Genomic DNA, 144,179 nt, shown 5'->3' with positions numbered 1-144,179 from the left:
ACAACCCCCACTCACATCTCCTGTTCTCAGCTCTGACCATCACAGTTCAGTTAGGTTGCAGTAACCACTTAAACCCTCTCCTCAAAGTTACATAATCTTCTGTGTTATTGGAGTGGCCTTTTTTTTAACTGATGAAGATTAAGCATTTCATTTTGCCTTTTAAAATCTCTACATTGTCTCATGGTTTTAAAATGCCTGGTAGGATTAAATTTAAGACTTTTCTCCATTGGGTCCACTAAAGCTTCTGCAATTTGAATCTGTGTTTTTTTGATAAGACAAGAGGATACATAAATCACTGGAGTTTGTTATTTTTAAGCAGTCCCCCCCACCCCCCCATCTTCACAAAGGAAAGGATAATTTGAATTTTAGATTTTAAATATTGATCTCACTTGAGTCTCCTTCTATTCCAGATAGGGATGTTATGCTTGCTGTCTAATTAAAGAAGAGATGGATTAAGCAATAGATTTATCACCTACCTTGGAAATTACCATAACCATTTTTATAATAGTAATGTCTACATCCTGCAGGATCCAAAAGTGCTTAAGCAGATAAAGAAATCCTGTTTCCATTGCACATGTGTAACAGCAGTGGCGTCTGGAACATCTCCAGGCTAATAAAAAAAAAAAAAGGAAGAAAAAAACAGGGTTCAAGCAAGTGTGTATTTGTGCTAGATGTAAAGTACATATGAGGGGTCCTCACTCTTACAAGTTTTCAGTGTGATTCATAGGTTTAAAGAAACACACTACAGAAGGAACAATAGGAGCCCACCCTCACACACAGGAAAAAAGTCACTTTAGTAGAGAGGGATTTAGATAATTTAGGTGCCTAAGTCCACAGCCAGATCCTGAAATTCCTCCTTTAGATGCTGTGGAAGCTCTATATGCATCTCTTTTAAAAGTACACAATTCCTCATCTGCTTCTGGAGAGACAGGAGTATTTCTGCTATAGCAGAGATCATGGTGGTATCCTACATTCACCAAAGCCCAAATGGGATAACAGAAGTAATAACAAACAAATGCTCGTGTGTCCTAAGATGCTAGATGAGAATACCCTGTGGAGCAAAGGAGAAGCCAGTGGTAGCAGCTAATGTGACAAGGAGGGGGCTCAGGAGGGATTTCCTAATAAAGTCATCATTCCTCCTTCCATCCTTGAGGCCACAACACAGCTGTAGAAACATGCCACCTTTGCCTGCTGCTTTACAAAGTGTGCATTCCCATCCTGTTTCCAAAGATAATTTTAGAGGCTCCTCAAGACAGCAACTGGAAAACCCTGCATCTCCAGAACAACAGACCCCCAATAACGCCAGGCAGTGAAACAGCACAGGGAGGGTGAGAACTCCAGAGCACAGCCAGGCTGCTTCAGCAGGACTAAGAGGGCTCTCCAACAGAAGAGTAATGCCTCAAAACTGCCAGCTGCACCTGGAAGGTGACTGCTCAATAGGTGTCTCATGTAAGGAAGAGAGAGAACCTAAATGTTGTACTTAATCCTCTTAACTCAGAGGAACGTGGCAGAGAAGAAAGTTATTAGCAGAGCATGTAAATCATGATGGTTTGCAATTGTAGCTAGCTTTATCAAATCATGTGCTAAAATCAGTAATTCTTCCAGGCCAGGAGGAAGATTATCATCTGTTGTAAATTGTCATACTTCAAAATAGCACATTAATTGCTGTGATAATTTACACCAGCTGAGAATCTCCTCCAGGGACTGTGTTTATTACTCAGCTTTGTGTCTCAGACAATAGAGGTCTCTATCAGGGATGGGGTCCTGTGGTACTTTCATCGTACCCATAATAATGAAAAGCAATATAAACCTTCTGTCTTTCCACTTCGGATAACCAAGTATCAACTGAATTGAATGTAATTGCATAACAGTGAAAGTGGAGCCTGGAAAAACTGATGGAAATCACCTTTGGTTTTCCTCCCATCTTCCTCCCTGGTCACCTTTTACCAAATGATCTGTCTATTTATAATGCTGTGGAAAACACAACATTTTATTCATGTTTCAGTGCACAAATAGCCAAGCTACATTTTGTCTTAAAAAAAAAAAAATTTAAAAGGCCTGCAGAGAGCAGATGAGGAGGGTGCTTTGGGTGTTAAACTGCTCAGTGCTCAAATTTACCCAACTAAATAGTGAAAACATTTTTGGCACACTTCCTTGAAGTATGACCTGTCAGCTGTATTCAACTTGATAAGGTCTTTTAAAGCTGTAAGTTGTTGAGTGGGTAGGGCTGGCAACACCCTGCAAAGTTGCTTTGGTTTTCTTTTAAAAGCTGAGCCCTGCAAAATGTGCTTTATTCATACTGTAAACATTAAAAAAAAAACCCAAAAAAACCAAACCAACACCCACCAAAACTGCAACCTGAGTAACCAACCTACAAGGATACCCCAAGAAAAGTGCATTGTTGGGGGGTCCTGGGGTGCCTCTCCATTCATCCTTCCCCCTGGGTCCCATGTTTGGGCTCACTGCAGCCCAGGACAGGGCCAGCCCAAGGAGAGATGTTCGCAGGGCTGGCAGCTCCTGCAGACCACTTTCATCTCCCAGGCACCCAAGCAGGGGCTTCCCCATGCTTTTAGTCACCCATGGTCCAACAGGCACGAATGCAGCTTGTCCCTGCCCTGGCCCCATGAGCAAGAGAATAAGGTGTCATTCCTAGAGGCACATGCCAGTTCCTGGTAAGCCGTGCTGTATTTTGTCCTAGTTGACTGGGTTGTGTATATATGCACGCTGCATAGGAAAAAGCAAAACCATAAAAAAACTAGAATAAGCTGGTTAATAACAGCATGCTCACCTAAGAAACCCACTTCCCCAAATGCACAACTACAGTCCCAGCAATTCAGCTTCCCATCTCTCCAGCCGCCTTTGCCCTTACGGAGCCTGGAGAGGGAGCGGGAGCAGCAGCTGCAGCGGGGGGACCAGCCCCAGGAGTGGCATCCTTGCAGCCTCCAGCGGTGGGGTGCAACTGCAAAACTGCAGGCAGGTGAGATAGGGTTTTCAGCTGCCACTGGCACTGAACAGCACGCGGGGGGATGCAAAGGGCAGGTCGCCCCGCTGCACAGGGTCCCAACACAGAACATATAGGAAGGGCAGGTGGGATAGCTGCTTTTCAGTGGAGTTAGCTGAGAGTGGGCTCAGGCCTCTCTGATGAGCTGCCCCTTGTTTTGTGGGCTGGAATAAGAAACAGATCATCAATTCTGACTCCTGAAGGCACCTCAGAAACCATCAGAGGTGATTTCTGTAACTGGTCCACCTGCAGCTGAGCTGGAGAGCACTGGAAGTTTTGGGAGAGCTCTTTTTTTTGCTTCCTGGCCCATTTTCCCCTGTCCTAATGTAAACAGACTCTTAACGATCTAAACAGCAGCTTGGAAGTGTTTAGACCCAACATGTTCCCAGGGGCTGTCAGAGCTGTCACCACCTGTCAGGCAGCTGGGGGGAGCGGGGAGGGGAGCCTTGTGGGGCCTCCAGAGGATGGTCAGCACCTCTGGCTTTTAAAGATCTCCAGCTTTTCTGGAGTAATGGAGATAGATACCTTTCCTACAAAGTGTGCAGGCTGGACCTGGGCATCTGCTTGCTGGCAACCAGCCTCCTCTGGAGACAGCCATTTCATCTGTGTCATGTGTTCCCATTAGTGCAACATTCCTGGATATCAGGAGCAAAACTGCCTGACCAAGGGGTATTACTCAGCCTGAGCACGGTATTTGGACAGAACCGTAACCTAGCACTGTTACCAATCTAAACTCTGATGTCCGTATGTGGAAAAAAAAACCTTTGTTGCATGAAATTTGAAAAAAATATGAGGATATTTGAGGCATGCTATAAAACACCTGTTATCAAGATAATTTCCTTCCAAATTCAGAAAGATAGTAATAGCCATAATTTGGCTTGCCCTCAATTCTCTTCACTAACTTGGTTAAAAAGTCTCCCTACACCTCACAGCTTTTGGGAGGCTCACTCTTGTGCCATGCCAGTCTGAAGGAGGGGACCCCACGGGGCAGCATGGGGCACAAGGTGTTCACACACAGATATACACCAGTGCCACCCGGACAGCGTAATCCCCTTCCCACTGGCCTCATCGCAAGCTATAGGGGCACAAAGTTGACCAGATTTCAATGAAGGTGTCTTCTGTATAGGTGGTGTCTTTTGGTTGAAGGTGGCCACAGTGGATCAATACAGGGTGGTGAGATGCTTCTGGCAAAGACATTTTTTGGAGGAGCTTCCTACAGCTTGCTTACATCCACTGGCCCCTCGGCCCTGTGTGAAACTCCCCCATAGACCAGCCCACAAAAATGGTACGTCCAAAACTACCTGCACTCTGCCAGAGCTTGCACTCATGGTGGTATATACATGGGTGTGTTACATGTATAAGTACGTGGGCAGGGGAGGCTGTAAGGGGAAGGCACGCCATCACAGCAGTGACCTCAGCATTTACCCCAGCTGTGCTTCTGAGGACCAAAGTCAGGACACATGTTGCCAAAATAGACAAGGGCTATTGCAACCGATAGGATCCTCCTCTGCTTGCTATAGAGTAAGCCTTCGCATAAATCCTGATCTAGTTTATCTAATGGTGATTTGTCACCTTGCACTGCAGGTGACAGGGACTAAGCCACCCAGTGCCTTTATTTTCAATGAGGATTGGGTAATTTTTGAGAGTTTCACTCATTGTTTCCAATGCAGCCCAGCCTGACAAGAAAACTGGAAATACTGGTGACGTTTCAAAGTTTAAAAGTTTTCAACATCATCTGCATCAGCTGGTATGATCAACAGGCTGCTTGGCAATTGACTCCCCTGTTAAATGGATTGGGTTATTCGGAAGTAAATCTATGGAGCATGGGAGCAGGGAAAACAGTAAGGTGTAAGATAGGCATCACTCCTGGGAGCCACGCTGTGCAGTAACAACAGCACTTCATCAAGCCATACGCCTGTTAGAGATCCCCCTCCTCCCACGCACCAGCACAGACACTTCTGGTTAATCCCGGTGATAAGAATGTGTGGTTTTGTCTCCTTTTCCTCCAGTGCCCCACCACCAGCCCCCATGCCACTTTGTTGTTAGAAACAGTGGCTCCTGAATCCCGCTGGAGCAGGTACTACCAGTTTTCATCTGGGATGGGTTGAGGCCAATGAACGATGTGAAGGGCAGTGAAAGCCTCGCCACCTCCCCTGTCCACTTCCAGCCAAGCATAAGGCTGCTGGAGCAGCCATTTCCTCAGGTTTGTACATGCCTAATAACTAGTAAGCTGTTGCACTCAAAAAATTGTTGGTCTCAGGCTTTTTTCTCCTAGTTCTTGAAGCACAAACGTGATTCCCCATGAAAACACATGATTTTGCTCTCAACCTGTTGGTTCAGGTTTGCGTTCCCGGTACCGCCTTAGCAAAAAGCTAGGAGGGAAGGAGGGAAGTAGCTATTAAGCTGCTGAGGCCTTTGATCTGGTCTATTATGTTTTACAAGGCTTTGGAGCCGGACAAAAGTAGGCGCCTGTGCCTCTCATCTGTCTTGGGAGGGAATGAAGCAGCAAATGCAGCTGGACGAGCCCTTCCCGCCTGTCCTAAGGGCATCCTTCGGCCTCCTTGTGGTTTTGGGATGCACTGCTGACAGCCTGGGTACCCGTGATGGGAATTAACTCCAGGAGGGCAAGGCAGACAACCCTACTCTCTCCTGGCTGTGTGGCATTGCTGACAAGACACCATCACCCCTCTGTAGAGGAGGCTTTTGGGGGCTGCAAGGAAAGGATGAGCAGGACCAGGCAGCAGGGCTGACAACAAGCCTCCCTTGACTGGCCATTTCCTTGCTTTTAAAGGTTTGCATAGGTGGACTTTGCCACCACGTGGCTTGTCTTGAAGCTTGGTTAAAAGGCAGCGTGTCTGACCTCGCCCAAATGCAGTCCATTGCTTTTGTGGTATTGATGACACACTTTGATACAAACTGAAGTTGTTCAGCAGGGCATTTTTAATGCCTGGCAAGGTTTCCCTTTGTTCATATTCCTGTGATATAGATGTCTTTAAGAAAACCTATCTTCTATTTAGCTAAAACTTAAAATATTTTCAAGACAGTGTATGTCAGAAAAAAAAAAAAAGAAAAAAAAAAAAGTGTCTTCAAAGTAACCCTGGCTACTGGGAGAGCTATTTGTGCACTTCATAAAATGCAACCTCCTTTGGGCTGGAAGAAACAACAGGTGAGCACATTGCAGCAAAGAGGTCAGAGAATGTGGCTCTTTTTTTCTCTTTTGTTTAAATCATCTACAAAGCAACTGCTATTTTTGTCAAATGTTGGTTGTGGTGTGCTCAGTCTGCGGGCTTGTTTCAGAGCTGCAGAGGATCCCGCCGGGCCCAGGGCAGCTGCAGCTCCACACCTCTGCGAGCTGGCTCCAGAACAGCCTTCCCGATGCACGCAGCACCGCATGTTAGAGGCTGCTCCTGAAAGTGTGGGGCTAAAGGGATGAGGAGAACCATAAAGTCAGTTGCAGTGGGCTTGGGATGAATTATATTGACCTTAGCCTAAAAAAAACCCTAATATGCTTTGTACAGCAAAGACAAGACAAGCCCTCTCTACTCCAGAGAGGTGCTTGCGCAGAGAAAGCTCAATCTCTAGCACAACATGTTTGCAGAGTTTCAGAGAGCTTCATAGCATGCATAAATGCCACAACTACGGTTATGTTATAAGCACCTGGAAAAGCAGATTAGATGGGTCTGATAAAATGCTTAAATAACATCTCAGGTTAATTTTAGTGCAGTTAAAATTTCCTGGAGCAGTCCATTAATGGAAATGTCAGTGACATTTTACTGTACCACATGTCTTGCAATAACTCCCGGTGACCCTTGCAGCATCCTCTCATACCAGTCCTCATAGCAGCAGCAAGTTTTTGACGAAGCATCCTTTCCCCTGCTTTGAATCCCATAAAATAACAAGGAGACCATCTGAAAAAGGCCTGAGGCCTCTTTTATTTGACAGTCTCACTTGAACATTAAGGAGGGTGACTCTTGCTCAGACTGTGAAACAAACCAATAAGCTGTGAAGTTTAACTATTGGCAGGGGCAATGCAAGTCCTATAAACAATAAAAATTATGGTTGGTTGTCAATTAAACTTAATAATAAATAAAACCAATAAAAAGGTCTTTTGGCTATTAAAGATATTAGTCCTTCCTCGTCAGAAAGTCTTACTGACCTTTGGAAATGGAAACACTGTGTGGTTATACCTGCTCTGGCTAGTTTCTCTGGTGGGGAAGTCCTCCACACATCTCTGAGCTGCCCATCCCCGAAAAGGCGGAGCGGGTGCCTGCCTGCTGTAAAGCCACGCTCCCCGCACACTGTGGCAGCTTGATGAGAGCATTCCCACCTCATCTGCACCTCTGGCCCAAGGACACACAGCAGGGATTTTTGGTGCTACTTGAAGATGAAGGCAGAGGTGAGGAGTAGAGCCTCAAAGCAAGAAGTGCTGAAGACCAGGTTACATTCATCACTCAGGATGGCAGATGGGGATTTGGATGCAGGACAGAGGCAAGGAGGGTGCAGAGTTTGGCCACTCCTTTCTTTCCCATCCCGGAGAAAAGCAGAGTGGTGCCCAGTTCCCATCAGCACCAGCTTGACATCCCTTCTTGTGCCCAGTGCCTGGCTCAACCCTCCCAGTGTCCTGCTGGAAAACTCACTTGTACTCCAGTATCAGCCCTGGGGTAGGCTGTTTGTCTTCACCTTACTTAATAATAAGGTGAAGGGCATATTTCCAGTTGAAGGGTACTGATACTGAAAGTCTTGCCATACATTCCAGGAAGGAAAGCTGAACTCTGCCCGTTTTCCATCTGAATTGCATCCATCAGAGCCAATTCTGCTGCGCCGGAGGCGGGAATGAGAGGTACAGCTTTGCTTCTGCTCGGTGTCAGTGAAAAGAAAAGTCTCATATAAAAAAAGAACATTTCCCCGTGTACAAATAAAGACTTGGCTGAAGTCTCCGGGTAAGATACATCTGTGGTAAGTCTCTCCAGTGGATACAGAAATTTGTTAAACATTTCCATCTGTTGAGGAGTCTGGCCACTGATTTGTCCTTGTAAATTCCTAAGTGGCATTGGTTTTCCAACACTGAAAAAAGGGAAACTGTATTTGTGGGAATAACCAAACCCATAAATATTGCACACACATGCACGCAGAAAAAAAGTGTGGCATGTAATGTAAAGGCTCACTCTTGCCAATTAGTACAAGGATTTTAGGAGTGCTTGCAAACTTGTCATGAAAATGGCCTTTTAGGCAGGCTGACATCACCTAGATGTTTTTAATTGCAATGACTCTGGGACCAATTTCTCTGCTTATCTGTTACTGCCCTCCAGCACTGGTTTCTGTTGATTAAATCTGCCTCAGTAACAGAGTACAACTTTGCTTCTGGATACAAAACGGCTGGAGATCTTCAGTTTCCTGGTGATTGGGTGTTAAGGCTTCGCTGTGTTTTCACATAAGCTATATTCACAAATAAGGGAGATCAACATGATACCACCCTCATCCTGTTGTGGGTTCAGACTGCATTCCTGTCCTTGTTTCTTCTCAAAGGTAGCCCTATGTAAGTGTCTGTGTGTCCACACGCGTCGGAATATGGTGGCCACGGTTTCCAGAGGTGACCAGGACCCACAGCTTCACACTGAAGAGTGAGAAGACCATCTGCTTTGAACACAAGGTTCTGTGTCCTTAGCAGTGGAAATAGTTCATCCCACAAGAGCAAGCCCTTCTCCCTTCCACAGGTGGAAAACTCACAGGCATACATGAGATTTCACAGCTTGAGACCAAGCGTGTTGTTCCACTCAAGTCGCCAAAGGCTTTGCTGTTGAACTTAGCAGGGCTCCTTCCCTTCTGTTTCAAGCTATGGCAAGAAGGGCTGGGGAACATGCCCTGCCATGTGTGATGTTTGAGGCACCAAGTAACTGTGACTGTACTTTCAAAAGGGAGGTTTGCAGAAACCAGCTTGCCAATGTAAACGCTCACAACCTCTACAGACATCCTTAGATGCCAACTGTGGGCAAGTACCTCAGCTCCCAGGGCTTGTCTTCCAGTTGTAGCCAAGGGCTTCAAACATATCGCAGCCCTCTTCCACATCATGCCTGCCAGGGGAGGGCACTCTTGTGATGGGCAGCAAAACATTTCTATGGTGCAGAAAACGATCATTTCTCCAAGCAGATGGTTGCTGTTCTCAGAGGGAGGGAGAGAGAAGGCTTACAGACTGAGGCCCCAGCTCTGAGCTGGAGCAAAGTGGCCATACCTTTGCAGTCTGTTAAAAAAGCAAAAGCCGTATGCGCAACTAGCAGCCCAGGGTCCCAGCAGCAGCCCCCGAGTGGTGGTTTTTCCTTTAAATGATTAGTGATTCACTGAGTTTCAGAGCGGAGCGCTTTAAAAAGCCCTTATGAGCATGGAGCAGGATTTGGGCTTATTAAATTAAGTGCCATTTATTTTTTTAAATCTCTGGGAGGACATCACATCAAAGCCTGATCTTGAGTGGTATTTAGAGTCATTAATTTTCATTGGCTTCAGTGGAGAGATGCATATTTGCATACAGCTTAGGAGCAGTTTCACTGAGTAGCCTTAAGAAAACCACAGAGAAGAGATGTCTCTCCTGTTTGCAGGTGCACCCCCATTTGATGCCCCCATTCAGTACCTAACATGGAGTCTGGGGGGCTCTGTAACTCTGTTTCATCCCAAGAAATCCCTTTCCATGGTAATGCTATTAGCTCTTATGGACTTTCCTTTACATATTTAAAGTGACTGTAGTTCCACTAATGACTATAATTGTTCCAGACACCCATTAATTTTGATTTATTAACTTATTCAATTTCCTGTATTGTAGTCTTGCCCACTCTATAAGTAATTTACTGTTTTAATGTTGTGGGTCAATACTAATCATATAATCTGTAAGTTGTTTAATTAATAACAATTAACACCTCCCATCAAGAGCTCATTTTCTCGCATGAAGACTGTTAATGTGATTTTTCAAAATAAATCTACCCATTCCCTCCCACAACTGTCTAGTCAACTTGATTCACCAGAAAAGATGCTTTAAGCAGCCACAGTAGCTTGCCATCTTCTCTGATTTTATCAAGTATCTTGTCATATTTACTTTTCTTAAAGCCTTAGCCCTTCAGCTGAGCAATATCATGGGAGCTTGGTTTTCAATATAATAAAAAAGTGTTGATACAGCATATGACTGTTGGAAAGGCCCTTGCAAACATAAACAGCATTCTCAAAAACCAGAAGGTAAATAAGAACAAGATATATAGATTTCTTTCATTCATTTGATTTTAAGCTGACTTCTGGTTTTTTTGAACCCACCATTATTTTTTAACATTGAGCATTGGGGTTACTGCAGTATTTAACAAGGAATGCACCGGTATAACGGTATTTAAGCTCCTTTCATAAAGAGCTCTGCAATCTCTCTAAGGTGTGGCCACTTAAATAACGGAAATTAATATTCGTGTTAGTTAATATCTATTTGCAAACCAAATACTCATCAGGTTTTTAAACTTAAATCGAGCTTCTGAAGTTAAACCCCCCAAAAACCCCACATTAATATGCAGCAACTTGTCCAGTGACATAGGAAAGGCAACGAACTGGTACACATCAACAGGTGAGGGCTGTCCACGCTCATTTTAACATTGGAGCTAAGTGGGAATGTAAAGGAACTAGCAGGCAGTGTTGAAAATGGGAAAGATACTCATCTGCACAGTGGCTGGCCAACCCTGGCAGCACATCTCAAGGGTGCCGAAAACTTACAGAGGTTTGAAAAAGGATCAGACAAACTCCTGTAGAAGAAATCCCTCCAGCACCATTACACAGCAGCTTTAGCTGGGGAGGCTCTTGATGGGAAACTCCAGTGTAGCTCTGCTTCCCCCCGGGTGCCCACCAGTGCCTGAACCAGCCCGGGAAATGTGGTTAACGCTACACGTGGTACAGCAACTCTAGCAGTGACAGAGCAAGCGAAATGACATGGAAAAAGGATCGATATTCCTATTTTTACACAGATACAAAAGTGATGCAAAAAGAGGTGAAGGAAGAGTTCCAGCACCATGGAGGAAGCCCATGACAACCTGAGCTGTCTCCTCCAGCCGTCCTTCCTCCTCATGATCCCTTGTGTGCGATGGTCCCTGCTCTGTGTGATTTCACCACATCTTTGCCTTTCCTCCCCTGAAACCAACTCTGCTACAGCAGGTGTCCATTCCAAGTTTGCTCTTTCCCAAAGGAATGGGAAGCAAGGGAGCAATTAATACAAATACAAAGCTTTAACATTGTCAAAAAAATGTTTACCCCAACATAGCTGGAAAAGGTGTTACAATGCGATCCTTGGCAGTTGCTTTATCTTAATCTCCCATGTTAAAAATTAAAGAGTGTATTAATACAATGTCAGACTTAGTTAATAGTACTCTTTTATCAAGTTGATATGATGGTAGCTAATTATTAAATGAGTTAATGTATGTCTTGTTCTTTAATCTACCATGACTGATAATGAACTGTGTCAAACACTTATTAGACACTCATTCCCTCTACACCTAGCTGACACTAACATGGCCCACAATTAAACACCAGTGATCCCTCACTGCCAGGCACAATCATGCTGTCAAACATGATCCCGCTAGCTATTCCTTGCTCCTAAGTGGCAGACATGTCATTCTCCATTTGTCTGGTCCCAGAAACTGTCCAAGAAAGAAGAAAACCAGGGAAAGTCTGACAGGAAATGGTCAAACTGGCTTAGATATGCCCAGAGGTAGCCAAAATCATTAGTGAAAGGTTAGTGTCAAAAGTGACAAAGAGTGATACCACCTGCATTGGGTTGGAGGTTTTTGCTACACCTTCCTCTCAAGGAGATGTTGAGGCGACATCTGGGCTAGTAAAGAGAAGGGCTGATGGCAAAGGGCACAGGGTCATGGGCCATGAGCTCTCCTTCTGACCAGGCAGCATGGCTGCCTCCTCCCTGGGGGGCATCTCGGGGAACACAGGTGGGCACAGACCAGGGTTGCACATGGAAAACTCATCACAGTTCAACACTGTCTGGGAGTGGTGTTGCTTGACTATACAGTGCACATATCCTTGTCACATTTGTGGTGACTATCCTTCACAGACAACCTGCTCTCAGCCATGTTATGGAGTGCCCCCAGGAGCACCTGTCTCCACCTCCCAACAGCTGAGAAATGTCCTCTTGGCTAGTTCTTCACCCTCCAACCAGGAAAATGGCAACAAACACAACAATTTTGTCTTATACCAACCTTCCTTCATCCTCTTCAACCTCAGCTTTTCATTAAGATGGTAGCAGTAACCCAAACACAGCTGAGATACTTGAGAAACTCTAGGACTCATCAGGCCCTAGAAACTTCATTGAAACATCCTTGAAGCTTCATTGCAAGAAGTAGAGCTGCAACCAATTCAGGCATGGCTTTCTGTCACAGCACTGCCAGGATTTCCTTTGACCACAAGAGATTTTGCATTGCCAAAGGGTGACCACCCCTCATCAAAGGGACAGCTACCACAGGGCCACCAAGGACTGCTCAGAGCAAGCAAGTTTCTTGGGCCATGCTCTCATTGCCTCTCTGCACCATCATTCAGTCCACCCTTACCCCCAGCATCAGCACCCAAAATAAAAAGTAAACCACCCATCTACCCTTATCTTCAGTCAGACCAACTTGCCACCCCTTTTGGGGTTGCTGTCAGAGCCAAACTGAGCCTGGAGGTAGGAGCAGTGAATTATTGTTCTGGAGTGAAGCTACTGCTCTCGGGGCCAGAAAAAGTGGAGGAGGAAGAACAAGATTCAAAGCTCAACATATCTGGTTTGTTTTAGTCCTTTGCAAATAGTTGCTGTCTCACCAGTAAAGAACAATTTCCAGTCAAGCTGACAAGCAACCTACTGTTACGCTCACTTTGCACATTAAAAAAATCCCTAGCAGAAGCCTCTAAAATTTTTCACAATCACCTAGAAACACCAATGTGGTGGGGAGATTTCGGCTGGAGGAGTGTTTTCTGAACAACGGTGTGGGCCATACTGCTAGTTTAACAACCTGCACCATGATTTTGACTTTGTTTCAGGGAGCTGAGGCTGGGATATCAAACGCTTGACTTCATCACTTAGTTATGGAGCTGGCTTCAGCTCGCGTCCACTTTCGAACATCCTGGCCAGGGGAATGTTCCTGTGAGCAGCCTTAAAGTCCTGGTTGCGTGTTAGTTTGCTAAGCACATAGGGTGCATGGGGTTTAGCAAGGCATCTGTGTCTCTGTTTATACCTCTGGAAAACGTCCCAGCGGGGTTTCATAGGAATTTGAAGGCTGGGAAAATGAAGGGTTTGAGTTATTCACACACTATTCTCACTTCTCTGGAGAAGTTTGTATAGTATCTAGCAGATTTAGGACAAATCTTGGCCAGGGCTTCTGGCCCCTAAGTTGTAATAGGGCCCTGCAAGATGCTAGGCCATTTTGAGGTTCTTTTTACCAGGAAAAATCAAGAATAAAGCAATGGGGTATTTTATTTTATTTGCTGACTTACCTGGGGGAAAGGGCAGAAGTCAGAAAGTATAATATTAAAAAACAATCATAACTTCAGCTCATACAAAGTCTCAAGAAAAGGTTTAGTCCTAAAAATGGAAGTTGTTTATTTGCTCGTCAAGAAGTCAATTGAAAATAGATTAAAATACAGCCTGTATAAGAACAGCTTCCCACCTGCTTGTGAACGCCTAAGGGAAATTACCTGAAAATACAGAAATTGTTATACAGATCAAACAAAAGCACTTATCTATAATTACTGGACTTATCTGTTTGTCTTGGGACTAGCAGCAACAGCTCCCGTTGTTAGGAATAAATTTGGTGCTGTGATTTGTATTCTCTTCTTTCTATCTCTTCCACCAAGATCACTCAGGAAGGATTCAGTTTATAAAAGAAAATGGTTTCCTTAACTTTACTAAATAAAGGCAGATTGAAGAGATTTGGCCAGGTAAATGAGGGAGGGAAAGAAAGCAAGAAAATAGCCAAAAGCTCTTTAGAGAAGATTTTCTTTCCTTTTAATAACTTTACAGCTGGACCTGCTAGTATCTCAAAGACTTTGGAAGGTCTCCTGGGAAACTCCTCACATTTCTGCTATGTCCTGGCTCTCATCCTACCTATCCAATAAATAATTATTAAAGATTTAAGCATTCACAGAAGAAACTTCCTGTTGTTAAGACTGTGCGGGCTCCTGCCAACTTGACAAGCCAATGCTGCACTGAAGATACCAGCATCAAAGCCAAAGGATAATTATCCGGTTTATATGAAGCCGAAGGAAGTGGGTGCCCCTGCTAGTTTGTAATCATTTGCCGTTGGCCAATGGCCATAAGAACTTGTTTCCATTGTATGCCCTCAAGTTTACAGCTTTCTTCTGGGAAAAGCTGTGCCTGTGCAGCTCCCACTCAAGGATGAAAGTGGTTAATCGTGCTCTGCTAACTGTATTAGAGTTAAGGGGGCAATTTTAAAGTGAATAGAAGAAATCTGTCTGCTGTCTCCTAGGTATGCTCAAAATGCATCTTGAAACTGAGCGGGATGGACAGCATACAACATCAACATCCAGCCAACCTGTTTCTGTCACACCTGCCCCCATATGCAGTTAGAGACCCTTCCTCCATGAGTTACTGCACCTCCGACTACAAATGTGCACAATCCTACAGCTGCTGTGAGAAGTCGCTCCTGCCTGAGCTACTGCACAGCATTGCTGGATCACCAGTGTCAGCAAACATCGAGGTCCCAGGTGAGAAAGAAGATGCCTGCACCCCAACTGCTGTGCCCAGCAGCTACCCCCACATCTGCCAACACCTCCCTCCCTGCCCCATGGGCTTAGCAGCTGGTGAGAGACCAGGGACAGCCCTTGTGCCAGAGCCACTGGGCATGAGCCGTTTGCCCTGTCTTTAGATCACATTTACAGATGTTGCAACGAAGTTCTCACATGCAGTCAGGCAGCTCAGAGGATGGAGCATGGGGTTCAAGTATCAGGGACAACAGGGTCTGACAGGGATGGAGATATTAGAGGGATGGGGTGAACTAGCCCAGGGGGGTAAACTGCAACGAACATAGGGATCAGATCTGCTCCCAGTAACTTCTAAGCCATGAAACTGTCATTTCAGAGAGGATGTAATTGCTAGAGGAATTACTTAGTTAATCATCAGGGGAAAGATCCATTATACAAAAGAAACAAAAGCTCTATCTGCGGGGCTCCCAAAAAATCAATTACTGAAAATAGTCTGCTGCGGCTCCCTGGAACCATTGTTGGCTTAACTGATTATTTCTAATTTAATACAAATCACACACTCCCCCTCACACCTTCATCCACCTGCTTCCTGGAGGTCGCCCTGATGCCTACGCCTGGATAAAATATTCGATTAATCCCAAATGTGCTGCTGCCTTTCAGAGATGAGAATTTAGCTGTTATGTATTTCTGAGGACTTGATTATGCTTTTAGGCACAGTGCTGAGCTCATCCTCCAGACTCTGTGCAAGATCAGGTCCTGGGAAATGCTCAGACCATTATCCATTTCCAAGGATAGCACCTCTGTCTTTCTTCCTTTTTCCCCAGAGGTGATAGAAAGTCTGTACTGAGGTGCATCAGCAGCAAACTGTGGTGCTCTTCCTTGGTAAAAAGTCCAAGCTCTGTTCATCTTCCTCCCACTGGCTGAGAGGAAAGGTGTAACAGATAAACACATGTGTCTTGGCACTGCAAGTCTTCAGACAAGGGTTAGGATGAATTTCTGAATCAAACACAGTTTTAGGATAAAATTAGGTTTTCCACTAAGCACTTTTTTTGCAAACATTTGGCAAGCTTGCTTTTTCATTAAAACATCTAAAATCAGAATACTTGGATGAGGAGGAGGGAGAAAGTGAGAAATTACGGCTATAAAGTTCTGTATTTTAAATCTCTCTCACAGGAGCTGAAATTTGTTTCTCTAGTGCTGTTGCCTCCCCCATCTCAGGCTCCCTGGACAGACATATTTCTGCATTTTCCATCAGGGACTGTCCCACACATACCACCAGTAACCCTGGAGGTGGTGCTTGAAGGAGGTGGTGCGCCTGCTTAGCCACACAATGCTGTATGCCTGATGCACGACAGCGTGTGGAGACCAGCGAGGTGAACCCCACAGGTTGGTTTGAGGAACCCTGGTTTCCCAGGCTGCAGCCACCATCTCCCCCTGCCTCCACCAGTGCCAAGCCCTGACTTGGCTGCTGAGGAGGAGCATTTCATCACGCAGTATGGCCAGGGAGCTGACAGGGAAAAAGCCATATGGGAAGAAAACCTGGATCCTGATACCTCTGGAGACTTTCTAAGCAAGTATTTTTATATTTGTAAGGAAACCAGCTTCTGTCTGCATGCATCTGTAATGGTTATTCAGGCCAAATTGTGGCAGATGTAAAAACCATCAGTTTGTACTCTCCCATCCCACAGGTTTCAGTCACTCACCCGCCAGCCTTCTCACCTTGTATTCTCCAACCTCACTGCAATGGCTTGCAAAACAAAACACTGCACACTGTGAGGACAATTAGCAAAATTCAGCCTTTCTGTTTGTTTTGTTTGGGTTTTTTTAACAGACTAAATTCACAGGCCAGGTGTATTTGTATGGTGAGAGTGCAGTAGGCTGTGCGATGTCAGTATTTTCCCCTTTGAAGGCAAGTGATACTGAAACTAGCCTCTTTTTCTTAACTTTGTCTATTTTTTGCTATCTTTGTTTTTTAATATGCAGTAGGGACTATTTTAGGAAATATTTTCTCTTCACAGCTTTTTATTTTTCCCCTACAGTAAACCTTTTAAAAATGCTGAGTACACACTTGCTCAGATAAATGTGTATCTGAACACACAAGTGATTATCCTATTTTCATATAATTAATTTTTTCGAGTTTCCATGTGCATTTCCTGCTCATTTGACCATGTAATAATTAATTAGCATTAATTATCTTAGATTGCACCTTCTTTGTCTACACACACATTCAATTAGAAAGGCAGGCTTTTTACAGCCCTCTTCAGAGGGGACATCCATAAGCAGTGGAAACATATCCACAGCGAGAACACGTTTCAAGTCTGTTAGATTTTTTTTATAAACTATTACTACTTTTCAAGAAACACTAAAGTCAAAATCTAATCCACAAACCCTCATGATCTGTCACATCCATGCTGGGGGCTGGCCTTCACCCACTCTCTCTCGCTTTCCATGTATGCATGGGAATATTTCCTTCCTGGAATGAAGGATATTTCCTGGATATTTCCATCTTCTGGATATATCTCTATCCTCAAAGTCCTCTCACTCTTTGGACCAATCTCATGACTCTTTGATGTCCACCTGCCCATCTCCCAACTCTAGCTGGTGCTCCAGTTGGTGCTTGCAAACACTGAGTTCAAAGCCCTCATGCCCCTGCCCACCCCACCCCCCCTTATCTTCAGTAGCTCTTTCTCATCACCTCATGGGCCAACAAGTACAGCAGAGCACCAATATCTAACTAGCTTTATTGCTGGCAGCTGAAATTGTTTCACCTCAGCATTCCTAAAAGCTGAGTATGTGCTTTGTCACTCCAGGTGAGTGTTTCAGTTTTCTTCAGAGAGGATGTGCCCACTTGCTCTAGGGAGAGGCATTTGGGGACACTCTTCTGGTAGTGTGATAGTATGAGACATTTGCAGCCAAACCATCTCACCTTAAGCTTCAGCAAAGTCCTGCAGGAATGAGATTGGAAGATGCTGTGGTAATGACTGCCCTCCTAAAATATTAGGGATGAGATGGCAAGGAAAATTGTCACTCATGGATAGCTAATGCTATCCAGATGCCACATAAACCCAACTGTAAGTCAATAAAAAAGAAAAGAGCAAAGTGCAAGAAGTCCAGATGGTGCTGCTCAGCAGGGAGGGAGGGAAGTGGTGGCATGATTTTCCTAGAAGACCGACCACAGGAGACAGTGCCCCTGGGACTGAAGCTTTTGAGGCACCGATACGAGAAGATGAATCATCTGGGCACTGAAAAAAACAAAAAAAACCAAAAAAACCCATCTAACCTGAGACTGTGCAGATGAGCATCATACCGACACTGGAGATGAATCATCTGCCACCTGCGCTGACTGAGAGAAGTGGCAACCGTGCACCACTGGAAGCAGCCAGAGCCAACAGCAGTGCTGCCAAGCCCCTGCACCCACACATCGGAGAAGATCACCCTAAACCCCCCAGGGAGGAAGGGAGGGAGGGAGATAGAGACAGAGGGGGATGTGGCCCGCTTCATCTCTGCGTCATTGAGTGCACCGTTAAATGTTTTGGGTACACATGCTGTATACAGAATTATGTGTGTGCATATATATCTATATATAGGCATGTATATGTCTGTGTGACTGCCTGTATAGTCATATATATACCCACAGAAAGCACACATGATTTGGCAGCTATTGGCACTGAGTGCCATTTGTGACTTCAGAGAAACTGAACGTCCTTAAGGCACATGTCACAAACTTGTCACCTGGAGGAGGGAGAAGGTTTCCCCTCAGGGCAGGTAAGCAGCTTTATGCTGCTCTCCAGGCTCAAAGATCTGCTGGCTGTCAGCAGTACAGGACTAGACCTTAACTGCCTGTGGTGGCAACAAGATACTCGCCCTGGAAATAATTTTTCTCCAGGAAATAATTTTTTTCCAGTAAAATTAACATCTTTACCAAAAAAAGGTACCACAAAATGAACCAACCCCATGTGTCATCATCAACAGGCCGAGAGCGAAGGACCACCTGCACCCCATGCCCATGCCACCCCCTCTCCATCCCATGCCTTCCCAGGAGGGCTTGGTCCAGCCACCTTCCTCTGCCCTGTCTCCATTCAGGGGATTCATTTCCTCAGCAGCATTTTGTGGTGCTCCGGAGGTCTTGCTTCCTCAGAGGAATGCCGGCAGCGAGGTCAAGCCCCTTCCATCTGGGAGTCAGGCCCTTTTCTGTAGCAGGAGCCAATTCCTCCCTGAACAGATGCTGTGAGAAACAAATCCAGCCTCTAGGAACAGCTGCAGGTGTGAGGCCCCTACACCTGCCCACACAGCCGGAGGCTCAGCTGCGGCAGGGTGGGCACCCCCAGCACTCCTCTATCCCAACACCTCTCTTCCCCCAGCAAAAGCACAAGGTAATGGGAAAGGAGAGGTGAGAGGTGCAGGAGCCACCGTTTTTGTCTGGTCCCTCGCAGAGTAGGCGGAGGAAGCCCAGGGATCAGGGAAAGGGAAATGCTGAGGTGGGCTCCAGGTGGCAAACCCCCAGATTCATTGTTCCAGCTAAAATCATGCACATACATATGTGCACATTTTTATATACATCTATATATGCACCATTCTTGCTTGAGCTACCTTCAGGTTCCCCACTGCCATGGCCCTGAGCACACAACCCTTTCTTCTTGATGGCTCCATCACCCCCTTCTCCTCCCAAAAGAGCTGCTGCAGGGAGCACAAGCAGGCACTGTTGTCATTGCTGGTGTCCTTGAGCAAGGGGGTGCAAAACTGGGCCCACGCTTCTCCTGCTGGCACTGGGACGCCATGGTCCTGACAGCAAAGAGCATTTTGCTGCCTCCTTCCCAGGTGGTGTTGTTCTTTGCTGCTTTCCTGGAGGAAAGTCATCTAACTTCTGCAGCTTTTCCTTTTCCTTTCCAGTTTCCCCTTCCTACACTGCAAATAACAGCCTTCCTAATAATAGCAGGCATTTCTTCCTCGATGTTGCCAACAGCTAGGCTTGTTGGTATGAGAGCACATGGAGCAGTAGATGCCCACATATGCTAGCTTCTGCTTTGGGCAAAAGCAATGTAGTCCCACCTGCATGAAGATGGGGGGTCTCTGCTCTTTCCAGGGGGGACCAGCCTCCCTGACTCCTTCTGCTCCAACTGATCTTTCACAAGCTGAAAGATCAAACCTACTTCTGATGTTTCTGTGTAACAGAGGGATGAAGAGGCTTACCCTGCAGGAGATTTGTGAGCTGATCCATGAAGAGCATGTTGAGGCTGTATTCTGAAGTCATCAGCCTGGTGTTCAACTGCTGGTCCTGACTTTGCTTCTGGAGCATCTCCAGAATGGAGTATTTACCCTTCGGTTCTCCTAGGCTTCCTACACCTGTCTGAGGATTTTTAGTGGGTCTCTCCCTGGGAGTATGGCCATGAAGTAAACCTGGCATTTGTTTGTTCCCTCAACCTCTTGAGACCATTTTTGGCAGATGAGATTAAATCAAACCTCTCCCAAAACACCCAGCAGTTCTCTGTCCCACAAACATGGGGACCAGCTCTGAGGCCAGGTCCACCTCCAGTGCACAGAGCTGAAGGAGTGAGGGAAGATGGTTTTCATGCATTGGTGGGAAGCTGGCCAAAGGGTATGCTACTACCCAGGGGCAAATCTGCCTCTTGTAGGTTCTCAGACCCCTTAAAAAATAGTGTCTTTCATGGAGGAAATGCAGTCACCAAAGCATCCCTCAAGTCCTGGAGCAGGAGTTAGGCACATCCAATGATGCTCCTCAACTAGGGATGTGTGCAGCCTCTCTCAGGAGGCAGTCAGTTAGATTACTGTGGTTCCTTACAGACAAAATTGGGGTTGTCGGGTTATATTTGCTTATATCAATTTTGTTGTGTAAACTAACATCAAGGAGCTAAACTTTGCTGGGCAAATTATTTTCCTCGCACTAGGTTAATGGTTTGTGTACAGGCAGTTATGCCACGGTTTCCACATTGACAAGATCTTTTCAGAGAAGGTGGTTACAGTTCACCATGTCATGAAGCCATGACCAAATATCAGAAAATATTCCCTTGGGACAAGGTTTCCCAAAACCAGGACCCAGGCAAATGGCATTGGTATGAACGTTGGCCACGTCTGCAGATCCCTCCTGCAAAGCAGACCTAGGGATGCCAAAGCTGGCCTCGGGGCTGGCATCCCAATCAAATCCTACAGGAAACCTCCTGATGTCTTCATATGTGTGCAAATGAGAGAGAGAGACTATTACATAAGCACCGGGGGAAGGGGCAGGCAGAGGAGGGAATTTATGTCCCTGTGCATTTTAAAACCTTTAAAACTGCCTTGCCTATAGTTAAATGGCACAAATGAATTAATGCTTAATGCTACTGCAGGTTTTGTCAGTAGCTGGCACTCCCGATGGCGCTTCACATCTGCAGATGCCAAAACGGCAGGTGCCAAGCAGCTCTCGCAGCAGCCAGGGGCTTCACACCTTGGGCGGCAGGGCGGGGAGGTTTGCAAAGGGAAATCTTTCATGAGGCTGAACGGTGGCTCCAGGGACCAGCACTGCAAGGCATCTCCAGCAAACAGTGTTTCCTCCGGGCTGCCCTCGCAAGCTGGAGGGGACAGGGAGGAGGGTGGGAGGCTCAGAGGAGCCCTGTCTGCTCGGCTAGTGACTCACTTCAGCACTGGGATGTGCCACCGAGGGCAAGGGTTGCACAAAGGGCTGCAGGAGGTGCTGTCGGGAAGAGGGGGGTCTCCCCACTCACCCTTGTTTTGTGTCAAAAGGAGGAACAGAAGAGTTCATGTTAGAACAACACTTTCTCTTCACCTCTCTTTTCACAGAAAGATTAAAGTTTATCCTCATGTCTGACCCAAATCCCAGCTCCACAAGAGCGAGCTCCCTCTGTCTTCCTTGTCTTGGGCTAGCAAACCCCCTGAAAAAGACCTGTGCCTCTCCAGGCTGTGGGAATGCTGGCACCACCTTATCCCATGTCACCTTGGAAAACAAACCCAGTAAGGAACAGAGACAAAGGATGCGAAGGCAGGTAGAAGCAGCAGGCTGATGTCCCCCCCGCTGCAGCAAGGCTTACCCTTCCTCCCAGCTGCCCTTGACATGGGCTACACCAGCCCAAAATCAGCTGCCAGTGCCCAGCCTTGTAGGAGATCAAGCCCTTTCACAGGCTGCCCTCTGGGAATCATGACATTCTCATCAGAGCAGGAAAAATAGCCAGGGGAAAAAAAAAAAAGCCCCAACCCAAGCACTCTCGGATTTTTCTAAATGAGAATTTAAACGGCTGCCAGCCTATCTGCTGATAGCAGAAAGCAGATTGTGAGTGTAACAGGATGCAATTGAGTCAGACGATTCTAGGGAGAGCACCAGAAGGCCTAATATTAGGACTACTGGCATTCGCAGCCAGTATTTGACTTAACGATTGCGCTGATTTGTGTTGGCTTCGATATGCAGAGAGCAACACTTTCTGTTTAAAACTGGGAGAGACCATCGACGATTATACTGACTATCTGACAGCTGCTTTCTCATAAATATATATTTCCAACACCTTAATCTTAAATAAATATGTTGAGGAAATTAACACCCCCACCCCAAAAAAAGTCAAGTCCCCAGATTGCACACTCAAAGGATGGGCATTGTGTAGGCAATATGCTACCCAGCAGCATTACATTGGGAGACAAAACACACCTGCAAGACTCAGTAGGATTTAGTGACCAAAAGGAAAGCACCGAAAGGAGAGAAGAGGCTTCTGCTGTGCAGGGCTACCTCTCTCTGCGGGGAAATCGCTCTCTAAATTCCTGCTCTTGCAATGGTGAGCTGCACTGCCCTCTTAAATTAGGCAGGTTAAAGCCCAAACAGGCTCAGCCACACTGTCAGTCTCCCAGATTTCTCCTCTGACTTTAAAGAACCCCTATATTTAAATTAAAAGCATTTCTCTGTGCTTGGGAGCAGAGTTTTACTGCTCACTGAGCTGCGCCCATCCTTCCTCAGGATGCCCACCCTGAAGGATGCTCTACCCTTACGATTCATCCTTTACCAGCACAGAGGCACTTTGGAAAGAAGTCCCAAAGCCTCACCTCGGGAGAATAAGCACCGAACAGAGCAGGCACATGGGGATTGCCACCCTGTGTGTGTACACTCCCAGCCACTTGTATGAGATTAATTAGCATGTGTGAGGTAAGTAATGACAGCTCAGCGCCTATTGTTCAGCGCCTAACAGCAGGAAGAGTGTCAACACTTCTTTTTCTGGGGGCTCGGAAATAGATGTTAATTCCCATTTAGCAATGCCCTTGGGATGAGGCCTAGCATACTGTGAGTATATTTTCAAAATCCACTGGCAGAAGGAAAGCCCAAAAGTGGGGAAAAGTGGGGGAAAAAACCCCAACAAACCAACAACCTGGAAAACAACATGTTAAACAATAAATCAGTTAGGAAGGACAGCCCTGGGCCCTTGGGAACCTGCAGCATCCCACCCAGAGCACCTGTCTTGCTTCTCCTACCTTCAGTGAGTGGTAGTGCCAACAGCATTTTACTTGCCCCACACTTGGTACAGCCAAAATTTGGGAGCCCTGAAAAAAGGACTGGGTTTAGAGCATGGGGAAAAGGAGATGGATGCAAGCTCCCCTCTTCTCCAACTGTCCTGGTGTGAGGTGTACCTTAAAAAGTAGCTTTCCATGGCTGCAGCCTGCAGACTGCAGCTACGGCTACAGTGATGGGGCTGCCAACCAGTTCCCCACAAAGAGAAAAGGTAGTTGCTTTTCTATGGAACCAGAGGGTGGACTGGGAAAGTGACTGGGAAACCAAAGCAGGAGATGGGAGGGAGGGAGGGAGGGAGGGAGGGAGGACTGGAGGAAGACGAGGCCAGAACAAGACCTTCACCCAGCAGGTGTCATTAAACCTCACCCTTTGTACCCAGGTCACTGTGCGTGGACCACCCTGGAACCAATCCTGACCCAACCACAAACCGCATTTCCCCAAGAGCCAAGGCTTTGGAGTCACCTGGTTTCCAAACATCTTCTCCTTTGAAAGAGGACCTAGAAAACTGCAGTTCAAGGTGCCAGTTTGGGAGAATCTTCAAGCAGTTGCTACCCGCTCAAACCCCAGGTAGTTCAACACAAAGAATGCAAAAGAAAACAATAACTTTTTGTCACAAAAGGAAGAAATAACATTTTTTTAAACCAATCTCACAGGCCTTTGCTGAACAGATCATGGGGGTTTTGTATTTTTTTAGTACCTGACAGCACAGTCGCACATTTCCCTGCTTCAATCCATCATGGCTGGGAGGAAACAACACTCTATTCAACATGCATACACAGAACCCTCTAAGAGCAGATACAGAATCACAGAATCACAGAATTGTCTAGGTTGGAAAGGACCTAGAAGATCATCCAGTCCAACCATTAACCTAACACTGACCATTCTCAACTACACCATATCCCTCAGCGCTATATCGACCCGACTCTTAAACACCTCCAGGGATGGGGACTCCACCACCTCCCTGGGCAGCCCATTCCAACGCCCAACAACCCCTTCTGTAAAGAAATGCTTCCTAATATCCAGTCTAAACCTTCCCTGGTGCAACTGGAGGCCATTACTTCTTGTCCTATTGCTTGTTACTTGGTTAAAGAGACTCATCCCCAGCTCTCTGCACCCTCCTGTCAGGGAGCTGTAGAGGGCGATGAGGTCTCCCCTCAGCCTCCTCTTCTCCAGACTAAAACCCCCCAGTTCCCTCAGCCGCTCCCCGTACGACCTGTGCTCCAGACCCTGTACCAGCTCCGTTGCCCTTCTCTGGACACGCTCGAGTCATTCAATGTCCTTTTTGGAGTGAGGGGCCCAAAACTGAACACAGGAATCCAGGGGCGGCCTCACCAGTGCCGAGTACAGGGGTAAGATCCCTTCCCTGTCCCTGCTGGCCACGCTATTGCTGACACAAGCCAGGATGCCATTGGCCTTCTTGGCCACCTGGGCACACTGCTGGCTCCTGTTCATCGGGCTGTCAGTCAACCCCCCCAGGTCCCTCTCTGACTGGCAGCTCTCCAGCCACTGCTCCCCAAGCCTGTAGCGCTGCTGGGGGTTGTTGTGGCCCAAGGGCAGCCCCCGGCATTTGGCCTTATTGAAACTCCTCCAGTTGGCCTCAGCCCATGGCTCCAGCCTGTCCAGGTCTCTCTGCAGAGCCTCCCTACCCTCGAGCAGATCAACACTCCCACCCAACTTGATACATCAGGCAGCTGCTGGTCTCTCTCCCTGGTCACCTCTGCAACAGGCAGTCCCACCAGGAGCACACATGGGAGCACACCAGACCATCCATGGAAAGGATAGAGAGACTCCCTGGAGCAGCAAAACTCTTCTGCCAGGCCCACAGGGATGAGGAGATTGCTGATGCTTCCCTGTAAATTGACTGCAAATACTAAACAGAAGCAAGCTGTGCCTGTGTGGTTTCCTGTGGTGGCCCACCCCTCACTCTGGCAGGTGAACGATATTTGGCTTTCTGTCTGGTGCTGCCTTGTACCTGGAGCTGGTGCTGTCACCTGAAGGGTACCAGCAGGGAGTTGGGCCTGCATCCCCTAGCCTGGCATTGCCCCTGCTGCCCACCCCTCGGCACTCTGCCAACAGGCAGCTCAATGCCTTCACCACCGCCATATCTAGGAATTGTAAATAAGCCAGGGAAGCAAGATGGGAGGTAATGAGGTTAAAAAATGCAAACTTCTTGCGGCTGTTGGATCAAAAGAAGATGCACATGAGGTCTCTGTGCTTTGATGCTGCTCTTCTCCACTCCTCCCCACCCACAGTTACTGCTGCAGACATTCACAGACTGAAAGGGACCGAGGACACCATTAAACTGGGCTGTTCCCCCTGGACACCATGTGATGCACATGTCAAGTACAGCAGTGGCATAAGGAGGCTTCAGACAGGGATTTTTACCTCCCCAATGCTGCTGATTTGCATGTAGCAAAATATCAACAAGTTTAAATGGACTGAAATGCAAGAAACATCAATTCTAGATGACATTCAGCTCCAAGACCAGATCCTGCCCTCCTCACCTCAGCAAAGCTTGTCCTCTGTTAGACTCACAGACTCTGACCTGTACTGAAGCCCCTATTGACATGGCACAATCTGTTGCTCAAGAGCTTTGCCAGAGAAGATCAGTATGAAGGAGGCAGCACATGATGGGGGATATGATGAATATTATCTGCCGGGAAAATATTGCATTTGAAATGCAAGAGGAGCAAAAGAGAAATTAAGAGCCTGTTTTTCAATGTGAAAAGTGGGGGTCTCACCTAAGTTTGGAGTGAAGGGGTATTATGTTCATCAGCTGCAAATTTTTAAGGTGTCTTTCCTGTGAGAAAATGTACATATGTATACGTACATATCCTGTCACTAATACAGTCACGTATGTACATATATGGTGTCTACCTTTGCTTGAGAGAGACATCTTTGCCTTCAGTACAGCTGACCCGGTGAAATCTCCCAGCAGATGCCCAGAGATGCTACAAGCACTGGCCTCAGCAAAAATCAGCTCCGTTGCCAGTTCATTCCCTCTAATGCAATTAGAACAGATTAACATGGGTGACTAGATGTGAAAGACAAATGCACCTCGCCATCTCCATCCCACCCGTATTTATTAATTTGAGTCCTGTTTTTTCATAAACTTGTTGCTCTCTTGACCTCCCTCAAATGGAGCACCCTTTTTTTTTGTTACTTGAAAGTTAAGGAGGGCTCTGGCAGGAAGGGACAGCCAGCTGAAATGGTCAAACCCACAGGAGCCCCACAACAATAGCCCTCAAAATTTCTTTTATCAAGCAAGACGCGGGTGGGAGCTTCACAGGCTCACTAGTCAACTAGCAATCGCCTCTCTTGACTCCTTTGGCAGTCCCTGGCTTCAAAAGCCCTGGAAGGACTGTGCAATTAATACCATTACAATTCTTTTTCATGGGGCATCTTGCACTTTACCTCTTCACTCTTGAACACCAGACAACTGCTCACTGGATAGACCTCCAGCAACAGGGCAGGTATCTTGATGTTTACTGCTCCCCCATCATGCTTTAATCACAGTAACAGCACAAATGACATAAAATCATGATCCATGGACTAGATCAGGCCACACAACAGTCTTGCCTGATCTCTCATACAGCACAGCCTTTAGGTAACCACTTAAAGCACCACAACGAGTCTTTTAGACAAACCCTTGGTAGAAAGCCTCTGCCACTTCCCCTGCTAAATTGTTCCACAGTTTAGGAAAGAAATGCCACTTACTCTTAAAACTGAGAACCTTTTGGACGAAATTTGTTTAGCTTTAGCCCCTGCTCACTGTGGGTTTTTTTGTCTTTGTCTGCCCAATTAAAGAACTTGCAGCTGCCAAGAATGTTTCCCTTTGTAGGTCTTTGAGGACTGTGATCTTAACCTTGCCTTTCTTAAAATAAATATGTTGAACTTTTTTACATCTCTCAGAAGGAGACAAGTTTTTTTGACCTCAGAAAAAAGATCAGGAACTGATGGCAAGTTAGCAGGTCCTCTCCAAACCCTTTCCAACCTGTCAGCATCATGTGGGTGTGTCTCTCCTGCTCCCAAATGGGCTTTTCAGTCATTACTCTGCATGTGCCTGCTTCCTTATCTATTTCCCATCAGATTTTTTTTTTGTTTTTGACTTCACATTTACATATATTTATCATATTTAAGTCGTTTAAAATATTTCTGAAGCCAGGCTTTTTTGGACTGCCATCTCTATAAATCAAAGAATGTTTTCCATTCAAGTCAGACTCAGTTTACGACAAGCCATGTTTTTTCAACACGTATTTTAATATTCCAGGTTCAGTCCACTCCCTAGCACCACAGAAAAAGAAGTAACATAAACTGTGCCCCCTCCTTCACATGTGACAATGTGGCCTGTAACTCTATGAGTGCGAGTAGCCCAGATAACGGCCCATCTCCTCTATTTACCTTACTCTCAGCACCCAGATTTTATTTTCTGTATGTTCTGGCATGCTGTTGTGAAGCTGACAGTTCTTCCTGAGATTCTTAAAAATGTCCATAATTTTCACAGCATGATAGAAACGTGGGTCTGGAAAGTATTGCAGGTTGTTTCCTGGTCCACCCTTGGCCTGTGTGGGTGGATGTATCCTGATGGGCTCTGCCTTGCTGAGCCTCTACTGCAGTATCTTCTCTCAGCAACTTGTTTCAGCACGGAACTATATTTACAGTCAGAAATTATTGTCTTGGCATAGCAGCTGTAGATATGCCTTGCTGCCAGTTACCCCAGGTTTTTCGTGCTTTATTTCCAGCAGATGCAAAGAGCAGTCAATGCTCAGTGTTTTAACAGAATTTAACATGGAGTAAACAACTTACCAAGCCTTCACATCTGCCAAAATCCAGGTTCAGCAGTCCCAAACCCGTCTGCTTGGCGGAGAGCCTCAGTATATAAGCTGTCTCTCCTGCACACTATCTCTGAATGAATCCCCTTGTCTAATGTATTACTGAAAGCATGGCTCTCCAGCGGGCTGCATTTCTCCATCTGAAGCTTCACCAGGCTATGAACAACAGAGGATACCTCCCAATGGCAAATACACCATGGGGCACAGTTTGCCTTTGGACAGCACCGTCCAGCTGCTGGATCCAGAGCAGCACCCACTGGTGCCTTTGGAGCCTTTTCTGCTGTATGTCCCCAGTGTCCCCAGGCACACTGAGCCTGTAACCCTCTCAGGAACTATCCACCCGTGGGCAGGGGGTAGGTGAAGTCCTTCATTGCCTGTGGGTGACTGCTCAGCAGCTGCATACACCATACCTTCCCAAACATCTCCCTTCTCACCAAGTGGGCTATAACAACCCTCCTCTTGACACCCTTGTCTTTTCTCTTTCTATCTGTCTCCAAACTCATTCAATAAATCTTCCTCTTGCTTCCTCCTAAACATCAGATGAAGAACAGCCTTTCTTGGTATTTGCTGCAGAAAACCCCTGCTTTCTCTGCTTAGCTTTCTTAAATCAGCTGTGCCCTTCCCTATTTGTCTTTCCAAGCTGTGATTTGTCCCCCAGAGTCTCCGCAGTGCCTATTAAATCCTGGTTTGCTTCTGTGCTGAGTGTCCAAATAGTTCCTGTGTATTTTCTGTACTTCTGGCATGATTTCTGAAGGAATTAAACCCAAATCTGTTTATATTTGCTAAATCCCTCTGCTGATAAGGGTATTAGTGGTCTTATTTATAAATGGAAAAGCAAGGCAAAGTGGGACTGGAAGTAAAAGTCTCATAAAGCAGGTCCCTAATTTGAGGTGCCCTAAAAGCATCCAGCAGCTGAATATTCTGAAAATGCCGAATAACTATCCTTTCAAATTCGTGCCTCTTAAGCTGCTTCAGTTTAGGGACCTCTGACTGGTGGCACCCCCACTTCCTTGACACTGAAGAAAACTGAGAATGTTGTCACACAGATGGGGAGATCATCCACAGCTTTTTCTTGGATGAGGATAAAATAAATACATTACAGACTATGTGTCACTCAGAGTCTGTGGCTGCAGTCTCCTTCTCTTACAACAATCACTTTTTAACACATCTTCTAATTTATCAGAGATGGAATTAGCAAGGCAGAGAGTGTCCCAACAGCTACAACTTTTTACCAGCTTCATAAAATAATTTTTTCCTTGTCTCTCAACACTCCATTAAGGGAAGGAGAAGACAGGGCAGGTTGTCACCGCCAAGCGGCACCGATGCTATTTTTCATTTTGACATCCAGTGGCATATTACATTGGAGGCACCAGCTGTGTGGAAAGGTGCACAACACCAGTTTAATGCTGACCACTGGCCATGCTTTGGCTGCCAGTCCCCAGCCCTGCCCCAAGGCACCTGCCGATATCAGGGACCAAAAGTGAGTCCTGCTGTTGCCTCATTGCTCCCTGCCTGCTGAAAAGGGGCACAGGATGGTACATTTTGCTCAAGGAGAAAGGCTGGCAAGAGTGAAAGCTGTGCCAATGAGACGTGAAAGGCCGCCAGCTTTTCTCCAATGTCCAAACACCCTGAGAGAAGATGGAATTTTTTGCATTTTTTTTGAAGTTGCTTGAGGTCGCAAGGACTTCTACTGGTGCCTCATAGCTGCAGACCCCTGCCAGGTAATTCCTCTTATTCTTCAAATCCTCAGACAATAAAAACATACATTGTAAAACATATAATGTGGTGACTGTGAGTCTGATGTATGTTTGCATCTTTCAGTAGAGCTTTTCTACAGCTTTTTGAAGAAGGGAGGAAGGAAGACCATATATAACATCCTCCTGTTCACAAAAAAAAAAAAAAAAAAAAAATTAAAAGGAACAAATGCATAGCTCTTTCCCCAAGCTGCAAAACCCCAGGCTATTGTCAGGTCATGTCTGAACCCAGACCTCTTGTCCCTGAGGAGCAAGACTCCCTGCCTAAAACAGTAGCAGGCATGCAAGAAAAAATCAAAGCAAGCTGACAGTTCAGCCAAGACCACAGACAAACTGTTCTACCAGAGAAGGAAATCAAAAGAGACAAATACAGCTATAACATTTATCTTCTTTATACATTACTTCTAGATTAGAAAACCTGCACTAACAAGATCATGGGTACACAAGTATTTACACTGCTTTTGAACACCATTTAGTTGCTTAAATGCATGCTGCAATTTTTTTATAGGGCAAAATTGATTTAAGCAGAATTTATCTCAATATAATTGTGCCTGCACTAAGGATATGAACAAGCGTGACATGGTTGCTTCGGCTTAGGGACTGTTTCCAAATCACAACAGCAGCAGCAACCCCCTGACTAGGTTTGGGCTTCTCATCTGGATGCGCTGGGAGAAGGAAAACCGACAAGCCAAATCCCACCGAGCTTGTTAAAAAGGCAAATGGTGATTAAAAATTAAATGTAAAATATTAAAATGTAAAATTCTTTATGAGCTGCACAACCATGCAATCCCTGACTTTCCCAGCTCCTGCCTGGGCAAACAGCTAAGGCCCCTTCCAAGCGCTGGCATTTGCTGTACTGCAGCCCAGGCCTCTATGTGACACACAGTTTAGCTGTTTCATCAGTTCCTGCTGGTTATCCCTCAGTGCTTTTCCCTTTGCAGGACTTTTCTAGGAGCCAGATTTCATATTTGCCAGGAAATCACAGGCTACACTGCAAAAAGTGGCAGAGCTCCTTGGCTTGTGCAAGTCAATGGCAAGACCTTTTCCCTTCTACTTTTGAGACGAACAATATAAAATAACCTTATTCCTGAAATCTAAAGTTGCATGTTTAATCTATATATTGGAAAATAACTACCTAAAAGTGACCAGTACTGAGTCTCTGAGACCGCCACTAGCGACACCAGCAGACATCAAGCTCACCTGAAACAAAGCCACTCTTCCTTGGTGCTTAGTTACAGACACAGGGAGCCTACCTTCAGACACCTAATTTGAAAATGTGGTTGCACAAGGTAAGTGTTCGGTCGCTCCTTGACCTTCTACCCCAATTTTGCAAGGAAGCTGGTTTCAAGAAGAAAAGACACCAAGCACCTCTCAGGGACCAACACCAGTAGGAATTTAGCCCTTCATCATTCCTCTTCAATTTTTAGTCAATCAAAAGTCATGTCCAGGGACAGAGGACAGAGTGGTGCCTGAAAACAAACCACCACTCGAACTGGGACACTTCCCAGTAAAGCTGAGGAGAAGGCAGGGCCCAGGAAAAACATCATATTGGCTGGAGCCAACACTACCAATGTCCATACTGGAAACAGAAGCGCCAAAGCCTCTGGCACCAGTCCCCACTTTGCATGGGCTCTGCTCACACAGCTACCAAGGGCTTGTACACAAGGGATTCTCCTCCATCGCCCCCACCACCAGAGACCAGGAAGAGCACATAGGAGACTCCATGGCCTCATCCACCTGCCTGCTCCTGTAACACTGCTGTGGAGCCACAGGGTAAGGGCTGTCAGCAAGCGCAGTGACGCTTAGCGGTGCAGCAGACCCTGTGGGTAGTATGAGAGGGTGCACACCAGGATGCCAACTGCAAGGCTGGCAGGGACTTTGAAGATGAGGAGAAAATCAAATATCAGTAGAAAAGGCAGGGAAAACTTTTAGTAAAGGGATTTGACAGCTGTAGGCTGCCTCTTCTGCTCAATCCACCTGAGCCCTTAGATATTCATGCAGCAGTAAAATACTCACAGCTTGGGGGTTATCCCAGGATTTATTTAATTCCTCCAGCAATCAGAGAGTTGATGGCTGCTGCTGCCCAGTGTTGCTCTAGCCTGGAAAGACAGTGAGAGATGCACACTGTTATGTACAGAGCGGGATATCAGGGGGCAGGTAGCACTGGGCAGGAGCACTCCTGCTCTCACCCCACGGCTTTAACAACACTGTGGAGGACTAATGATTTAGCTCTGCACTGACATGGCTTTCCTCCCCAGAGCTGGACTGACAGTGACAGTAGGGCTTCAAGACTCCTTATGGCTGCCTACTGTACTTGACAGAAATGCAGCACAGATCACCATGCTTTGCTATGGCAGGCATTCATGTGTGGGAGAGCATTCAGCCACACCAAGCAAGACTGATAGAGCAAGACTGGTCAGCCCCTCTGTTCCCAGCAACAGAGATTTTGCGGAAGGGCTCCCACGCACTCTGCTGTTTTTCCCCTGCATTTGTTGGTCCGTGGTACTAGGTTAATTTTTGCTTTCTTGGCTTTGCTGCCCTCCCATTGGCCCTGCAGTCTAGGAGTGGAGATATCCAAGGGATGCTGGCAGGCTGAGTAGTGAGACAAGCAAAGAAGAGAGAGTTGACTTCAGTCCCAAATGTCACCAACTCGGTTGTGTCCAGGACCTATACATGCTGCTGAGAGCCCTTTCTTTGCAGGTCAACTCTTGGCCTTTTTTTTTTGAAGATTATTCCTGGAAGTCAACAAAGTAAAAGTGCCACTCCTCGGGAGAAACCAGAGACCAAGTTTCCATCCGTCAGCACACACCATCTCACCTGCATGGTCCTGTAAAAGCCCCTTGTTGTCCAGGGAAGGAATGCCAAGAAATGGCAAGTAGTGACCTTTGCCAAATTCACGGAAAAATAAAGTGGTATCCTGTTGTGTTGGAGTATTGGGCCACTACCCCGCTGCCCACCGGTGGGGCTACAGCCCCAGTATCAGTCTGACCCCTCATCTCTGAGGCTGAGCTCTCAAACACAGGGACAAACGGATGTCTCAGGACCCAAAAAAATATAAAATATGAAAAAAAAACCAAAGCAAAATGATGGCTTGCTGAGCCAGTCCTGTTGCCTTTCCCACCGGCACTGTAACACCTTGTCCCTGTAGGGTTTCTAGTGGGTGCTGCTGTGATCCGGATGTGGACCCATGAGAAATCAGTGTCCTTTGGTAGAAGACAGAGATAAATGTCTGCATGGAGAAATGACACGACAAATTTTCTGTAGGCCTATCATGACACAGGTGACATTCCTCCGGACTCCTGGGGTTTGGACGAGGAGCTGAAATGGGCTATCCAGCAAATTTGTTTTCCCTGACCTCATGTAGCTGTTCCGACTTTATCACAGGGTGGAGAAAACATGAATAAAAGAACATGAAGAGTTGCAGCCTCAGTAAAAACAATTTAATTATGACTCTGAACTTGGTTTTGCACAGAAATTTTAAGTCAGAGTTGAATTTGGCCAGCAAGCTGTGAAATGGGAGGTTAATATAAACCCCCTTATTCTTCAACACAGGGTAAAGGATGAAAAATTATTTGCACTGTATGTCTTTATGAGTGTTTCATGCAGGGGTTTGAGGTGGGCAAGTACATTATATTCCTTCAGACAGTCATATTTGCTTGTTGCAGCTTTAGAGTAGGAGAAAATTTTGGCTGTGGCTTGTGCCCTGGCCATCCATCAGGCCACCCCATTGTCCTTCAGGGGAGCTTTCCCTCTAGCAGAGGGGTAAGGCCCACTTTCTTTTAAATCTTTGATCTAACTGTGTGCAATTACACATTGTACACACAAATGCTCTAATTGCCAAGTGACAGGATGCTTTTTACCCAACATTTTGCCCATGTTTGTCTCGCTGCAGTGTCCATTAGGGAAATAGGAAACACTGCTCCAGTCAGGACCTGCAGTGACTCCCCCAGGCACCTGTCCTGCAGTGGCACCATGTGATGACCAGGCCTCTGAACTCTGTTGCTATTAACCCTCAGCTCAGAAAGTTAGATTGAAGTAGATTATTCTGCTCCCATCAGATCTCAAAAGGAGCAAAAACTGTTCCTGACAAGGGTAGCAGCGGACACACATAGTCTAGAGAGTGTTCTCTGGTAGGATTCTCAATGTGTTTAATCAGTTGAAACGTCTTTTTTTTTTTTTGATTGTGTACAGATGCAAAGATTGGTTGAGAAGAAAAATAGTGAGGCTGGGATAGCCCTAGGAACAGCTCCAAAACACTGCTTGAGCTAAGTGCATTTCAGTGCATTTCCACGGAATCTGTTCTTTACAGCAGATATTTGTCTTTAAAAATCCATGCAATTTCAAGCTAGGATCAGCATGCTCAAGACATAAAAGGCTTTTTCCCCCCAATTCTACAAGGGTGGGCGTGTCAGGTTTTTTAAGTCACTCCTTGCTATGGTCAAGTTCAGGCATTTTTTTCCCCATTTGATAGGTAAAGATACAGCAAAGCAAAATGGGTCAAACCTTCTCATTCAGTAAATACATTGAAGCCAACAGAACTACGCCAAAGGAGAAATTAGATCCATGTCCCTCTTATTAGGATGCAAATGGATATCAGGAAACGTGCATTGTAGAGCAAGCTGCATTTGACAGAGGCATGTGTAACAGAAAGCTGTTGATTTGGAAGCCAAAAGATCCTGCAGTCTGTCAAAACGTGACAGGACTATGGGAGGGCACCAGGTCAATTAGGAGGCTTGTAGGTCAAGATAGCTGAGCACAACCCACCCGGGCAGGGGAGGCTCCGGTAAATGTGTCCTGAGTGCCGGGAGGGGAGACAGTACTGCTGGTTCAGCAGGACTGCTCCTGGGTTTATTGAGCCTGGTGATTACAACAGGCTGTCATTAGGGCAGCGAAGTTGAAAAAAAAAAAAAAAAAAAAGAGAGAGAGAGAAAGAAAAGAATAGCAAAGCGAACCACACCTATGACAGGAAGCATTTCAAAAATGCATGCTTCTCTCATATTCATACGTGTCGGTCAGATATGCATGAGTTGTGTCTTTCTTATCTTCAGCTCGAGGAGAGGAGAGGAGAGGAGAGGAGAGGAGAGGAGAGGAGGGGAGAGGAGGGGAAAGGAGGAAAAAGGAAAAAGGAAAGGGGAAAGGGGAAAGGGAAGGGGAAGGGGGGAAGGGAAAGGAAAGGAAAGGAAAGGAAAGGAAAGGAAAGGAAAGGAAAGGAAAGGAAAGGAAAGGAAAGGAAAGGAAAGGAAAGGAAAGGAAAGGAAAGGAAAGGAAAGGAAAGGAAAGGAAAGGAAAGGAAAGGAAAGGAAAGGAAAGGAAAGGAAAGGAAAGAGGAAAGGAAAAAGAATCCCATCTCAGTGTAAAACTCCTGCTTGTGGCTTTGGAGTTAGGGTGTTGGGGGTTTTCTTCTGTCTTTTTTTCATTTTATTCACCCAGTTAACCAGGTTTGCATGCTTGCTCATGCAAAGGGAAGAGAGGGCTGTGCTCCCGCTAAAAAAGGGAGCTGACGCAGCAGGGTCCTGCCAAAACCAGCCACTTGATTTCCCCAGCTGCAAAGGGCACACGGGCACGGGAGGGATCTGAGCCATGCACAGGAGGGTCACCTCACCCAGCACAATTCAAATACCAGAGAAAAGCACAGAGAGAGAGGTCCGGCCGAGCTCTGCTGATGCCATGCCCTGGTTAGGCAGAACAGGACCGTGCAGAGGACAGCGATGTCTCTGCAGGTGCTGTAAGAGCGGCTCGGGGAGGGGACAGTGCTTCACACACGCTAAGAGGTCGAGCGTACTAGTTCCTGGAAATATCAGTGGTATGTGCCACACCAGGGGAAAAAGCAACCCTAGGCTTTAATACACAGACTTAAAAGGGTTTCAAATACCGATTAAAGTCTGCTGGAAATCAAGCAAGTGCTGTGAAAGCACAAAAAATCTGACACAATTGAGACAGACCTTGACCGTTTTTCGCATCATTTACTCTTCCAAAAAGAGACGGAGACTAAGCCTAATTTGCACAGGTTTAGGCTGCACGAGATGCTGCTGAAGTCAGTTCTGTGGAAGCAAACACAAAGACCTTTGTCTAGAAAACCCATTTATTTTCCTATGGTATAGGGCTAGCCAGGCCAGCACCTTTCCGGGGGCTGGGGAGAGCAGGCTGCCCGGCACAGGTACAGGAGTGACAATCTGCCATCAGGGCAGAGCTATTTTAGTAGGTTGTAAGGGCAACCTTTCATCTCCAGATTGCTTCTGAAAAGTTTCACAGAAATTAAAGCAAAACCAAAACCCAGAGAACAACCTATGACGTGAAAAACAAATTACTCAGCAATGACCTGAACTTCCTAGAAATCACCCCGATCTGCATCGAGTGCATCAGCTCTGGCATCTTGCTAAAGCCCTTTCTCACTAGCCTGCCTTCCCGCAGCAGGGAACAGCCAGGGATTCGGCTTCTCCTGGGCACCGCTGATGAGCACAGCACCTGGAGACCCCTCCTGCCACCTGCGAGGTGAAGGACACGTCCGCGGGTGGGAGAGGGTCTGGCCAGGAAGATAAATACTCTCCTAAAATCCACCCCTGACCCCCCAACGCCTCCTGGACAGGCCAGAGTACTTTGCGCAGCAGGGCCGGCATTGCGGACGGTGGCCACCGGGTCAGTCCAGCGCTCAGGTCTCCGGGGCCATGCTTCGGGGGTGTGATACCCCAGCGCCGGTTCTGCATACTCCTGCTCCCTGCAGCCGCCTGGCTGGAAAGGCTCCAGCTCCCCCGCTGAAGGAGGCCAGCGAGGGCCACGGGAGCGGGGCAGCGCAGGAGGGGACAGCAGCAGCAACCTGTCACCCGCTGGCGAGGGCTGGCAGGACGGGGAGACCCCCAACCCCGCTCCCGGGGCCGCGGGGCCGAGGCCGGCAGCCACAACTCCTTCGGCGGCTCCAGCCGTCATGTGCGCAAAACCGTTTTTTCCTCCGGAGCGCAATAAAAGCGGAGTTTGGAGCGGCGCAGCCGGCACCGCTCGCCAGGGATCCGCCGGGGATCACGCACCGGAGCCGCGGGTCGCGGCGGGTGCGTGGAATTGGGTGCTTGCCCGGCTCTGGTGTCCATTCAGCCCCACGCTGAGCAATCCCCGGGTGCCTGCGGGCACGGGGCTCGCTTTTGGGGAAACCCGCGGAGATTTGGGCGTGTTTTTTTCCTTTTTTGGCTTTTCTTTTACACTGCCAGCCAGCTCCCGAGCGGCGTTACCGCTCCCCCCCCCCCCCCAACCCCCAAGCCCGCAGCCGGGGGAAGAACGGCCCGAGGGAGAAGTCGTCTCCCGGAGCCGCCCGTCCCGCGGGGACGGCAGACGGGCTCCCGCGGCCGTGGGAAAGTGCCGCCGGCCCGCGGGGGACGGGATGCGGGAGGGGGGTGTCGCGGCTAGGGGGGCTGCCGCTGGCGGGCGGCACCCTGCATCCCGCGGTGCCCCACGGCCTCGCCAGCACCCGCGCAGCGCGGGGCACAAACCAGTGCGCAGCGAGAGGCGAAAACAGAAAAGGCGGCGGGGCGGGGGGAAGGGAAGAGAGAAAAAGGGGGATACCCCCCCCCCCAAAAAAAAAAAAAAAAGGCCAAAAAGCGGCAGCAGCGGGAAAAAAAAAAAAAAAAAGCGCCCCAGGCGGGGCTGTGGCCCCGCGGTCGGGGACAGGGACGGTGACGGGGGCGCCCCCGCGCCCGCCTGCACCGGCTGCGCGGGGGCGCGCGGCGCGGCGCGGGGGGGGCCGGAGGGGGGTGCTGCGCGCGCGGGGCGGTGCGGCGCGCGGGGCGGGCGCCGACGTCAGGGCGCCGCGTGCATATTGATGCGGGGGCCCGGCCGCTTTCGTCAAGGAGCAGAAGGAAGCAAGATGGCGGCCCTGTAGGAGCGGGGAGCGCGGCGCCCGGCTGTGCGTGCTGGATGTCGGCAAGGCTGAGGGACGCGGCAGAGGTCAGAGCGGGGTCCCCGCGCCGGCCGCCTTCCCCCCGTCCCCCCGGGGGTGTCGCAGGGTCGCGCCGCGCCGCCGGATGTCGGCGGGGGGGTGGGCGCCGCCGCGGCTCCCCCAACATGGCTGACTGACAGAGGCGGCGGGGGGCGCCGCGGGCCCCCGCCGCCCCCTCCCCGCGGAGCCGGCCCCCAACTTTGCCTCGCCGCCCCTCCCCGCGCCTTTGTCTGCGCGGCGGCGGCGGGGACGGCGGCGGGAGGCGCCCCGCCGCTTCGGAGCCCCCGCCGGCCGGCCGGCGGCTGCCCGCCGCGGGGCTGCCCCGCTGTCCCCTCCGCCGCGTCCCGGGCGGCCCTGCGCCCCGCGGGGGCCGGCCCTCCCGCCCCCGCTCCCCCGGCTTCCCGGGCCGCCCCCGCGCAGAGCCCCGCAGAGCGCGGCCGGGGCGGCGGCGGCGGGCCCCGGCTTTGTGCCGCTCCCCGGCCCCGGGCGGACACAAAGGCGGGCGCAGCCCCGGGCAATGGGGGAGAGGGGGGGGGGTGGGCTGCGGAGTTTGGGGAGGACGGGGGGTGGAGGGAACAAAACGCTGTGCTGGGGGGCGAGGGAGAAGTGTGAGCGGGGGGGAAGGGGGGCTCGTTGCGAGGCCTTCCTTTTTCTGTGCGATCTACACGCGCGTTTTGTCCGTGTTGCTAAATCCTGCCGTCGGGGTCACTTGCACAATGTGGCCACGGGAAGGAAAAAAAGAAAAAAAAAAAAAAGACTTTCTCGTTCATGTTCCCCTAAAATAACGCTTTCGGCGAGGGCAGACTTGTTCCCCGCCAGATGACAGACAAGAGCAACAACCTTACCACATTTGTAAGTCGGACGCGCGGCACTGTACGCTCGCATCGTGGCATTTATTGGCGTTAAATCACCCCCTTAGACGCTATCAGTCATTTTCCTGCCCTTAGTTAAAAGGAGGCTTTTCGGCTCGCGGTTTGAATCTTGGAAATTTAGCACACCCTTTTCTGCTAAGTAATTTTCCTTTTCAGAGAGTGAGGTGAAGGGAGAAGTGATGTGGTCTAGCGTGCTTCCATCGAAATGTTGCAACTAAAGATCTAATCACAAGATTTGTTTTCCGTGATGAGCGACATGCAGATGTGCAGGCTTTGAGCAGCGATCAGCAGCTCTGAATATCAGTTCAACATTTTTTTTTTTTTTTTCCTTTTCCGAATGTGAAGTTTAGGAGTTTCAGAGATGAGGAGCTACTGTCCCTAGTTGAAAGCAGGTCAGTAGGTGTTGTTTGTAGGCTAATGAGGCCATTCTATTTGCATGTTAATGGCAGGTTGACTTACTGCAGCAGGGGGTGAGTGTAGTAACATGTATATTCACTTGTGTATCTGCATGTGTATTCCACCTCAGCACTTTCTCTGGAGGTTGTAAAGTGCAAAACAGGACGTGGTTGCTGAAGATATTCAACAGGGAGATGTTAATGGTCAAGAGTCAGATAAACTCGAGTTAGAGGGAGATCTGACTGAATAAAAGGTGGCAAAACCAACACTGTTCCTTTTAAGAGACGCCATCGGCATGGCAGGCTGACTGTAGATTATAAATCATTCCTTCTCTTATCTTTTGAGAGTTAGACAAATTTCCTTAAGTGGTGCATAATGAACATATTGGTTCCTTTTACGAGTAGCCACGGAAAATGAGCATGTTTCTTTGAGCCCTTAGGGCTGCTTGCCCCTCAACTACCGTTACATTTCCCAAAACTTTTTTTGCTCTTGGTGGGGTTTGGTCTTTTCCTGGTCACCTTGCAATTACCTTTACTTGGAGGAAATTAAGCACTATGCAGTTTCGATTTAGATTACCATTTGTATGTAATTGCTAAAGGTCGGTGAGTAACAACTGTCAGGTAACAGTTTTTAATAGACTGTCATACAGAAACACTACTTCTTTCAGGTCTTTCTCGCTCAAATACGTGGTGCTTTGGTTGCTGCTGTCCTTTGACACTTCAGTTCTTAATTGGCAAAGAACTGATTTTTTTTTTTCAAAAGACTCAGAACTGGATACAAACACTGGTACTATTTTGCTGCATCTGCGTTAAGACAGTTTTGTATATCTTTTCCTGCTCCCAAATTATATTCTATCTATTATATTTGAGTCCATTGTGTCTTGAAAACATTGGTAAATCTAGCAAGTCAAGAACTTTTAATCTGCCAGATCTGTTGCTGTTAACACTTTGAAAGAATATATGCATCTTGGATTTTATCCTGCAGAATACCAACAGTTTGGAAGCAATGTAAATAAATCACTGTCGGGCAGTACTTCGTTGCTCTTCTTCGATGTCACAGAAGAGTGAAGTCAGAAAACATTTAAATCTAGCAACCATGGTGTACAGAGGAGGCAAAAAAGGGAGGACAAAGACATGAAAAATAATAGGGCTGAGGTGGTGGGACTAAACTGCTGTTTACATGAAATTAAGAAGTCAAAAGTCCATCTTTCAGTGGAAATAGTAGTTTTGTTTTGGGAAGCGACATCAAAAAACTTTGCAAATGCATCCAGGGAACCTCAGGAAGTGTTTTTATATTTCCCATTTCAGAAGTAATTATTAACAAATCTTCAAATGAAGAAAAGGTTGAATTTTGAGGCTCCCGAATTTGCTGAACTGTTCATAGTAAGGCTTTTAACGAGGACTTTGGCATTGTGCTGATTCCTGGCTTTTAGCCAGGGAAACTGGTATTGTTTTGATACAGTGCGCATGGTCCTAGACTTTGGCATGTCAACACTGTTTAAAGAACAAGAAATGTGTGCTGGATGAGGAGTTATTATGACGGACAGATTTCCAAGGTCTCTTTTGGGCACCAGTGCTGCACTGGGTAACAGAAATAGGAGGTTATAAATGTTTTGGTTTCTGTGTGCAGAATCGGGAAACCCTGTAGTTGCTTCTGGAACAGGGATTTGAGCTGCTGGAGTTGGAAGGGACTGTTCCCTCTTGTCCCGAGTACTTCAGATGCTGTGGGGACTCTGTCTCCCATATGGTTCCTTTAAATACTAGCAACAGCCAGGTGGCCCTAAAGAAAACAGGAAAAAAAACACATTTTGGAACAAATCTGCTGCTCACGTGTTGAAAAACATGAAGTTTGGGTTGGACTAATATTACCAACCCTGTTTGGGATTACAGAGAGTGCTTTTCTTCTAAGTTACTTGCATAGACAGTAGAGTGGTTTTCTCAGAGTGTGCCTAAGCAGTGACTTTAAATCTGTTTTGTTCCAAGTGGAAGATGTGTCTCGCATTTCTACAGGAGCCAAATAAGGTCCTTTTTAAAAAAATTGCCCCTTTTTCAAGGTGGACTTTCAGATGAGCTGTCAAATCTGACTTGTCACAGCGAGTGACCCTTCTGCCTCTCTCACTTGACTGCCACACAGTAGCTCTAAGCGTGGTAGCAGCATCTGTAAGCCAGCTTCACAATTGGAGCCTGAAAGTGGTAACACAGAGTTGCCAAGTTTCAAGTAGAGTTGGTGGTTATCTTGGAAACCGTGCTGGAGAACACAACCACAAATGATATTGCCAAATAATATACAGTATTTATTTAGTCCAGCTCTCTTATTGCTGTTAAGGCAGTCAGCCAGCAGCAGTAAGTGTTGTGACATCATTTTGAAAGGCAATGTGCTGGTTCTGAAATGGAGTGGGATGTACTATGATTCATTATTTAAAAAAAAAAAAAAAAAAAGCTGTAGTCTGAACAGAGATAAAGCATATGACTGCATCATGGCTAAAAGCCAAAAAGGGAATTATATGAATCAATCACACTTGTAGCATTCATTCCAATCCCCTGCTCTGTGAGGCAGTGAATACCTTCTTACTCATTTAATGATATTCTGCAGGAAAAGTATCCTTTTGAACATTGAACAAGTAACTAGTAACAAGTTGCCATAGTGCCGGTTGGTAGACTTTCAGATCGTCACTGCTTGCATGTTGAATTTGCATAGTTCGTCCCAATATCCTAGATAATAAAATGTTAGAAATGGAAAGTACCATGAGTAATCATCTCAGTCACCCCTTGAAAAGAAGTCACTTCTGCCTTCCATTAGGCTCTTTAATTTTTTATTCTTTTTTTAATTTATTTTAAAGGAAAAAAAAATCACTTATTTTCCCAAGGGATTGCTGAGTGGGTAAAGACAGAGCTGGTAGGGTTAAGGAATAAAATTCTGAACCTCCAGCATCTGCTGGACTAATCCCAAGGACAGTTGATGACTGACCCAAAAAGGTTGTTTGGATTAAAATACTGGGAATGTGCCTTGCATTACGTAGCAGGGAGTAACAAAAGGAAGGTAAAGAAAGCCAAGGTTTGAGAGGTAGAAAGAACAGCTAATTTCACCCACGTATCTTGCACTCTTCTTGAAGAAAAAAAAATTGCCCTGCCTTATAAGAGGATCAGAAAGAGTTGTTTGACTAGATGTTCATAGTAAAGGATTTTGAATTGGGGACAATTTTAAGAAAGTTGATATCCTTTGAAAAACACTTTAACAATTAAAAGCCATGAAGATTTAGATTCCTGTCTTTTCAAGCAGGCTTGTTCATCTCTATCATACACCTTCCAGAAAGCTGAATCATTTTTAGTAACCTGAACAAAATTCAGGCTGTCCTTCAAAAACAAAGTTTTCTGTGAAGGAGTTGGAGTCTTGTTGCCTTGTAGCATACATATGGCAAGAAGCCCCAGTAGGATTATTCTTAAAAATAAATAAAGGCTTGCAGTATTGAGGCTTTACTTTGACCTGATTCTTGGTGTGGTTTTTTTTTTTCCCTTTTATTAAAAAAAAAAAATAAAGGCAGCATTTCTATTGCAGTGTGCAAAGCAATAGGTTTGTTCCATGCTCAAGTTCATTAAGAAAGGAAAATTCAACATTTTAATCCTAATGAAGTGCAGCATATATTTTTAAGACAATTTCAAAGAAGTGGCAAAGGAGTGAGCAGGTGAAGGAGAAATTTCCAGGTTTAAGCTGAATTTTTTGCAGACTTATAAAGAGGGTTTTACTCTGCATGAGCTACTCTATCCTTAAACTTACATTTCAATGACTAAAATTTAAACAACTTCTCTATTTAATCTCCTTTCTAATAATTCATAAACAGTCCAAGCTTTGTCTTCCAACGTCCTGGCGTGAGCTGCTTTAAGTCACATCATGTTGGAAAAGGATTTGGCTCCATTGCAGTAATACCTTGGCTTACCAAGTGGGTAGATGTTTAAGTCAGGACTATGACTCTCCATGTGGTTGCATGCACGTGGTTAGAGTGTTTACAAACAGTGTCCCAGCATCCTCAGCAGCTGCCTTGACAAAGCCAGCCAGGACAGAGTTCTAGGAATGTCCCTGGTCCTCATGGGTGGCGGAGGAGGGAGTAAGAAATAAAAAGAGCGGAGTTTAAGAAAACATATCGTAGTTTGGGTTTTGGCTGAGCCTTCTGCATCTGTGTTGCATTCTAGATTGTTGGTTCCTTTGTCAGATGCCGCTGTTTTTTCCCCCGACTCGAGTGCAATCTGGGCTGTGTCGACACATTTGTCTGGAACGGACTGACCCTAAGTATAAGATGAGGGTTAAGGGAATTGTTGCAAAGGTTTCAAATTATTTCCCACCCCCCTCTTTTAAAAAATTTATAAGGAATTCAATCCCTGAAAGCTTTTATGACAAAACAGCTCTTTGCCATACAAGAATCCCACTGTAAGTTTATATATTTTTTTCCTTAATTAGGCATGACTCATTGCCTGCTAGAATACTAGAACAATTCCCTTTTTAAAGAACAAAAAAGAAATCATGAATCCTACTAACTTTAAAATCAAATAGTTGAAAGTCTTTATTACTTAATGAGACATGTTGACACATAGAGACGTTGCTGTTATGAAAGCTAATACCACTGCAAGGCAAGTTTTGGGTCTTCATTAGACATAAGAAGCTTGGTGAAGATTTCATTTACCCAACCAAACAAATAATGCCACCAATCTGTTGTTTAACACCAAAAAAAAAAAAGAGGAGGGAGAAGCGGTGGTAATTACTGAGGTTGTCTTGCCAAGATGGTTTCAGGAAGCGCGGATAAAAATACGTTGTAGCTGGTCAGAAGCGCCGACTGACATTGCATTTCATGCCCTCTGTGGACCTAAACCAAAGCTGTTGGAGAGGTCTGGTCTCTGGAGACACCTGAAGCCTATGCATTGAGTGCACTGTGGGGACCTTATTCACAGAGGTTCTGCTCCTCTTCCAGAAACATTATTTTCTAGTCCCATGCAGAGTTTTCAGACTTTCTCATGCAGTTTTGCAACAAGTGCTCGGGACAGTGTGCAAAGCACATTGCTTGCTTTACAAAATGAATCCTAAGAACTGGTTTTTCCTCATAGGGAGGAAGCAGTTGGTACAAGTATCTCTTCCATATTCTGAATCTGTCTAGATGAGTCATGGTATTCATCATTATGCAACAGAGTACGAAGGCCAGTCCACCAATCTTGTTATACACATGACTTCTGCTATTGTATGCTCATGTTGGTTGCTTCCATTTTATGTTAATGTTGATTACAATCACTGTATTTTTGTTATTACAGTCCACTGGTTTTTCTCACCTGTCTTCTCATTTGCAAGACACAATTATTTGGGGTACATCCAGAACCTGCTTCTGTTTCACTAAGGTCTTCACCTCCATTCATTTTCTTTTCTGACTTCTTTTTTACCCATAGTTCCCATTACTCTTGCAGCAGCTGGGTAGCAGAAGGTAGCAGCAAGAATAAAGAATGTATGAGAGAATGTGACAGGCATTTCTGAGTTTGCACTGACTATTTGTTCCTTCTCTTGCCACTTTTAGTGCTGTTAGAGAGATCAAAGGGTAAACGTTAACCCTGGGCCTGATGCTGACAGGAAAGTTTTGCCCTCAACTTCAGTGTCCTTCAATAACTTTCCATATTTGTCTGTTAGCATGAGAGACAACTGTTCGTGCAGCACTCACCCCAATTTCATGCCCCTGATACTTTTTTTCATCTCTGTTTAATCTGTTTGTTCTTTCAGTGCTACTTCACTTGTGTTTGAAGTCACATACTTTGAAGTTATACAATTTTTATACTTGCCAAAGGACACAAAACTCTTTCAGCTCTTATGTAAGCAAAAAGGAGAAAAGAATGATTGCATATTCTCTCTTGTGTGCAAGTAGTGTTACTGTCCTGCTCATGGAAAAATGAGGAAAATTAATTGTTGCAGTAAAGCAGGAATTGGTTCCCTTCTCCCAAAGTTACTAAAGTTCACAGAAGTGAGATATTTCCTTGAAGCTTAAAGTGCATGTATAGCTTAATAAAAGGAATGCAATTTATCCCTGAAACAGAATGTACAAAAGCTGGAAAATACATTGGACTTGCCTCTTCCCGGGATTTGGAGAAGTGGGGGTGCATATGTGTGTATTATACACCTTAACATATTTTCTTTTCAAATGACCAACTAATTGTTCCCACAGCACTCCTTTGCTTGTCTGTTTGATTTGAAGTTTGTGGGCCCAAGGTCTGAAGTATTGCTAAAATGGCAACAGTAAAAATTAAAAACATGAAACCTGAGCAACTGAAAGGGTCAGATTAAACACTTAACTCATACAGCCAGTAGACATTTTTGGGGAAAGAAAACCTATGCTAGAGAGTGTCCATTCCATGCACAGTTTGTGAGTGTACTCATTGCATACCCAAGAGCAAGTGAAAATATTGACCAAATAGGGAAAAGCACTCTTTATATTTATAAACATGAAAAATGCACAAAACAGGAATACACAGCCTTTCAGTTCTCTTGTTTCTATGCCGCTTTCCATACTTTCCACAGAACATTTGTTCCCTTTAAATAAGTTTGGACCTGTACTTTTCTGCTTCCCAGTAATCCTTAATGCAGAGAAAAACCTTCTGTAGGTGTAAGAAAGTTGTAGGAAAAATAAGAATTATGCTGATCTATGTTCTTTTTCTCTATTACTATGTGTAGCACCAGAGAAGTGAGAGGCCAGGTAGGAAAATGCAGATTTCTATGTATTTTTCCACTGTGCCTATGTTGTACAGTTGATAATACATTAGGTATAGGTGGCTTCTTTTTTTCCCCAGTGCTGTCAGCTGACTTGTGATCCTGCAAACTGATGGCAGCCCCTGCATTTTCACAAAGCCCTATTCGTTTTCCTTGGGCTAACAGAGCTGTAACAGTCTGCCTGTGTGGAGACACTTGCAGGAGTAAAGCACCTAGTCAGCCACATTGTACCAACTGGAAAAAAGAAAAATAGTTTTGGCGATATTTTTTTCTTTGAGAGGACAGGGAGAGGAAATGGATGGAAAGACTTAGAGGCAGGTACAGAAAATAAGAACTGATTTTTACTTCTTTTTAAACTTTTCAAAGCAGTTGCAAGTTAACATGCTTTTTGCAATAAAATATAAACTCTAGCTGATGGATTGGAAAGAAGTTTTGCCTCTGGAAGAGTGAGTCTGTAACTGCCTACTGAATAGCTGCTTTTTCTTGAAATAACTGCTACTAGCTAGTTGGAGATATTTTGTTGGACAAGCTGGAGCATGAGTCTAATTCGGGATGGCAACTCTGATGCTTCTAAATATAAGGAGAGTGAATAGAGTGAAATTAATTATTGCACATTAGGAGGCACCTCATATCCCAGCCATGGAACAGAATCCCACTGTGCTTGGGGCTGTACAAACATAAGCAATTTTTGTTCCGTTTTGCTATTTAATTCAGTAAAGGAGACAGAAAAGGGGTCTGGCAGCGCCAGTGTTAGTAACTCTTGTTTATAACGCAAAGCAGAAGCAAGCAGCTCCCTTCCAAAACACTAAATATTTGCAGTCAATAAAGCAAAGCTGCTATTGCTACCTGCTCTCTGTGTGTGCGTGTGCTAAGAGGAGTTCCAAATGAGCACTGCTGCAGTCTTTTCCCTAGGGTGCTCATATTAATGAGCAGGCAAAACATGCAAAGAGTAAGAGAAAGGGTACAAAATTAATAAGCAACAACTGAGAGCCAAAGCAGACACAGATCTTGCAACGTGGTGCAAACCCTGCTGGAGCCATTCATTTCAGTGCCTCTTTTTTTTTTTTTTTTTTTAACCCTAAAAGACATACAGGAAAGCTGTGGTATAGCTGGGAACTGAACCCATATCTCCTAAGCCCCAGTGCTTTACCCATGATACCCTCCTTCCTGCTCATTCAGAGGTTTACAGATAGTTTTCTCTGCTTACTAAGATAACAGAAGTATCAATTTTAAGAAACAGAAACTAGACTCAGAAACAAGCAGCTTTTCACTTTTTTTCAGAATGTTTTCAATAACATTTTCTCTTGATTGACAACACATTCTTTTTTTGCTGTGCAAGCCTTTGGACCTTTAAACCAACAGTGCTCATCCAAAACAACCCAACAAATTAAATACTGGTGTTTATCTCATCAAGGAAGAGGATGGCTTTTTGCACAGTGTTTTGACTGCAGCACTGTTGAAACCCTCCACTCCAAGTGAGAAAGGGTGCAGGAAAGGATGTTATTTCAGTTTTACTGGCACTGCAGGTGTCTCCATGCTCCTCCAAACAAATAAGCAAAATCTCACAATAAGCTAATTATAATTAAAAATAGTATGTTGTGTTAGTTAATTGCAGTATGTGAAACAGAGTTGTGTAAGGTCATTTCAGTAAGTAGGTACTCCAATAACTCCCATTAACCTTTAATACCCTTGATCCTCCTATTCATTCAGGCAAGATTTCCCACAGTCTGCAAAGTGTTCCCATATATCAGCTCCAACCTTCCACACGACTCCTCTTTTGATCTGCTTTATCAATTAAAGGTTGGTCAGGGTTCATGAACCCTCATGCTGACATCGTATTTGGGAGCAGGCCTCCAAGGGAAAAAAACCAAAACAAAACTAAGTTTAATTTGCTGTCAGGAATCTCTCCGCTGGAGACAGGATGCACAGACCAGTGCAGGTGACACAACCTTAGCAGCATTCATAGCTTTCTGTGCAACAGTCACCTGCATAGACCTCAACAGGAGATGGTAAATTTTAATGTCTCTCTCTGGTCTCTGGGAGTTCCTTTTGCTGTGGGTAGTCATTGCTCATCCTGCCTGGTTTGCATGTAGTGCATTTAACTGAGAGCCTGCCTTAAGTAACTTCAGCACATTCACAGACCCGTGATACAATCCATGATGAAATGCATTTGGAAATAAAATCCAATGGGTAATTTAGCTCATGCAGCGTCTCTGGATGCTGACAGAGGCAGTTGACTGTGAAGGACAGATGGATTTTTCTCTGCCACGTTTAGAGGTCTGATAGCACTGCAAATGGCTTTGGAACAAGATGGAGCAGGAGCATTCAGACTTGCTTCCCCCCATTGCTTCTCTCTCCACAGCAGTTTGGAGGTTAGGCTGGCCAAGCCCCACGTGGCTCGTGTGCACGTGGCCGTGCTGTTTATAAACACCCTCCCAGGCGCTGTAACAGGCGAGAGGGTGCCACGCTGCAGGGCCCAGCTCCTGTCGTGCAGAGCCCAAATTCACCCACATTTGTGGCTGCTTTAGCAGTCGTGGCCAAAAGCAGGGCCATGACGGGCCAGCGGAGTCTCCTAGCTCTTTTGAGTTTGCTCGTTTTACATTTAAGTGATGTTCAGGCCAGGAGTTTCGAGCAAGGTCGTCCACAGTGAGTCAAAAATAGAAACTTTATTGCTCGATAGAGTAGTAGCACTGGAGAGTGCTAGCTAGATGTACACGCAACAGTGCGGAAGGTACTCTTCTGCTTTCCAGAGACACTATTAGGGAATTGGGTACCATTTACAGTAGGGCAGGATTTCAGAAAACCTGTGGAAATGAATGGGCACGTTTTATTTTTATTTCCCGCTAACAAACCAGGGACCATTTTTTGTCCAGGTTTAAGAGACAGGTCTCAGTGAAACCAAGTAGCTTGTGCAGCTAGTATTTGAAACCACAGTTGCATTATCACTGGGGAGAAGACTGCCTTGGTTTTGCTTTGTTTTAGCAGGCCATTGGCATACAGCAATAAAGAGGTTTGAACAGCTGTGTGTTGCTGCATTAAATGGCCTCCCATAGCTGAGGCACAAAAAGACAAAGCATGCTTCTTTCCAGCCGCTTCCAGCCGCTCAGCTAAAACTGTATTGACTTACTTTTTGCTGCTCTCCTCACAAGTTCAGAGTTCAAGGACTCATATATCTACTGTGCCTTGAGTTCAGATAACAAGATATAGCTACATGGAGGGAAACAAACAGAGTTCATGTTTGTCAAAGACGAGCATTTTTCTGTACTTGTTCCCCTGTTTTGTTTTGGGGTGTGCACTGTTTATTTTTATCCTTTTGTTTTACTCTCCCTCCCAGTGCTCCCTCTCGCTTACCCTCTGCTGCGAGCACACCCTCTTCCAGCCGCCTCTGGCTTGCCTAGCCGAGAAGTGCAGACTCAGCAGGGACTGGTAACACTTTAACTCTTTGTCCTATTCTCAGCTCTCCCAGCAAAGGTCAAAGCAAATGAGACTTACAGCTGCGATTGAAACAGAGCTGGTATAGGAGGGAGGGACAACCACTACAGACTGTTACCCCTGTCCCGTGGTTTGTTTTTTTTTTTCTTGAAGCATAGAAAGTGGGTGGCCGGGGTGAGATGAAATTTTCCAGAGGCTTTGGGTGGCTCTATCTGTTAATTTCTCATTAAGAGGAAATGAAAGACTTGTGACTTTTGTTTGTACTGGCCATATCTAGCTTCATGCAACCTCTACTGATAAACAGAAATAATTTAGGAGTTACTTCCTCAAATGCCTGCAACACAGTCTTAATTTCATCTGTGCAAAGCTAGCAAAAAAGTATTACAGACATGAAGTCTCGGTTATCTGTCTTTGAAGTCATTTTGGAAAGTCTGGCAATGTGCCCTTATACAATTCTTTTTCCTAATAGCCATAGTTTTGCATTGTGTTGTGGGACCACATGGCTCCAATTTCAGTGACTTAGGGCAGAAATTAGTTTCATTTTTCTTGAGAACAATTCAGCGCTGCCATTTGCTTACGGCTGAGAGAAGGAACGTGCCTGGACGCCATCAACATTAGCATGTGTCCACATGTGCCATGTACAGGAAGAAGGTTCCCATTTGCCCTTCGAATAACCCGCCACAGAGTTTCACAGGGTTGTGAGGGGCACGCGCCAGCAAGAGAGTTGGCGCTTGTTGGCTTAGTGACATCGACACTGGCGCCAAGGTTTACCTCTCCACTTGGCGCTCCAGGTCATGCTGGTGTCTGGCCACGTGCTTACACGCACATGGCAGCAGTGTTTACAAACATGACCCCAGAACTCTTACAGGCAGTTATGAAAGAGTCAGTGAATGCTGCATCCCGTGCGCAAGGGTGACCTAGATCACTGGTGCTGGGACTGAATAGCGAGGCGCTCTTACCGAATGCATGCTCAGAGCACATCAGACATTTGAGGCATATGATTTTGCTCCCAAACTGTTTTGAAATATCATTGCCACCATGAGGGAGTTTTCTACCGTAAACTAAAAATAGCTACTATTACCTAGCAGGAGCGGCGGGTAAGTGATTCAGCAACTCAGGGATAGAAGTGACTGTGTTCTTCAGCACCGTAAGCCTGTTTCTGTGTGGAACTGACTCAGAAAGTACATAAAATTTTCAAAGCGGGAAGGGAAGTGCAAACCTGGCTTACTTTGGCTAAAAGAACAGAGCACTGCTTGATTGTTTGGTTCCTGATTGACTGATCCTTTTTTATTCCTTTATTAACACTTGCACTTGGGCACTAATGAATGCTTTGTAGTCAGGTTGTGACCACCCATTTAGGAAAAAAGATGCCTTAGTGGTTTCAAATGACACACCTCCATCTTCAAAATACAAATAGCACTTTACAGCTGGCTTGGTTTTTTGACATGGGCCTTAAGAAAAAAATGCATAGCTGAAACACCCCTTTAGCAAACCAGGCATTGTAGGCTCAGCTGTCAAATGTCCATATTCTATCTTCATATACATTTTTTTTTAAAGTCACTTTTAGACACAGTAGATGTCTACTTAAAAAAAAAAGTCAAAGTCCCTTCCTTACCCTTGAAGTTCTTCAAATAAGTTTGTATTGTATGCCAAATTACTCTAAAACAGTTTCCTTCCTAGAAGTTAGCAATTTATTGTAAAATGGAAGTACATAGTCAGATGATTAGTTTTTAACAGATTCTAACGTTCTTGAAGTTTTCTGAGAAACACATGTATGGGGAAGAAGACAGCTATATAACTGTGAGTGGTTGCCGAAGATAAACAGAGCTTTCTTGAAAAGCCTGCTAAACTAGCAAAAATAACACATGCTTGTTAATAAATCACTTCCAGTTTTTACTTTTGGAATAAAAGAATTTAATCCCAGCTTTGCAAAAGCCTACTAAATGGTAAAGGACATTCCCCCCCCCCCCCCCCCAAATAGAAAGATTGACCTTTCAGAAACAGATGAGATGGTAGAAAAATGGTAGTTCTATTTTACATTAGTTACTATGATACATCTCTGTGTTTGTAAATATCATGATGACAAAGCCCTTCAGAAAGATACACTATGAGCTTCTCCATGCCTCTTCTCCAATGTGATTTAATCCCATTACTAAATAAAACTTTTGTAAGTATAAAGCTAGTCCATAGTCTTCACCTTTTCCATCCATACTCATGGCAGCTCTGCATTAGAGTTGTCAGAGCTCCCGCAGAATTTTTTTCACGGTGTAAACCAAATGAAACAATAGAGGCCAACACATGTCCACTCTGGCCTGGTCACTAACTCATTTCATGTGGTCAGATAGCTCTGAGCTGAGCAGGTGAAGTGCTCTGCAGTACAGCCCCTGACCCATTGCTGGTTTTGTCTAGTCTCCTAGCTGATTTTTAATGTTGCATTCAGAATGTGAGCAAATGTGCTTGTGTCAGTTATTGATGTCTTTTCACTGCTGAATGTTCATTACAATGTTAATTACACTGTATATAATAGACCTAGCAATAAGAATGGAAGTACTGAAAATAGGTCACTGCTGTGTTCCTATTTTAAGAGTTCTTTGTAGCATTTCTCCTGCCTGAGGAAAGCAAATCCACCTTACTGTGAAACTGTACAAGTAAGGCCAGACTTGGAGAGAGGAGAACTAGAGTCTTACTATCAAATCTTCTCTAAATGTATATAGCTTTTTTCCTGGGTACATCATTGTATATCTTCTGGTATCTTTCTCCAGAAGCCCTGAAGTGCTTTTTAAAAATGTTCTGAATCAGAAAGTACTGAGGTTTACAAGGACTGGTATATTAGTATTTATTATGTCTGTGGGCTTTACCAGTACATTTAACTTAACCAGTGTAAGATCTGCACAGATACACAAATTCTGTGTGTGGTGAATCTTTGACTCAGAGATACTGTTACCATTTATGATATTTTCTTACATTATATGAAGAGCTTCTTTTAGTCACCTAGTGTAGAGAATATCAGGAAAGAAATGCTGCTTATTGAAGATTATTTTATTCAATGCTTTTGCCTTTAGTTGGGGGCAGGATAGAAGTGAATAGTGTAAGATTACCATTGTGTGCTACAGGGTGAATACCGCCATTGTGTCAGTTGAGATGAGTATCTCAAAATAAATACAGACTCTGTCATGGGTTTGTCCTCTAGGTAAAAAAGTAATGGAAATCTTGTTTAACAAGTTCAGCAAAAGGCACACCTAAAGTTTAATTATGTCTTCAGATGCATGGCTGCAATTCTTACTAAAGAGTTTTACCCAAGTACCAGAGAACAGACTTGGGACTTTCAATTTTTCTTATACTTAGAACATATGCTGATCAATAATCATGTCAGTGCATAGTTTGGGGAAAAGAATCCCTTAATGTAATAAACAACTATCCCGAGCCATAGCTTTTCTCTGCCACATGTGTGTGTATGAGCGAGTGAGAGATTATTCACCAATTTCTAATTTTCTGCCAATCCCCTTCTCCTCCCAGCCCCCCTTCAAAAGTCAATCTACAAAAAAAAAGGCAAAAAAGGGGAGATGGAGAAGAGATGAAACAGCGCCTGTGGTATTTACCTGAGGGATTTTTCATTGATGTCTCTTGGAGATGGGAATTTTGGATGGGATCTGAATTGCACTACCAAAATTTGCAGCACGGAATGAGGCAACAGGACTCCCTGACCCAGGAAATCGACAGACAGGGACCACACTGTTCCTCTGTCTTTGTGACTCATTGCTTTCTCAGCAGAACACAGTTCCTTAACAGACCAACTGCTTATTCTTTTTGTGCACAGAGAAGAAAACGTACAGAACACCTGCTGGACAATACATTAAGTTATGTTAACATTGTTGTGTTAACATTAAGTTACATTAAGTTAAAGGCAAGGTAGGAACATGCAGCAGGCCTGCAGAATATCTGCTCAGTGCAAACCACAGGCAGAAAGCTTCCCATCACCCTACCTAAAAACAGAAGTTCTGTTAATTTCAGAGTCACAAGAACTACAATGTGTACAAAAGAGAACAAAAAAACAATGAAAGGAGTAAGGAGTATTTTAGATTTTTACAGTACTGGGGAACATATGGGGGAAATGCCCAGAGATGTTCTTAGGAAAGCAAGGAAATCCCACATTATAGAGTAAGTTTAAAAAAAAAAAAAAAAAGTTGGCTGAGCCATGTCAGCAATTGCTCTTCATGTTCACAGGATTAAACCAGTGAGGTGCTGATGTTTCTTCCCACATCTTTCAGTACTACAAGAAACACTACTGTGCTTTGCTTACCAGCCTGCTTTTGGCCATGGCCAAGCTCCAAAGCTTCAAAATATGATGAAGCCCCCATTTCTAGAAGCCAAATTATACATCAGTGAAAGAAAACTGCCTTTATCATGTAACAGGCAAACAGCAGAAACCCTGATTTATTAATTCAATAGAGATATACCAGAAGCAGCAAAATCAGGTCCTCTCTTTTACTTGTGTTCCACTGTCCTTTATTTATTTCCTAATCACTTTTCCTTGCCATAGGTCCACAAGTGTTGATAGGATGGGTGTCTCAAGCACAGCAAATGTCATGCAACTCCATGTGAAAGAATGTCCTGCTTCGGTGTAGTTTTGATGTGGAAAACTAGGGTTTGTTTAATTTTGGGGGAAGAGTGGTCAACGTTTTCCCTCTGTGACTCCCTTATGGCCTGTGCAAATTTGCTTGCACCCTCATCCAGGATAATTCTCACCAGAATATACTAAATGGAGTTTCCCTGTACTAGTGCACAGCAGGGAGAAAGACAAACAAATAGTTCCTAAAAGTTGTATGAAATAACCATGGAAGAGGCCATTTAATCCATCTTCTTCTCACAGGCCAGATAAATGATAACTGTCACTTTTGACAAACACTTGGATAATCTGCTCTACAAGACCTCTTCTTTTGGAGATTCTGTGTTCTTCCAAGTCTTCCTATTTTGATCAACTTTCTTCAATTTGGACAGATATAGGATGCCAGGTGAGGCATTGCCAAGGCTGAGAAGAAAGGTAACTTAATGCCTGACAAAGCCACACAAACAGGACTATAGCCTGTGCAAAAATTGTGTTTTTTCTTAAAAGGGTTGACATCAACTCTTCAGCCTGATACTCACTGTAACTCCAGGAACTGCTGTTCCTCATTCATGTTTGCGCTCACAATTGTGAGACACTGTCCTTGGGTTACCAATATAAGAAACCCCAGAACTTCAGAAAAAATGCTGGTGTGTGAAAACAGAGAAGTTGGTGTCATCAAGGAGGAGTAAATGCATACCGGAGGAATCTTAAAATGAGTAATTATGCATTTTTGTGAAGGTCTGGTGATCCACTAGACTGAATTTCTTGGACAAGGACCATGTCTGTGTTACTTGGGCACACTGCTGCTATTGCATGCATGGTGTAAAGAGTTCCTTCCTACAGAACAAGATCAGGACAGTATCATGAACAGCTTAGTGTAGGCTGTAGCTCAGTGTGGTAGTAAAGACAAGTGGGAAGAACAGATGCAATACAGTACTTAATCTTAGTAGTATGTATGGTTTTGTTAAGCTGTAGTGGCTGGAGATGGAAGCATGTTTCAGGGAATGCAAAACACTAGAAAAGATTTCTCTTGAAGCTAGTGTCAGGTTTTGCCATGGGAAGATATGAATTTTCCTCCTCTTGTTCCAGTGAAGTTTTCAGATGAAATTTTTAAGTTATGAGCATTCCCATGTATTCTGACTCCAAATACAATAGCCTGTGCTGGGTCAGGGCCTCAGAACAGGCAGTACAGGATGAGGGAGCAGGAAGTAGAGCTCAGTGAAAATAATGTTGGAGGGTGAGCTAGATACCATACGTTCAAGGCAGAGAAGGGCTCTCAGGAACTTACCTTTGGCTCTCTAGCACAGTTTGAAGAAAGAATAATTTGAAAAAGTAACAGCAAACATATTTCAAATTGCTGAAAGGAAACAAATATGACTGAGTGTGCTTAATCTAAGGACCTTGCTGTCACAGCCTGTTGCTGATGTAGGTTCATTTGCAAGCAGCAGGCTTTTCTGTGACTTGGGACAACGTCTAGGCTCCTCCTCCTTAGGATACAATTTATAGGGGGTTTTAAGTCTCATGGCTTTGGCTGTAAGCTGGATGTTGGTTGAATGCATTACTGCGTGTTTATACCTTTCCCTGAGGCATCTGTCCTTTAGCAGGCTATGATAAAACCAGACAGTTGTTTGCTTCAGTGTGGCACTTCTCAGCTGCTGCTGGCAGTTTCTGTGTGCTCCCTCCTTTAAAGACTTTGCCATAATACATCTGAGAGTACCGCTACAGCTAGCAGGTCAAGGGAGGTGATTTTCCCCCTCTACTCCGCTCTTGTGAGACCCCACCTGGAGTACTGTGTCCAGCTCTGGAGCCCCCAACGTCAGAATGACATGGACCTGCTTGCTGCAGCAGGTCCAGAGACCATGAAAATGATCAGAGGGGTGGAGCACCTCCCCTGTGAGGACAGGCTGAGAGAGTTGGGGTTGTTCAGCCCGGAGAAGAGAAGGCTCTGGGGAGACCTTATAGCGGCCTTCCAGTACTGCAAGGGGGCTACAGGAAAGATGGGGAGGGACTCTTCATCAGGGAGTGTAGGGATAGGATGAGGGGTAATGGTTTTAAACTGAAAAAGAGTAGATTTAGATATAATGAAGAAATTCTTCACTATGAGCGTGGTGAGACACTGGCACAGGTTGCCCAGAGAAGCTGTGGCTGCCCCTGCGCCCTGGAAGCATTCAAGGCCAGGTTGGACGGGGCTTTGAGCAACCTGGTCTAGTGGAAGGGGTCCCTGCCCATGGCAGGGGGGGTTGGAAGTGGATGAATTTAAGGTCCCTTCCAACCCAAACCATTCTATGAAAACAGGATCAAGAAAATCTCTTATTAGGAGTAACACACACAAAGTGACTAACTACCCCAAGAAGCTATTTTCTTCATTTGTTTGTTTTTGCAGCACCCAGAAAGTTGTAGTTTGTGCCACCAGCAGCTAGTGTGGTCACTTAAACATTCTTTCTAAAGCAGTGGCATGAACTGTTAAATTATCTAAAACAAGCAAACCAGTGTTCTTTTTTTTTAAGATTAGATTGAAGGAACAGGAAAAAGCTCTCTCCTGTAGTTCTTTCCTTTTGTTTCTAGTTTTAATATTTAATAAACATGTGATATTGTTTTAAGCTAGTCCTGATGGTCTTGTGAAGTTAATATTTAAAGCAGATGGCTGCAGTGCTTTAATAAGATGGTTACTATAGAAACACAAGACTGTGAAAGCAATAGTTTCTGTAACGCATGGTCCCCTCACTAAACATTTTAAAGACTCTTGATCTACATGTAGCAGGCCTGGAGAAGACTAACGAAGAAATGGTGAAGAAAGATAGTATGCCTGCGTGGAGTATTTACTTCAGCTGGGGGCCACTTAAACCTAGCTGGATAGCTAACATTTTTGTGGCTCACTAAAGAGCTGCTTGAAACAACATGAAACATGAGAAGAGATAAGCAAAAATATTTATGGAGGAGATGACTGTGGGCAGGAGACAGATCATTTCAGTTATCTTTTTTTGGAAGGTGAGTCGGACGCAAATATTAATACAAACAAATTTAAAAGCACAAAACACCCACAAACAGTTAGCTAATATACCCAAATATTTACTTTGCAATCCTCAGGCTTTTTGTTTACTTCATCCTTGCATATCTAACCTTGCCTATTAACACACTTGCAGCCTAATGATTGAGGAAGGACACATCATGTACTTTCAGGGATTTGGGCTTTTCAGTACTGTTTCTAGTTTTCTTTATTCTGCCAAAACTGTTTTAACCTGAAAGTACCTAAATTCCTCTGCATGTGCCAAAGAATTTTAAAGGCTATGACACAGACTTTAGAAATCCTTTTAAAATGTTAATTATATGTATGAGAGAATATGAGTTTGCACTAAATCAGGATATTCAGGGGGGGCAAATGGCAATCTTTTTGGAAGGATTACTGGTTCTCCTGTGCCGAACTGGATGGGAAAGTGCTGCCTCATCTGCCTGTGTCTCTGCCTCCAGGGAATTAAGTAGTAGTTTTCAGTAGTCACAGAGAACAAGTACAGGGAGCTATTAGTTGTAGAATCATAGAAACAATGAAGCAAAGAAGGTTTCAAAACAACAGTAACTTGATGTAAAGATAGCACTTGTGAGAACTATCCATCCTTTCATAAAATCTGGGCATCTTGCGGGAACTCATGTATCTTGCAGTATAGCTAGCAACAGTGCTGACCTGGCCTAGGTTCAGAGGGAACTGGAAACAACTTGGGCATTTTCTTTTGCTTCATCCTTTCTCTTGTTTCTTTCTGTTCTCCTAAACTCAGCAGAGGTATTTATGCTTGCATGGTTTTGATTCCCTTCGCACTTTAAAACACCTAAGCTGGGCAGGCCCAGTTGTAGGGTTTTCGTTTTTTATGAAGCTGAACACATCATTTAAATAAAAAGAAAGAAGGGAAAAAAGCTGTGAGAAACACTCAACTAATAGGGTTTTCCTCTACCCCAACACTCAATTTGTTTCATCAGTTCCTGTTTCTGTATGGTCATATCTGATTCCTTTACGGGCTTTTTCTATGACCTAAAACTTTCAGAGGAGGAAAACCACATATGATCTAAAACGCCTCCCACCTTTCTGCTTTGTCACTATGGTCCTCATCACTATGAACCTCTACACATCAGTCAAAATACATCTTGCCTACTTTGCACCATCCTTTGGTTTCTTTCCTTGGAAACATTCAAATATTATACCTCATCTCACTCATGAGGCTTAGCCAGCTTCATTCCTGCTTGTATTTTTCTCTCACCCCTGCGAAGTATTACTGTGAGCAGCACTGCCCACAGCTTCACAAGTTTAGCAAGTCTAGAAGTCAGAGGTATTCCCTGCCCTGCTTTACATAGTGTCTGCTTTGGTTTAGATGTATTTATAGCACAGCAGTAGAGCTGTAGTCAAATACTTCAAAACAAACATCAAGCCTTTCCTCAAGAATCTTAGTTTTAGATAATTCTTCAGTACAACAGTCATGCTCTGTGGATGAGGAAGCTCACTCTCAGACTTACCCTAAGTGCACTTGCACATACACTAAACACACAGACACAGCACACAAAACCAGACATAGTATCTGTCTCTATTTTCATAACAGGAATATTTTTAGGCATGACAGATATTATGAAGGAACACTGCCCAGCTGCACTCAGGATGGATGGGGCAGGCTATTTCAAGTTATTACATAGCAGTTCTTAAAAAAGAAAGCTTTGTAGCATGCAGGTGAAAGCTTAGCAGGGAAATCTGTCCCTGGGACACCAGCAAAAGGAGTGCTAGAGAAATGGGTAACCCTGTGGTCTATACGTAAATTTAGACCTGGTGGGATCTCTCTTGGTGGCCTGAGGAGGGCTTGCTTGATGCATGAGCACCTATTTCCAGTCCTAGCCCTGGACTGCTGCTCCATGTAGGATTGTAGTCCCTGCACTGAAAATCTTTTTCCTCCTTTCCCTTCATCAACTGTAGACCTGAACATGAGCACTTTTCCACAGTGGTGATTAGTTAGTTTCACAAATAATGTAATTGACTGTAATGAGATCACATGTGGTTTTAACTGCATCCATGTAAGACACTCACAATATACCCCTTTGGGAAGAAATGGATAACAGTGAGCGGAATCAAAAGCACATTATATCCTTACAGTGTCTAACAGAAGGAGGCTTCTGGCTCAGCTGAGGCCTGAAGATTGTGGTACATAAATAGCACATAAATATTTTTTTCTGTATAATCTGTTAATTATTTGTAAGTGCAAATACTGGGTAGAGGTGCAAAAATCAGGACCCCACCAAGTGAGACAATGTAAAGTTGAGAAAATCCTTGCACCCTAGAGCTTAGAATACTGCTTTTATGGTAGAATACAAGAGTCAGAAGCAGAGAGCTCTATGTAGGAAGATAACAGTGGAAAAACACAAACCCAGGTTTAGCACAGCTTGCAATAGTAACATTTTGCCACTTGTCTGTGGTGCAATGGCTTATCATTCACGTGAACAGAAGCAGCAAAAAAGTCTGGTGATCACAACCTCTGGGAGTACTGCTGTTGCGATTATCTCATAGCACTATCTTCGTTGGTCCTAAAGGGCTGGAAATCTTTTACACTGATGCAGTCATAATTAAATGTGATCCCACTGCAGTCAGTGGAACTATTTGTGGAATTAACTAATCACCGCTATGAGTAAGGGGCTCATAAGTCAGCCAGTAGTTACTGTGGGAAGCCTCTGTGGCTTAAACTGAAAGCTGCTGAGAAATGTTGATATTTAAATGGCAGACACAGTAGCTCAAGAACACGGGAAATAAGAAACTCTGCTTCTAACATTTCCTGGTATATGACAGTTTTGATAAGGGGATTACTCTAAACAAAATTCTCAGTCTCAAGTATGTTCATAGCTTTAATTAGACCAAGCGTAGATGGAAATTCACAGTCTACTTAACCTTCTATTTAAATCTCTGATATGTTCCCTTTGCACACCTGTTTGAAATAAAGTATGAGTGGAAAAATAACCTTGCGGTGCTCATTCAGGCTTTTGTTGTACAAGATAGGTGGCTGTGTCTGGGTAAGTTGTCTTAGTTACTTAGTAGTAAGAGTAAATTTTTTACTAGGCAACTGGGATCTGTGTATGGAGAATGCTTGTTAATGGATGCAGTGGGCAACTGCAAGGAAAGGGTTACAAGAGGATACTGTAAACTAAGTAGCGTGAAGACTCTCCACTAGCTAAGTCTCATAAATTGCCACAATAATATGCAACTAATATGTAATTCTGTCCTGGTTCTGTCTGTAAATTATATTTTCTTGAGCAAAAATATACTGTTAACTCTTCTAAAACCACAAATTTGAATGTTACAAGATAAGGAGGTTACTTCTGATAGGCAGAACCTACCCTCATAGGTGAAAGTGTGAATATCAAGTCTTTAAATGTGATTTCGTATTAACTTTGCAATACATTCTGTGTTTGCTAAAGGGGATCTTAAGTTTGTTTAATTTTGAAAAAACTGTACGCAGGGGGGCTGAAGATCCTCACTACAAATAAAAATTCACCTTGTGTGGTAAAATTAAAGGACAGAAGTGGCAGCTGACAGATTACAGCATCACAAGAATCATGCAGCTCTACCCACCACACCTACCAACCTGACCGAGGAGACCACAACCCGCTAGCTATGTTCTAAATTACAGGTGTTGCATATGTGCTGACACTCTTTTTATACATAAATTCTGAAAAGACATTCTCACAAGAAGATGTAACCACATGAGAAGACTCTTGATTTATTAAAAAAGTATGCTTCTTAAACACCCCCGCCACACTCCCATAAAAATGGTGCTTTTTCAAAATTAATCCTAAACCCACTGAAGTGACTGAAACAAATCTGATTTCAGTGATCTTGGGATCAAATAATTAATTCTGATTAAGCAAATGCCGCCCAAGTGTAAGAGTATGAAGAAGTGCATTGACTTTTCATTAGAAAGCTCCCATTAAAATTGTGCCTGAATTGTGTTTCTGATGAGCCCACCAACCTTTGGGATCAAAATTTCTGGTGATTTATATTTTAGCAGCTAGCATGCCTAGACACTGAGTATTCTCTTTGCCTGCTGACTTCCCTTCTCCCCCTTCTCCCTCCCCTGTATTTACTCTGTTCTTTTCCTATCAGTACGTGCCACTGTACTCTACATTGTGCAGTTGCATTACCATTTATCTGATAGAGCTGAAAGCCTAGATCTTTCTCTGTAACTTTTGTGAGCCAAACTTTAAAAGCTTCTCCTTCTCCTCCCCCCTCCCAGATCCCTTCAGGGAACAAGCTATATGAACAAGAATACTCACAGATCTCTCAAGAATACAAATTATGTTCTGAACAGAAAGTTGGCTCATGCATGTCAATTACTTGTTAAAAAGAATAAAACATTCACCTATAGTTAACCTTTAGAGAGAATGGAAAAAATAAAGTTATTGCATGCTATATGCTATTTACTAAAGTGTCAACTGGCAGGATGAACTGTAGAGCAGGGAAAAGAAAGTTGCTCTAGAGGATTCTGGGAGAGTAATTTTGAGCCAGCAGAGAGAGAGAAAGTCTCTCAGCAAAAGACAAAATTGATTTGTTGCCAGGGTGTGCAACATGGGAAGAAGAGACATGCTCAGCAGTGGTGCTTAATTGTCCTTTTTATACTCACTGCACTGTCTGTAGTCAGGAGAAAAAAAAAAAAAAAAGCCCAGTCCTGAGTCAACTCATGCAAACGCAGAGGAGTTTTGGCCTGCCTGATCCAATGGCCCTGCTTAAGCTCATTGCTTACATGTGTTAATAAAACACCTGTGGTTTCGGTCACTAGGAGATGTGCTGTGGATTATTTACTTCAGAGAAAGCTTGTTTCTGGTGTATCTATTAGTATGTGCCTTTTCAAAACTTTTGTTTTTTTGTTGAAGAGGATCCCTCCCCTTGTATTAATGCAAGTAGCGTTTGAGGCTTGCTTTATTTATTTATTGCTGACTTTGCCCTCTGTTGCGGGTTCTCAAAGCAGTAGTATCTTCAGGAGAGGATTGCATTGACCTGTAATGGCACAACTGGAAATCTGCCACTCTCATTAGATATGATGAGCTTACTCCATAACTTACTAATGTAAACATCTGGAAAAGTAATAAATAGGAGGACAGGGGGAATAGAATTTACCTGGCCAATAGTAAAAGCATCAGAGCTGTTGGACAAGGTAGTGAAGCATGCTGCCAACAGAAATGAGATAAACATTTTTTGTGAAGATGCATAAGTACAGTTAAGAGTCCCTGAGTTTGAAACTTTTTTTGCCCAACTTTTTTTGGACCTCACTCAGTTGAACCCATGCTGCTTCACAGTGCCAGTGAGAACAGACTCACCCCCTTCACACTGAAGTGGTGTACTGTAGACCTTTTCATACATGGTAAGTCCCAAAACATCCCCTACAGTTTAGTTGATAAAGTAAACCTCTTAGGGCACACTATAAGCTACAAATGGATAGTGATTTTTATTTATTTTTTTTAAAGAACAGAAATGTTATTTGTTTGGGATCTTTCTGGTGTCTGTGTACAGGTATAAAGTCTAGCTTAGTAACAGAAGCCGAAGTCTTCTCTGTTCACAGTTCAGACCCAAGTGAGAAGTTGACATGTGAGATTATTTAGTAGTCTAGATCCTGATCTGATGATGTGTGCCTGAAAAGGCACGAGGAGTAGTTCACTACTACACTTGCTCCAGACACACACATTCCTGAGAGAGAGAGGCTGGTGCATAACTGTAACATTACCCATGGTGACTGTCAGGTGATGGGGATATGGCTGGGGTTGCTTCGGTCTTTATGTTGCTCTTGACTTCTGGTCACCTTCTGGAGGTGAAAGCAGAACACTTGAGTCAATCATCCAGCTAGACCACTGGGATATCAAGGGATGCAAGAACTGCAGTAAGTCATTCCTGGTTTGTTTGGGGTGAAAGGTGTTAAACAAGGGCTTTTCCTTCTTTGGGAAATCGGTACTTGCAATAGAAAGTTATTTTTAGTCACTCTGTGCTGCAGGAGTTGATATATGGAGCCCTGACCTGTCTGCTGATAACACATTACCTCATTTGCAGCTCTACTGTTGACGTGTGTTCTGCTATGTCCTTGCTTGAACCTGGCAGGCACTGTGTGGTACAGTTGTCATGGCACTATTCAAAGGATTAAACTGCAGCAACGAGGTTGCTAGCTGTTCAAACCAACGCAGAAACCCCAAACAAACTCTCAGCACCAACGCATCTTAGCAGTAACGCACAAGGGGACAGGCTTACATCTGTGTTATATCAGAAATATCTGTAACAGTGCTGTTTTACAGCAGCGTAGCTAACACAGTCTCCTTGTGCTAATGCCATTGTTCAGACCTTGAGCCAAAATTCAACCAGTACAGCTCTTCTGAAATCAGTGGAGCTACCCTGATCTACAACAGCACGACATCTGCCCTCATCTCCTCTCTTTCTTGCAAAATTAGCAGATTTTTTTGGCCAAAGCAAATAGGACATCTTCAGCAAGTGTTCAGTCTCCTTAGAAAGCTGATCACAAACGGCCAACGACTACCCAGCAGACTTCCCTTCCTCTTCTCCGCCAGGTTTTCACTGCTGCCAGCACAGCGCCACATCCATCTGGACAGCCAGACAAGTCACTCCCTTCGGAGGCAGCCTGGTTGCCTTTCCATGAATTGGCGTGGGGATGGCGTGGCGGCGTGCCGATCGGCTGGAAACCTTCCGCTGGGAGTATGCGCGTCACCTCTGTGGCACGCTCGACATCCCTTGGCCTGAAGCCCATGGCCTGCAATCCCGAGTCAATGCTCAAACTAGGTTTGTCACCCAGCTGACAGTGTAGTGACCTTACTCCGTGACACAGATTCGGTTCCACGGGTCACAGGAAAGCTATCGTGTAAGCCATTTGATCGTTTTGAATGGGACATTGATAGCAGCTATTACGAACTAGCTAGATGGGTAAATTCATCCTCGTGTGTATTTTTGCCTGTGTAGTCACTGGAGACCTTTCTCTCATGCCCATCACTTACCATTAGGTCACACCATGCTAGCTCTAGAAGTAGGTAAGAGCAACAATCATCATTCACAGAAAGCTGAACCTCACAATTTTGTTAGTGGCATGGGTTTAAAAAGGAAGAAAACGGAAAGTCTTATTTCTTTATCACCTCCTTTCTTGGCTACGTAAACTTTGTTTCACCTCTCATTTGCTCTGTTCACTTTCTACAAGCTGAAAAGCATCACTGCTTCGTTTCAAAACGTCCTTTCGTAAGCTTTTTCTTCCACTGTACCCAGAACCTTTTTTTTCATATCTAGCCTTCCCCATTTCACATTCTCACTCATCTATTCTTGCCCTCCTTTAAAATCCTTCCTTTTATCTCATTGCTTTTTTTCCCAAAGAAGGCCAGACATCTGATTTCTCTGACCAATGTCTCCATGTTTATCTGAATACATACAGTGCCCTCCTTACTTAATTCTTTGCAGCCTGCTGCTCCCAGAGCACCCACACATTTTCTGCTTGTGTGATGACCCTGCTTCCCTTCACATCCTTCAAACTTCTCCCTTCAGTTCCCACCACCAAACTTTTCAACTACCTTCAACTGCTTCCAAAACAGTTTGCTTCCTAAATTAAAAATTAGGAAGGGGTGATTTCTAACACACTGCCAGCTTCCTGTCCCTTTTGGTTCTGAGGCTTTACAGCTTTTCACATGTGAGTCACTTTAATGTGTGCAAAATTGTTCTCTGGGAAAACTTGTTGACTGGGACAAAATTCCTACCCTGCAGTTGCATGAATTAACATGCACGAAAACAACCCAGAATTTTTCTAAATTGCACCACCTTTCTGTCCTGCCCCTTTCTGAAGCGGTGCTCTGGGTGCACTGTCAAACACTTCTGATTTGCTCTCCCCAAAATATCAGTTACCAAGTTTCTCTCCATAGAAGACAAGAAAGCTACCAGTCCAAAATACTGTCCTCTAGCCAGTTCCAAATTACAGTAAGTCTATTGCTTGAAAAAAGCTTGCCTGCTTTTTACTTCTTACCTTCCCACCTCTCTCTGTGAACCCAAACAGTGAGTGTCATCCACGAACCCATTCCAGTTGCCTCCAGAGGAGCTTCTCACATAATCCCCACTGATCTTGCAGGGTCCAGGAGTCAACTACTGTCCAGGCTTGTTTAAAAATTACCCTTCTTTGTTGCCTCCTCTCCACTTCCAGTTCTTAGAGATAGTATTCCCTGGTGTCCTCTGACTTGTGGTTAAGGTGGTATGGCTGACAGCTTGCTGCTCTTTGGTTTGAACGTATTTCGCTTACCATTAATACCAATGACCATTCTGCTCACTACCACAAGCTACTGCCATCATACGTCCTTCCTGTGACTAGAAGTATATATATTAAACTAGTTTCCCAGCAAAATGAATAATATGGGATGATAACTGCGTATGTGCCTGTCCATCCCCCACAAAGAGAGTCTGAATCAACTGGCTGGCTTCGGGCATATGTGATAGATTTAGTGCTCCAACTGCTGTGAAGATCGGAAGCTGGGTAAAGGAGAAAAACACTGTAAACATCCCAAGTGAGGGAACAACAAATGCATAACTTCACATGTTATTAAATGCTAGAAAACCCTCATGGGAGAGGGTCCTTATACACGTTCCAACCATGGGAAAAGCTTCTGCTGAAACTCATAGTTGCCCAAAAGAGCAAACCCATTGGACTCTCAGGCGTCTTGAGGCTTGCTGCTCCCAGAACTACCTGCTTGGGAAGCATGACGTGGGTCCCAAATCAGGAATAGTTCCCAAGCTAGTCAGAATCATTTAACATTTGCATAGCTCAAGAATAGCAAATGCTACTTCACAGCATTGTGTTCTTAAACCTCATAATACAGGTAACGGTACTGTGATACCCCTTGTGTGATTGCATGGCCTGGAAAGATATTATTTTTCAGGTTAGTGTTCAGGACTAAAAATGTAGTTCATTCAGAATAATGGCAGGTACGTGCCAATTCTGGAGGAATCATCAGTTCTCGGGTTATAGCACTCTACTTCTCCAGTGATGAGTGTTTTTTGTATAGCCTGCTCATTGCAGAATAACCTACTCCAGTGGGACAGAGGTGGAACTTTACAAGATCCTAATAAAGGTACTTCTCAGTAGAAACTACAAGACAAACTGGGAGGTTTTGAGGAAGTCTCAGACTACATGGTATTCATACAGAAATAACTACAGAGCGAGAAAAAAATATTTTAGATAATGCTAAAGTGATTTAGAATAACCTGTGTAAGGCTAGAGGCAGAAAGGAAAGCACATGGCTGAAAACACTCAAGAATATTTTGGCTTGCACACAGCATCATGCTCACTAATACAGTTACTCACATTTATATATATAACTGTGTATCCCAAAGATTGTCCAGGTGTTCTGTATAGTTTATGTAAATAAAAACCTAACATGTAGAGATCACTCCTTTCATTCCCTGCCCTCTCTTTACTTTGAACAAAAATGTAGTTAACTATTTCAGAGGAAGACAGATTTTTGTGCCTGTAAATCAAGCTACTTTGTCTCTGTGTTGAGGGCTTGGTGCTAACATAAGGGGGAGGTGGTTTTATATATAGAAATAAGAGTCCTACTTCCTGCAGTATTTGGCTTTTCCTTGTAACTGAGTTCATTTACCTGCTTAGCAAGGGAGGTCCAGTATCATGGCTCAAGGTGGAATTGCTACTGCACATTTCTTTTTTTGCATAACACTTTGACCTCAGCTTCATAAGGCTTATTCTGGCAACTCTCCACATATTGACAGGATCTCGAGGAGTATGTAGCAGTTCCACAAACTACATACTGGACCGCTGATCAAATGCTGGAGGCAGGTGTTTCAGAGAACTGGCTACCAAAACACCAGCAGTACACAGCAAAGCTCGGGTACCCTGCAGGAGAGTGGCATTCGCAAGCAGCTGATGTGTGTGTACAGTGGTCACCAAACCTGCATGATTGACTTCTGGTAAAACAGGCCCTAAGGACCATCCTTCCAGAGACACTTAAATGTCTAGAGAGTCAGATAGGTACTTCTGTTATTCCCATTAAGTTTCTAATTATGTTAACTACCAAAATGATTTCTTAAGTCCCCACGACTTAAGTGCCCATCTGCATATCTGTGTGCTTAAACACCACTAAACATTTTGGTCCATCGTTTGCTTCTTTCTTCAGTCTCGTACTCAATTTTTGTTAATGTTTCCCAAGCAGTTGCTGGGAAGAACAACGCCTACCAGCCACCTGGAGGGTGGGCCCTGTGCCACACTGTCATCCCTTCCTAGCCTTGGCAGGAATAAAGACAGCTTCACCTCCGTCTCCCTGTCCCATTGTGGGCACTTGACCAGCAGCATGGCCACGCATGGAGCAGAGAGCTGCTTCCTCAGCATGTTCCTATTGGGCAGCTGGCTCAGACCCAGCGAGGAGGCTGCCTCCAAAGCACGTGAATGCACATGCAGCTTTTTCCAGGACGGCAAAGCTGTTCTGCTCCAAGTCTAGAGATCAAGGTCCTCACAAGGATCCAACTCGTTTCTCCCTTGGGGATTTGTCCACTCTGCCTACAGGAAAACTCTTTCATGCTTCAAAGTTTCACAGCAATTATTCTCAAGTTCAGACAATGATGAACACACATGCAGCAAAGTAACAGTGAAAGCGGTTCCTCAGCATTTCATGTACACACAGAGCTCATGTTTGTCATGTACAACAGCTAGGTAAAAATCCAGCCTGTTGCTTCACGATCTCCAATCAATGTGGAAATTGTTCTGTTGCCCACTTCGCAGCAGTCACCTCACCACTGCGTTCTCCTGCATTTGTTAGTTTTCCCCTTTACACAAGCCAGTTAGCTATTTTTCTTGAATTAAAGCTACTCCCATTCCTTGCATGTTTCTGTGATTACACCATGCTTATCTATGATGTAATTAAGAGCTCTGCCCATTTGGCATCGTGTGTGCTTTCTGGAGTAACACAGCACTCTACACTCCTACTTGGTGCCTTCTGGTTTCCAGGCAAGGCTGTGGGAGGACAGATGCTCAGCTGAGCAGCAGAACCCAAAGGGTTTCCTCACTGAGACCTAACCTGCCTGGCTTCACAAAAAATCTGTTTATTCTTATATCAAATACCCAGAGTAATTTGGGGACAACAGAAACAGCATTCTTATGCTTAAGCATATTTCCTCCTTTTTCACTCTAAAAAAAAGTTGCCTGAAACGACCCATCTTTCCCCATACAGCCCCTCTTGCATGACTTCCTCCTGGTTTGTACCTTCCCAGCAACAGAGGCAGCCATCAGGGTATGAGGGAAGAAAGGGACAACCACCCTTGGTATTTTCTTCAGACAAAACAGGTCTTGAAGTGCTCTTTCCTTAGCGTGTTCATTATTGTTGTCCATAAAAGAATGAAAGGAAAAACGTGCCTATGTTAACTTGTCGAGGGAAGGAAGCAGGGCAAGAGGCTTGGTTTTTATTAGTCATTTTGTGAACATTTGTGCAAGGACAGAGTCTGCTGCCAAACAGCATCCCAATTAGCATGTCCCTGTGGGCAGACCTCGCTTGGGCTGATCTGTGGCTTACAAAGGTGGCAGAAGAACAAGATGCAGAAAGGATCTGTTCACATTTTTTTATCCCCCCCCCCCCCCCCCCCCCTTTTTTTTGTGTTGCTAGTAGAGTAGACTGGTACAGTGGGTGGTGTCTAACTGGAAGCAGTGACCCAGTTCAGTAAACCTGGCTTGGCTTCTGTGGGATTGGAGTGGGGCAGTGCAGAAGAGCAGGGTGGGACCCCACCAGGCACGGAGCAAGAAGCTGTTTCTAGTGCTTTGTTAGGGAAGAGAGGTGAAACATAAAGCAGTAAGACAAGGGCAAGGAAGGATCTGAGAAAGTACAAGGACACTGAGCAACGATACGCAAACTGAGACGGCAGGTTTTGGCGCTGATCAGCATTTCTTTGCAAAGACCACTGTATTTATCACATTCTCCAAACTTTGGGGGAGAGGGGAGAGAGACAGGCAGAAGAACTGGAGGAAAGGAGTATTCTTTTCTTCAGAAAAAGTTGATGAAGATTATTTTTTTCTGATGAAAACAAGGTATGCATCCAGGCTTCAGAAAACACAGGATATTTTAAAGGTTTTGGCGTTTTTGTCACACAGAAAAACAGTGTTTTGCATTGCTGAAACTCCCTGAGGAGTGCAGTAGCATTTCTCAGCATGTTAATTGTCAGATAATGCAGCCGGTAGCTTCTGCTCAGGAGAGGGGGGTGGCAGTGAAGAGATTAAAATGATGATTCAATCAGGAGACACTCAGAAATCTGCCTAGTGACAACTTTTTTTTTTTTTTTTTAAAAAGACTCAGGCTCTGTGGCACAGTTACAAAGGAGGAGTCTTAATTAAAATTAGCAGGCAGATGAAGCATTTGAATGGGCATCTTTCAATTCTTTTTTCTTTCAGCTCACAGTAAACACTCTTCTATCTTTTCTCACAACAGCTTAAGTTTGCTTCAACAGTTTCGCTTGTCCATTTTCTTTCCATCACAAAAAAAATCCCTTAAATTATACTCTCTCTAGAATGCAATGCAAATAACTTGCATTTCTATGGTTCCTTTCAGCCAGGAGCAATTTAAGAGGCAGTTCTGCTTCTTATCGGCCTGTGAGTTAGTCTGCATATCACTCACTAACCCCAGTTACAGCTTGTGAAACAGGCACAGGAATTAACTTAGTGTCTGCATCACGAATAGCTTTTGCTGGGCATCCATAACAGAAGTTACATGTGGTTTATTTGCAAGTTTATCAGATCAGAACAGAAATGTTGTTCAGCTCTTGCTCCAGCTGCTTCTGTTTCTGACACCTGTTGACAGTTAGGGATAAAATTTCCTGCACTAGGAAAGGCAAGCAAGAACTGTGCAGATCATAAAGCTAAAATAAGCCTTGAGCATTCAGATATATATATAATACGAAAGATTCTACTGTTAGTGGCAAAAATCATGTCTTACTACATGAATTCAGATACAGATTTTATAAATGAGGGTAACCAACAATTTAATTTGCACCCTCTGTTTCACTACCCATTCTGGAGAGCAGACAAAGCTCCACTGCCTGCTTTCACCAGAGAAATTAAATTAGTTTGAATTTTCTTATTTACGGTGTCACTTCCTTAAACCAGATTGTCCTGACAGAGCAGATAGCAAAGAAAGCACGTACTCTTGAGTAAGTTGCAATGTTTAAAAGACAGACTGGTGAAATTCATTTTCTGATTATCATTATCATACAGTTAAACAGAGCACAGACAGGTAGCTTGGCTTTTGTTACATTCCTGGATTTTGGCTGAGCTTTTAGCTCAGCAACTTGCTGTGTGTGTACTTTGCCAGGCAGAGCAAGACAGCTTGCTTTATTTCTTGCTAGGGTTTGGAATTAAAATGTAGATTTAAAGCAGATGGGGATGTTTCTGCAGCAGCTGAATAGAAATATGCAGAAATTGAGAAAACTCCCTTCTCCCTCCCCTCCCAAACAAAGTCAGCTATCATCTCATTCTGACAAAGGCCTATTCTTCTGCAGACCACATAAAATTATCTATCTGGTGAAGATCTGAATTTATGTACTATCACGTCTTTTTGTGAAGCGCTGGCAAGTCCTTCGACCAGTAGCAGCCGCATTGCTTGCAATGCCACTATTAGAGAGGAGCAGGGCGACCTCTGTTCAGGAACTCCTTGAATGTTTGTTTTACATACAAAGAGAGGGGAAAACAAAACAACAAGAACCAAAACCAATGAAACAGAAAATTACTTCCTAGATGGCCAGTACCTCATCAGCATTCAATCTAACCTGTTCTGTATTGGAGCAGCACAACAAAGCCGTCCTCCTGGATTAGAGGTTAGTAAGTACAGACAGCTGGTCTCCCCCCGGATTTCTCCCCCACACTGACCTTGCACAGGGAATCCCTCCCTCCTTTATCCTTAAATAAACTCCCATCATCCCTGAAACTGGAATAACTATGCCATCTCACAGTCACATTGCTGCTGCATCTGTCATGCATCATTGCAAACAACCTTTGTTTTCAGCAGGGAGTTTCAAGTCATTACCTGCATAAAACAGGATTTATTCAATGCGTTAGTGACTGAGGGTTTTCTTAACACAGGCACAGGAAGATTTCCTGTATTTGCATTTTTCTTTTCTTCTATATTAAATAAACATTTCATCAGATGATGATAAAAAACCCCCACCTCATCTCATCTTTTCTTCCCCTGAAAAACTAGGAGTTTCACAGCTGAATGCTGATCTTTGCCCTACCTTTGGTGGGTACATTTTCCTTCTACAAACTTTGGATACCCCTCCCCCCATCTCTTAGAAGTCTTCTCAGTGTAATTGATCTTAGCTATGATACTATGTACATTCTCCTTCCCCTGGGCAAAACACTCTCTCACTCCCCCAAATAGTTTCTGTCTATTCTTTCCCACCCTGCCTCCTGAAATAGTAGCTTACCTTTTAGGAAAACGTAACTACCTCCCCCCATGATACTGTCCTTATCTCCTCCACGCACAGCAAGAACAAGAATTTCTACTTCTTGAGAAAACATCCTAAACTGAAGGAGAGAAAAGGTCAGCTGTGACAAGGATTACGCATTTCTGTAACTCCTTTTTGTCCTAATCTAGAAAGATTCCTATTTTGTGTCTGAACTACAGAACTAGAGTTTACTCTTGCAAAAACAATCATTTGTAAACATTAAACTTGTATCGCCTGCTGTGAGGTGAAAAAACTGCACTTCATTATGACAGATTTGTTTTTCTGGATTGCTGAAATGTCATTTAAAGCTAAGAAATAATCCCTTTCCCTCACCCCTAAAGATAGCCAAGAAAAATCTTAGTTCTGTTTTAAAATTGGGAATAATAATTTTTTAAAAAGAGGAATATAAAACTTTTTCTGTAGGACAGTAAGTATAAGCATTAGATTTGCCTAGGTTTTCTTTCCTTCCTCAGCAGGTCTGAAATACAATGAATGTTGAAATGAAATGAATAAAAACAGCCACATGTGAGGACTGTGGAACTGAGGAAAGAGATTTCTGCCTGTCCATTACTGATTCAGTTTCCCACTATAAAGCATTTTGCAATTCAGCTTGTAAGACAGACACTGACCATGGAGCGAAGTTGTACGGGATATGAAAATGCATACCTTTCTGGCTATGAGGTGTCTTTTCAGAATATCTCTCTTACCTAGGAACTTGTGGTGTCATTTTTACTTCCCTGGGCTTTGACTCAAATGCTCAGATACTAAATTGTTGTCAGCAGAAACACAGCAACGCAGATAAGTAGGATTTTGGAATACGCATTCAGGAGCAACATTGTACAGGGCAGGAAACTCTAATGCAACTACTTTGTGCATTTTAAAATCACCAAAGATTTTAAGTGAAGAAACAGTTTCTCATTTTTTTCTGTGGTGACTTTAACTAAGCTTTGTGTCATGACTAAAAGATAACAAGTGAGATAACTGCAATCTATTTGACAATGTAACTTTGTCAAATGCACTTTCTAACTGTAACACTGAAAGGGAAAGCTGATGTTCTTTGGAGGTGTCAGGTACTTAATATTATCTATCATATTTTCTTCATTCAGATATTATAAATCTATTTTTTTTCCCTTTGAAGAGATGAGAAATACAGAAACTAGACTTCAAAATTAAAGTGCCTTTTCTAAAAAAAAAAAAAAAAAAGCTCTCAGAAATTTCCCTTCGAGCAAAAATTACAAAGAATGCAAATAAACATTGTCAAGCAATGAAAGACTCAGTCTTACAAAAGAAGAGCACTGTGGGAGTTACTGGGGCATGACCAATATAAAAAATACCACTGACTACTTTTCCTGTTATTGAAAGTAGCATCTCTAAGTTACTAGAGTCTCTAATGTTTCTGTGTCAAATCTGGTCTCTGATCTAACCAGTCCCAGTTTTCCTATCCATTACAGTGGATGCAAAAGTTTATAGTCCTCTTTTCTATGTATAGTACATGGAAATGAAAATGTAAATAAAGTAAAAAAGTTCATTTTAAACTTAAAAGTATAGCTATTTCTTTTACAATGTCTATGAATAGTTCATTCACAGAATCATCTAGGTTGGAAAAGACCTTGAAGATCATCCAGTCCAACCATTAACCTAACACTGACAGTTCCCAACTACACCAGATCCCTCAGCGCTATGTCGACCCAACTCTTAAACACCTCCAGGGATGGGGACTCCACCACCTCCCTGGGCAGCCCATTCCAACGCCCAACAACCCCTTCTGTAAAGAAATGCTTCCTAATATCCAGTCTAAACCTTCCCTGGTGCAATTTGAGGCCATTACCTCTTGTCTATCACTTACTACTAGGTTAAAGAGGCTCATCCCCAGCTCTCTGCACCCTCCTTTCAGGTAGCTGTAGAGGGCGATGAGGTCTCCCCTCAGCCTCCTCTTCTCCAAACTAAACAACTCCAGTTCCCTCAGCCGCTCCCCATACGACCTGTGCTCCAGAACTTTTGAGTTCTGGTCAGAAAAAACCCACTCTATATCCTGTACTGTGTGCTCTGCACTTTGTCATGCCAAGCTGTACATGGTATGTAGCCTGTGGCCACTGTTTTACAAACAAGTGAGCAGTGATTTGAACAGGCAGATGCACAGCCTCATGCTTCTCATGTTAGGTCCTAAATATTCAGGCAAAGAACCATGCATAGGTACAGACACAGTGCCTGCCAGGTGGCCAAAGGGGAGCCAAAGGTGGGAATAGCATTTTGCAAGCTGCATTTCCCGCAGGTGGAAAAGGTGCTGGGGTTTCACAGCCACATCAGTCTGGGATGCGGTGGCAGTCTGGCCACCGCAAATCCTTCAGGGAGAGTTACCATTTTAGCATGACACGTACACTAGTTACTGTCCTCATGTCTTCATGTATAACATGCAGATCTGCTCTTAAAAGATAATGTTGGCAGTATTTACCTTAATTAATCTGGTTCTTTATATTATAAATGTGTATCTCTACCTTTAACTGCAAGAGGTAACAGCAAATACTTAAAGTGCTTATAACATGTGTTTCCTAAATTTTGTATATTGTTATGTATTGGTTACTGTAATTCCCTGTGAATTTGTATCTGTGGTTGGTGATCTACATGAGCAAAATAACTGGTGAAGGCTGATGACCTGTTTCAGCTAGAACATAAAATGAAGGCTAAGTGGTGTCACGTGTAAACCCCCATATTCAGTAACCCACTGCTCATTGCAGGGAGCAGGAGGGCTCTCCAGAGACAGTTAGCCTTGAAGAAGTGGCTTCATAAATCCCACAGTTAGTATCTCAGGTCAATGAGCAAGTCTGCTGGTACCAGGCTAGATCAGAGGAGAGGATTTCAGTGGAAGTCATCAGGATCAGGGAAACAGAGTTGCTCCGTGCTGGGAGATAGAGGGTCATGTGGGCAAGTTCCTATAAAGACTGATTTGAATCAAAGTTATTTCAGTTACTTGGAAACAAGTGCCATAGTTGCAAATCATGAACTTAAACTTTCAATCAAGAAGGAAAGCTTTTCTCATCAGCCATATCTGGAGGAATTAGCTTGATTCTCCCGCCTTTTTGGGCCCTTGAATCACTATTATAATTCTAAGCACTAGACAAACAGAAAGCATAGAAGATAAAATACTGTAATCATTTCAGCCAGAATTTCATTACAGTCCTCCTCTGACTCCTTTGCACACACCAGTATTCTGTATGTATCCTTTTCCTGTTTTTTAAACAAAAGCTTATTATAACCAGTAAAAATAGTGATAACTTTAGTTCCAGTCAGTGCAAACTATGCAGTAAGTTCCTAGCTAACCTGAGCAAGGGATAAGCTTACTGTAATAAACACCCAACAAAGGTCTCTGCCTGCCAGTCCCTGGGGGCACAGGCTAACCCCAGCGGGTGCCTCAGAAGCATCCCAACAAGGGGAGACTTGAAGACTTGGTCAGCTGGCAATCTTCAGTAATTTTGCCTCCATCAAAGTCTTTAGCTCTAGTCTCTAGTTGCTGCGGCCTTCCTCCAACTTCCACTTTCTGCAGCTCTGTGGAGCACATTCCCCCATCCCCATCCACTTCCTCTTGTTAACCTTGTCATGGAAAATCTCTCTTGAAACCTCTCTCTCTCTCTTCCTTGCTGCTATCTGAAGTACACCAATCTTTCCTCCAACACAAATACAATCTGAGACAACAAACAGAGGGAGACTTATTACTGCTGACTGCATGTTTTAATCTTTTATAGCAATTTCCTTTGTAATCCTGATTGAGCTTTTCAGTATGCAGTAGATACAGGCTCTCCCCAACGGGTCTCTTGTAAAAGGGACTGCAAATCCTTGAGCTTTGTATTTCCCTCCTCACAATCTAAAGCAATAGGAATGCTTACGAGCATCTAGTTACATGATAGCCTGTTTGATCAAACTGGGATTTAAAACCTAACATCAAAGAAGCATCTCTCATATCATTCTTTTGCAAGGCTGTGTACACTGTTAGAAGGTAGTTCCTCAGCCATCAGCCCACAAGACCAGGATGGTTTTAGCATAATCTCAGGATCTTTTCTCAAACTCATTGGCAGCAGCACCGCTAGAGTTAAAGTGGTTTGGTTTTCTGTTTTAGCTTGAACATCTTTTTGCTGATTTCTGAGTATCTTGTTTTACAATAGCCTCCTTCAGGCAACAGAGTTCAGAGCAAAATTTAATCTTCAGAGAACATAACAAAAGAAATCAGCCTTAGTTACCAAAAGATCATTAAGTAGTAGCAGCTGTTTTTAAGACACTGAATTTTTTCAATGGAGCCAGAAAAAAAAGAAGCATAGACTAAGACTTCATGCTGCCTGGTTATATTGCAGCGTATGAGGAAGTGCAACTGGAGGAAAAAGAGCAAAGAAACATTTAACATCAGAGGAGCATCCTGATCGTACATGTCATCTGTCATAGGCTCTGACAGCTGTGGAGACATCCGTACCTCCACACCTCTGGGAACAAGGGCTGCAGCAGGAAGCTCAGGCAGGGGGGAGGTCGGGAGCTGCTGGGATCCCCATCTGTTTCCAGGATGGGACTGGGGCCCTGCGGGGCAGTGCTGACACAGGCCCTGTATCGCTCACATACCCTGGGCCCATGTGCCAGGCTGGACCCTCCACTTAAAGAGAGGAGCACAGTGTTGTTGGGACTGACCAGTAGAAAGACCTTAATGGTGCCAAAGGGAGAAGGTAGGAAACAGGCTGGGCTGGGAGGCCTCAGCACCCTGAACATAGACTCTAAACAGCTTCATGCTGTAATTTCTCTGAAGGACATGGCACGCTGCAGAGTTGACGCACAGTATTATGGGAACATATATCCAGTCTCTAGTGCTCACCTGATTTTAGTCCCCCACATGCTTCTTCAAAGGTTAACTTCAAGTACTCCAGAATATATTTTTACTGCCCATCTCATTTTTAGTTCTAATTTTAGGTGCAACTAACTTTTCAGAACATTTGCTTAACCATCAATGTCTATCATAAACTTTTAAGATAATTTTGGTTAGGGGAGCTGAGGCATGCTTCTGATTTATTACACATCAATTACACACAAGCTTTTGTGAGCTAGATGAGGCTGTTAGGAAGGGTTGTTTGCTGGGGAGTGTAGTGAGCAGATAGATAAACTTTGCCATTCATCATTGCCCCCCCACCCTTCCCACAGTAAAATCATTAGCTCATTTTCTCATAATCAACCTGGCTGACCCTCAGATTGTTACCAAACCAAAAATAAAGAAGCCTTATATGCATTTGACAGTGGCATGCACATTAGTTTAAATGACTGAATTAGACATTTAGTATCCTGATAGCTGTCTCCTCTCTTCTCTCAACTCCCACTTTTTTCTTTTTTTTTAAAGGAAAAGCAGCTGTTCATCGCCCCCAAAGGCTGTATAGAAGTAATACTACCAAGTGCAGACTGCACTGCATTTTCTTCCGAGCAAAACCAGTTGCATACATCAGAGCTTAATGCCTCTTATCCCTGCTTTGCCCCCAAGCCTGTTCTCTCCTTGATGTATTTTGGGGGAGGGGGAGTAGAAGAGGGAGTGAAGGTTTGTGTTGGCAAGAAAAGCAGCGGCGGTGCTGCGCAATCACACTTCACGTACAAGGGCGCACATAAGCTTATGGGAACTCAACCAGCACAATGCAGGGCGTTCATCCCTTCACCTGCATTCCTGAGCTCAAGACCACCGAAGCTATTAGACTTCTGGCTGAAGGACTAGCCTGGCAAACACTTTGCATAACCTTGCCAGCTAGGAGCAGTTCTGCAAGACTTGTGGCTTCAGGTCCTTCTTGCTGGAGGTGTGGATTTAAATAATGAAAAGTCACCTGACCCTTTCAAGAAGAGCTTACCTGCCACCCTTCCAAGGAAGGGTAAAGAGAGGCATTTAAAATGCTTCCATTCATTTTCACCGTCTGTAGTAAAGATGTTTACTTAAGCTGAAAAAAGTCTCAGCTATGATTTATGAGTTTCATTCAAAGCAGTCCTGTATCCTAGATTTGTCTTAGTTCCCAGCTTTCTAAATCCAGTTGAGTGTGTACTTTACAATGGTGAGCTTTTCATCCACACTGCTTCTTTGTGCACTAAGACCGTGACTGTGTTATGGACAGACAATAATCAATTAGTGAAACGGTATCTTGTGACTGAGAATATGAAGTGGGCTTTGCTGGAACTGACAACAGCTCTTTTAACTCACCCGTTTCTGTATGTCTCTTAAACATCCCAAAATATCAAAGGTCTTTCATTAGAGCTTCAAACTCTCTCAAATCCATGCGGGCCACTGGATACCTTGGAAGACTATGAACTGATGTGAGCTGGCAGCAAATGGCGAGTTGCCAGAATGAAGAACAACCGACTGTTTTCAAAGCTTTGAAAATATTTGAAAAGGAAGGACAGAGAGAGAGAAGTGTTGCAGTTCCCTTCAGGACTGCTCAAATACTGCTCTTCCAAGTGTCAGCTGCAGGAGTCTGAAAGTCTTAGCGAGAGTTAAAACACAATCTGCCAGTTTCCCCTCCTGCTTTAGCTTAGCGGCAGTGAATTTTCATGTTGCATCTCGCCATAAAGAGCAAAATTTAAACAGGAGAAAGAATGTGCTTTGAATTACTGGAAATTAAAGGAAAGCAGGAATGCCAGCTTGTTCTGGGATCCCAACCCTTTCTCGGCACAGCAATCCCAAGTTTTTATCCAGTCTTGTAATTTGGTTCAAGGGAGAAGCCTTCATGTTAGAGCTGTGTTTTTAAACAAACATCCTGTTCACAAAATCTAAAATTTTTACTGGCTTCCAGTTTCCCTGAAACACCAAAGGGAGATTCCACAGAAAGACAAATCCCTGTCTCCCTGTAGGAAGCTTTTTTCTCTAGTAGCTCTCTTAATTAAATGTTTCTTGCCACAAAATACATAAAATTCCCCATATACTGCCCATTTATGCTTATATGTTAGGAAGTTTTAAGTGGCTATGGATGAAAGCCATGTTCTATGTAAGGAAGGATGTAACAAGATAAGGAACTCAGAAATGGCCTCAGTTGTGTGGAAACATGAACTGGAGCCCAACACTTGATCCTCAGAACAGGATTGATAGTGGCCTCCTAAAGAAAAGCTAAAAACTCTCTTGCCAAGTAATAAAAAGCTAAAATTAGAAAGGGGGGAGAATGACTGTAGGCAAGATGGTAACTACAGAAAATCTGTTTTTCAAGCCAACCTTAAGAAGCTAGGCTGTAACTCCTTGATAAATGCTAGCATGATGTGCAGTGGGTGTCTCTTGACTTACAATTTGTTTGGGCCCTGGGCCATTTTATCTAAGATTAGTCAATGGCCAAGTTCTTCCCAAGCTCATACATTGAGTGTTCAGAATGAAAATCTAGTCCCAGATCTTCATCTCCAGCCTAAAACTGAAGGGGAGGGCAACAGTACCTGTGCCAAGGTCTCTTGTGTGCTCAGAACCCTGGCAAGGCTGCGCCAGCTCCCATGTTTTGTTTCTCTCCCAGAATTGTGCTTTTATCAGGGTTAGATCTTGACTGCTCTTAGGTTGTCAGCTGGCTTTGGTCATCAAAAACACCTTGTCTTTCATCTCTTGTACATCTGGAGAGGCAATTGTAACTGTTTTCTTAGATGTAGATTTCAGCATGATAATCCATGCCATTGTTGCCTGTAGATTGCAGTAACCCACATGAAAACTGCTCCTGAAGACCACACACGAATGCAGAAAGAAGCTGAATGGTAACTGTAGCTCCAGGGAGCATCTTCTAATAGACCTCTAAAAATGCATTAGATTCTTATCTTCTGTGGTGTCTTACCAACAGTGTAAGTCAGAAGAGATGTTTGTGCCAGCAGCTCACAGGCTTAAGCGTACTGAAGTCAGGTTTTAAGGAAACAACCTCCTCTGTAAAGCTGTGCTAGAAGTGATGAGCCTGTTCTGTCGATTTCAATGTGATTTATACACTCCCTCTCACATTGAAGGAATAAACTGATTTTAGTTACTGGGGCAAAAGCCAGTTAAGTTAATTCATACAGGTATTTGAAATATTATATAGGCACATACTATAGCTGCTTGTATATCAAACATCTGAACTCGGGGAAAATCTAGCAGAATGGTATGTGCATGAGGTCTCCAAAGAGCAGACTGTTGCATTTGCTTTGTGATCTCCGTGCATCTGGTCAGGGAACAAATGGTATGGATATAGATCCACCCAGGGAGGAGATCAGATGTCAAACTGGGTTGTTTATTCTGTCTAGGAGGGGAGCATTAGTAGCAGTCTTCAGTTACACAGAGAGAAAGAAGCCATAGCACAGAAGAGAAAAAACTGCTCCATGAGTCTGTGGTAGATGGGAAGAGACTATCTAGGTTATGTTTTAAATGGTGGAAGTTTTCTAATACATTATGTTAATGGAGCACTGCATGTAACTGTAGGTTATTATGCAACCCTCCTCATTAAGAGACCTTTGAAAACAGGTTGGAGTGGACTAGTACAGGTCCGGCTGGTGCTGCTCTGGAGCCGAGGAACAGGGCACTCATGTCCTCAGGCCCCTGACAAACCTATTTTTCCCATATGTTTATGAGCAATTGGTTTGGTTTGCAAGTCGTGCAAGGCAAAAATTGAAAGTAAGAAAAAAAAGAAATCACAAGTGGGCATGAAAACACATTTTTAAATCAAATCACACAATTAAAACAGCACAAGATCTTTCCAAAGCAAGCACCCTTGTTTTGGCTCAACTCCTCCAACTTCACCATCTGGAAGTAAATCCCTGGAAGGATGTAGGAAGCCACACAGAAGCTGCAGTGGCATACAGCATCTCGCATATGGACACACAGGTATCTTGTGGCTTGCTGCCCCAGGCAGGGATCCCCAGCACCTGTCCCTTGGGTACACCAGCATACACAGTGCACACTGTGTAGCCTGGGAGCTGTCTCTCTATGCTGCCTCTCATTTCTCAATGACCAAGAATAGTAGCCGAAAATTGAGTTCACTACAGCATCCCAGCTTAGGTGTGGTGGAGGCATGAGAAAAAGGGAGGATAAAAGGGTGTGGGGGTGTAAAGGCTACCATAGTGAAGTTAGTGAAGGGGCTGAAAGGGATGCTTTATCATCCAGGCATGTGGGAGCAGGAGTCAGAGTAATCCTCAGAGTCATCAGCCCTTGTTTCTGCATTCTCTCCACTCTCCTCTCGGTATGGCCTTCATCTTCAACTTTTGGAGAAGAAATTTAAGAAAACTGCCTTTCATCCAAAATTCTGTTTTCATCAGAACTGGGAGACCAACAGGATTTCCTATTTGAAGTTCAAAGGATAATGGAAAACAGAGCTGTGTAAATAGGCTTTCTGAGGACACTGCAGCCCACAGCATTTTACTCTCTTTTATCGGTTCTTCCACCCATGTGCCGAACAGGACCATTTTTGTTCCTATTTTCTAATGTTACTGTCCCAACATGATGAAACCCTGAAATCTTTAGCTTGCCAGTGGTTTTTCCTTTGGGTACTCCCTTTCTTCTTTATAGTGTGGGCTGAAGAGAATCTCTTCCACTGCTTCTAGTTCTCAAGGAGGATGTACCACTTAATAGAGAATTACTTAACTCTGCTAACAGCTGTGATGAAATCATCGTGGATAACCGACCTTCAACTGATGTCAGGAAGTCATCAACCCAAGAAATCCATGCTATATATCCAGGTCTGAAGCCAGATGGACAAAGATCACAGAAACTGGAAGATAATGATGACACTGACCTCTTAGTAACCTTCCCTAAACGGCAGGTTGATAACATCAAGCATGTCTTGAAGAACAGTCACCAGAAGTGTTCAGCCACCAATGCTTGCTTATTCTGGCATGCTCACACAGAGGCACGCTGCACTACAGAGCTCGGTCAGAATAGCACGAGCAGTTAGCTATTGCTCTTGGAAAGCTGATTTTAATCAGCGGCCAGTATCATCATTACCATTTGACACAAGGGGTAGTGGAAATACTGAGAAGAAAATCATCCCTCAAATTACACCATTTCTCCAGAAATATAAAACGGGTCTGAGCACCAGTTGCACAACTAATAACACCACTTACCCTACCTTGCCAGCCTTTGCTCAACGCACCTAACCTAGCATGCTAATTGGCTGATATGAAGAAAAAAAGAGACTTGGTTCTGTTTTCCTACTCCAACATGTTTCCCAATGTGGATCCATAGGCACTTCTGAATTACTCAAATGATGCCCTGTGTGGGTCACAATTTGAAACAATTTTGCTAGTCCAAATTTCACAGGCACACAAGAAAACTTCATCATTATACCCAGGCATAGAAGTTTCTCACTTGGCGCACGCTTCCTTCAACAACCCCAGCGTTTAAGAATAACTCCCATTCCCACAGCCTTCCTATTACAGTTATCAACTGCAGTGACTCAAAAACAGCAAAGGTGAAAGGGTGTTCTAGTTCAGCTTCCCTGTATTTGTGGAAGGTGCATAATAGTCAAGGTGTCGCTCAAGAACTTGAGCAATACTGGTCTTAAAGTATGTCAAGCTTACCAACACCCAAGGTAATGTTAAACAGACCAATTTGGGAAGTAATACAGCTCTGTGCAGTAGCCTGTCAGTATAAAATACCCGGATCCACCGTACTCCAAATCACAGAAATGAGCTTTCAACCAGCAAGATCAAGTGTAGGTGCCAACCTCATCTTGAATGTTCTTCGTTATACCAGCAGGAAGGTCCTTTTGTCTTTTAAATCCAGTCTAGTTCTAAAGTTCAACCTTTCAGGAAACATTTATGATCTAGTCGTACTACGGTGGCATTGCAAGTGACTTGAAGAGTTATGTTCTTCTGTTAGAAGTGCTACATGCTACAATTAGGTGCAAAGTTTGTATAAGGCATAAATCACCAAAAAAATTGGAACTGGAGAGCTGTGTTATGCAACATTATAATTCCTATTTACTCACATTTTATATTCCAGAATTCATTTCCTTCACATAATTGGTTTTTTCCACCCGTATTGTAGAGGCATTTAATTTTCACTCCCCTTGATTTTCTGCAATTGCTAAAATAGTGCAATTTTTCATGTCTGGGTGGATATAATGCAGTATCTAGTCTTGTTGATGGTTATATAATGTAGCAAGGGGAAATCACTGTGCAGACCAGTTTAAGTTTACTCTCTTGCCCTCTGTATTAAGGTCAAAAATCAAACTGATTCAAGTGCTTTTGTGATTAGATCATTGCATCACTGAAACTCAAGAACCAGTGTCAATAAACTGAGGGGGTTTAGCACTAGTTGATTTAAAAATGCATGAATTATGAGGCTTCTGGCTTGGATAATATTTAATGAATTATTAATTGTCATATTTCACAAATCCCATGCTCTTCATTCCCTTATGCCTGCTTATATCTATATTCACTGGTCACCATTTTCCCTGTAAATTAAGGATAAATTAGCTATAAATTAAGTAACAAATTTCAGCCATCCCACATTTTCTTTTCTGTTTGACACAGATCATTTGTAGATCTAAATACCAGAGAAGACAATTATATTCATGTAATATGACCTCCTGCAGAATACAGTCACAGTCTCATCCAGTAGTTTCTAGATTAACCCCTTAACTGCTATTTAAAGCTCCAATGAGAAAGCAATACATTTATTTTAGAAAGAAATATACCTTAAAAGCTTCAAGGGACAGAGAAGGCACAACATCTTTATGCAAGTTTTTTCCAAAGCATTGCTTATACACTGAATAAATATACTACCCAAATGAAGAGACAGCTGAATGCAGAGCAAAAGGACCCCATTGTAAGCCACAGAGCCCAGCTAACAACAGAGTGTCCTTGTCTTGGGGCCTCCTTTACATCTGCTTTCAAGTTTCACTCAGCCACCACACTTGCAGCAGGGTGGCAGTGATGCTAATAGGGAGCAGAGCAAATCCTCAGGGTGTGTTGTGGGGTTCAGAGCTTCAATTTACCTTGGGCATGAATGCAATCTCTCTTTCAAATCTGCTTTGGAAAACAGGGTTAAAATTCTCTCTCATGGGTGCCTTGGCTTCAAAAAAGCATGTTAAACTCACATTTAAACAACAGGCCCACATGGGGTTTGGTTTGTGATGGTATCATATTGTTACAAACTACCAGCAACCCTGGCTTGGGAAGAAGCTGTTCTGCAAATGGCAAACGACCCAGAATCTGTGCAGGGGTAGTCCTGGTCTTGCCTCTCCCATTAGTTTCCACGTGGAAGCTTGCTATGTTTCTGTGTATAAACACAGTGCACCTTAAGTGAAAAACGTACAGGAAATCCTTAAACTATATACCAGTTTTCACATGTGCAACATTTTATCCCAGCAATAATGGAAATGTCTTGCTAATAAGGAGCTTTGATGTGTTACATTGCCAATTAGCCATCTGAGTTAACTGCACATTTTTTCTCCTCTAGTGATGTTTGTAGCTTACTTACAGGTGTTAACCCAAGGCACAGCTGAAGCAACTGCTGCTTAGGCCCATGAAAAATAACATCCCATAATAACCACACAGCAATAAATCATGGTGTTGAGTATCATTATAACTGTTTACACATCTTGTTCTAAAATTAAAATAGAGAAAACTTTGACAGAGTTAATCAGAAACAATTCTGCATATATGCAAGTCCAAAAGATTTAAGGTTTTAGCACAGAAAATTAAGCTTTCTGATAATACCATATATAAGTGTCCTTACTTAGGAATAGCTCTAATTCATGCCTTTTCTCAAATTTTCATTCATTCTTGATCTCTGCCAGGGGCACGAGCTTCAGAGAAGAGAAGCAACTGCACAACAGCCCATAATAATATATAGCAGATTAAGCCAGAAGTGAAGCCAGCTACTGTACTGTACCTGTGATAGGAGCAGGAGAGAGTAAGCAGAAGGCACAGTTTACCAGTCTGGAGTTTGGCAAGATATAGTTAAATTCACCTCCTGTCTAGGAAGTGCTACAGGGGTTTCTTGTTTGGGAACAATTTAGACCTCTCTGTCATCTGGTGGTGGCAGAAAGGTGCCAGCAGGATGGAGGTGGTAGCAGTGCTCCCAGAGCAATCCAGTGAGCCACTGACAAGGTCCTAGGCATCCCATCTTCTGCTTTCTTGAGTCTCCTCCTGATAATCACTTGATCACAAGTCAGCGGAGGTCATGATCTGAGGAGGTACATTTCTACCAGGGGAAAAAACCTCCAAGGAGATCTATTTCTATCCCAGCTAACCCCAGAAGGGGAAACAACCCATCTGACATCCCACCTTTTGGTCCTTTCAGGGCTGTGAGTAGTTTAACACAGTATCCCCCCACCTACTTTTTCTACTGGGAATCTTGCCCAGCTTTGCAGAAGATCGTACTCCCCTGCAGTGGGTGTATTCGTCTATTCATTCACCTTGCATTCACAAACTCCTCAGAAACAGTTGCTATATAAAATAAGGTATGAACCTCTAGAACTGGCTAAAAGTAAAAAAATATTTTCCATGAAAGAAAATGAGATAACTAAGAATACTTTTGTTGCTGCAGAAATGTTTGTCGTGCTCATAACAATGCCTTCCACAGTCTTTCGGTACTCCTATATTGATAGAGGTGGCAGGAATATGCCAAAGTTGCCCATAAAGGAAAAAAAGAAAAAAAAAAATCTCAAACTCTTTCAGTACCTGGTTTTCAATTTGTGCCCCACATGTGGCAAGAAATAAATGTACATACATTGCTTGCATCTGAAAAAGTCAAACGGTGGAGGACTGAATTATAACTTGAATGCATATTGGGATGAGATGCTGATCCATTTGCACAGTAATGTGCTATATTTAAGTCACGCATCATGGCATCTTCAAAGAGGCCAGTCATAATTATGATGGATTAGACTGCAGAGTCAGTCCTAGATGCAGTAATTGTTTCACAGATGCTGCTGATGTGACTTGAATTTCTAATGAATTATAGCTGAAAAGAAATATGTGGAACTTCTAAATGGTCTGGATAAAATACAGCTATGGGAAAGAGAAAAAAGGCTAACTGCTATGCTTAGGGAAAGGTAGATTTACTTTGGGAGGCAGACAGTTCACTCCACAACAATTACGCAGCAACCACAGAGACTTTGTAAGATGCAGTCAGGTCTGCTTAGTAGTATCATCAAGAATATCTTCACAGGATCCCAGTTAAAATCAGTAATAAAGGTATTGTTGCCATTTGTCTTTTGCTGGTTTTAAGTTACAAATAATTGCTGTGATTTGTAGCTGCTTGAGCAAGATTTGTACTTGGGTGTGACTCGAGGATTGTGAGTAACTGAGTGTAGACAAGAGAAATAAGTATAACACAAAGTCACCACAATCCTAGACGCATTTCAAAAAATGCAAATCTGGCGCTTTTAGTCGATGAATTAGTTTTGTATTTTAAAGAACCAAATGATTCCTGTGTCCTTTGCAATATCTAACACCAGTGCCTTTTACACTGGAGGTGATGAGAATTTGGGGAACTGCTTGACTCATACCCATGAGGTCTTTGAGATTACCATGAATAATAATCCATGTCACATAGTGAAGATAACCTTGCAGTTTTTGAGGATGTCATGAAACTAAGACTCTTTTCTGAAGCATTGATGTGCTCCTTGGAGGGGTTTGCAAGCTAAGTTTAGAGAAGTCAGGCAGCCCCCACTTCTAAACAAAAAGGTGTTTTTACCTATCAGTAAGGACTTGAGAAGAAAGATTGTCTGGGAACTCTCAGAAGGAATTTAGTTGCAACCCACACAGTACACCAGAACACAAGCAGCAAGGCAGACTTTGAGGGCCAGAGGAAGTTTCTCACGGCTCAATCACACACACTAAAACTTTTTTTTAAAGAAATAAATATTTTAGAAGCAGCTTGACAGCACAGTGTTAATTACTATGGTGCCTTTTATTTCATTTCATACTTGTGAAATACAACAGCCTACACACTCATGTCTGAGTTGCAGTTCAGCTGCAATTTCTAGGTATGAAAGGTGTGAAGGCAAAGAATGGTTTCCAAATTAGGCTGGCATTTTCTTTTTGAGACACTCTGGGAGCATCATTCTGCTGCCTAGCCTAGAATGACACATCAGAGGAATCCTTTTCACGCTGCTTTCTGTTAAGCATGGAATATCATCTCCCTGTGAAAGCTGCAAAGGCTCATGTCTTGTGGTACTTTAAAGCTAGGTTGGGAAATGTACTGAAATATATCTAGAAGGGAAGAAGCCTATCTTACCTTGTCAAGAAAATAGGTAAGATGGACAAACATTCTTTTCCATCTCCCTATTCTTAGCTTTCCATTCAAAACCACTTTTTTCAAGTACTGTTACTTGTAGAGAGAGAATTTCTCTACTTCTGTCATACAAAACATAAATTGAAAACATAAACAGAAAGAAAGGAAAAATCTTCAGGAGGTCAGAAGTGTAAATTTTAGATTTACCAAGTTTGGCATAAGGAAGAAGCAGATACAAGTCATTTAGGTGTTTGACAGTCAGAATGTATGTCTGAATTGTCCTGATACTGAAATCAGACCTACAAGCAGAGGGGATTCTGCTGGATGTGATGAATCTCATTAATTAATATTACTTTTAAAAGCATTTTGGAATCAGACTACTCAACTGAGCAAGGCACTGAAAACTATATAAATTAGATGTTCCTTAACATTTTTTTAAAAAAGGTTAGTGTAGGATAAATACATAAGCAGAGCAGCCATGATGGGAGAAATTTTTCAGTTCATTGTATGTAGTGCAATAGCAGCCACGTGTAGCGTGTCTCCTGACTTTGCAGTCCAACCAGGGATGACCTGGTAATGGAGAACCCCTCAGATTGCCCTTTATGCAAACTAAAAATAAAAGCATTAGGACAAAGACATGAATATATCCACATTTTCTCTAGGCAATCTCATATCTGTAAGATCCTCTGTCAGTCTGTCTTCTGTCATTTGTGACTGATTGAGAACCATAAAGCCAACAAAGAATAAATTACAAGCAGAGTCAAGCAAGGGCTGTATCTCTTAAGTGGGATTGTGTATCCTGGAAATACCCATGTGAGCAGGATTAGCTTGTCATTATAGGGAATTTGTTCACTGCAGATCGTCAGTACTTTTATCCAACAAAAAACTTCATTTTATAATAAAAAATAAAGAGTATATGAGAAAGTGGGATTTCACATCCAAACAAAGAAGAAAAAAATTCTAGCTCCACAGCTGTGGAGCTCAGTTCAAAACCCAAATGCATAGTTTAAGCCATGCTTGATGTGTATTTTTAAATTTTTAAGGATATTAATACCTGAAAAAATACCTCTTGCATCAAACCTTTCAGAAATCTCTCAATTTGTTTCTGTCAACATTACCAAGATGTTGATGAACTGTAAGAGTTCCTATGGACAGCAATCAAGCGTGGCTTTGTCTCACATGTGTATCATGCCACTTGCATGGTCTTTAGGAATGCCAGTTTTAAAAGACCTTGTCAGACAGCTGAAGACAGAAAAAAGGAGGGTTTTCCCTCTAATTGGCAAGCTTGGTGGCAATAATCCTTCAAGTCACACAAAAGAGGTTTGGCACACTTAATCAAATAACAGGATTAGCACCAGGTCTGGGAACCATGGTTTAGGCATGATTTTCTGTATTACCAAGGAGAAAAAGGGACAACAGAGGAGTCTATACAAATCATTCAAAAGCTGGGAATATTTTGTGCACTATTAGGAGACGTCTTTTTGGTAAAATATCTGCTTGTGTGTTAAACGTGGGTAAGGAGCCACTCTGTATTTTCACTCTCTTTTCATCTTGAAGAGCAAACCTTCAAGAAAAAGGGAGACATGGGGCTGAAAAATGTCATAAGATAGTGAGAAAACCCCCAGATGCACCTGCAAGCTCACGTTGTGTGTGGGAGCTGGTCAAGAGAATGGGTGCTTGAATGCTGCAGAAATTGTCAGTAATTGGCCATCCATCGATGGAAACAAAAAATTGACTTAGATTCTCTTCTGTTCCTTCTCTCTTTCAGATACGTTCAGAGGGTAGCCTTGTGGATGGCCCCGGAGCAGGCCAGATGGAACAGGACAGAACCAACCATGTTGACGGCAATAGATTGAGTCCATTTCTAATACCGCAGTCTTCTCACGTATGCCAGGCAGAGCTTTCCGCGGTGAAGCTACAGAATGGAAGTCCAGCAACAGAGAGGCCTGAAGTAAACGGAGACCACAAGCAGCTATTCATTAAAAGCAACTATGGAGTGCCCCACCTGAAGGGAAGTCCAAACAACCGCATTAGCCCCGACCTTTTACAAGAAAAGAAAGTATATTCCAAATATATGCAAAATGGTGGGATAAAACGCACTTTTAGTGAGCCTGCTCTGTATGGACTTCATGAGAGCAAGAAAGTGAAACAAGACAAAGAGGTAAATGGAGAAAAAGCTGAGCCAGAGGATAATAATGAAAAACCAAGCGTCTCCAATTGTTACAGTGAGAAGAAACTTGAGAGGTTTGCAAGACAAGAAAATGAAGCTTCAGATTTGATACAGTCTACAAGATACAACAGTGGTGGTTCAGAAAACCCTCATGACCTCCTGATGCAGGATGAGCAGGAGCAGGAAAACATTCATTGCCACAACAGGGACATTGTCTTACTACTTAAGAACAAGGCAGTGCCAATGCCTAATGGTGCTACAGTTTCTGCCTCTTCCATGGAAAGCATGCATGGTGAACTCCTGGAGAAAACACTGTCTCAATATTATCCAGAACATGTTTCCATAGCGATGCAGAAGAACACATCTCATATCAATGCCATTACCAGTCAGGCTACTAATGAGTTGTCCTATGAGACAACACATTCATCCCATACCTCAGGGCAGATCACTTCCCCACAGACCTCAAACTCTGAGCTGCCTCAAGTGCCAGCTGTAGTGGTTACTGAGGTCTACAATGCAGAAGACTCCAGTAAACCACCTGTATTGCCAGGTAGCTGTGCGCTTCAGAAACCAGAACTACAGCTACAGCAACAGATTCCAAGCTATGATCCACACCAGTTACCCATAGGAAACAGTACTGTTCGTGGAAGTGTAGGGCAGGTTCCCAATCAAGACCTCTCTCTAAGTTCCAGCAGTAACCTGCAAGCTCAGAGCACTGCTCTGGAAAGGTTTTCTGAGCAAGCAGAAAAAAATGGTGCTTTTTTTAAACAGAACTCAATGTTTCACAAAGATTCCTCCACTGCTCCTGCTCCAGAAATGAACAGCACACTGTCCGTCGTGGTGCAAGAAGGACACCATTCCTATGACAGCAGATGTGATGAAACTCTTCCTGGGGAGATAAAGAACGAAGGACAACAGCAGGGACCAATGTCAGAAAGTCCCGGCCTCAGCCAACAACAACTTCACCCTCATCACAGACTTCCGCAGCAGGCACAAATGTCACAAGATGTCAGTGAAAGCAACCCACAAGCTGCTGTGGCCGCCTCAATTCAGCAGCGCCCAGAAGAAATGACGCCGGCGTCGGAGCCTCCCCTCCAAAATCTGCAAGCGTGCCAAAGTGAGGGTGAGTTGCAGCAACACTATCAGTGTTTCCCAGGACAGAGAGAACCCGAGATTCCTTCCGACAAAGCAAAGGACCAAGTGAAAGAGCCTGTGCAACAGGCTCAACATTATTCAAAACCAGCCTGGATAGAACTGGTTTCCACCCAGTTCCGCCAGGGAGAGCCTCCCCAAAAGCCCAGCGAAGCATTATTACGATCAATTCTTCAGTTCCAGGCACACACAGCCGAAACAGCCTATACAAAACAGTATGCTGGAAGTCCTGATGCGTTAAAGGGGCCTTCAGGACAGCCCCAGAGCCAGAAGATAATGCAACAGGAACAAATTCCTCCACTGTACAAAAGGGAGACCTCCCAGCTGCAGCCGCATCCCACAGCTGACCAGCAGCTGCCGTTCCAGAAACACTCACCGCAGCCACAGCTCACGAAGATGGATTCCCTGCTCAAGTCCCAAGTGCAGCAACACCCTTTGCAGCAGCTCCATTTCCAGCAAAGAGCAGAACAAGCCGAGCAGCCTTTAGGGGCCCCATTGAAACAGCAGCACTTGAATCCCCAGCCAGGGGAAAATGAGCAATTCTTGCATTCACACATTTTGCAACAGATGCTTCAAAAACAGACACATCAGGTGCAACTGCCATGCAGTTCACAGCTAACCCCAAACCAGCAACAGACTCTGCAAATGAAAAATAAAGACCTGCCTCAAACTATTTCCCGCTCCCAAAGCAATGCTGAGCAGCCACAAGACAGGACGTCCTTCAATCAGCTTAAAGCAGATGATTGTTTTCAAACTGGGAATAAGTACATGAAATCAGCTGCATTCTCACTGCATAACCCTCAGCTAGGCCTAGAGCAGGTACAGAGCATGAACAACAAAGCTCCCCTTTACAGTCGGAAAGCAAACGCTGGTCTGCAGCATCCCTGCCCAAACAACATGCACTTGATTTCTGAGAAGAAAGAAAATGCCGCAAATATCGAACGCTTTGGAGCCAGCAAAATGCAGGACTTGCAACATGTGCAGTATTTTTCAAATAACTTGACGACAAAACAAGATGTGAATCACTGTTTCCAAGAACAAGAGCAACAGGCGCAACAAGCTTCAGTTATACAGCTACCACTCCAGCAAACACAATGCTACGGTGGTAGTCTGAACCAAGATCTCCCGAGCCAACAAGCTACACAGATTCCTCAGCGGTACTTACCCCACAGCCAGCAAACTGCCCCACACTCCCAAGACCAGAGAGGTTGTCATTTGCAGTCCCAAACCTCGAAGGATTTTCAAAAGCATGCTGCTTTAAGGTGGCATCTCTTGCAAAAACAGGAGCAACAAGCATACCAGCAACCCAAAACCGAGATTGGTCCCAGTGCAGCACGCAAGCCTATAAAAATTGAGGCTGGCACAAAGTCTAATGTTTGCATGCGTCCATCAGCTGGACAGCTGGAAAACAAAATGTGGAAAAAAACAATTAAACAAGAGAATCAGCACTTTGGCTGTGAGAACATGCAACAAAAGAGCATCATTGAGACAATGGAACAGCAGCTAAAACAGATACAGGTCAAATCACTGTTTGATCACAAGACTTTTACTATCAAATCACCTAAACATGTGAAGGTTGAAACAGCGGGCCCTATTACCATCCTATCAAGAAATACCAGTGCTGCAGATTTTGACACTCAGACCCCAATCTTAGATCAGCAAGTAAACTCATCTGCTGAAAAAACCCCGACCAAAAGAACAGCTGGAACTGTTCTCAACAATTTTTTAGACTCACCTTCCAAGTTATTGGATACTCCTGTAAAAAATTTATTGGACACACCTGCCAAAACCCAGTATGATTTCCCATCTTGCAGCTGTGTTGGTAAGTGCTGAGATGTACTAAAAACGTACTAGTTCACAGGAAGGAAACAAGCCTTCAAGTTGGGATCATGGGGTTAGTTGGATGTTTTTCTTGAAGGATTTTTTGGGGTTTTTTTTTAGAACAGTAATTAGTAAAGACTTATAAAATTGCAATTTCATACATTACACCTACTTCACTTATCCAACCCTACACACAGGCACTTTCTCAATATTTCATAAAGCAATTACCTATTTGCTTTTTCAGTCAGAATGCTTATGGCCAGTAATGTATCCCCTCACATTCATTTTCCTTGAGCAGCAGACATGTAATGACAACATGCTGATAAAAAGTAGGTCATAACTTTATAATCTAATTTATTTGTCAAGGTTAGATACAGCATTTATAAAATATGTCCTGGGTCCAAAACTTGAGATCCTGATACCATGTTTTGCTCTTACAGTGAAATTGCTGCAGTTTTCTTGAGTAAAGTCTAAGCAAAGAAGGAATGACAGGTTATTCCTCACTTGTTGTAAGAGTTTATCCTCCCTTTCACGCACTCGTCTCCTGCAAGGCAAAAGAGATCAGCACTTTCGTAGAGAAGCTATGCAAGCAGCACAAAAAAGCAGCAAGGGGGACCCTCAGTGTTTCTTCATGACATACCCAATCTCCAAAAGCCGGAAGAATAGAGCAGAGGGAAGCAAAGCGGTGACAGGCATGGCCCTATAGCCCAGGCTTCCATAGAGCACTGACACTGCACACAGCCACATCTAACAGGCACTTTCAGACTCTATTGGGTAAACTATTCAGGCTGAGACCAAAAGGTGCAGTACCAAAAATGGAAGAAAAAATAATCCATGTTATAGTCTCACTTACTGGGATTTCGTAGCAAGTATAGGAGGGGAAAGTTGAACGAATGCTCCTGCATAACTGCAAAATGGACCTTTTTGCCTTTTTGAACACTCGGGGCTATGTCTTGGAGAAGATCCACAGGAACGAAAAGAGGAGGTGGTGAATTTCCAAAGCACCCAGGAAGAAAAATGGAAGCCAGTTCCTTGCTGTTCCTCGTTTTATAAGAAATAACCCACAAAATGTAGTTTTTTGCAAACACTGAAGTTGTTTGGTTTTGTTTTTTTTCTGGAGACGGTTTCTCCAATGTAGTTGGCACAAGTTTTTCTTGCAATCATTTCATTCTTATCACTATTTTTATAGGCAGTATTGCAACCGCTAACTAAGCAAAAGAGCTTATTCTCCACTTGCATTTTAATTCTTCAGTCTTAGAAGACCCTCTAGGAAATAAAGGAGCATGAAAGTTAGTTCCTGTCGTCTTTGAAGAATCCAGTGCCATGGTGTAATCGATAGGGGTTATTGCTCTTTCCTACCAATATTTGTCCTTAGGAAGATTAAAATAAACCATTCCCCCATTGACTCATTCAGGTCTATAGCATGCCTTCATCATGCTTCTGGAGGCTCTAACATCAAGAGCAGTATCACCTCATCCAGCCTTTGGATTTAGCGTGGCAGAAAGCATAAAGTCAGCCCTCAGACAAGTCAGCACAGCTCCACCATCTCCTCCTGAAACCAAGCAGAGCCTGGCCGTTTCTCACTGCTGGAGCCTGCCTCCTGGTATCAGACCAAACATATAGAATATATTGTGAATGCTGACATGTCCTACCTACACACAGAAAACTGACATTCTTAGCATATAAGCATTTTGACTAAGCCTTGCACAGGATTTCTTTCAGCAAATTTGCTTTTTTTCATTTCACAGAGTCTTTCTATGGGTGGCAGAAATTCTCTATGTAACCTTACTGGCCACTTTCTTAAGCTGTAGGTTCCTACACTGTAACAGGTCTGCTGAAAAACAAGTACGGTACAGCTCACTAATGTCAATATTTACCGTTGTTACCCATTTATCCTCCTTTCTAGATACTGGGGGAGACGAGGAAGTGGGAGAAGGAGAAACAATTGTTCAGTGATAACAGGAAAATGCCTTTTGAATTTCAGTGTAGAGCCCAAGATGTGAAACAACTGTTTGTGTTAGCAAAAGGCACACAGTCCGTATCATGGCTATGTGCGGGATTAGCCACATGCTTTGCATGTTTTGTACAAATTGCATGGGCACACTTTAAACATAAGTGTTTGAAAACTCTGACCCCAGACCCATACAGCAGTATTCTAACAAGCTAGATGTAAGCTTTGCAATGTGACTTTTTACATTAAAGAATTAAGCTTCAAAGTAATAACCTTTATTTTGTTTTAAACAGAGCAAATTATTGAAAAAGATGAAGGTCCTTTCTATACCCATCTAGGAGCCGGTCCTAATGTGGCAGCTATTAGAGAAATCATGGAAGAAAGGTAATTAGTGCAAAGGCACAGGGCAGATTAACGTTTATCCTTTTGTGGATGTTAGAATTTTTCCAGCTTTTGCACATAAAGAAATAAACAATTGCAAATCAAGTAATTACTTGTAGGCTTAGCTACTCCAGTATTGCCAACATTACGCACTGCGCTATTCACCAGAGAGTCACAATATTTGACAGGGCTAATAGTCTGCTGGCTGGCACAGGCTGCACACTTTGAGACAGACGCCAGCAAACCCAAGCAGGAACAAGTATTCACCAGCCTGCCAAGCAAGACGGTTGGCAATGGCTGCAAAAGCAGGCATGGACCTGGTGTTCCCTCTGGGTAGAAGAATGCTGAGGTAGAAGGAAGATGAAGAGCAAAATACCAAACTCCAAACTTAGCTCCCCCTTGGCCCCCCAAACTACTAAGTATACAGTACAACCCTAAAGGGCTAAATCTAACTTGGCCACATCAGAGGAGTGCCACAAAGTTGTTGGATAGGATTTCAGCCCCAGAATCGATAAGCAGTTTTGTGAAAAAACATCCCCCTTCCCTGGAGTATTGCATAAAACCAGTCTTATCTTGATTGTGGACAATCCCTGTATCATGTTGCATCCCGTGATATATTTATTACATCAAAGCCATCCAAACCAGGAATTTTGAACAGCACAGAATGGATGCATGATCTGTGCTATGTAAAAATATGTGTAAGTGCAAAACGCACCAGCCTAAGGTATTTAAATTAAAAATTCTCACAAAAATGACTTCTGCTCCGTGAATTCTGCATTACTTGTAGCTTTTGGTGTGCATAGATATTAATGGCCAAATTTTTAGAGGTATGTGGGAATTCAGATCCCCTCTGAACAAACAAGCAAATGAAAAGCTCCCTGGTAAGTCAGAGACAGATGAGAATTTGATTTGTTAATACCTTAAAAATCTGGACCGCAGAACTGCAGAGAAGCTCCAGCCAGTTGCAGAACCAAAAGCAAATGGGCATTATAGCAGTGCTGTTTCTGAGCTAAGGAGTGCCATTTCTTAGCCAGGTCTGTTAGTTTGTGCTCATCACTGCATGACCATCGGCCACTTAGGGCATATAAAACCCTTCATATTACCTCTAAGTCCTAAGGTCTTTTCTCTTTCTTAGCACAGTGACTCCTGTGCAGGGCTTGCCCCAATACTTGTTTTCAGCTTTATGAGCAGCTCAAATGCATATAAGCTACATAAATCAGCTTCTTCTTGCAAAGGGGGAGTGAATGCTGACCCTCCTGAGAAGCTTCTTACAATCTGTTAACTCCAGAGCTTTCATTGACTGGTTAATTCTTCAGTATTTACAAGTAACAAATAAAAGAGGAAAGTCATTCATGTCATGATTTCAATTATTAGAGGTGAAACTTTTCTCATTTCTTTACTTTGGAATGTAATTTTTCATCCTTAGCATTGACCTCACTTTTTTTTTTTTTTTCCCCCCATTTAATTTCATTTCATGTTGGCAGAAGGAAATCCCGAGAGATTATAGATAACATGCATCTACTCAGCCAGGTTCAACAGAGTGTAGCAGCAGCCACTTGAACAATGGCTAGTTTTCAACTGTTCATATGGTATGAACTGTTGCAATTCCCTGACTGAAAAATGCCAGAACCCCTCCTCATTAGTTAATTTTGTATCCCTAAGTAAAAAAAAAAAAAAAAAAAAAAGCACTTAACTATAAAGATACTCCCCAGCACATGTGTGCAGTTGCTGACACTAATCACAATTGAAGCACTTTTAAACTGGCTTCTCATGAGTATGGATTCACTTTTGAGATATCAGCACTGCCAAACAAACCAGGACTTAGATTTGGACTTGGAGTTAATATTTTAGCTATACCAGGAACAAATTTCTTGCAGAATCCATGGTGGATATGTACATTTTACCTCTTCCTTCTCCTAATCCCTACTGCATACTCAGTGAGTTTTGCTCTTGTTTTAAAGCCAATCAGCTCTGTCCTGAAAGGAAGCATGACAAACATCAGGCACAAATTCCTTTGTGACAGTTGAAAAGATTTGAGACAAAGTCCATTTCATTTCCAGTGTGTAATGTACAACATATTTCTGTAGAAGCATCTGCACAGTTGTCCTGCAATCCAGATTAGCAAATTGATACAAAATGTTCAGATTTTAAAATGTTTTTTTAATGTGGTTAATTAAAGAAACAAAATGTATACTAACATCTAAACCTAAGTAGGAAAAAGTGACCTAACATTTGCCTGCAGAACATGTGTAGTACAACTTGATTTTATTTGTATAATTTCCTGTGACACTGAAATCTCACAATGAGATCACATCTAAAAAAAAGTATTTTTCATTTCCTTTACAGGACAGAAGTTTAAATACAAATATTTGCTCTTAAATATGTCACCAACATTTTAGTGCAAAAACAGGAGGAATGAAAGGTCAAAAGTTCTCAAAGCATCATTAAATGGCTGCATAACAGGAAGGAAGTATCTTGATTGCTCTATAGGTAACAAAGAACAAGGAGATTGTGATTTAGTCCCCACACTTGGTTATCTAAAAGTAAAAAAAGATCATGCCAGAGAGAGCGACAGAATTCAAGAAACAGTGATGGAAGTGCAATTTGCCCAGTCCCCAAAATGCAGCTGAGTCAACATGGTAGCTGGACCTGTAATGTTGCAGACAGGGTGGTTTCTAACACAGGGCCTCACCAGAGACCTGGTATGCTCTGGGGCTCAGCAGGTGGGCACCCCCAGCTAGCTGCAGCAGCCCAGGAAGAGGCCTGGCCAGAGAACATGCCTGGAAGTGGCTTAACAGGTCTGACACTTTTTATTGATTCAAGATTTGCTTCACTTAGCATTTGCCACATATTTCCACCTGGTCCATCAGAGGACATGGAAAGTGGATCCCATTTGCTCTGGGTAACAGCACTACTTGCATGTGGGGCTAGATTCTACCTTAATGGCATAATTACCTTGATTAAATGCTTCAGAAAGAGCCAAGCTTGCCCACCTCAGTCACAAAAAGACACACACAAGTGGCATCATTTGAGGGCACCTTGTGATCCTAATTCAGTACAGACATCAGGCAGAAGTAAATAAGTAACAATTTATGAGCAGATGATAAAGGAAATAGATGTGATGCAAATTAATCATGACTTAACTGATTCACACTGTATCTTAGCCAGAAACAAGCACAGAAAATTAATGAGTGACTACTGCATGCCAGCTGTTCCATGACAACTTAATTATATACATTTCAGAGTAATAACTTTAACCCAGAAAGTAAAGAAAAATGTAAAATCCCTCCCCAAAATAGAGTTCAAGTCCACTTTTCAAAATGTCATCTATAACAAATTCTCTACAGAAACAGTTAAAACATTTAGGAACATTAATGTGATATGGATAATTTTTACTCATCGGTGATGTATTAAAGACATTTGCCTCTCTTAACATATCAATTCACCACTATAACAAAATCTGCAAGATGAACTGCATTGCACATCCCTCCCCATAATTCACAGTATTTACTTTTTAAGATAAGACTGGCAACTGTGCTTCATCTTTTCAGCATTCATGCAGAACCCATTCAATGTGCTTATTGTACACACTTTTGTTTGTTTAAGATTTGGACAGAAGGGTAAAGCTATAAGGATTGAGAGGGTTGTCTACACTGGGAAAGAAGGCAAAAGTTCTCAAGGATGTCCAATTGCAAAATGGGTAAGTGATGTACACAAATGTTAAGACTAATGTAGTTCAGTATGATGGTTCATGTAAGCAGACAGCAGTGACACATCCTTTTGTTAGTTGACACTATGAAACTTAAAATAGCTCAACAGCAGCAGTACCACAGGACGCCTGTAGCCTGCTCCCACCTCTGCCTCTCACACTCCCTTTACTTGTTGCGTGGAGAACAGCAAGAATAAAATTTGGCTTAAAGGTATGAAAACCTGAGAAGGAAGGCCGTTTCAGTTAAATCTAAGATTCACAACACCAGACATTCTCATTGCTGTTTAATTTTAGCTTACAAATAAGTCCATCAAGTGCTCCACTGTGATGTTTTTAAAATGCACTCTCAGTTCCAGAGGCATTAGGACACCCTCTTAGTAAACACTGTTGTACTTTGGCACAAATTACGCAGTGGTTTGGGTAGGCTGGGGAAGGACAGCATGAGGAAAACCTGACTTGATTATAGTCTTTATGCATGCCAGGCTGCACCTTTTTTTCAGAAATGCCCACAGTAGCACAAGCACCAAGAAGCAAGGAGACTCTTATTTGAGAACATCTACTGCTTTCCTCTCATTACTGTAGTGTTTGTGTGCAGTAAGGGCAGGTCAAAAAACTGAGTGGCTGATTACAAGTTTAGCTGCTTATGTTTGGGAGGGAGAGAACTCCCATGTGCAGTTACTTACTCCCTTCCTTAGCTGCCTGCCTTTCCCCACATGGCTCCTGCCCTAAGCGCAGGTGTCTGCCATCCAGCTCTGTGAGGGGAGGCATCTCACTACTCACTTCCTTTTACTCACTAATCAAACTGGGCCACTTGTACCATAGCACAGATTCAGGAGAATATTCCTGCTGAATCAGAGCATGGGAGATACCTTTACAAAGCTGGTTTCCACCAGCATGGCTTTCCATGCCATCAGTCAAGCTTAGCCTTTTAGAGTCAGCTTTGTTAAACAGAAGTGGTAGCTCTGGCCCATATCACTAAATGAGAAAAATGGACCGAGTTGCCAGAAACAAGAGGAAGACCGAAGCAGAAGTAACTTCCCTATACTCACACTAATGCTGAGGTTTCTTTTTCTCTTGCTCTTCACATTAAGAAATGCATTGTTTGTGTTGGGGCTCTGGGGGTGTGTGTTGCTGTGCATGTAGGTAGTCCGCAGAAGCAGTCAGGAGGAAAAGCTACTCTGCTTGGTGCGCGAGCGAGCAGGACACACGTGTGAGACAGCCGTGATCGTGATTCTCATCCTGGTCTGGGAGGGAATCCCAACAAGCCTGGCTGACAAGCTCTACTCCGAACTCACCGACACCCTGAGGAAGTACGGCACACTCACAAACCGGCGGTGCGCCCTGAACGAAGAGTAAGTGGAACAAAGGGTATGCTCGCCACCTTCAGCCTCGGACCTGGCACCTCCACTTGTGCTGTTACCCTGACATACGCATAACCTTTCCAACTATTTCAAGCACTTTAAAAACCCACAAACCTTGAGAGGAAAGCAAGTAAGCATTCTTATAAATCAGGGACAACATCTTCCCAGAGTTGTGAAGCATCTCAGTCTCTTTAAAGGAAGAGATCTCAGCAGGGCCCAGGACAGCAGTTACCTCAACATTGCAATAAAAGCTAGATGCACTAAATCATATTGTAAAAGCCTACAGAAGCCAGCTGAATCTAAAGAAACTGCACCATATTGTTTTCCCATATATTTCAAATAGTGAAGAACATTTAGACCAAAATTAACATAGCTACCACTTCGGCTTCATGGGTAGAGTCATATTTCAGGAATTATTGCTTAGCCCCTCTCAGAGGGTGCGCACATTCTTGCAGTGCCGTCAGCATATGCCCCCTTTCAGCTACCATGAATATCATTACTTAACAAGGCACCACGCAAACATACCCTCATTCAAGCAAAGCCAGGTTTCTCACAGAAGTCTAGACCTTGCTTTACAGTCATGACATTATTCACTCTGATAAAATTCTTCTGTTATAATGCATACGCCTCTCTCTTTCATTTCTTTATTATTTACCAATGATTCCCCAGAGCACTGGCAGAACACCAATGCCCACTGTGGGAGTGCCCTGAAGTGACCCATCTGCTGCTAACAGCCATATTCTCTTATTTTTTAGACGGACTTGCGCATGTCAAGGGCTGGACCCTGAAACTTGTGGTGCTTCATTTTCCTTTGGTTGCTCCTGGAGCATGTACTACAATGGTTGTAAGTTTGCCAGAAGCAAGATTCCGAGAAAGTTTAAGCTGATGGGGGATGACCCAAAAGAGGTTGGTGTCCATTTCTGAAATGAGCCTCATTTGCAAGGAAATGTTTTCTGTCACTCTGCAAGTAGAGATACAGTACAAGAGACCAGGGCCAGAGCCCTGTCTGAATGGCACACGTGTAGGGTAATTAAATAACTGCCAGTCATAACTGATTGATTCCAGTCACCAAGCCAGCTGAATTGACTGTCCAAATTCTGACAGCTGGTAAAACCCTGAGACTTGAGACCATGTTTGCAGGCTTTCACAATTAGAGGAGAGGGCATGGCCTGAATAATTGTGGCTGTATTTGGCCTGCAATCAGGCATTCCCCAGTGGCAGAGTGGAAGGTTTACTAACTGAAGGCACATAACATTGCAGCTGGGAACCAGAGCAGACTGCATGGAGGCAAACATAATGAAACTGTGAGATGACAATAGGAAGAAGAGGATAAGAAGACTCATTCTACAGCCAGTCCTGCCTCACTGAATGTTTTCAGACTGGGGTCTGTGTTAGAGCAAACTGGCAACTGTTTAAAATGAGTTAGTAATAAAAAAACACATTGACCTTAGCCTGGGCACAAGATACCTTTGAAGTTATGATTGCAGCAACTCCTGGACACCTCCAGCTACTCATGTCTGGGAGGCTCCAGTGGCCCAGTCTGGTTTTTGACAAGCACATGCAAATTTAGACCCTTGCTTATGTACTGATGCACAGGTCCACAGCTTTCACTGTATTCTGGTGTCTTACACAAATGCAAGCATTTCTTTCACATGATCAGAGAGCCAGGTACTTCTACATCCTATGGCCTGTGCTGAGAATAGCACACTATTTAGAATATCATCATAATTAACATACAGTTTTTCCATCCCACTGCTCTTCTACGGCCCCAAGAATTACAGAATAGCTCTCTCCTTCAATCATGCTGTGGCACAAAGCCTTCTTTATCATAGCCTGCAGTTCTAACCCCCCTACATTTTCTAAGCTGGATACCTGGCTACAGCCCACCAGGGCACTCTTCCAACTTGCATTCTTGGATTTACTTCCCATGCAAGCCACATTTGGGCAGGGAAGATGATTTTACCCTCCAGTCTTGTTCCTACACAGAGTTGGGGGCAGCCAAAGCATGCATCCAGACCAGGGGCTGGGTCCTATAGCATAGACATGGTTTCTAGACAACACAAATAGGATCCTCACCAATAAAAAATAGAAGTAACACTTACAAATGGCAACCTACAGGCCATACAAAAGTTCTAAGTTCTGGCAGCAGCCACAAGGTTACAGCAAGATATTTTTGACAATTTCATAGTGTCATTTTGGAGTCCCAAACTGGAACGTAGTCCCATAGAAGGAGATACAAACTTCTAATGCAGCAAACACATGTCTCTCGAACCCATAGGTTTTTCACAACCCTTCACACATTCCTAAAATGTACAATCTCCTAAAAACAAGTATACCACTCCAGGATGCCGCCATTCTTTATGCACTTGAGATTAAAAAGCAGGGCCTAATATAAGCAAGGTGTTCAATTTGGGACTGTCATCCTAATAGGATGGACAACAGCTTTGGAGTATATTATTAGAGTACTTCATTTTTAAAGAGCCCTTCATTTTGTGTACCTCTCCTTATAGAAATAGAGGTGTGGTCATTCCTACCTCCATATTGCCAACCACTAGACACATCCACAATTCTTCACTGCTTAAGAATTGGGAAGTTTTGAAGTCTGAAGTATTTAAATAATTTAAAATTGCTGCACAAAAAGATATTTCAGTGTGTTGAAATGCTGTCATTGCAACATGCATAACCCTTAAAGTAACCAGATTTACCTGGTGGACCATTCTGGTATTATTTCTCTCAAGCTTCCTGAAGAGTATTATTTTCCAAAAACTCCAATAGGGAAAATAATGAGGATCACCACACTTAGATCTAAACCATCTTTATGTTGAAGAATGTGATTCTTAATGGAAATCAAATTAAGATTACAGTATATGATGTCCTCTTGCAATGATCACACTACACTACTACTTCATTACTCTAAACGCTGTGAAACAATAAAATTAAAAGGAAATTCACAACAGTTATTGTCTAAACATGAATGATAACGGTCTAGGCCTTTACACAACTATCAGTGTAAACATAATCGTGCAGAGATCCTAACTTCTTAGATCCCATACTTACAGTATGGAAATGTCATTGAACACTATTTCATGTCCTAACAGGAAGAAAAACTCGAATCCAATTTGCAGAATCTGTCAACCCTGATGGCACCTACCTACAAGAAGCTTGCACCTGATGCATATAACAACCAGGTATGCTGGGAAAAAAGGAATTTGAGCGGTCATGCAAATAACCTGATTTTTACCACACTTCCCAATGCTTCAACCTTGCGCCAAACATTATGTATATTTTGTGCCAGCGTTCCTTTGACATTGGGGTAAAGACAAATGGAAATGAACAATTCCACTTAAAATGCTTTCAAAAGCAAAACCCACAGAATTTGGTCCGTTAAATAGAACTAATCTTTTCATCTACATCAACACAATAAAATTACTTCACACTTGAGCAGAGCTCTTCAGCCCCACAACACAAATTTCTGGATTTAACATGAGTCATCAGCCAAACTAGCAGAACAGCCATGAAGATGGTGTGAGATTGGCAACAGTGCCAGAAGGCAGCATATCATATTGCACTCCAGTCCTGAAGCCACAGTTTCAGTTCTGCTCTCTCAAGTGGCAGATTAATTCAGTTTTCACCAAAACAACCATTACAAACGTGCTTTTAAAGCAAAGTTTCATCTTTGAACACAGTCAGCCCTGCACATGCACACAAATGCCTGCACCAACATTCTTGCATGAGGGATCATGCAAGCATAGTTTCTGTGAAGCAGTGTTCGCAGATACTAGCGCATTCAAAGCTTTTATGAGGTTCCCGGTGTGGCTGTCTCTCATCTGTGTTCCTTTACCAAGCATCTTTCAGATATTTGCATCAAAATTTGACAACATACACCTTGCAAATGCATAACTGTTGGCCTTCGTTGTTGTCACTCAGGTTCACTACCATTACAAACACTCACAGAATTTATAGTCTCCAAACCATCATCGTCACTGCAAATTGAGATCTTCTTTCCTTCCTGTTGACAGCATTATGCTGTAGTAACCAGCACAAGATGGATTTTCAACTGTAAAGGAAACAGTAAACTGACACAAAACTATCCATTTTTATTTGCTGTAAAACTCACTCCTTTACTGCATATTTAGTAGCAACTAGACAAGGTAAACAGCTTCAGTGCAGACTTATCCAATTTCACTCACTTACCTGATCAGATTATGCTTGGAGATTCATTATGGAGGAAACAGTGGCCACGTGCCCACTAGCTGTGGTTATCTGTCCAAATATCTGAGAGACATTCTGCAAGAGAAGAAAGGAAGAGGAAGAAGACAAAATGAGGGAGTGGTGAACAATAAAATGTTTCTTTGCTTGGACTTCTTTTCCCACAAAAATTCGCAATTTCTTTTCTCTATGTAAGCTGTGGTCCTGCCTGACACTTTTTGAAAATATATGCTTTTACAAGTTTCAGTTTTTACCTTGTGTAAAAAGGCATGTTATATCTTGGCTTATTTCAGGGGTTTCATGCAGATCTTGTATTTGTGGGGAGACCGCGATCAAGCAATTATCAGTGGCTTTAAAGAGAGATGATCGAGACCTAGTTTGTACGGTGTTGTAACAGGTTCTAAAGCCAAAAAGCCCTAAACCCAATCCCCCTTTGAATCCTGAAAATAAATTCCAAGCTCCAAGATTTATTCTAATCCAAGTCTGGATTGCTACTGGATTAAAATCTAGAATTGGAAAGGGTCTGTTTTTCCAACTGGACCCAACCAAGCATCTCAGAGAACAGTTGTACCAGTACACTTTAATCAGACAATTACAGTCTGGCTAACATTTCAGACCACTCTTGTTTAATTCCAAAGAAGTTTACATCTTTCAAGTTTTGGTCTGCTTTTATTTTCAGATTCCAGGGAAGTAAATATTCCAAATTTTAAAAATAAATGTCTGTGAGCAAACTAGACATTTTTTTTAGTGATCCTGGATCAAGACTTGGCAAAACTTCTAATTTCACCTTAATTTAAATGGGATCTATTAAGTGTAGATTTTTTTGCATTCACTTGAAAGTTCAGGAATTTCAGCAAAGCATTTTACAAATGTGATTTCATTTTTAATTCTCAAAATAAAATATGAAACTGTCATTTGTCTAAGGCTTGATCATCCATTACTAAATCCTTCCCTTTTGTGTAATGTTTACCGCTGCATTATCAACTCTTTGTAAAGCTCCTTAATAATGAGTGCATGGGTAGAAAGTACTGTCTTGACTGATTTATCTCTCTTTTTGGTCAGGGTTTAGAGTTGTACTTGTTAGTGAAATACATGTTTAGTGTGCCAAAATATTACAAATCAAAAAGCTAATTATTATTTTTCATTAAGTCATTCTGAAGTCAGTTTTCTAAAGCCATTTTCCCCTAATATCTTGGTATATTTCCAGTCTACACAAACGTATCACTCTAACAGTGCCAGACGCTAAAACCCTGCACTGAATTTGTCATGTAAAAACACCAACCACTGGCAGAGAATCAAAAGTAATATGCAAGGAGAAGTATTATTGGCCAATTTCACAATCATGCCAGAGACAGAAGGTAAGAGGGAACAAAGCAGCAAGGAATGAAGTATGGATACAAAATTGCCATCAAATTGCTTGATTTGCCTTCAAGATCCGTATGTTGCCACCTCTAAGATGTTAGGAGACTGCATGTTGTCACAGTGGAGCATTCAGTGCTGATTCCATGTACTGGAGCATCTAGCTCGGTTGCAGTGATACCTGTCATCTCTTTCCAGATCGAGTATGAACACAGAGCACCCGAGTGTCGCCTGGGTTTAAAAGAAGGTCGCCCATTCTCAGGGGTCACTGCCTGCCTGGATTTTTGCGCTCATGCTCACAGAGACTTGCACAATATGCAGAACGGAAGTACACTGGTAAGTCCATGATGCATATAACCTCCTTGATTGACAGCCCGATGAACAGGAGCCAGCAGTGTGCCCAGGGGGCCAAGAAGGCCAATGTCATCCTGGCTTGTGTCAGCAATAGCGTGGCCAGCAGGGACAGGGAAGGGATCTTACCCCTGTACTCAGCACTGGTGAGGCCGCCCCTGGATTCCTGTGTTCAGTTTTGGGCCCCTCACTCCAAAAAGGACATTGAATGACTCGAGCGTGTCCAGAGAAGGGCAACGAAGCTGGTGCAGGGTCTGGAGCACAGGTCGTACGGGGAGCGGCTGAGGGAACTGGGGGTGTTTAGTCTGGAGAAGAGGAGGCTGAGGGGAGACCTCATCGCCCTCTACAGCTCCCTGAAAGGAGGGTGCAGAGAGCTGGGGTGAGCCTCTTTAACCAAGTAACAAGCAATAAGACAAGAGGGAATGGCCTCAAGTTGCTCCAGGGAAGGTTTAGACTGGATATTAGGAAGCATTTCTTTAAAGAACCAGTCGTTAGGTGTTGGAATGGGCTGCCCAGGGAGGTGGTGGAGTCCCCATCCCTGGAGGTGTTTAAGAGTCGGATCAACATAGCGCTGAGGGATATGGTGTAGTTGGGAACTGTCAGTGTTAGGTTAGTGGTTGGACTGGATGATCTTCAAGGTCTTTTCCAACCTAGACAATTCTGTGATTCTTACTCCAGCATTAATTTCATATATTTAATTTATTATCCCCCATCTGTTTAAATTTATACTTGCATAACACAGATTGCTACAAGAAGAAACATTAAGCAGTGATCGAGCTAACTTACTACCCCCTACACAATTTTTCATTCAAATGAATGAGAGTTATGGTGTATTAAAGAAACGTTTAATATAGAAGTGGTAAAAGGGAAACAGTGGAGACAATGAAAAGAAGATCCCAGCAGGGCAGAAATGCCTGTTTCAGTGTTCCTGGTACAAAATGTTTTATGTTTGTCCTCTTGAAACACTTTTTTCTAACAACTTTGGAGTATATTTTCTGATAAAATAAAAATAGAAACAACTTATTTCTAGGATAGTTTTGGAATTTGTGGATTTAATTCCTGCTTGAGATGAGCAGAAAGTCTGCAAGCCTTGCCATCCTTTGTATTGTACACACACCCTTTATTCTCTTCAGTTCTGACCTCTAGCATGTACAGCAAAGGTTCTGTAGAAGCTACCAGAAAAGCGAGCTAGTTTTCAATGTGTATTGTATTATTTCTGTTCCCTGCCTACTCTCTCTGTGACAATACAGTTGGGGTAAACATGAGAACAAGTAATCACCAGTTTTGAATAATCATCATGGCTGTCATTTGAAGCAACTCCCTAGATTCACAGTGCAGTTTATATTACAACCAAAGAGAGTATCTACTTTTTTAATACCAATTAAATTTTTCCTGTTTCTGGGGTCTGATTTAATTGACAAGTCAACCACCACCAACACTATATATTTCTAGTCAAGCTTTCTTCCCAAAACTGGCTGATGCAATGATATTGCTACAGAATATGTCTGTATCAGCATCTTTTTCCACTGAGATCCTCCTAGTACCTGTTTTAGCTGGAGCTAACACAATGAGCATGCTGTATGACACAACAGTAACTTCCTTAAATCTTGTTATTAACATTACAGTGTCTTGCTCCTTTGCAAAGTCCTGGAAGTTGCCATTGGAAGGGGGTGTGAAATACAATGGCAGCATGTTATAGTGCACTCTATTTCAAATAGGTAGCTAGCTAATATATTATAGTGAAAAAATCTTCAGGTGAGTACAAAGTCCCAGGTTCCACTGTTATAGCTCTCTGGCCATGGTACAATAGATATCCAGTTTATTTCACATTAGAATAATCCCTAATTCTACTGTTCATTTCAGCACAAGTACAAGAAAGAGGTATATGTATACCTTCTGTTTCTATTGTCCAGCAGAGCAATGGAAGAACGGAAATTGCAGGCTGCTTGTGCTATGCATAAATTGCATAGAAACTTAGAGTTTACAAATAGCTTTCCATGTGCCAGTGCCGACAGTGGCAGGGCAAGGTAAAATGCACAGGCTAGTATTTCAGACCTCTTCTCTGACTGGTTTTAGAGAGTTACTCTAACACACCTCTCCAACAGGTTTGCACACTAACTAGAGAAGACAATCGTGAAATTGGCCAAACACCAGAAGATGAGCAGCTCCACGTGCTCCCCTTATACAAAGTCTCTGATGTGGATGAGTTTGGAAGCACTGAAGGCCAGGAGGAGAAGAAGAGAAATGGCAGCATCCAGGTCCTTACCTCCTTCCGCCGAAAAGTAAGGATGTTAGCAGAGCCTGTCAAGACATGTCGGCAAAGGAAGCTAGAAGCAAAGAAAGCAGCTGCAGAAAAGCTTTCCTCCTTGGAGAATGGGTCTAGTAAAGCTGAAAGAGATAAGTCTGCTGCAGCACGCCACAAGCAAGGCAACTCTGAGGCCGCAAGTCACGCAAAGCAGCTAGCAGGTAAACACATGAATCTGATCGGGATCTTTATCAGCAGTGGTAAGCTTCCTAGAAATTTGCACCATTTATAATGAGTCTCAAGAAAACCATTATTCTCAGCCCAAACCCATTTTAAAGTAAAAAGAAAAAAAATATGTAAATACTAGAGTGCCAAATTGTGGTCAACTCTGGAGAAGCAAAAAAAAGAAAAGTTGTACGAGAAATCTTTTACTGTTGGATGGTTAACAACTGCGGAAATCTGGTGCGTTTGCAAGCTCTGCTTGCCATCCAGTGTATTGTAAAGTACCTTTAAAAGACTAGTAGTGCTGGAAGCCATGAAGTGTGTGATGCTGCTGCCAAAGAAAGAATAACCTACACATCACTTACTGTCTGCCACTGTTGCAGAGAACCTCCTAATTTGAGGGGATTCAAGCCTAATCTCTTAATTTGTACTCTCCACTTCAAAACCAAAAGCAGAGCAGGTTTTTCCTTAGGGGGTGTAAGTTTTTAAAAACCCACTAACAATCCCTGGCAGTTCTCATCAGTAGATTTGAGAGTCCTGAGCAAAGAGTTCATCACCACTTTTATTGTTACAGCAGCTTTCTCAGAGAGGAAAAAAGCAATACATCCAAGGCCACCCAGAAGGTCACTGAAATACCGATGAAGAGAAGTCAGCTGTCCCAGGCTAGGGTTGTAACCATTAAACTATGCCATTTCATTTTAACAAATGATGGTTTTGCTCTTATGTCTTCAGTTAATTTCACTTGTTACTGAACTGTTCCCCCTATCAGTGAATGCAACCATTGTTTTTTTTATATAAAGCTAGGGATGTTTTTTGGAGACAGTTCTATTAATATAGGTAAGAAGAAATATTTATTTTGGGGGAAAAAGTCTCCTTGTGCATGGCTGTTTGGGAGCACTTTGATGCTTCATTTCATGGGCTGCTTAAATGATGATTCAACTCTGGATTTTGTGCATGTGACTCTGAACAGATTGTACTGTCCTCTTTTTCCCCATTGCCATTAGCATCTGATCTCACTGGGTACATGCCAAAAAGGATGAGTAGCCTCAGTACTTAGCTTCTTAAAGGATGATATTTGAGATATGAGAAAGGGACTCTCTGTTAATGTATCATATGATATACTTTTCTTAGGAATTTCATAGATACGTATCATGAAAAGTCTATAAAATATGTAGTTTGTTGTTTGGGGTTTTTTTTTTTAAAAAAAAAAAAAGCTCATTTGTTGTCTGGGGTTTTTTTTTTTCTTTCACATCTACAGATCTTTTACGTCTTTCAGGACCAGCCACACAACAACAGCAGCAACATCAACATCCACAGCGCACTCTCCCTAACAACCCTCAATCAAATTCTGTTAACTCTTACTCGGGTTCAGGTTCTGCAAATCTCTATGTAAGGTTGCCCAGTCCAGCCAATGCTTATCCAAGCTCTTCATACACTTCAGATCCCTATGGAGGGTCCAGTCCCATGAACCTCTATACAACCTCATCACAGCCTGCAGGGTCTTATTTGAATTCTTCTAGTCCCATGAACCCTTATTCAGGATCATTAAGTCAAAATAACCAATATCCACCCTACCAATGCAATGGAAACATACCTATGGACAACTGCCCCTCTTACTTGGGCTCCTACCCTTCCCAGCATCAGCACATGGACTTGTATAGTTGCCAGAGTCAAGACCATATGTCTAAACTAAGTCTACCACCCATTCAAACATTATACCAGCATAGGTTTGGGAATAACCAGAGTTTTGGTCCCAAGTACTTGAATTATGGAAACCAAAATATGCAGGTAGACTCCTTCAGTAATTGCACCATTAGACCAAATGTACACCATGTAGGGTCTTTTTCCTCTTACTCCACCCATGAGGCTGATGGCCATTTTATGGAGGTTGCCTCAAGGTTAAAATCTAATTTGAGTAATCCGAGCATGGATTATGCCTCCATAAGTAAAACTGGTGAACATCATGTGCAACCCCCTACACACTTAGCACATGATTACCATTCTGCTCCAAGTATATTTAGTGGTCCTCCTAATTCACTGCATCTCCAAAATAAGGATAGTGAAATGATTTCACATGCAGTTAATGGTTTGTCTAACATGCTTCCAGGTCAAAACCATGATAGGACTACTCCCCAGGGTGTTTTAGATAAAACTGATGTGCTGAATCCAGAAAAAACAGAGGATCCTGATGATGTCTGGTCAGATAGTGAGCAGAGCTTTCTGGATCCAGAAATTGGAGGAGTGGCAGTTGCTCCATCTCATGGGTCAATCCTCATAGAGTGTGCAAAACGTGAGCTCCACGCAACGACTCCCTTAAAAAATCCCAACAGGAACCATCCCACCAGAATATCCCTTGTCTTTTACCAGCACAAGAGTATGAATGAGCCAAAACATGGTCTGGCTCTGTGGGAGGCAAAGATGGCTGAGAAGGCAAGAGAGAAGGAAGAGGAATGTGAAAAGTACGGTCCAGACTACGTGCCTCAGAAATCTTACGGCAAAAAAGCAAAGCGGGAGCCTGCTGAGCCACATGAACCCTCTGAGCCAACGTACGTGCGCTTCATCAAGTCTCTTGCACAAAGGACACTATCGCTCACCACAGACTCCACAGTAACTACATCTCCATATGCCTTTACACGGGTTACAGGGCCTTACAACCGATATATATAACTTCACACCTTTGTTGGTTACCTCATTTGAAAAAACGCCTTGTCAGTAGGGTAGTTCTTTAGGTTTTGGGGAAGGCAAGGGTGGAGAAGAAAACAGTGTTTTTATGAAACTCGTCAGTGGAAACAGCCTCAGCACACCAGCAAAAAGAGGTAATCTCACTAGCGCACTTATTTTCCACTGATTTTTAAGTGGTCACAGATGGCACGTAGGAAACAAGACCAAAGCATCCTATGCAAAAACAAAAACAAAACAAAAAAGTGTTTCACAATTTACATTTGAAAACACTGGCTCCATTACTGAAAGAGATAATCTGCAAATGGATTTTTTTTTTCTTACAGTTTTGCACATCTGTGGCCACTTTTAATGTCATCAAGTTTGCATAGTCATGGAACAGGAGCAAAAAAACCCTAAAAAAATAATACTGTAGTATTACAACTGCAGGAATCTTAAAATAACATCTGGTGCTGAATCTATGATGTACTGAAATACTGGAATTATGGCTTTTTAACATGCAGTTTTTACTGTAATCTTATTAGTCTCTTGATTTTATTTAACGAAGTAGATAAATATAAAACATAATGAATAGACAGCAAAACACTGAATTTGTTTGGATATTCTAAAACCATGGTGCTATCTAAGAGAATGGTGTCTTTATTTTAACAGTCAAACAGTTAATGCCTTTATAACAAAATGTTGATGATGTAGTCAAGTGTTCTTCAACAACAGGGAGGACCTTTTCATTCATGTATGTATTGAATTTACCTGGTGTTAAAATAAGCTTAGTTTTTAACATATGGGAATTAAAAAGACCTCTGGATTTTGCTCATCCAGTCAAGTCCTAGAAGAGGACAATAAAATATAGAGAGAGATATTTTTTTTTAAATAGTGTTTCAAAAGCACTTTGTCTACCTAAGCTTGGCAACTTGAACAATGCTAAGGTACTAAGACATTAAAAAAAAAAAAAAAGAGTTTACTTTGATTTTAAAATGCAAAGATAATTTTTTTAAACTAAAAAAAGCTTTTAAATACTTTTGTTTTAGCCGTGCATCTGCTAGTGGGCTACATATCCATTTTTAATACAGTCAGTTACAGTAAAAATGGGGCTTACTGGATATAAGGGAATACTTTAGTACACAAAACACATGTTTTTCTGGTGCTCATCTCACACAGCTATACTGTAAACTGTTTTCTACAATTATTATGACAAGTTCATTGCTCAAATATGTACAGTTTTAAGGAAAGAATTTTATATTAACCACAGGTAATAATTAGCAGCATGCGACAGACTACAACTAGTTAGCTTGGGCTTCTGCTGTTTTTAAAGATCTGTACGCTCTTCAAATACTGAATGGCAGATTGCTTTTGTGTTGATAATTATGTACATTGTGGTGTAAGTCATTTCTCAGTGCAAGTGTCCTCTTTTCCAGGAAGATTGAGCAGACTGATGCCTACACAAGATGAATGAAACAGGGTTAGTTCTGTGTGATTCCGTTGATTAAATAGAAAAAAAAAAAATAGGCAGCTGGCTTGCTGTGGTGGTTTTAAATCATTAATTTCTATTAAAAAAAAAGCAGGAGAGTTGTATAGTAAATTAAATTGTAAACAAAACTTTTTTTAACGCAATGCTTTAGTATTTTAGTACTGTAAAAATATTAAATCTATATATATTTGGGTTTTGAGCTGAATTCACATCATGGTGCTACTCAGCCTGCTACAAATATATCATAATGTGAGCTAAAAATACATTAAAAGGTTTGAGTGATGTTCCTACTTGTCATATACCTCAACACTAGTTTGGCAATAGGATATTGAACTGAGTGTGAAAGTTTATATATTGTATACCATCTTTTTCCCCAATAGCCTTTGAAAAAAACAAACAAAAAAAAAACAAAACAAAAAAACTCTCTCAATACTTGACATTTTAGCAAGTATAACTTGAACTTCAACTTTTTTTTTTTTTTGGTTCTAAAAATTCAGGGATATTTCAACTCATGTTCTCCTATGCCAACGTGTCACCTGTGTGTATGTAAAGCTGTTGTAGGTTAAATATATTATTCTTGGGTTTTTTGTTTTGTTTTGTTTTCAGGGATTTAATCTTTTCTTTTGAATCCCTTCTCTAATTTTTCTTGTACATGTATTGATGTAACTAAAACTAATTTTGTAAATTCGTTAGCTCTTTTTATTGTAATGAAAGTGTTTAAGAGATTTAGAATGTTTTGCCTGTTTCAAACGAATAAAAAGAAAGTAGAATGCACTGAGCTGATTAAAGGGAAAAATGTAAGGCAGGGGTTTGGCAAGTGACTGCTTAGAGTTGTTCAAGTCACTCTCTAAACAAGGCTTCTTGGATACTGTAATGAAAAAATATAAAAAGGTACAGTCAGTACAAGGGCTTCCCTAAACATGCAGACCTCCATGTCCCAGATATATCTTGTGCAATATACTGTAAGATTAAGTTTGGTCGAAAGAAATTTTATCTAACAGAATCACAACCTAACTCAAGTAAATCAAAGGAGGCCTTTGGGTTTAATGGTCAAATATTTATTATGGCAATTTTGTTTTTTAATTCTCAGTCTGTGACTTTACCCACCGCATTGAAACAAAAGTTTCACCTTTTTTAAAAAAAAAAAAAAAATGATGGTTATATGTCAGATTAATTAAATCATTATAAATCTCCATCTTTTGGTGATTTTTTTTTTTTTTTTAAGTCCTGCATTATTTGTGTATTCCATAGTAGATGTTTGGTTACTATGCCGTGCACCGTCATTTGCCAAACTGCTGGCAGCAAGAGCAGGAAGCTTAGTTGGTGAATCAGTTTTGTATTGTAAATACCCGAACTGTAATTTTTGGTGTACAGAACCCTGCCTCAGTTGGAACGAATGACAAAGCAGACATAAAATTGCTTGTATAGGATTATCAGGTTGACTATAGCCATACTTGAAGATGCTTCTGAGTGGTGTCAACTTTACTTGAATGAATTTTTCATCCTGATTGACGCACAGTGGTATAAAGTTCACTTCTAAAGCTAGTGGTTAACTTGTGTAGGAAACTTTAGCAGTTTGACACTAAGGTTATGAACTTCTGTGTGCATTTTCTATGCTTATGTTCTACTTTTTTTTTTTTTTACTTTAGTTTCATTCATTTTCATTAAATGTTTGGTATGTCTATAAAAAGAATCCGAGGATGGTTATAAATACTGTAAGTATTGTAATGTAATGCAGGTTATTTGAAAGCTGTTTATTATTATATCATTCCTGATAACGCTGAGATGTGGGTGTTTTTAATAAAATTTATATTTATTTAATGCACTCTAAGTCTGTCTTGCAGAAACTTATCTTTCCCTGTCATTTTTATCAGCTGATAACAAAGCCAGCACAGTGAAACACGACCCCTAGTACCAGCCACAGGTCAAGAGCCCCAGGGAAACCAGACAACAGTTCTAGGGTCAGGGAAAACTGCTAGCCTAGGGAACTTAAATCAAAAACTGTTATAAAAAGTGGAGGAAGTTGCATGCTTCAGCAGCTTAGAAATTGAATGCATCAGCTGACATACCAGGACAACCCAAACTTCACAATGGAGCAGGCCCACCCCCCACAGCTTAGCCCACCTCCATCTTCCCTGACTCAAGCATCACACTCAAACAAAACGCATCACTAGGGACTTCCAAACAGGGGATCTAGACGTCACATGTACTCCTAGTCCTGCTCTAACTCTTGCTTCTAAGGGGTTGGGATGCTAGCTACCTAGCCCAGGCTGCTGCTCCACAAAATTGGTGTTTACAGTGAAGAAGGGAGGCATTTTTATGGGCTGAAAGAGTGTGTAGAGCATTGCCGCTGATTTCCTACTACTGTGTTTGTGGACACAGATGAATATGGCATATTCACTGTTGGAATTTTCTCACTGCTCAAGTAACAGCCACAAATGCACCCCTGGCAGAGGCAGGACAAGGGGGAGACTCCAAGGGTTCATTGGTTTGGTTGGGGTATTTATCTCTACCTGTTTATGCATTTTTTCAGTTGATTTCAAATTACTCCCAAATGGTGGGATACTCCAACAGATAGTAGTATTGTGCCAGGGGAGGTTCAGATTGGATATTAGGAAAAATTTCTTCACCAAAAGGGTTGTCATTGGAACAGGCTGCCCAGGGAAGTGGTTGTGTCACCACCGCTGGAGGTATTTGAAAGACATGTGGATGTGGCACTTAGAGATATGGTTCAGTGGTGGACTTGGCAGTGTTAGGTTTATGATTGGACTTGATGACCTGAAGAGTCTTTTCCAACCTAAATGATTAAGAAAGAACAGAATTATAAAAGCCTAAAACCTCATATATAGTCTAGATCATACATAGCCTAAAGTAAAGCCAAAGCAATAAGAAAGTGTGTCTGAATCCATACCAGGAACAGACATTCTTGCAGTCACCAGACTAAAGCTTGTTTTCATGGTCCCTTCTTTTAACTTCAAGGGATCTCAGGACTGCATCCTGAAATATGCTCTTCTCTTTCTTCTGGAAAGAGAGAGGAATTGCTCTCTCCACAGTTGCAAAATGTCTCTGCAACAATTGGTACTTGAAAGCTTTTCAAGCTTTTTTAAGACCACAAGTTTGTTGTCAGCCCTTGTTACCCCACCCATCAGTGCCACACACCTCAGGAAAGCCCCCCTACTCCGTACATTCCTGTAGCTATGCATCTTGGGGAAACAGTGATTTAAGACTCAAAAAATCTGTAAAGTTCAGCCCTGGCTCTCAGCATATTCCCAGATGGGAACGTCTCGAGGCAGGCTCACATGCTGCAGCAGCCAAGTGTTGCTCTCTTCTGTGCACAGGTGCACTTTAATGCATTAGACAGCTGGAACCGACAGATGCACTCTCTTTAACAAAGGTCTGTCACCCCTTTAGCCTTCCTCAGAAAAAAACCCTGACATTAATGAACATTCCCACCGGCTGCCTTTTAACACAAGCAGCTCTGTCTTTAGCACGTTTCTACAGATCTTTCTTCAGAGCTGCCACAAACATTGGCACAACGTGCTCCCAGCCGAGGCCCTGGGAAGTCAAACCACACCTGCCGACCCTGCTTCTCCCACAAACGGGGGCTCTCCCCGAGACAAGGGCAGTTTGTTCCTGTGCCTCAGGTGGCTGTGACCAAGGCACCGCTCGCCATCCTTACCCAAACCACAGGCAGCTCACCCTGACAAATTAGTTACAACTGGGGGTCTCCTGCTGAGGATCCAGCTCCCCGAGGTAACTTTTGCCTTGCCCTTCCTCTTCTCTTACCCATCTGTCCTGTCATTTTCTGCCTTTTGACATCTCAGAGAGGACAATACAGCTTTTTTATGGGAACAACTGAAAAGCCTGTGATGACAAGCCAAGCCAGGGTAAACAAACCCAGGCAAAACTTAAGAGCAACAGGTGACTCAAAGATACAGAACAGTATCCAGTATGGACAAGTGGGGAAAAGGACCAAAACACCTAAACAAAAGGCTTTCTTTTGGAGAAGTAAAGCACCCTACAGCAGACAGCAGGGATTCAGCTGAATAATGGTGTTTTTTCCATATGCACATTTTCACCACTACTTTCAAGTGCGGATTAGGAAATGTTTTTTAAAAAGTGCTCAAATCTTTTAATGCAAGTAAAACTCAAAGCAGGGGAACAAGAGCTCGGATTTAAATGTGAACCTTGTGGTTTGCACCTAGCGAAAAAACAGAACTTATAGAAATGCACGTCCCCTTGCCCATAGGCTGTTCAGAAAAGCACGGCACCGTGCCTGCCAGCACAGCTGCCGGGCAGGGCTCTCCATTGCTTCTACACTCGTGTGACAAGCCTCAAGCTGAACTCACTGAAGCTTGCTGATAGTCCAGCAGCACCAAGATTAGAACTGGTAGATATCATCATCTCAGCAGCAAATTAATACTCTGCTATTTAACTGACACAGTAACTTTTTTTTTCTGAAAAACATGCATCTGTCAAGTTTCTGTTACACTTAGCTGTGTTTACCTAATGCAGACACAAATAATAATTTTGAGGCACCTATTAAATGACCATAGTCTCAAAGGACTGACAATTTTACCCCCACCACCCCATGAGCTAGTGATAGCTCTCCCTTCATCACTTAGCTGAAAAACAAAATGTCTCACACAAAGTTTATGTATTGGGTCCCTTTACTTTGACCTGTAAATGATTCCCTAAATTAGTTTAATTGGGGAAAAAATTGTACTATAAGAGATTCTTGCAGAACTTCCAAGTAAGTCAGCTCCATGTTTTACTTGCCTTACCTCTAACCAGAAAAGGGAATAACTGACGTGTGTGAAGTTAGCACAGAAAGTGTTGCTGATTTAAAGAAAGGAAAAAATCCCACTGTTTAGAGGGAAGGAAAACCTTGCACTTGGGTAAGAAAGGGCAAAAGGAGGAAAGGTCTGTTGAAGATCTACTGCTATCCTTTCTACTCTTTCCGATCAACAGGGAAAACTGGGGCTTGAAGCTGTGTGACTTGACTTGCACGTTGAAACGAGGCACTCGAGCCCCAGCCAAACACCAGGCTTGCCGCAGCCACCCCGCAGCACAGCGGGGTGCCAGTGGCCCCTGTCCCTCCAGGGGAACATAAGGGAGGGATCCCTGGGTGCCAGGAAAGGGAATTACACACTTCCTACAACTTGGTATAAAAATATAGCCAAGGCCTTTCAGTTTAGAAATCTCCTTATTCTTGACCTCAAAGGGTTGCCTTCCTTCTAGGTTTGGAGCCTGCACCTGTTTCTTTCAGATGCAGGAACAAGGCACCGCTTTCTCCCCCAGACCATTTTGCCATTAGTTCAGTGGTTTGAGTACTCACAACCTTGACATTCAGGTCCTCCTTGCCTGAACAGATTCAGAACACCATTTTACAGAATATAAAAGGCTTAAAATACTCTGGTGTACACACAGGCACATCACATCACACACGCACACCCCCTTCTTCCCACACCACAAAAAATACTTCAAATCACTATATGAAGGAGTGGGGGAAGGGAGAGCCTGCTGTTCCACTTCCTTTTAAGATGGGGTTTAATCCTCAGTGTAAAAACAGTGCCACTCTCTTGATTCATAATCCCAGCAGAAACACAGCACTCGCTGCTGGAGGAGGCCACGAGAGGGTTTGCAGGTTTTTTTTCTTTTACAATCCCGCCAAGCTAATCAAGGTTAACCTGTTTCTCCCACTCAGGATTTGCTTCAACTAGCACATTAAATACCTTGTCTTCATAGTATTTTTACATGAGGAAAACCATCCCAGGGCAAGCACATTTCCGTCTAATGTCATGGCAACACAGCTGTACACTCCTAAATCACAGCAGAAAAGCCAGCCCAATGCCTGGCAGGAACAGCTTGGGATTGTGGTTCAGCTTCCCTTTAGCTTCCACTGCATTAGCAACTGGAACCTCATTGGATTTCCAGGCATAATCATCTTCCTCTTATTTTTCTGCTCCTGTTGTGATTATTTGTAAAAATGACAGCACCATTATCTTCTTGTATGTAAGCCTTCATACAGACCACTTTGGTAAAGAGATTTAACTGGAGGGGATGGCTTTAAGTGCAGTCTGCTGTGAAAAGGGATGGGGAAAGTGGCATCCTGGGGCTCCCAGTCCACATTTCTACTATTGTTGTAGCTAACATGCCTGATTTGGAAGGGGGTGGGGGAGGTGGCATTTCCCCCCATCTATCCCTCCCCAAACAGATGCAACAGATCTCCTCTGACTAACCCTTCTCCCCACCTGTGTAGTCCTGGCTCTGTTGACATTTGTACAGGCATAAAGCTGGTCAGATGGCAGGAATCCAGTTCTAATTAATGGGAGCAAATGGTTTGCTATAAACAGAGGAAGGGTTGGCATGGGGGGAGGTGACAGATGTCAAGCAAGGGGAAAACATCTATTAGCTGTTCCCTCCTCCACCACCACCCCCAGCACATTTGTTTTGCATCACAGCCCTTCAGTTCAGGCCCTGGTTTAAAACATCCAGACTCCACATATTGGATCTGTATTTCAACCTTTGCAGCATCCACACATCCTTCCTAAGGCAGAAGAACAGGATGCTGGAAGGAACCATATAAGGCAGAATTTTAAAACCTCAGGCTTGCCTGCTCTTCAAGAATTTATACAGTCTTATAATCAGTAACCCTGGCAAATCTCCCCTCTCTGTCTCTCTGCTGTTAACACTCTCCATACCAGAAGCAAGAGTGCATTTTGTCAGAGGGCTGCTGTTCACAGGCATTTATTCTCCCAGCTCTTAAGATGAAAACAACTGCCCATTTGCACAAAACCACTCCAAGGTCTCTGGCACAGGATGCAAACAAGAGCAGCTTACTTCCACCTCGACCCAGGCTCCTGTGGCACCCTTAGGTGAGCTGCAGAAACTTCTCAGCTGAGCTGCTTCAGGGAAGACAGGGACCAAGGCCATGGCACAACACACATACCTCACAGAGAACACGCTGGGGTCCTCCTGTCCAAAACTCCAGAGAACAATTACCAGCTGACCTAGTGGTATAGCACAGAAGAAGCTCCTCTCTATCGACAGTGACACTGTGAGTAGGTGTCAGGTAATACCAGCCAAACCGAAACAGTATGAGGAGGAAAAGGGGGTCTGACAGTTACCACAGCAATCAAATTGCCAGGTGTGAGTCCCAGACACATAGGGTGGCAAGACAACGGTGAGCCTCTCTCACAGAACTACCAAGGGGACATGGGGTCTAGGTCTGCTGTCTTGGTAATTTTCCCAGCCAGGACACACCAGAGTTTTACAGATGGATTTGTGACTCGCGATTCCTAGCCCCAGCACAGCAGAGGCATGGTTTCCAGGTTAAATCAAATTGAAAACCAGATGTGCTTTTGTCAAGAAAACCAGGTCAAGTGTAGCCACGAGGTTTCAGAGCTCCTGCAGCTGTGCCTGTTACGTGAAGAAAGCGATGCTGCCTCCTCCTCCACCACCACATTCACTGTTGCTGCACAGCAGCAGCTGCTTCCTTGGGAAAGGCAGACAAGCAGCTTGCTTACACATACTTAGACTCAAAAAAATCCCCCACATTTTAAGCGCAAGAAAACTTCATGAAGTCTGAAGAGGATCTGAAAAGTTTCTGTGAATCCAACAAGTATTCCCATGTGCTCTTTGCGTGCTTTTGTAGTAAGGGGCTATCAAGCTACTCAAATACCCAGCTCAGTATACATATAGACGGGTACGGCTGACATTTGACCAGCTGGGAACCTTAGCTACCATTTTCTTCCTCTTCCTAAAAAAGCGGTTTGCTGCCAGTTGATAGTTACCAGTTACACATGGCTGTTAGATTTCTCTGAAGATAGACTTTCACAGCATAATTTATGGACTATTGCTCTAGAAAAGCCACTGCCCTCTTTTGGAGGGGTTCTGCATTATACTTGTGCTGATAAAAACAAACCAAAGAGATTTGCTGCCTATTTGATGTCTGCCTGCTTGCCTCCAGAGCACGGACTAAGCAGTGAGCAGATGCTGTTTGATCTGTGGAGGGCCCTGCTGCTAAAGAGTATTCCCAAACAGCTCCTGGTAAAGAGCAAACAAAGTTCTTGCTTGTTCAGTTAACTCTGATCAATCAATTACAGTTAAGAGATTATACGTTACACATGACCTCTTGCCACAGAGGCTGGAAACAGATCTCTTGCCTACCATGCACGCAAACATCTTCCAAAAAAGCAGCTGGGTTCCTGTTACAAAGCATGGTCACCATTTTCAAACAACTGCCAGAAGAGATTCAAGCCTTCAGTGCAGGGAACAGCACGAGAGCTTTAGTCCAAGACATGCCCCCTCTTCAGGAAGGAGATTCATCCTGCCACTCAACCCAAATTATAATAATGTATTTGCTGGGCCAGGGGGACAGAATACGCCTAAGGGGTAGCGTGACTTTGTAGTATGGGAGTGGAGAGCTCTGCTGCCTGTTCTCATTCCTGCTTATGGGTGTGATGTTAATATTAAACAGCACATTAAGAGACAGTGCTCAGAGATAGCACTTGACCCCTGCCTTCCTCTTCATAGGCAAGCACCTTCCCCAGTAGACTCTCTACTTCCCCAGCTACACTTTAAAAGAAGTCAAAACAGAGGCGTGATGCTTGTCGGGAGCTCAGTTCCCCTGAGCAATGAGTCTGCTTTGATGAGACCTTAGGCAGAGGAACACTTCGTTTTGGGGTCAGGTCACACTTCCCCATGAGCTGTGCTGTGGGACTGCCATTCTAAGCAGTCCCAGGCAAGTATAAAAGCAGAATCAGGCTGTTCATAGATGTCAGGGAGATACATCACCTCCAGGGGTAAGTAGTGACTGAACAGGGAATATCCAGACTGCAGCTACAGATTTCAGCATCTAAACTCTTGCTTAGAACCTGCTTTAGGTACCCAAGCCCCTTAACTGGTTTTCTCAGTCACAGTCCCCTTGAAAAGGGTCTGGTCCAGACCACATGGGAATGTTATAGCAATAAATATTTTAACAACTTAAGTGTTCAAATACTGTGGTAACAGCACCTGAATTATGTATCCTTGAATCAGGAGAGCTCAACTGCTTTTATTCTGTTTATGTTAACTTTCTTCTTTCCTGCTTTAAACTTCTATCCCTTATGAATTAAGCTGTATTAAAACACTTGGATTTTCCTCATCTTTGCCTTAAAAATACCTCCTTTAGAGAGCTGTTCCATTGTCAATCTCTAGTTTATTAAAAAAAAAAAAAAGGGGGGGGGGGGGGAGAAAGAAAAAGATTACTTTCTAAAAAAAATCTTCCAGTTCATCTAGCCCATCTCAAAGTAGGTATAGACAAGAATAGCTGCTCAGCATGCGTGTAAAATTGTTTTACTAAATGCGGAAGGAAAAGCATTGATTCAATCTCATGGACATGAGAAGTCAAAATTGCACAGAGTTGCCATTAGTGCTCTTGCTGCTGTGAAATCTGAAAGGAGTGGAATGGCCACTCATTCAGAGGCCAACATAAAGGCAATGGAGGAAGTCAAAATTACTCTTCTGAATTTCCTCTCACTGCTGCTGTAATTGGGCACCCCAAGGTATTCTCTTCTCAGCCACAATGGTGAGCAGCCAAACCTCTCACTGCATACATAGTAGGTAGCACAGAATTGACAGCCAGGGCAACTTTTTCATTGATTTTTCAGAATACAATCAATATAATATTTCATTATGACCCATAAAATCCTATTTGCATCATCAAGAGATGGGAAAGATGCTGTCATGTCTGGAAAAAAAAAAAAAATACTCCCCAGAGATGCAGATCTATTGACTGCTTTTTTCCAGTAAAAATCCATACCAAATTATTTCTTTTCCAATTCTAATCATACCACATCAAGTACTGGCTAGCTGCAAGGGAGAAAACCCAAAACCCACTGGTCAGAATCAAGTTTCAGCTAGAGAAGTGTCACACAATTCAACAAAGATACTTCTAGTTGCGTCGGACAGCAAGTTCAATGTAAAAGGACCAGCTTTCAGCATTACAGGCATGCTGTACTCTCTTGTTCAGAAATAACTGCACAAAACACTACAGAAAACAGCCATCATGCAAAACTTTTCCTAGCAGTCTTCAGTGAACTGCTTCAGATGCAAAGCCAAGAAGTGCGCCTTTACCACTGGCTTAGAGCTCTGGAGGCAGGAGGGCTGTACCCCAACTAATCAGCAGTGATCTCTAGAGCGCTGCTGGGGGTTGCAAGTGGCCCTGGGGAAAAGGGTATTTTCCACTCAAATGCACTTTCTAGTCCATCAGGGGTACATAATTGGAGGTGAAGATACGTCATTTTTCTTCCTTTAGTTTAACTCCATATATGTAGAAAGCAAACCCCACACCTTTTTTTCCCCCCCGTCACTCATCACTTATGATTTAAGGGAAAGAATGAAGCAGTGTCTTGAAGTCTAGAGGAAGTATGTGGCCAAATACACTACAAGTTCTTGGACCCTTCCAAGGTTTTCAGAGTGCACAGCTTGAAACCTTTCAAGGCCACCTGATTATTGGAATATAGATAGGTACTTCAGCTTCTTTTTACTGTCTCACATTAACCATCCAACACTCAGCTAGCCACTTTGAAAAGTATTTGAGTACAGACTAACTATAGCTCAGACTACAGTAATGTCTATTTCTACACTTATTAAAACTTTTTTTTTCTTCCTCCAATTACAGACCTTGTTTATACAATTTTTGATTGCTCATGAAATAGCCTATGGTACACTCTAAAACCTGGGATATAAGTAGTACAGATTCTGGAAGATTGTTTACAAAATGCATAGTTTTCTCAGAGCCTTGCTTACAAAGCTGAGCTCAGACTGCAGGAGCTATTTAAGACAGTGCTGCCCTGACCTTCTCACCCTTTCAAGATGCAACAAACCCTCACAACAGCTTAGTTCTCCAACAGTCCTTCCCAAAAGGCAATTCATAAAGTTTTAAAGCACTAAGATTACACTGGATATAGGACTTGTGGGAAAGTTCACAGCAAGACAATGCAGCCATTCTGCAGGATACTATAGAATAACCATGAAGGTGTAAGAAATGACACAAAAGCGAGTGAACTGCATCACCCTTGCCTATTTGTCAGTAGAACAACTGAGCAATTTTTGCAGAACTCCAGCCAGGCTCACCACAGTTTTTACTCCAAGATGCACACAAGCTATACTGAACAAGAAGCACTATCTTGTAACTGCTACCAATCAAAGCAAGATATGGACTGAGGTTTCTGAAGGGATCATGTGTGACACGGGGAAGACTGGCTTGAGAGAGGAAGAAAAAGGACAAAGCTCCATCTCATTCAATTTCCTCCTTAAAGTGAAAAACAGAAACAGTGAAAATCAGCATAATCTTGGCATAATGCAGAAGGGGGGAGGAGAGGAAGGACAGTCTGAGGAGAGAGATTGCAACACTTTATTGCTATGGATGCGATTTTACAGTTGCCTGTTGCAATGCTGCAGGAAGTCAGGCCGAGACAAAGAGGATCGTTTACACAGCAAAGGTAATCTACTGAGTGTGTCTGGTTTCTCCTTCATACTGCAGGCCTCCGTCTGATAGCCTCCGCAAGCAGGGACCTGAATGCAAACCGTGACCAGACAACATTGCCTACAGAGTGGACCCCTGGGGGCTGAGGAGGGAGAGGAGGTCGGGTGTAAAGTGAATCCACAGGAATGGCAGAGAAATCAATCTGAGCATCCAGAATACGGTTTTCAGAGCTGGCACTACATGCAACACGGGAGTACCAAGATGTCAATAATGACCACAAAAAGTCTCAAATCCTCTTTGCGGCTGCATGAGTTTCTGCAGCTTCCAAATTACTTCAGAGATTTGAAGATTTGTCCTAATAGAGAAGGGAACCTTTAGTCAGCACCATTACCCATGCTGTTACTTCTGTTTGGGACACTCAGACTCTTAGGCTTCAGTACCAAGACCTCTTCCTTCTGCTAAGAAATCATACTTTCCTCATCCCTCAACAGTCTCAGCACTTTAAGCCTCACCATACGGTGACTGCAGCTTTGCAGAAGCCATAGCACCCTTCCAGAGCTCTCCACTCTTCTACCACGCTCACCATCCTGACTCAAAAGCATCAACTGGCAAAGAAATTCTGAGGGGGGGGGGGGGGGGCGGAAGACATTATGAGAATTATTAGGTGCCTTCTATTTATCATTTTGTTATTTCTGTTCACAGCAGATTATTTTAGTAAATTGTTTTGAAGTCTCACTCTGTATGCTTGCCCACTGCCCTCCCCATTAGTTCAGGAAAAAAAAACCAAAACAACTTACACCTACATAATATTTTCCTGTCGTAGAGCTTTATTACTATGACCACCTATACCAATTCCAGAAAATGAAGAGAAAATTTCAGCCATTGAGAGGAGGTCACACATGACTCTGGAAGGGTATACCCTACCAGGTTCTGTGGCCAGTGAAATGCAGCTCTGGTTACTTGTGAGTCAAATTGTTTCCACAGATCAGAAGTCATACCTATGGTCTCTCTTTATTACCCTTATCTCTCTCTTTTTTTTTTTTTTTTTTTTTTAAAATCCTCTCAACCTCCATTCTTAGCAACTCAATATCCTATTTACCATACCTACAGAAGCCAACATTATAAAAAGAATAGTTGTAACCTGTGGAACAAAGAATAGAAAGGCTTTTCTCATGGAGTGGCCAGGAATAGGATCTAAACCAAGATGCTATATAGAAGTTGAAATTCACTGATATGCATTGATGCTTTCATCTCTTTCATTTCAAGAGAAGCACAAAAATATTAACATTAAAGCCCCTCACTTGAATACTTTCAAAGGAAAGTCCGTCAACAACTAATCAATCCAATCATTTCAAGTATTCTCACATGGGAGCCACACCCAAACTGTGGGGTTTTATATTTAAGGCACCTTGAAAATGAGAAAGAAAAAAGGGAGTTAGGGATAACAAATTCCCTTAGGCTGGAATATGGCATTATGACTGGATCACTAATAAAAAGAAATTATATTCAGAAAATCTAGATAAAAGTAATATACTTTAACACACAAACAGGAGGTAAGGGAAGCCCAGGAGTGAATGCCAGAACTTCCATACAGAAGTCAAACAGTCTCACTCTTTTCTAATATTTTTCACAAGAAGAAATCACATACAGTTTCTGTAACCAAAATAGACATCTTGTAAAATGACCTGACTCATTCTGGATACAGTCAGCATGCAAGTTTGCTTATTTGGTTGGTAAACTGTCTGTAAATTGTCTAAACAGGTTAAGATGATCTAGCCCTTCTACCTGCTCTGTGCTAGCCTTGCTCACACTGGGCTTGTCCCCCCTGAAACATGGACCTACTCAACCATTGCTAATTAGCTCTCATAAGCCTCCACCTAGCACAACTGGGAGCTGTGTCTTTGTCTGAATATCTACACTTCTAATACAGTTTGCTCTTTTTCAGCTGAAGGGAGGGGTTTCACACTGCAAAGTTAAAGGCTTGCAAACTGCACAGGAAAAAAAGCATAAGCTGTGATTTCTTGCTTGTAATGTACAGAAAGCATTAGAAACATAAGTAAACAGAGAGAAAGGTCAGTAATAGCCAGTTAATAAACAAATTCATGCTTCTTAGCTGGAACTTGGTCTCTTAAAATTAGTAAAAATCTAGTTGAAGTCTGAAAAGTTTCCAGATGCAGTTTCTCCTTTGCTATCTCAAATCTATCTTTGTCAAACCGGGATTAAACAGTATCATTCCTCTTGACAAAGACATTTTACCTGTTCTCTTGAGCCTCAAGACACTAACCTAGTTTAGACACAAAAGCTCTTGTGCTCAACCACATACTTACTTCCAAAACATTATTACACTAACAAAACAGTCCTAGCAATGCTGTATTAAAAATATCAGACAATCTTTAGCTGTAAGAGCATTTAATCACAGCCTGAAAACAGTTCAACACAGGAGTGAACTCCATACATCACGAAACTCCTTTTCTGTTTCCACCAATAACATACACAAGCTTTAACTTTCTCACGGCATATCACAAGAGCATTAATCACAGCCTCACATTCATTCCCCTGCCACATCAAACCATAACGCATGACACACCCCACATCACGGCTCATCTTTGGTTTTGCTTATGGAACACCTCCAGGCAAGGAGCCAGGGACACGAGAATACAAACACCCTACTCTCTCCCAGGTTATTTCACTATATCACGTGTGGAGCACAGAAAGAGCATGGATAGTTACACCACAGGATGCAGCAGCACAACCCAGAGTGCTTTTGACATTTGTAACTGATTTTTTATTTAATGATTTTTAATTTTTTTTTTTAAAGACATCATATAGTGAAAACAAGCAAAGAAAATCCAACTATCCCTTGTTAGTTGTTAAGTACTGTATCACACAAACTATTTCCATACATTTCAGTGATTTCTTCCCTGGCAGGGCTGATGGCTAACAGCAAAGAATTCAGCCCAGAAAGGGATTTGAGCATCTCCACAGGTAGCACTGCAGGATCTAACTGATCACCAGGCCTTGAGTGGAACTTGGGACTGCATTAACACAAGCACTGAGCTGACCCAAAGCCCAGGGACAATCAGGTACCTCAGGAGGAGATGCAGGGGCAGACAAGTGACACAGCTCAGGATCCCTGGCAGAAGTTTCTACAACCTGCCTGGGGCCTTCAGGGGTTTATTAAGAAGCAGCATCACTGGTTCATGATGTCCATCCTCTGATTAGAAGTAAGCACCTCTAGTTCTACTCTTAGAGCAGGAGACATTTCCTTCAGACCACAACTAGTTTAGCATTTTGTTGAGATATGGTAGATTAGGCCTTAAAGCTCCTCTGTTCTGGAGGGGATCCAATGTTATCATTCTTAGTTCCCAAGAAAGCATCCTAACACTTAAGCCAGCAGTATCCCTGAGCCTGAGCTTTCCCCACTCTTCGAGGGGCTGCTCATGCATTTATCATTCTATAGAGAAGAGCATGAAACACTAGAGCCTGCCTCTCCACTTCAGATACAGGCACTCAGACAACTCTCTCAGGTTGCAAGATTAATTAAAAAGGATGGATGAAGGCTGCTCCCACTGAACAACCCATTCCCACCTCACCAGAGAACTCCATTGCAAGGCACAAGGTGGGGACTCCAAGCCCTGAGCCCAAGGAAAAGTTACACTTGCTGCATCCTCATATACTACCATAACATTCTTTCTCCTTCTATTGAGCTTGCATTTCAGCCCTGCTAGGAAGTGCCCAGGTACACCTAACATTTTATTATGGCAATTACTCTTCCGTAGTACCAGAGCAACAATATCAGAGATAGCTGTGAAGAACAACAGTCTTGTTAAATCCTGTCAGTCCAGCTGCACCACAAGGAAAAGTAACAAGTACTCTGAGGTGCAAACATGGTGGGAAGGGTAAGAGGCTACAGAGGCAGCTATTAGTGCCCTTCAACATACACTTAAACTCCTTCAAGAGTTAAGCTTCAAGATTTCTTGCCAGTTAAGCTGCTCAACACTTTCCAAACACATCAGTAGTTTAGCCATGTCTCTCTTAAAGTGAGGATTAACTTAAACTAGGCTGATTTGAGGCCTCAGAAACAGAGCACTGCATTCAAAACACATCAAAACTGCATGAAAACCAAAGGTACTAAATTGAACTCACCTTCTTAACTTGTTTCCCCCTAAAGACTGCTACAGTCTACCTTGAAAAGAGTCCTTTCCTCTTTTGCTTTTGTTTTGTAACCTGACTTCAGAGGCAGCTGGCCTTTACACCCCAACCAGAAAGGGCACCCTGGGATGGAGAAAATCCTACCCACACCTGGGGAGAGCAGCCCTCCCCCCCCAGTGCTGGATTAGTCCCACTCACACCCACTCTGCACAGCTGTGAACACTCTCAACCAGCCCAGAGAGCAGGTGAACATGTTATTAAAAAGCTGTAGTATTGTGTCAAAACCAGAGTGCTTTCATTTGGATGCTTTCCTCCTCAACGCTGCCTGTGATTTCCACCTATAAACTGAAATACTGTGCCCTTAAACGATTCTGTCTCATAGGCGTGTCAATTTATCTTAAAAAAAGTGGAAATGACAGAACCTGCTTTTTGCATTCCTCCCAGTTAATTGGATTTAACTGGGTGGGGAGGAAGAGAACTCTCTCTCCGCTGGTTTGGTTACTTTCTGTGTAATGCTGTAATTCAGCTTTTCCCTGACACTACAAAACACTGCCATCCCTTGCTTAACAGCAAACTCCCATTCCTGCAGTCCAGACGGTTTCTGTGGCTCCACAGCAGACTGTCTGAGATTTCTGTCTAGGGCACAGAAGCATAATTATACTAATTATGAGAGAGAAAAGATAATAGATACAGAAGTTCTTTTCCCTAATCAGCTCTAGGTCAAAGCTCTACCTACAGCTAACAAGGAAATAATCTATTAATGAGCCCACATCAGGAACCAGCATAGTCACAGCAGTGCAAACACAGAAAGCCATAATTTGCAACAAATGGGTTAGAGCTACGTTTTTTTTAAAATGGCAGTCTTGGGTTTATTTAAATAAAGACATTATTATCTTGAAACTACAATCGCCTCAGTGCTTGGTCTTAGCTTAGAAAGAAAGAAGGCATCCATCTAAAGCAACGAATGCAATATACTGAAACTTCAGAGTTCAGGACTACCAGAGTAAATGCTGAAAGTCCAGAACAACCTCTGAACCAGCCCTTTGGAAAGGTCCTTTTTTTCTTACTTCTCCTGCTAAGCATGCTGCTTGTTCAAGAGAAAGATGTCATCCATTCCTAAATTACAGTAACATGTAAATCACCAGGACTCTGGGCGTCAGACCACCCCAGGCAGCTTAGAGCTTTCTAGAGAAACTGGACTGTTTTTCTTGTACAAATATTTTATTATAGTTTTTATGTACAAGCAGGACACTGAAAAATTGATTGTTAGGACCACAGAAATATCAGTGCAGGCCTTACATATCCTACAGCTAGATTTTTTTCATAACTGCTGGTAGATGTCCCACTGGCAGCAGAAGTGCAACAAGATGCAAGGAACTGATTTTCAGCACTGTCTTCTATGCTTCTAAGAGCAAAATGATGCAAGCATTATAAGCTGCTGTCGCTATGACTGATAAGCTTTATCAGGGTAGCAGGCTGGAAGGAAATCTGCTTTTTGTTTTGCTTTTTTTCAGGAAAGAAACCATCGTGCAGATGCAAATCATGACTGACATGCTCTGACAGCAGCCTGCAGTGCAGGTGGGACGCAGGGTCTGGCTTTATGTTAGCTCCTCTAATTCTTCTTCAACTGTCATAATTGAGTAGTTATTGGAGGGTGGGGGATGTTAATATATATTTAGTATACAGACTGCTTGAAGGAGGGTTTGGGAAAAAAGTAGTACCAAATGCTACTTTTTCTCTGTACAACCACATACTTTAAGAGTACTGTGATGTTAATGCCCCCTCAGGAGCAAACTATTAATTTATTTGTGGACCCAGATTTTTGAAACTGCGCTGAAAAGCACTTAACTATTTCAGTCTCTAGATTTTACAGCAGAAGCAACAGTTGTGATTTCAGCAAGTAGGTAAAGGGCTTGATGCTTCAGAGTGATCCATGCAAAACAGCTCACCAGCACCAGGGAGCACCGAGGAGAGAGAAGCTCCTTAAACCCAGCTCTTCTGGGGGCTCAGGCTCTTTACACAGGGCAACAGAAGGCCCTTCTTTTCATTTGCAGTTCAGCACACTGAGCTCTGACCCGCCTACCCCCTTTGCTCTCTTTACTACACAGCATGGCCAGAGGAAGCAGCAGTTTCCTTGCCCTTCCTTAGCAGTTAGAGCACTCATTCAAGATGTGGGAATTAAACAGTTCCCTGTCTACTTGCTGGGACTCACATCCATCTGTTCAGTTTTGCAAGGGCTGAATTTCCTCAGAAATTGGAGACATGAACACTCTAACCTCCAAGCCATCATGTAAAAAGACTGCTCTGAAAGCTGCCTGAAGCGAGCACCGCAGGGAGAGCAGCCTGTCTGTGGCTCAGGCAAGACAGATGTGCCACGCCGCTTAGCCCTGAAATAAAGGCAGGTGTTTCTGAGTGCAGAAATAGCAGGACTGTCCATGTCTGAGGCTTTAAGTATGAAAAACTAGGAGCAAATAATTTTCAAGTTTAGATGACAACAAGCTGGCTGAGAGGGGAGGTGTACTAGTTCTTCCTGTAGACCAGTGCTGGTGACACCAATGCTCCAGATCAGAGGTGGGAGAGATGACATCTCCTGTATATGATAATCAGACCCACCAGAACAGAGCCCAAGCATGATGCTTCCCAAACAATGAGAAATAAATAAATGAAAGAACTATCTGCCCCTTTAGGAAATTAAACAAACAATATCCAAGACCATGTTTCTTGCTCTGTTACTTATTAAAATTTCCTAACAAAAAAAAATAAAACTCTGTACGTCTGTTATTTGCCCATTTCCTCCCACTTTGTTCTTGATTTAGTGGCATACATGAGAGCACACACACACGGTACAGTCCGAACATTTTACTTTCCATTCTCCCTGGGATAATGTTCCATGTTTTATAGCTGACCAACAATCCAGGATCATAGCCTGAGAAACACTGCTATAATGAATAATCCACCATCGTTTTTTAAAAGGATATTTCATTTCCAAAGATAATAGAGAACAGCTATCCAAAGCAAGGCAAGGCAGTATCCCCTGTCTTGTATTAAGAAAAATCTGACAACCTCGCATCAAAGACAGAGGTCATAACTGTTTTGTCTGTGATTGTAGTTAAGAGTTCAGAGACAAATAAGAAAAGCATCCACTGTAATGAAATTGTTAGATTCAGTTGCAGGAATGGGAGAAGTAGCTTACACTCTAAACAGGATAAACCAGCTCATACTGGTTTACATAAAACGCCCTAAATAACAATGCCAACACAGTGTGTCGAATCACTGAACCAACAGAGTACAAGATCAAATTGCTGTTGGATAATCAACAAGTCCTGAGACATACTGTGCTTCTCTTCAAAGAACTGGTGTTCACCTACTGATTCTCTAAGGCGTCCCATGCTCTTACACCCTAATTTTCTTTATAAAAATTTACAACGTCAAAATGATGGTAAAGGGAAGGGACAAGCATGGCATGGAGAGCATCTAATCTTCTCTGTTAAAACGCACCTTTTTTGGCTATGGCTATCACACTACTCACAGTGTATACATTTAGACTCCCATCCCGTGCAACCTGCCAGCTGAAATGGCTTTGGCTGGTGTATGCATGAGAGTACAGACCTCATCCAGAAATTACTCTGCATTGCTACATACCGAATTTAAACATATCTGCAGTGCACTGGGCTCTGGTCTGGCCAGGTCTTGCAACTCTGCCTCAGTATGTCCCTGTGCTTTTATTGCTGTAATGTGGCAACAATTCAATCACAGTGCCAATCTCAAATATGATTCTAGATATACCACAGCAGAAATTCATTTTTATTTGTCCCAGCAATTATAGCTCACAGCTGCCTGCTTCTCAGCGTTTGGGGGAGCTTGCTTGTTCCTGAGTTTTTAATGCTTTTCAGGGGTAGGGTTCTGTTTTGATTTGAAAGCAGAAGAAAAAGAAGGGAAAGTAGCTGTTAACCTTAAAAATCTGTGAACATGGAAGTGTATTCTTTTTCAAGTAATGAATGTTATTTCCTGCCTTTTATTTGTGATTGCAATTATGCTTGTGTTGATAATGTAGGAGTCAAGGCAATCTGCTTGCTTTCAACTATGTTGACCATGCAAAGCAGATTTTAATCTAAACAATAAGCAGATTCAAGCCAGAAATAAACATGTTGGTCTCCAAGTAAAAGAAGCCTACAGGATATTCTCAGGGTAAGATTTTTCAGCATTGGTTCCACTGATATTTGTTAAATGAAATAAAGTAGCAACAGCCCCTTTATAAACAGTCACAACACAAAACACAGCAATTCCAATCATTATTTCCATTTCTTAACATCTATAGGGGACACCAGTTTATGGGGATTTCTGGCTTTTTTTTTTTTTTTTTTAGTGATTACACAGCATACGTGTAGTTAATCAGAGGATCCAAAAATATGTCTGCCCACCCTTGTCATTGTTGCATTTCCCTTGACCTATTTACTAAAGAACAAATTATACTGCTGATTTATGGGGTCGGAAAAAAAGCTATTAGTGACAATTTGATTTGCATAAGTATTGCCACTGAAAAGTAAATGTTATTTATTATCACAAAAAAGCAACAAAATTGAAGTGGTGTTATTAGGTGATCACTTGCATTGCAATGGGAAGAAAGGTCAAAAGCATTCAGCATTTTTAAAAAAGGAAAAATATCTTCAAAGTAGGTCACTTCCAAACACCTAATTCATTCCTAACAGCAATTCACTGTAGGTTCCATAATTTATGAATCCCGAGGATGCACTTAAACATCTGCAATTTCATTATTTCATTTTTTTACACCATCAGCTTAAAATTTTGACAAGCCCTTGTGCAGGTAACAAGTCAAGAAGTTGAGGATTGCTATTCAGGAGAACCAACGAACCCAGCTGTTCACCATGATCAAGAAAGGATTATTTCCTGTGACAGGTCATAGCAGAGGATTTTCTTGCTGTTGTTTAATACCTGCAACAGCTGAAAAAACAGCTGCTTAGTTTGAACATTTAAAAATTCCCCAGTGAAAAAAATAACCTTTATTTCCAGGGTTTTTCTGTGTTCTGGGGGGTTTGTTTGGTGGTTTTCGTTTGTGTTTTTTTTCAAGAAAGAAGAAAAAACTGCAGACCTCAATCAACTTGTTCAAGATCTCGCAGATTCATAAAATCCCACTCTCTAACTAAAACATAGCAGTCTTTCATGAAAGATAGCAGAGTAGGCATGTCATAACAGCTTCATGAAATAACCAAGGCTGGTTTAAATGCATTCAGCATAAGGTACTGAAGCCTTGGAGCATTTCCAGAATGGCAGAGAAATACTATGTAGTCAGTAGTGAAGAGCTGCTCACTGCTCCTCCCGTCCACAGAAGCAGCCGTGGCCACTCCCAATATGGTAGGGCAGCATCCTGCCCTACTTCCAGCCCTCTCTCATCTCTCATCATCCATTTAGGATACCCTTTGTCTCGTAGAAAACAGACTTGCCTTTAGCCAGATCTGACCCTTATTCCAGTTTTCTCTCTCCCTGTAATTACAGGAAGCAAAGCTGATGTCTCAATGACTCCACAGCTTTCAGATTCACACACTTTCTCCAGGAGTTGCTCCATCATCACATGCAGCCACACATGTCTCTCCCATCCTTTTCTGATGTGTTGTGAGAAGCCACAGGATTACAGCAACAGAACTAAATTAGCCACCTCTGTCTGCTTTTCCCTCCTCTACCTGATTTTTACATTCAGTGTTGGACTAAGTTTGGAGAATGCAAATAGCAGGTGTGATTCAGCAGTTCTGCTAATAACCAGGTAAGCAACACCACCACTTGCTTGCTGCACCTTACTGGTAACAACCCCTTCTAGAAGCAGCATTCACTTATGGCACTGTAGTTTCAAGCAGGCTGACAGCAGTAATTCACTGGCTTCCCTTCATCTAGGTCAGGACTTCCCAAACTGTGGTATGCACACAATGCATATGTGCAAAGCTAGTTCGAAGAGATATGCACTAAAACCAGACCCACTCACAGTTGTTTTCTCTGGAGGAAATGGGGACAGTAAATACTGCCCATGCATCTGAATGCTTCTTCCTGTGCCTGCTGGCAGCCCCAGACCTGCCACCACATCTCTCCACATGAAAAAAGTCAATGCTGAAGGTGGAAGTTAGCAGTCTTTGAGCATTTACTCATCTGCACAAGAATTCTTTGCACTGTTTTAACAGAATCGGGCTTTGTGCACAAGGGTATTTCACTGTTCACTGTTTTCACATCCCAGTATGAAGCACAGCACCAGAGACTCTCCAGCACTGCATGGCAGTGGGTCCCAGCAGTCTCTCTGCCTTCCCTATCCTTGACTTGTCCTTTGGAAGTAACAAACAAACTGCTTAGTGAGGATGTGGATAATGTGACCATGCAGCCATGCAGCTCTGCTCAGTCATCTGACTGTCATGTGGAACTAACTCAGAACCGAATCTGGATGAAACTGTCTTTTCTCTTCATCTTCCTTCCCTCTCCCCTCACCTCCTGTAAGCCTCCTAGAGATTCAAATGGTGTTTCCCCATTCGGGGTATTGAAACATTTGTCACAAACTCATTACAACATCAAGAAAGCAAACTTCAGGACATTCAACCAGAAGTCGTGCACTGGTGTGGAGGAAGAAAGGGAGACCACAGTAACTCCCAGCTCTGCACACACCGCCATAGGAAACAGCATGCTTCCAGGAAAACAGCCCCCTGAGCCGACACACTGCACCACTGCCCCTTTCCTGTCCCCGAGGGGCAGAAGCTCTCTGGTTACTCTCTTGGTCCTTTCTGCCGGGAAAGGTAGAGCGAGGAAGGGGAAGGCAGAGGACTGCCAGAGAAGGCAGCAGTTTAGCTACCCCTGCTGATGGCAGGCAGAAGTGCGGAGTGCTGGGCCCTACGGGGCACCAGCCGGGCCGTCCTTCCCTACCCCCTGCGTGGGTCACGGACAAGCTCAAGGGGAGGCCAGGGAAGCTGCAGCCATTCCTCACAGCTCAAGATCAAGCTCCGTATGTAGGTGTTTAACCAGGAGTCACCCAAAGGTCACTAAATGACTCAGTCTGCAATAAAACTTGAAAGTCCCGATGCTGTAAATCTGCCACTTGTCATAACCACTAAATCAAATATATTATAGAAATCAACATAAGTCTTCAGTTTCACAAAGCATGGCTGCACTTCAAATTTGGGACCTGGAATGCAAAAGACAATTTTCCAACTACTTCAAGGGGAAAAATTACCTCAGAATTAAGCCCACTGTTTGATTTGGATAACATTTTCATTTTAACTTAATCTTTATGCAGCTCCCTCCCTCCAAACATATTTTCTTAAGGTTTGAGCTTCTTTTCATTTGCCTGCACCACTGAACTGTTTTCCAACCAACTTCCACATGTGATCACTTTAATGAAAAAAACATTGTCTGTTCTAACTCGTTACAAGAAATTGGACAAAGTCACTGAATACAAGGGGAAAAAAAATTGGAAAACCATGGTAAGTGCATGACCAAATGTTTCTGCAAATACGGAAGTACTCCTTCCGTTCCTCCTGACATTTCCAAATACTGTTTCCCTTCTTGGGTCAGTGCCTGCATCATACAGCATCTTTTCTTGAGAAGACACTAACTAGGAGAATAACACAAGATGCCTTGAGAGTTTGATGGCTTTAAGAAGTGAATGAATCAACTGTTCCCCCTAGGTTCATCCTCCTTTCAGAAGTGGTTGGGGCCTAAAATAACTGGGGAAGTTGAGGCTACCATCTGTATAACCCCTTTCTAATCATCACCACAGTCTGACCATGTTCTCAGGATGAGAAACTGCTGTGGTCTAAGTGTGTGTCACAGGGTTTTGCCTAGCGATAGAGAAAAGCTGATGGGCACTGAGAAACAAACAAGGGAAAGAGTGGTCTCTTTCATTTGCTCCCGCTCACAAGTATAAAATTAGAGCAGTAACACACAAGGCGGGAAGAAAAAAGATCCAAGTATTTCTTTCATCTCCACAGTCGTCTTAGAACCATAATCTGTTTTCATATATATCACGCCCATAGTGTGTATTGCTTCCTCTCACCTTGAGCACCCACTCTTTCCTACAAATCTGCAATTGTCTCCAACAATGCCTTCTCCTGCACAAGCCTTCTCTGTGCCTGAACACCCACCATCCCCAGCCTCAGAAACATCAGCTCAGCAAGGAGAAAACGGCCTACAGCTCTATTGCGACCTAATCTCATGTGGCAGATCAATTTTTCTTCTTTGTAAATTCCTCAGCTTTTCATTCTCCACTGTGCACCCCTTCTGCTGTCTTCGTGTCTCAACAGAGGCAGACCTCCTCTGAGGGCAACCATACTGCATACAAAATACACATGGGATGCTTCTGCAAAAATCACTTGTTGCTGGATCATACTATGATGCTAACTCCCTGTTAGTCCTCTCCAAGATCATCTGGAATGGGCCTAACTAGGATCAATAACTTTGGAAGGGGAAAGGGGAGGGGGGGAAAAAAAGAAAGAAGGGGAAAAAAAAGTGACCTAGTATTTGCCAACAAACCATTAAAGTATTGTTGAACTTCTCCTTTCTGTGCTCCTCAGATGGTTCTCTTTTTCAGATGGAAAGGGGAACTGTAAGAAGAAAGACTTTTCTCATCCTCTTTCCAAACTGGCATGATGAACATCCAGGGTTTGAGGTTGTTGTTAGGGGTTTGGTGGGGTTTTTAAAGGTTGAATGCTTATTCAAAGTCTGAACTTCATCCTACCACTAGCTGTGACTCCACTAGGCAGCAACCTATTCATTACTGTTTCAAACAAAACACAGAAGTTTTATTCCTGCATTGCAGTCCCAGTTCTGACACCATCTTTGAACAGCCCATTTCCCCTGGCTGCAACAGAGCAGAAGAGACACATCCATCACTAACCGTCCATGCCAAGCCTTGCTCACAGTCACCACTTCCTCAAATCTGCTGACTTGTTTAGTCTGGTTATCCCTCCATTAGCTATTTCTACCAATTCAGTTATACAATCAAAACTGTAAGTCTTTGCAAGTCTGATCTGAGAGGTAGAAACCTCGTGAAGCATTTGCTACAGTTAGATATTGTGCATCCACAGCCTTTTGGGGACAATCTACTCAGCTGCTTCAGTCTTACCTGTAAAATCTCTCTTCCAGAACTACTGTTTAACATAGCCAAATCATGCATTGTTGAAAGCAAGCATGGAACATTTTCTAGTCCCCTAACAAGAGGGAAGAAGTATGGAATAAAATCCTGGATATGCTTACCTTTCTATCCCTCCCTCTCAAGGGTTTCAGGTCCAAGCTGAACACCTCTTGGAACCCCCTGCTGCACTAGGACTTACAATAGTAATTAGAGCACAACTTCCAACAGGGGTAGATCTGCCTCAGCCTGTTTGGAAAGTTTCAGATAGGGGGGAAAAAAAAAAAAAAAAAAAAAAAAAAAAAAGAGATAATTCGATTATCACAGCTGTTTTTTGCTGATAATACTGCAATCCAGTTAATAAAGTTGCAATTGAGTTTAACTTGGCTGTGTCCTTTACTGTAAATACTCTGCTGCTGGCATTAAACATGCTAACATCTGAGCACATGGTTGAAACACCACTTTTACTGAAACAAACATCACCAGCTTGAATAAAAAGCCAAATATACAGACTCCTACAACCAGAATGTCTTATTAATGGAAAACTACTAACAAATATAGCTAGGGACTGCATGAACAGTTCAACTTAAATGGCTATAGTTCCATCACACAAATATTTTCAGTCACCCTGCCAAAGGAATTGCCTCTAGTTTACACTTTCATCAACATGACAAGATTGGCAGTAAGAAGGAAGACAAGACCTCAGTAGGTTTGCATTAGATGCAGAAGTTTCTTCCTGTAATTAAGGATTTTAACCTCCTAGGCTTGGCACCAGGTTATGAGGTGACAGTTCTCTGTCAAGGCTACGTAAGTGTTTTAGCATAACATAGTGTAGGTCAGTAATCTTCAAATGTCAGCTGAAAGGGTTTGCAAAACAATTCAAGTGATGCTAGCTTAATTCCAGGAAGGCAGTAATTCTTCACGGTTTGGTTGCACTATAGAAGAAATACATGTTGGTTGGTGTGGTTCATGGAAGCTCTAGGATTCAGCTGGCAAAAGAACACAATGGATAGGTTTTAGTCAAGGGAAAAGTACTTCCTCAAGGTGAGTCACACTTTGTTTACTTTTATCTCCTTTGTGAATACAAGGCTTCCTTTTCTGGGCCTCAGCAACGTGTGGTACGTAGACCAGCAAGATAGTAAGATACAACAGCATGGATCTGAGATCCCAATATCCTACTTTTTGACTGTTTAGGGTAAGCTAAATTTATCACTTAAACTTAAGTCCTGCTTACATGACTGTTTTCTGTTATAACCAGCCACTATTGCTCCATATAAGTGTTTGTCAAAAAATAACACCATGATATTACAGTACAGAAGTTGTGGGGTCAGGTTAAATCTGTGCAGAGTTCACCTCCTTCACGTATCAGCCACTGCCCCTGAGTAACCCACTAATGTTCACTGCTCCTCAAGTTCTCTCAGTAGCTGATCAGGAATAGCATTTATTCTCTTCCCATCTCTTAGCTGTTTTTTCTACTTAGGGCATCAGCTCTTTGAGGTGCTATGTGTATTTCAACATACCTACTACAGTGCTCTCTGATCATGATTACAACAAGTTCTAATAGATGCAGAAAATGGTTATGGCTGCAAAATGAGTTTTTTTCATTATTCATATTCTAGAAAATAGAATCTTTAAAATCAGAAAAAATAGCTTCCTAGTTGTTATGTGGAATGAGCATTTCATTTTTATGGATACTTTGTATCATTTGATGGGTCAGAAGACTTCAGTGCAACATTGTTTTGAAATGAATAATTTAAAAATAGGCATTTTTAAATAGGAAAATTTATAATTTGAACACTCAGAAAGCAAAAACCAATTACAACAGGAGAGAACTGAAAATGAGTCAACTACCTCTATTCACTGTGCAACTAATCATCACAAAGAAACAATTTTTGCTAAACTTAAATTTTAATAAACCTACATTTATAAATGGATTACGCTTTTAAGTTAAAAGGAAAAAGTCCTGAAGTTTTAGGAACTGGTGTGCATATGTTCATTAACTGATAAGTTTGCTTGTTCCCTTCCTGGTAAAGGGCAATTCCCCCTCCCTCATTTTTCTCCATTTTTTGAAAAAAAAACCCAAAAAAACCTTTTTATTTTTTACATGAGATCATTAGATCACACACTCAGTGAAAAATACCACACGCTGTGCAACTTGCATACCTTACACTTTCAGGCAGACCATAAGCATATTGGTATGATTCAGAATAGCTATACTACGTATATAACAAAAAGCTTGCACGTCACAGAAACATCATTATGATATTTTCAAGATTTGTGTCATTATTTCCAAGAAGTGTGAATTGAAGAGAGACATCTAAGGCTAATTTGCATTTCAGTTGCAGGTCCCACAAATCATTCCAGCTCAAGATAGAGAGCTACTTTTACAAAGGAGATTATCATAATCAGGGAGCAACACCTGTACATGATTTGTAGATAACAGACAAAGATGTTCTGAGGACACTTAGGTCTACATGAATCTCAAATCTCTTCTTGTATTAGGACAGGAGATGTCATTTCCTTTCCCACATTTGGGTTCCCTTGTTCTCTTTTTTGTTCTCCCAGTTCCAGTTCATTGTATGACAAGCTACAACCTTCTTTTCATATGTACTTCACAATGACCCTTGCTCAGTTGCCCTGCTCTTACCCTGACTCCTTTTCTCTTGCAGGATTTCCCTTCCACACCCACACCACTATAGAAACTTTGACAGGATTCCAAAACTCATCTGAACACTCAGAAGCTTTGTGCTGCCAACCTATAGGGTCAGAGAGACATCTGTTAGTAATAAGGCTTCCTTGATGTTTAAAGTTTTTTAGCAACTAATGCCCACAACATTACTGTAACATAAACAGATACTGTCCCTATTTATAGACACAAAAAGAGAGTTTATGTGGTTTATCTGAGTCAGAAAACTGCCCAAGTAAAGCGCCAGGAATTCCTGAACTCTTGATTCCCAAATCATCACATACAAAAAATAATCTAGTTAAAGCAAGGCAATAATAAGACAAGAAGTAAATTTCAGTGAGCAGCTCTATCAGGGGAATTTTGTCCTCACCCGATTGTGCCTTTCCTCTCATCCCAGGTCTCCAGGGAGAGCAGGCTGCCAAGTGCCGTTCAGCTAGACATAATTTTATACCACATAGCAGGTCTTCTAAATAGCAGGAACTAGCAGGATATTTTCACTTTGACTCTTAAACCAGCTTTGTTCCCAGGCCTCCTATGATTTAGAGTTAAAATGCTCAGAACTCCCAGGTGGTCACAAGTTACACTTTGAAATTGGCTTTTCTGCACTCCAGAAACACCATGCGTAGGCCATTAGGGGACTTACTTAAAGACCTGCTTAAGAATTGAGTCAAATCTCCTGCAGAACTCACAAGGATGAAGATGCTAATTTACACCTTGAACTTTCACCACCGCTGATGCTCTTTTCACTTTTAAGATAATTACACCATCAGACAACCCTCTGGCAGATCAGTCTGACTAGCAAAGCTTGCATCTTCAGTCAAGTCCTTCAGAAAGTCTGCTAGTGTAGCCAACCTTCTCACTGTAAACAAAGCTGAATGTATCCTGTTTTCCTAGACACTTGGAAGGAGTTCCCCTCTCAGTGTTGGGGAAGTGTCAGGTTTTGCTAGAAATCAGACCACTCACAGAAGAAACTTTTCTACCCATTTTACAGCTAGCATAAAGATTACACGGTCTGCCAAAGCCCACAAGGTACACTATGGAAAAGCAGAATTTAAAGTTAATTCTTTGTATTCCAACACAAGGCTTTTGACGCTAGGTAGGTGTTTACTCTTCAGCATATTTAAAATGTGAAATAAGAAATGCTTAAGAAAAATCCCAAACCTGTAGTCGGTATAATAGCAGCAGAGAGCAGTCAGATACAGAGTGGACAAACCAGTTCTGTTAACATTGCAGTATCCCTGTCCTGATATAAGCACCAATAAATGAGCATAAAGCTAAAAACAGCTACAAAGTTGCAGCGATTTCAGTGACACACTTAGTCTCTTCATCCCAAAAGAGAAGTTTACAGTACAATCCAGTAATCTATTAGCACCAAGCACTGCACACAAAACCAGATCTTCAGGTCTGAAAAAACCCCCTTAATTTCCAGGCAAGCATTAATACATATACAGAAGCAAACCACAAGGAGTGCAACTGAACACATAAATTTGCATATGTGCTGTAATACCTGGGTAACACAAGAATTACTTTCCAAATATAATAAACAAAAGTTAGTATTAAAACTTGGTGACATCTGTTAAGAATCTAGAAACTTTATGAGTAAGTTTTAAGGGAAAAAGCTAATGGGCAGCAGTGTTCTGGCACACAAGATGTATTCTTCATGCACAGAATAGTGCAATTCTTTTTGGCATCTGCATTTTCCCTTACAAAGGGAAACCCAGTTTTGACCCTTGCAGTAGACCCAAACCATCAACAAAAACCTTACTTTTGACTCAGCATACTGAATCACTGGTAAGACTGACTCAGTTGTAACCTATCAGATCAAGAATGAGACAAAACATGCAGCACTATCTGAATTCTGCCCACAGCTCCAGAACACTTAGAAGCTGCTGCCACAAGAATTAGCAATTAATTAATTCACCAAAGCTGAGAAATAGTAACAAAGTGACAATCTACTGCAGTGAGCTTCGCTTTTTGGTCTACTCTCTAGAGCCCATCTGCAGTTTCATGAGGAGAGCACTGTATACCAGCATCCTGGGGAACAGAACAGTAAGCTGTGAGCAATCCAAGACCATGTGTGGATCAGTCAGTCAACACTGCTGAGCACCCAGGACACCTCTGCACAACCCAAAAGAATCCCAGAAAGTGCTGCTTTCCCCCTGTTAGGAGACCAAAGATTAAAGTACTATTTCTGGGCACTTAGGGGATGCAATTCCAACTTTTGTATGGTAGGTTAATGTTCTTCCTTGGCAAATGCATCCTATTGAATTCTCCAGTCACACAAAATCAGCACTGTTATGTACTGCTGCAATATTTAGGCAATATTAAAACATTTCAGTGACTCCTATATAATGTTCTATTCATTACTTCTGTTTGCCTCCACCTCCTAGATCTGTCTTTCATTTTTTCTGTTCTCTTCCAGCTAACTTATCACCTCTTTGTTGTATATAGCCCAGATCTCCTGTCCTCAGGGGGTAGAACCCAGGTCGTCAAACCTCCTAAGAAATCATCTTAAGCTTTACAGCAAGGGCAGAAAAAAAAGATTTCACACCCTACTGACTTAATATTGGTTGACTAAAATTGAATTAGAACCCATTAAAAAGATTCAATCCCAGTAAAAGCAAGGAGAAGCATGAAATAATACTTCAGTCAGTTTAGGACTGCTTTATATTCCAGCTCTCAAGTGTTAATACACCAACAGGTAACCACAGGCAAGTTATGGTAAGGCACTCTCCTTGCATAACATCTATGACCAGTGCTCCCAAACACACTTCAGAATTACTTTCTATTCTTTCAGGGGTTTTCAGAGGATGTCCATTGTTACTAACAGCATGAAAATAACATCCTAACAGTGACAATAACATACTATTTTCACACTTTAAAGAATAATGAACATTATTTCCACATAAGTAAAATTCAAACCCCATTTTTGACTAGTGGGACTTAAGTGTGGACTCCATGTCAGTAAAAGAGAATATTTTGAGCAGTAACTAATGATTTGCATAACTAAAAAGAACCTTCACCATCCCAATATTGGGGGGTGGGGGGGAAAGTAACCTCTTTTCTCTCCAAAACAGACGAAAAGAGGAAATCAAGATGCAAAATTATCCTTCCAAGAAATATATACTTATGTGTATTATATATTCAACACAGAAAATGCATCTAAGATGGATTTATTTCCTGGGGGAAAAAAAAAAAAATAATTCTCTTCAAGACATCTTTCCAGGAGATACTGGTATCAGATGTAAAAAAGTTCTTTTCATAAAACTGAGATGTGGACACTGCTACAGTAAGCTTCCCACTACAAAGAAACCAATTTTAAATACAACAATATAGGCATATAAATACAAACAGAAGACCTAGCCTGCAAAAAAATCCAAAATAAAATAAAAAATGTGTTTACTGCACAGACTTGTTTTTCCTGAGGAGATCTGAAAAATATATTGTTTTTCTGTCCCATCCCCCTTATCCTGTTGTTAGCAGACATTTTCTCCACAGCTATTTCATTATGCATCATTTCTGAAATCCACGTCAATAGCACTCAGTACATTTTAGCAGCAAGGCTACACATAACGGTGTATCTTTTTGTCCCACTTGGGAAAACCCTTTAGAAAACACACATAACATATGTTGAAAGTAGTCTGAAGACAAGAGGGTCATCTGTTTATATACTCGACACATAAGAAATTTTCAAATTTATGATAGTATTGGACATTCACCATCACTTCAATTTTCAGCTTTCCCAAGTACTGCTTGTTATTTTCTTGCACAAAGTCTATTCTGATCTAGAAATTTATTTCTCCTCCTGTATTTCTACTTCCATACTGTCAATACAGTTATAAATTTTAAAACCTACTAAAATTATCTGAAGTAAAAATGAAGTAACTTCTGACCTATTCTTGACAGTTCAGCATGAGTATGTTTGTAATCAATGTTTTTCATATGCATACAACTTTTCATTCTATGTCTAAAAAAAAAAAAAAAAATATCAAAACCAGGAGTGACCAATGTATAGGGAAGATAATGTAGTTTTTACACAGTGCCCTTCATTGTCCAAATGTCCCTAAGCACTTTACAGAACAGTAAGCCTCCTAGATGTACCACCACAGAGGCAAACAAGCAGCTGTTCTACACTCTACAAGAGCTCACCTCTAACCAGAGTAATCTCATACTGAAAGGCTGCACATGAACCCAAGACACTAGGGAAACATTTATTCTATTGAAAAAAAAAAAAAAGGCTATTACATCTATAGGTATAATGCTGCATGTACTTAGAATTCTAGTGTAAAATAAAGTATGGAAAATCAGTACTGTAAATGTTATGTTGGAGGTAACATAACTTAAAAAAAAAAAATAGTCCTTAATATCTGAGGTTTATGTTGTATTTTTCAAACCACACCTCAACTCTGCATATAAACCAATGCAAAACTCTCTGCAGACAGAACTCCCATCTACTCCTAAGTGCTGAGGCCCAGAGTGAGATTTCACAAGTGACTGGTGCTTATACACTATATAATATTCTAGAGGAAAGTCTCTAAACCAAGAAAATAATCTAAAATCAAAGAAACATTCCCAAAGGTGAAATCTTTCTTACTAATAACTTATTCTTTGTAAGGAAAAGTTAGTCCTCTATGGCAAGCCACAGCCTAACTTTTTCAGTTCTTCATCTTCCACTTCCATCATGTGGCAGCAATATTAACCTTTTGTTCCAGTCACACATACAATGCTCACCTTTGGTCTCAGTAACAAGCTGCATAAAGCTGTCTGTCTATATTAACACTTCCTCTCTTTCTACTTAACAGCTGGCTTTTTTCTGGTTCTGTTTTTAATGAACACCATGGGTACAGACAGGTCAGATATAATCCTGAAGTAGAAAAAGTGGCAGATGAAAGTACAAAGCTCAGTTCTATATATTTTAGTAATCTTGCCTCACTGAATGAACTATCAAAAGCCTTCAGGCATACACAATTCTAAAAAGGGAAGCTTTCCATAAGGAAAGTCCTTCCTGTGTGATGAAACACAGAAGTTATCAAAACAGGATGTATTACTACAGTGAGCACACGTGCATCCTTACTTCAATTGTTATGGCATTAGCCCTTCCTAGTTGAAGCACTCTTTGGAGTGAAGTTGGTTGTTTTGGGTTTTTTGGTGTTGGTTTTTTTTTTTTTTTTTTTTAAAGCAAGCATGCTCTGCTCCTAACTCAACAAAGCATGCAAAGAAAACTGGGCACAGAAGTGAACACAACTCAGGAAACAGC

At 43.0% G+C, this 144,179-nt stretch overlaps 1 protein-coding gene across 1 annotated transcript; it reads left to right on the top strand.

Annotated features, from left to right (window-relative positions):
• Nucleotides 1–37,653: 37,653 nt before the first annotated feature.
• Nucleotides 37,654–113,318, top strand: TET2 (tet methylcytosine dioxygenase 2). Its single transcript, XM_074905497.1, has 10 exons — nucleotides 37,654–37,734; nucleotides 88,184–91,559; nucleotides 93,803–93,893; nucleotides 97,497–97,590; nucleotides 98,743–98,951; nucleotides 99,716–99,866; nucleotides 102,059–102,148; nucleotides 104,727–104,864; nucleotides 106,985–107,345; nucleotides 108,605–113,318. The coding sequence occupies exons 1-10, from the start codon at nucleotides 37,705–37,707 to the stop codon at nucleotides 110,011–110,013; spliced, it is 5,949 nt and encodes a 1,982-aa protein (XP_074761598.1). The 5' UTR covers nucleotides 37,654–37,704; the 3' UTR covers nucleotides 110,014–113,318.
• The last annotated feature ends 30,861 nt before the right edge of the window (nucleotides 113,319–144,179 follow it).

The sequence above is a fragment of the Athene noctua genome, chromosome 4 (genome assembly GCF_965140245.1).
Source record: "Athene noctua chromosome 4, bAthNoc1.hap1.1, whole genome shotgun sequence".
Taxonomy (NCBI): Eukaryota; Metazoa; Chordata; class Aves; order Strigiformes; family Strigidae; genus Athene; species Athene noctua.
The sequence above is the reverse complement of the archived record's forward strand: the minus strand, read 5'-3'. Positions and strand labels throughout refer to the sequence as shown.

What these genes read in the sequence shown, in the direction of transcription:
- TET2 (XM_074905497.1), top strand. Translation starts at nt 37,705, where the DNA reads ATGTCGGCAAGGCTGAGGGACGCGGCAGAG. An exon ending in CCCATCTTGCAGCTGTGTTG is followed by an intron (nt 91,560 to 93,802) that starts GTAAGTGCTGAG and finishes TGTTTTAAACAG; the next exon opens with AGCAAATTATTGAAAAAGAT. An exon ending in TCACGCAAAGCAGCTAGCAG is followed by an intron (nt 107,346 to 108,604) that starts GTAAACACATGA and finishes TCACATCTACAG; the next exon opens with ATCTTTTACGTCTTTCAGGA.